This window comes from Pinus tabuliformis, chromosome 8, assembly GCF_031772625.1.
Source record: "Pinus tabuliformis cultivar Carrire ecotype Pingquan chromosome 8, CPIR1, whole genome shotgun sequence".
Lineage (NCBI taxonomy): Eukaryota > Viridiplantae > Streptophyta > Pinopsida > Pinales > Pinaceae > Pinus > Pinus tabuliformis.
In genome coordinates, this window is record NC_142294.1 from 788,747,160 (window position 1) to 788,891,338 (window position 144,179).

The following is a 144,179-nucleotide window of genomic DNA, read 5'->3' on the forward strand; positions in this document are numbered from 1 at the left end:
TTATTCCAAATTATTTAAATACAATAAATAGTATTAAATTACTATTATTTTTATAATATAGTTACAATAGGTAACTGAGTATTTATTTAATAATAATTATTAAAATTAAGGGTCCAATGGTGAACTAGATCTTCTCTAAAATAAATCATTTTTATTAATTATTTAAATGTAATGGCCCATTCGAAATTAAATTAATAAGTTCATACAATAATTTATGTTTATTAAATAATCTATATTTAATAATTTATAATTATAAATAGTATTCTAGTTAAATCATTATTATGTAAATACCATAATTCAAGTACATGTATATCTAATTTAGTAATTTATATCCATTAAACAATCAATATTTATTACTAAAATTTTTATTCAAATTAACTATGTTATTACTTATGAGGTTTAAAAAAGGGTTCTTAATTAATTCAATATATAGGAAATCAGTTAAAGGAAAAAACTAGGTTAAAAATCAATGCAAAGAATCTAATCTAATTTTAAAATACCCCCTGGGATAAGGTTAATACCATAATTAGCCCGAAATTACTTAGTAACATATTCCAAACTCCTGCATTCCATGACAAACCCGCCAAAAACAGAACTTGAGGAGAGGGAAGACAGAAACCCTAAGACCTAACAAAAGGGGACTGAGGAGGCTAGGAAGACAAGGCTGGGACCCAGCAACTGCTAATCTTCCAGCCATCATCCCTATTAAGATTGTTCGGCCTTTTCTCAATCTCCAGGGCCTCTCTAAATTTGCGATGGTGAAACTGCGCAACTTTGGCAATGACTTGAGCATCTTCTATACAAACATGATGCATAGTCTTCCCCGCATGTTCAGCCAGGGCTGAGGACTTGGTCCTACCATGTCTTAAGTCAGCCGAATGCTCGCTAATCCGTTGATTGATAGAGCGACCAGTCTCACCAATATAAGGGGTCCCACAGGAACAGGGAATGACATAGACGCCCTTCATGTCCTTAGGGTCAATAGGGTCTTTTACAGACCTGAGGGAGCTACGGATAGTGCGGAGAGGTAGCTCCCTCAGGTCTGTAAAAGACCCTATTGACCCTAAGGACATGAAGGGCGTCTATGTCATTCCTTATTCCTATGGGACCCCTTATATTGGTGAGACTGGTCGCTCTATCAATCAACGGATTAGCGAGCATTCGGCTGACTTAAGACATGGTAGGACCAAGTCCTCAGCCCTAGCTGAACATGCGGGGAAGACTATGCATCATGTTTGTATAGAAGATGCTCAAGTCATTGCCAAAGTTGCGCAGTTTCACCATCGCAAATTTAGAGAGGCCCTGGAGATTGAGAAAAGGCCGAACAATCTTAATAGGGATGATGGCTGGAAGATTAGCAGTTGTTGGGTCCCAGCCTTGTCTTCCTAGCCTCCTCAATCCCCTTTTGTTAGGTCTTAGGGTTTCTGTCTTCCCTCTCCTCAAGTTCTGTTTTTGGCGGGTTTGTCATGGAATGCAGGAGTTTGGAATATGTTACTAAGTAATTTCGGGCTAATTATGGTATTAACCTTATCCCAAGGGGTATTTTAAAATTAGATTAGATTCTTTGCATTGATTTTTAACCTAGTTTTTTCCTTTAACTGATTTCCTATATATTGAATTAATTAAGAACCCTTTTTTAAACCTCATAAGTAATAACATAGTTAATTTGAATAAAAATTTTAGTAATAAATATTGATTGTTTAATGGATATAAATTACTAAATTAGATATACATGTACTTGAATTATGGTATTTACATAATAATGATTTAACTAGAATACTATTTATAATTATAAATTATTAAATATAGATTATTTAATAAACATAAATTATTGTATGAACTTATTAATTTAATTTCGAATGGGCCATTACATTTAAATAATTAATAAAAATGATTTATTTTAGAGAAGATCTAGTTCACCATTGGACCCTTAATTTTAATAATTATTATTAAATAAATACTCAGTTACCTATTGTAACTATATTATAAAAATAATAGTAATTTAATACTATTTATTGTATTTAAATAATTTGGAATAATAATAAATATAGGTTATATGAAGTTTTTATTTTATTAATGACCATTATATTTAGTTTACCATAATTTATTATTGACCATTATATCTAGTTTACCATTGGACCCTTTGATTTAAACAATTATTATTAAATAAATACACAGTTACCTATTGTAACTAAATTCTAAGAATAATAGTAATTTAATATTATTTATTTGTATTTAAATAATTTGGGTATAATAATAAATATAGGTTATTTAATAAATATGAAGATATAATGACCATTATATTTAAACAAGGATTTTATTATATTATTCAATTAACTAATAATAATAAATTATATGCTTCTATTAATAATAAAATCAGGGGTTTGACTTTGATCCTCAGGTCAAAATTAGCCGTTGCAATATAGCCGTTGGAGTCTCTGCACACTCTATTTAATCAAGCTAAGCCAGATCAGTTCTTCAACTTGTCCTGACGATGAACCACACTGGTGGTTCGAAACGCGTCGACAAAAGATTGATTTTGTGATTTTGCCGAAGATTATCTATACAATGTTATGGATCACAGAAGTCTAAATTCCTTAATAATTTCCCAGCACTATTGCAATAAGATATTATAGTTTTATGTGAAGAGAAAACTTCATATATGAGTTTTCGGGAAAACTCCATGATTTTTCTTGCTATGCATTTACACTTTTGTAGTGTACTGTGCGTTGAATTATGGATAGACTGAACATTTTTAGTTTTGAAAGAAAAGGTTGTTTTTCACTATTGTTGGCAATTTCTCCAAGGAGCTAAAAGTGCTCAAGGACTGCAAATTCTTGTAATGAGATTTTGGTATGCTTTTAATTAATTTTCATTTTATGTGCACTATTGTGTGGGATGTAAATTAATCATTTTGTTACCATAATTTATACAATTGATTTTAATTCCTATTCTAATTAGTATATGGCATTCTAATATTGAGCAGTTTTTTGTATCGATTGTTTTATGCTATTGAATTTCTGTAAGAGTTATCTCTGAGGATCATTAACAAGATTAGAATTAGAATTATTACAAATTCATTAAAATAAGAATGTATTGAACAATAACTATTTATTGTTTAAATAAATTCCTATTTTGTTTTCTTTTTCATTAATTGAATGAATTATTTTTTTATTTAATGAAAATTATATAATGGACTCAATCATATAAACAGACATATTTCCCTTGGTTAGTTAGTTCATTTTCTCTCGATTTGAGAGAAGGCTATCATTTTTCAATTCGAGATAAGTTAATTTTACTTGCATCTTAGAGTTAATCTGCATTTAGATTTATTTCTTCATTTCAATAAGTCCCCTTAAGTAGGGGCAGAGCTTAGTTGCAGCTTGGACGAGTTGTAGAGTCAACTTAAGGATCGCTTTCTTGCAATATTTTTGCAAGGGGGTAGATCTAATTTCTCTTTTTCTATTGGCAAGTAATAGACATATTATAAGCCAGCAGAAAGGGAGAGAGGGTAACTAGACCCAGTTGAACCAGTTGGAACTACTACATTAAACAAATTAGAGCTTAATTGGGGCTCTGACCAAGTGGTCTCTCTTACATGTCGATAAGGTCATTTTTTACCATCAACACTATGGTAGGATAACAACCTATATAGGGGACTTCTAAAATATACCCGGAGGTACATGGAAGCATATTCCATAGTGGTGTTGTCTAATGTATCATATATGATAGGAAGTATTATGATACACTTTCATACGTGAAGTGTCATCCGATATAAACATAGTTACTGATCAAGCAAGAACTTTATCAATTACCCATTTTTTGATGTAGCAAAAAAATCACTTGATTTAGAAAAGTGTTGATTCAGAATAAACATTTCTTTTAGCATATTTTTTACACTTTAAATTTTCTTATGTATCAAGTATGAACATTTTTTTTAAAATGGTAGTGATTTTCATGTTAATTTTGAAAAGTGTTGATACAACATCAACCCATTTTTTGGAGAGGTTATTTTTTACACTTTAAATTTTCTAATGTCTTCTACTGCTTCCTTTAGATATTTATTTTTAAGTGTTTTTCAAATTTGTGTTTTTTGTTTTCCTTTACAATTGTTTTTTCTAATGAAATTTCAATTTTCACATAGTTAAAAAAAATGATCAATATTTTAAAGTTATGGTTTTCTATATGTTTATGTATTATTAATTAATATTTCAATGCACATCAAATATTGTCACTAAAAAAACAATAATTTTAAACATTGACAAAAAATACACATTTTTAATAAAATATACTAATAATAAAAATACACAATTTAAGACTTTTTGTTAAAAATGACATGTCAAATAAACGATTTTTATGGAAAAATTTTAACAAAAAATCTTTAAAAATAACATTTTTTATGAATTTTATGTCAAAAACTAATAGTAACCATAGTTTTTTTCAAAAATTAATGATTCATATAAAAATAAAAGTGAAAATAAGATAATACAAATATTAAACATATAACAACAATAATTGAATACTTATTCTTCTCATAAAATCTCAAAGTCAAAACATTACAAGTATAATTAATGAATAATTCTCAAAATTGACCTTGATTTGTAAGCATAACTTAAAGTTAATCAATAATATCATATAATCCATGTTCATCATCTTCTAGGGCTTCCTTATTGTCTTATTTCATAATATTTTGTGCTTTAGTTTGGTCATTTTCATCTTCTAATGGATCTTCAATGTCTATAAATCTCCCAAAGTATCATTTTCCAATCATTCCATCTAATGGTGGATGATGTTCCTTTGCAATTTTTGTCATACGTGATTCATTAAAATCTCATTTCCTCAAACCAACTTCTTGCATTGCATCTGGAAGAAACTGGAGCATTAATTCTTTGTTGAATAAAACTTCATTGTAGTGAGTTATTTTCAATGGCAATGCAATTTCTTCCTTTTTATCAGCAACATGTTAGTGTTGTACCTAATCATCAAGCACAAAATAAATAATTAATTAGATTAGTATAAACATATAAAAATTAAAAATATTAAAACTCAATTTTATATAGTAAAACTTAACTGAACCTGAGAATAAATTCAAAACTCAATTTCCTTCATTTGAAAATAAATCTATAAGATAGTTAACCAATTCTTGTGGTTTTTATAAATGTTAAGTATCTCTCCATTTTGCATCTTCATCCTCATATGTTAGTTTTCTTACAACATTATCATGAACTAGTACTTGGCTATAACTCTTTCCATCTACTTGATTCAAAAGAATAGGCTTATAATTATCATATTTTGTCTAACATTCAACATTGATAAACTCACAATCACTGATAATTGGTGGATCCCTGCAACAAATAAGATTTGACTTTTGTTTGTAACATGCAATAGTAAAAGTTCAATTAACTTGTATATAGACAATTTGTTTTAACATTAATCAAACATACAATTTTAATGTCATACCGTGTAAGTTGCATCTTTGAGTTTGTTTTTCCCTTAAAGCTTTGTTAATAACATTGCAAATTGTATGTCTAAATAAAATTTCACAAATCTCCAAAGTGGTGATGTTGTGACTTCTTGAAATTCCATAACCACTTTATTAAAATATTGATAAGTATAAAGCTCACTATCATATCCAATGTCTGGAAATTGAAACCATGAGGAATATCTGCAATAATTAGAGCATATTCCTTTTTAGGTATGAGTTTTGCAATGCCTTCAAAACCATCTTGTATTATTTAATATTGGATAGTGTCGAGCCCATTCCAAATGAAATGACCAAGACTAGGATTAAGTTTAACATTCCTAAGACGTTGTTTTCTCGGCATTTCCAACTTAATTTTTTCAATAAAGCTTTTGAAACTATTCGGTACTCAATCTGCATCCTTATTCGACATATTCAATGAAATAAACAAATATATGTATAAGTAATAAAATAAAATTAATTTACATAAGAATAAAATTAAGGTATAAATCAACATACATTTTTGGATGCAAGATAAAAATCTTTGTGTTGTAAAACTTGATTTTGGGTAGTTACGTACAACATCATCTCAACTCTCTTCATTTAACTTTTTAACCATATGTTCTTGTATTTTCATATAAACCTTATCACTGAATAACTAGAGTAAATTTTTTTAATGTAGTGATATGTATAAAAAAATACTACCAACAACAATATGTTATATTTAAAATAAAATTATAATCCAAGAAAAAATAAAAATAATTCAACAAACTTACTTTTGAAATTCCGAGCACATTTCATCCAATGATAATTCACTTGACTTCACACGAGATAGTATTGATTTGACTAGTTTATCATCTTTCACTCCTTGCATTATTCTCCAAGGTGTGATAGTCATATCATCTAGAAGTTGTTCAATTTTAGAACTTGTCTTACTATTGGGACATATTAAGGGTTCAGACTTTTTAAACTTCTGATTTTTTATGGCAATATTTTCCCACATGTTGAAAATCTCATCAATCAATTCTCATATATCCTTATTTCTAAATGTCAACTAGAAAATGTTATCCATGCCGTTGAATAAATGTGAATTTACCTTGCCACCTTTTGAATTGATTTTATCCTCAATTTGATAATATGTTTCCATACAACATTCCTTATGAAATCTTAGGTTGACTTTTGTCTTATCCCTGCCACATTTTTGTTTAAATTCATTGAAAATAAATATGACCCTTTGGATGAAAGTCATAGACATATTATATTCATTATTTGCATCATGATCTCATGTCAATAACTTTGCTTATGTTTATGTTAAACCAACATAAATGATGCATCTCATTGTTTCAAAAAGAGAATTATTGAGATATTTCTGGATCAATTGTCTTCTAACCTTTGCAGAATGGTTCCATCCAATTACATAATATTTGTATTCAGAACATTGTGTCCTCTCAAATGCCTCTTTGTTGAAAACTTGAATTGGATCAACAAGAACCACATAATCAAGCACATGTGCATATGGGTTACAATATTTCCAAGTTATGGACATGTAGGTGATGTGGCTTTATAATTTGATATTTAGATTGTCTTTCATTTGGTTTATAGAATTGTTTGATATTAAGCTAAAATGTTTTTCCACCATTAATTTATTTATTTTTCATCAATTAATCTTGAATGATATTTTGTTTTGTTTTAATAATGTCATCCTCTAAATCAACACTTAGTATGATTTTTATATATTAACCAACTTTTGATTTGTTCTTCTTACCAATTAACATATTTTCTTCTAGATAAACAATCTCCTCATCATCAACTGGAAAAGAGACATCCATGGACATTTTTCTTTTTGGTGTTTTATAGCTTTTCTCCTTTTAAATGGCAATTCTAATCTCCTCCTCACTAATGGAAACATATTTTTCAGCTTCAGCTTCAGCTTTCACATCTTGAAAAACAACATGATTAGCTTTACTAGATTGATCCACTTCAATAATTCTTTGTTGATCCCATGTATATACTATTGCAGTTTCATGAGCTATTATTCTTTGCTGCCTCCTCCTTTCTTATTCTGTCTGTGTGTGAAAATTGTTGATCATATTTATAAGTTTTGGCTCTAGATAATAAATATCCTCCAACATCATTGAAAACTCACAGCAAAATCCTATCAAACAAAATATAATATATCAATAATCAACAACTTATAAAAAATATAATGATCTTTATAATAATGCATAACATAAATATAAATAAGCATACTTACAATGTTATTTGCAATTTTGACTGCGATTTCTTCACACAACTTTGTACATTCTTCATATGTGTCATATTTTACCTTTAAGAGAGGATATCTAACATTTTCACATGTCTTGGGAAGTTTTGTAAGAACATAAACAGTGTCTGTATTCAGCACCAAACATATGTCTTGTATTTTTCTCATCACCTCGTATGGTTTACTAAAGTTAATCATACCACAATATAGATAGATATGTACACCTTCATTGCTTTTTATACCTTTAACATGCCATGTAAAAAAAAAAAAAAAAAAAACTTGTGCATTTCTCCATTTCAAAATAATCTTGAATGTATTTGACGAGCCAGTTGCTTGACTTTTACGATGCGTCTCAGTTCGGCTATGTTCAATAGCATTCAAGAGCGTCTAGTTACAACTTTAGATGATATGATTATTGTCCTTGTTGTAGAAACATTCACAGAGACCTTTTTTAATGTCATCTCCCTAATATGTGTGTGTGTGTGTTAATTCAAAAAAACGTGTATTTTAATTAAACAAACAAAACAAAAAATATTTAAAAATTAAATATATTCCTCTTAATTTAATTAAAAAAATACCAAAAAACACTCCAAATATTAAAAAAATACAAAAATAAATATACAAATTTATTAAAGTTATTCAAAATTTAATTTACAAATTTACAAATAAAAAATTTAAGAGAAAAAAACTTAATATAATTTTAAAATCAAAACTAAAAAAAAAAAAAAAAAAAAAAATATTAAAAATATATAACAAAATAATCGTGCTCTGGTGGGCCCTTGGCCTAGGGGGTGGCCGAAAGGCCTATGGGTGAGCTTGCTAGGCCACCCACAGGCCTTTGGCTACCCTCTGGGCCGAGGGGTCGATTCTGACCCAGCTTGCCCAGGAAAAAAAAATTAAAACCAAATATATATATATATATATATATATATATATACATATAATGTTTTTATTTTGAAAAATATATATATATGAATTTATTTTTTGTATCCGAAAGGAACCTAGTAGCCCACTTGACATGTAATTGCTAGTAAACCTCTGAGATCTTATGACCTATTTTCCTTTCCACAAATTAGTTACCTCAAGGGAACTTGAACCAGGGTCTGCCTTGTTTCAACGATTCCATTAAATTTCGAATCAACGAATTTAAATGTCCCTTAAAAAAAACTAAAAAAAACAAAACAAAACAAAACAAAAAAACAAAAAACAAAAAATTGAACGCTGGTTTTTCCATTTCAAAGCCCTAAAAAAATACAATTTTCTTATTTTTCTCTTAAAATCCTGCAAATTTGAGTTTTTTTCTTCTTTTTTGCTATAAAAATCTTAAAAAAAAAAAAAAAAAAGAAAGAAAGAAAGAAAGAAGAAGAAAAAAGTTTCAGAGCATAAAAACCATAAAACAACATATTTTCCTCAAATTCATCTTAGTATGGTCAAAATAGAAGGAAAGCTAACCTGTGAAATGCGAAAAACTCGTGTTGAATGTGTTATCGATGACAATGCAACCCCTTTGCAAAATCATTCCAAACATGCAAAATCGTTCCAAACTTTTTAACAAAACCCAAAAGACTTGATGTGATGTGAGGAATAGAAACAACAAAAGTTATTATATAGTGAATATTATGGGATTTCTTTAATGTTTTATGAATGTGAGATTAAAATTAAAATTAAGAAAAAATAATATATAGTTAATATTATAGGTTTAGATTAACTTTTATTCAATGTGGGATAAAAAAATAAAATATAAATTTAAAAATTAATTTAGTTACCTAGTTAATATTAAATAATTTAAGTAAAAGAATTATTTTAATTTCGAAGGAATGCATTAAATGAAATTTTTTGTGGAAATTTTGTATAGAAAGTAGAGTCAAAATTTTCAAGACCAAAATTTTAGTAGAATGTTTTCAAATAAATTTTAGACAAAATTTTTGGAGGGAAGATTTTCAGCAAACTGTTTTTGGGAGGAAACTTTGGAGGAAAAATTTTCGGCAAAAAAATTTGGGAGGAACTTTAGAGAGAAATTTTTAATCGCTAAGCTATAAATTTTCATTGGGAGAGAGTGCATTTGTATCATCCAACATCTTTTGTTTGAAAGTCATGGATTCTTCTACTGGTGAAGTTTTTCTTTCTAGAGCATCAACATCTTCGTCACGTAACAACTCTATTCATATTGATGAATATAATATGAATTCTTTCACTATGAATAGAGAGTCAAATTTTCCACTTCGTCCTAATCTTAAGCATTATGAGAGCAACATCGATGAAAGGTGGGACAAAGAATTTCATGTAAATAGAGAGTCAAAGTTTCCACTTGGTCCTAATCCTAAGGATTATGAGAGCAGCATTAATGAAGGGCAGGACAAAGAATTTTTTGTAAATAGAGAGCCAAATTTTCCACTTAGTCCTAATCCTAAGGATTATGAGAGCACTGCTGACAGAGGGAATAATGAAGAATTTCCAGTAAATAGAGAGTCAAATTTTTCACTTAGTCCTAATCCTAAAGATTATGAGAGCACCACTTATGAAAGGGGGGATGAAAAATTTCTAGAACCAAAATTTCCACTTAGTTATAATCCTAAGGATTATGAACACACCATTGACGAAGGGGAGGGGGAGGATGAAGAATTTGCATTAAATAGAGAGTCAAAGTTTCCACTTAGTCATAATCTTAAGGATTATGAGAGCACCACTTACAAAGGGGAGGATGAAGAAATTACAAAGAATAGAGAGTCAAATTTTTCACTTATTCCTAATCCTAAAGATTGTGAAAGCACCACTGATGAAAAAGAGGATGAATTTTCTGCAAATGATATTTTTACTATGAATAGAGAGTCAAATTTTACACGTAGTCCAAATCTTAAGGATTATAAGCGCACTAGTGATGAAAGGGATGATGAAGAATTTCCTACAAATGATAATTTAACTATGAATAAAGAGTCATGTTTTCCACTTAGTCATAATCCTAAGGATTATGAGAGCACCAGTGATGAAGGGGAGGATGAAGAATTTTTTGCAAATGATAATTTTAGAGGCACATATGTGAATAATGCATTTTCTCTAAGTCAGTGTTTCAAAGGCACTCATGGTGATGATGAATTGAATCCTCCAAGGGAGGATTTCAAAAGCACAGATGAAGATGGTGAAGAATTTCAACAAAGATGGGGTTTCAAAAGTGCAAATGATGATAGTGAAGAATTCCTTCCAAGTGAGAATGGTAATGAATATTTTCCAAGCAATGATGGTGATGAATTTCCTAACTATGTTCAAAATGATCATAGTGAGGATAATATTCCTCTTGATGATGATGAAAATGCTTCTACAAAGGATAATGAAATGATGGAGATATTGCAAGCAAATATTGTATCTAGGAGTAGGAGTAGACCTTTTCATATCAATCCAAGATATTCCAATTATACAAGGGTTAGGACAGAATATCTCACAAGAAGAAGTTCTATCAGTGATCTGATTTCAAGTGAATGTTGTCAAAAGGATTGCTTGAAACATATGGATTTCAAGTTTGCATTGGAGAAAAGGAAGATATATTTGTCAATGAATAAAATCATGCAAAATTCATATTTAGTGGGTTGCATGCAATCTACATTGGCAGGTTATGATTATCATATTGGGAATGTATTGCTCTATAGAAAGGCTTTCAAAATGTTTCATTCAATTGGTAATCTTTGTCTATTGAATCGAAGCAAGATTGGAAAAATATCCCACATTTTATTCAGAAGTACGTCATAGACGAGAGGTTGGGCCATTAGCAAATACTACAATGTCATGGATGCAAGACTTATTTTCAAAGCATGGAGAGTGTATGCCAAATAAAGACACAATACATATTCCAGATAATTTCTCAAGACGAGAAATCTACAACTTATACAAAGAATATGCAGAAGGTGCTGAAGGAGATGGTATTTTATTACATATTCATATTTTACAAGGATATGGAAGAATTAATTCAACAATGTTTGTATTCCTAATAAGACAAGGATGGGGGTTTGCAGTACATGTGCTTCTCTTAAATCAAAAAGAGATAAATGTCAAGGGGCAGCGAGAGGTATGTATTCATAACATTATTTTTAAAAAATGGATAGTTATCAACTATGAAAATATATTTGGTAATATGTTTCTTTTATGTTATATGCAGATTCCATTGTCAAAAGTACTTCAAGAGCATCATGATTAGCAAACAAGTGAAAGGAAAAAATTGTATAAGCATCAAAAGAAGTGTTATGATAATCCAAATAAATATTTGGGATTGATAATTGGTGGTATGGACCAAAAGAAAACACTTCTACCACATGTTGTCCACACACCAAAAAATTTACAGGAGGAAAATTTTATTCAGTTTCACTTGGTTGGTTGTATGGTCTTTAATGGGAAAATGTTTCCAAGAGTTTACTTCACGACTCCAAATATTCATAATGATGCAAATTTGACCATAACCATAATTCATGATCTAGTTTCTCATTGGTATGGTAATCTTCCTAAAGTTTTATATCTGCAATTAGACAACACAAGTTGTGAAAACAAAAATCAAATTGTTTTTGGGCATCTAAACATGCTTGTTGAATTGAGAATTTTTCAAAAGGTAAAGATTGGTTTCCTTCTTATTGGGCACACTCATGACCATATTGATCAAATGTTCAATCGTTTTTCAATAACATTAAGGAGGAAGGATGTTGGGAATCTGCCATTATTAATTGAATGTATTAAGAAATCATACATTCTAGAGCATTTTTCATGTGTTGGAAGAAAGTTTTGGCATGCCAAGGTTTATTCTGGGATCGCATGGTGAAAAGAAACGCATTTAACAACTTAACGACATTAGCTTCCAACATAAATTTTGTATCAAAAAAAATGATGGGAAAACACTTATATGAGGCAAGAAGTATTCAATTGCTGCAGAATGGGGGTCGTCATCAGGTTTAAAAAAAAAATTAAGTTCATTCTAGATCATCCAATATTTGCATCAAATATATTGTTACTACAATTAGTTTCTGAACTCCATAATGTACGAAGGCATAAGATAGAGATAAATTATTTTGAATTCCTTGAAGAAATTAAAAAATCTATTAGACACATATGAGTACTTTGATGTTGTTGATTCAGTTTGGTGGGAGTATTTTTTCAATAATGAAAATGGTATCATTTCAAGATCAATAAATGAAGATATATTTTTTAAGACTCCATTTATTTGGCCACAAAAAATGTCAAATGAATATGATAAAAGACACATATTTGAACAACAACAATCTCGAAGTATTATTAATTCTCCATAGGTAGAAGAAAAAGAAATATATATTGGTTATAAAATATCATGTGCACAACGTGAAGCCATGGAAGACCTTTACAGGGATTCTGTGTAGGATTTTAAGGAGGGTTGCATGATCGTAGTATTATCAAATGGAGATACAAATGATTATCCATTCTGGGTTGCCAAGGTTATAAAGGTCATTAAAGAAAATTAATATATTACAGTTGTTGAAGTGCATTGGTATGCCACAAATACCAACCCATTCAATGATGTGTACAATCCAAAAATGGTAGTTGATAAATAAATAAATAAATAAAACCGTACAAATATAAATCGTCGCCACACATGCCTCTTAAAATTGGAGGATGTTTATAAATTTATTTATGACTTAAATTTAACAAAGATAATAACTCTTCGCTTCAAGACCATAGAGATTTTGAAGAAGTTACTATTAGAATAAACATCATTGAGATGGGAGTCTGTTGAACCCAGTCATAGATCTAGAAGACTTTGAAACCTGAAATGGTGGGCATGCATGTTGACTCATATGGGGCACTAGTTGATGAAAGAGAATAATATGGATCATCTTCATTTGCATCCATTTATTCATCTTAAGATGTTGTAGATTCTTATGGTGTGTCAGAACCTATGAGTGATTATGAATAATTGTCTAAGGCATTTTATGTAAATGATATTTGCATGGTAACTTGAAATAAATATTGACTTCCATATGATCTTACATGAAGTTATGAGTCATTTCTATATTTGTTGGATTATATGTTTTAATTATGAAGAATTTGTTTAGAATATCCACAATGCAACAATGACTTACAAAAATTATTAATGTTATATTCAATTTACGAAAATTAATATTTTGATTAAAAGTAAAAAATTATTAGAAATTAACACTGAATTTTTAAATTATACAGTGATATTTCCATGATATTATTTATTGTTATCATTTGGTATAAGATAGTTTAAAAAAATGTTGTAATTTTAATGCCTTGTTAAAATGGGACACTTTGTTTTGATGATTGGTTTTTAGGTTTTTGTTGTAATGAGATAAGTTGTCTTAGGCTAAGATTTGAAAATAGCTATACTTTTAGCCTTTAAAATAAAAATTATTCTTTGAATAATGACTCTTTCATTTACGTGTTCATTTTTAAAATTTGTTTTGGTCATATAATTTATCCATAATGTCATGGTTGAAATATGTTGAAAACTTAATATTTTTAATTCCATGGTTGAAAAATTGTCAATATTTTAAAGTTTTTCCGAGTCATGATATTTTATCTTTAATGTTATGGTTGAAAACAAATACAATTTTAGGGTTTTTTTTAGGGTCATGATGTTTTATCTTTAACGACATGGATGGAAATTATTGCAATTTTTTTGCTTTTCAAAGACATGATATTTTATCTTGAACGTCATGTCTGAAGATTGTTGGAATTTTAAAGTTTTTCAAAGTCCTAAAAAAAAAAAAATAGAAATGTTGTTCTAGCATCAACACTTTTTGTTTTGAGGGTGTTTTTTTTCATCTTTTTTGCAAAAAAAAAAAAAAAAATATTGGTTTTCACTGCCATTTTAAAAAATGTTGAAAATTTACCCTAAAAAATAAAAGAGAAAAACATTGTTCTAACATACACACTTTTCATTTTTTGGTTGTTTTTCATGTCTTTTTGGGGGTTTTTGGACTAAAGTTCTCATTTTGAGGTAATAGTTCTCATTTGACCAGTAACTTTGTTTATACCCAAGGGTATGTGGAGAACAATCTGATATACTTATATATGTGGAATACTGACTACCCCCAGAATGCAACGTGAACATGTAACAAAAACTCCTACATTTAAAGACATCAGAACACGTCTATAGCCTAGACCTCTATGTGTGTCGTTAATGTTCCAAATGCTCCTTAGATTAATTGAGTAAATTTTAGAAGTTGATCTTCAATTATGTTTCAGTTCCAAGGCTCATGGTACAAGTTCACCTGAATTCCCTATGATGCAACTAGTATGATAACAAGAACTCTTTTATTTTCAATGAAGGTCTATTTATGAGAGGGAAGAGGCAAACAATAATTAAACAATCAATAAGGTAGTAAAAAAAGCTTCCTAAATAGATCTTTCAATGTAACTGCTCCAATTCAAATTCAAACCCTAAATGTAATGCAAATAATGAACAAAAAAATCTTTCCTTTTAATTTTCAAATGCGATGAAAACTAAGATGCAGCTAGATCATTAATAAAATAAATCACACAGAATGAAATTGTAATATAAAAATTTCTTCAAGTAATCAACAATCAAGCTAAATGTTTACAAAAACCTAATTGATAAGAAGAAAGAAAAAATCAAAGAAACTCTCATCAAAGGCTAACAAAATCAAATGTAAATATTATGATGGCTTTATAGAGGCAAAAACAAATTCGAAGACTCAAGAAAACCTTCTGGATCAAAGCATAATGGAGAGAAAGGAAAAGAAATGCATTTTTTTGCATTCTATAGGACCATCACATGTGCAGAGTGGGCACCAGTGCGAACCATCACACTTCTAGAGAGGAGAGATTGTATTTTTTCACTGTGTCTTAGAATAGAGAATGTGTTGGGGCTAATTTGCTCAAAACACGACACAAAAAACCCTACCAAGCTCAAAATTATGTTTTTTTAAGGTCAAACATTGTTTGAATAAGTGAATTAAGGTTGCTTTGAAAGGTAAAAAAAGCTTAGACCAAGGAAACCACTAAGGGAAATTTCACTCCCGAGTATGGTCACAAATTTGTTGTGTGGAAAATTCACTTCCGCAGACAAAAATGAACTCCCTAGATCTAGTGGTCTGATCTAGAACAATAGCGGGTAAAAAGATTTGTCTTCCTTAGACTTATTAAAATATGGAAAAGAGACATACCTAGTAAGTCCTCCTCTTTTCTTTGCTTGTAAGCTCCAATTCTATCTCCAAGTGTTATAAATAAAACCTGCAACAATGACTAAAGCAAGAAATAAAACTACAATATCCAGATAACATAAACTAATGTCTCTAATCATTGAGTCAGAATGGCATTGAAATACATAAGCATCAACATGACACAAGTATAGGAAAACAGAGTACTTTTTGTATTAATAAATAAATGAGAGAGTTACAGCCATTTATAGATGTTGACTTTGTAGATGTCTCCCCAATTGTATTGCCTTTCCTTGCCACAAAGCAAACCTTCAAAATCAACCCTAATGCATAAATGGATGATGATTCCTTAAGCTCCAAGTAGCAGCATGAAGGCACTAGTAATCTCCAAAAGCCAACCCAGACTCTATGGGAGGTAGTACATTTATAAGGTGAAAGTGATAGTTTAGGATTTACCAATCTAGGCTTGAGATTTACATATGAAAGAGAATAAGCTCAAAAGATAAGAGATAAGACCTATAGAGAAGGAATTTGAGATCTATATCCATGGTAAATGGTTAAAACCACCTTAGAAGCTTCTGGAAGGAGAAGATTCGAAAATATTTTTTATTTTCCCAAAATTATAAAACCATCACACCTGCAATTGTAGAGCAACCTGTGTTGGTCAGTGCAAGTGCTCAGTTATGCAAATTGCAACCATTACATATGGTCAAGCATGCAAGGTGTGATGGGGCTAAAAGCATTGTTTTTTAGTTGATTGACCCAGAAACTCAAACTTTTTGGAGAGGTGATGCTTAGGGCTTTGCAAAGGGATAATGAAAAAGTGTTCAAGCATGTTGATTGATCTAGTTTTCAGGCCTTTTGAGTGAATGTGACAAATGGACCTATAACAAGGGAAACCTCCAAGACCAAAGCTTCAAATACAATGATGATTATTGACAAAATATTACATAACCTTGTATTCAATATTTACCTATCCACAGAGAATCTTAACTACCTATGGACCCACTTATAATGAGGGCCCACTAACTAATTTGGGACTTATTATTAAAGAGGACCCCCTTTACAATGAGTGATTATTGACTAATTATTTTGTGGGTTTTATTCAAGGAAGGCAGACTCATACATTGATAAAGTATCGTAAGTAATGGGGTTTATTAAGGTAGGACCCGAACAATCTCCACATAAGGCTATGTATTTTGTGCAATTTCTATTTTTGAAGGTCATTTTGAGGGTAATCATGGGTTGTTTTAAGGCAATCTGCAAGTTGCTCATGAGTTGCATGAAGGGAACTTACAAGCATAAAGTAAAAGGACTCATAAAATTTGTGAAAGGGGTTACAAGTAAGCATAAGGTAGTCAAAGGTGGCAAAATATAAATATGAAAACAAGTCTCCTATGCAAGGCATTAATATGGGACATCCCAACAAGGCATCCATTCCTTCTTCTATATGAGTTAATCACATAGAACAACCATTGCAAGGCTCTCTTATGTGCTATCAATTTTTCCCATTAGTAACCTACCTTCTTGTTTTCCTTAACAAATGATGTTGTGTTCTATATTCATGTTGCCACATGCCCATGTGATGTGGATAGTTTGTGGGACCCACTTATAGTTTAATAGAACACCCAAGTCGTTGGAAATTGGATTATGGAAAACCATAGTATATTAAGAAGGGATAAAAGAGCAAATGAACATTCAACTATGTGGGGCTTCTCTATGAGCCTTTCGCATAAACCTTCCATTCACCTCTTGGAATTCCTTAATCCTTTGACCTAACTTGATTAATAATGACACACTAACTAGATGCACTACTACATGGCCCCATTAGAAATGAGCAAGACATTTAGAACATCATGCCAAAAAATCCCTCCAAAAAACATGAACTGAGCATGTAGCAAAAGATCAATATAGCAAACAAAGAAATGCTATAAAACAATAGAAAAAAATATTTTAACACCATAAATAACTCACATAACAACTTAAACAAACCAACTGTAAAAACATACGCAACACCATTATCAACCCTAGAGGGAATGGCACCCAACATAACAACAAATATTTCAAACAAAATCCCTCTCCCAATATAATGTGCAAACCACTATGTAGTGCTTATTTTCAAAAGATGGGGTACTATTTCAAAAACTACAACACTAAAGAACCCAAGCCGTCTTGACTTCAGACTATTCAATTATATGAAAAGGATAGAAAATTGTTATAAAGAAACAATACCATCAACAATTAATTATCAACTAGGAAAAAAAATTACAATGTTCTGTGTATTTCGTGATTCTCTAAAGGATCCATAGTAAAATTATATCTTAATGATCATCATTTATTAATGACACACACCAGATGTGCTACCACATGGCCCCATTAGAAATGAGCAAACCATTTAGAACATCATACCAACAAAATTACTCCAAAAAACATGAACTAAGCATGTAGCAAAAGATCAATATAGCAAACAGATAGGTAATCTTAAATAATAGAAAAGATATTTTAACACCATAATTAACTTACATAACAACCTAAACAAAACAACCATAAAGACATGAAAAACCATTATCAAATAGGTAATATAGATAATCTAAAACAATAGAAAAGATGTTTTAACACTATAAGTAACACATAAGAACTTAAACAAACCAACCATAAAAAACAAAAACAAAAAAACAAAAAAAAAATGCAACACCATTATCAACCCTAGAGGGATGGTGCCCAACATAACAACAAATATTTCAAAAAAAGGCCTATATATAATGTGCAAGCCACTACGTAGTGTATATTTGCAAAACATGGCATACTAGTTCAAAAACTACAACACTACAACACTAGAGAAGCCAATCCATTTTGACTTTGACAATTCAATTATATGAAAATGGATAGAAAATTGTTATAAGAAACAATATAGTCAACATATGATTGTCAACTAGGAAAAAAAAAGTACAATGTTTTGTGTACTTCATGATTCTCCAATGGCTCCATAGTAAGATTATATCTTAATGACCATCATTTATTACAAACACCTATAATCAATAACTATGTTGAATAGCATGACATCAATAAAAAAGTTGGAAATGACCAATTGTCCTAAACAAGCTTGTGGAAGGGAATTAACTAAACTTAAAAAATGTGAGTTCTATGAAAATTTGAGCATCAATAGTTAGATAAATCAGCATGTCTTTGCTAATTTCGCTTATTAAATAGTTATTCGTTGATTAGCGTTTACCACTTTCAACTTGCTTAAGAAATTGGTTATGGAGAACCACCACTACATTTAGGGGCTTGATATTTACTTGGGAAACACATTTTGGCATAAAAGCCCTAAGACAATTCAAACTTCAAAATGGTTTAAAAAAGAGACTTCTGCTAGTCATTATGGGGAAATATTCAAATTTGTGGTAGGATGTAACGCCTGCAATCTTGCACCTATAGATAGTACTCATTAATGGAAATTCAATGTAGACTCCATCTTCAATCCTAAAGGACACACCAACTGTAGAAATTAGGTTGTAGATTTGCAACTACTCATGAAGTTTTAATCAAAATCACAAGACACAAAGCTACTCTACTGCTCTACGAACATTAATTCACAATTTAGAACAAAAATCTCAGACATGCAAGAAGAAAGAACACACATGCAACAAGTATTTTTATCTGGGGAAAGCAATCTTCTAAAAACTCCAATGTTTGCTTTCATTAATAAAATGAATAGCGATGTATTACAATTGCTTTGTTCCACTGAGCTCACCCTACAAGTACACAACCTATCTCTTTGCTCACTGAAGACCTCTAACCTAGACTTAGTCAAATTTTTCCTCGACTTGACCTCTTATTTCCTTGTGCTATTCCTTAAGGAATTAGCCCTTATTATTTAGGAAATTCCTCTATTTCAATTACACAATTCCTTAGGTTGATCATTTGACTACATGCAATACTTGTACACTCAATACTAGTCTACAACTAATGTTACACTGCCTTGGAATCTCCACCTTAACTGGGTAACTCGAATTCTTTGCATGCACTAGTTATTTTGGATTGATTGATCAATTAACTGGATTATCACTTAGTTTGACTGAAGTCCCACTACTTAACTAACCTTCCACTAGTTCCTCCAAAAGTTGGAACTAATTTAACTTAAAACAACTTGAGATAATTGACCTTGATTGCTACAAATTAGAAATCACACATGTAGAACTGAACTCTAACTCCTCCAACTTGAATTTACTGAGTAAACTACATGAAACAGACCATGTCACACAGTTAACATTATTCAAGTTGCATGTTGATGTGAAAAATCGAATTTTCTCAATTTAATCAAGGCAAAATCAAATTGAGAATTTCTTATTGCTTTTTTCAACAATCCCTCTCAGAAAGAAAGGGATTATCAACCACCCATATCCTGCACCTATGGAACTTGAACTTCCCTCTTGACAAGGCCTTTGTCAAAATGTCAGCATCTTGTTCCTCTGTCGGAATATATTGCAACAACATTATCTGCCTCTGCACACAGTGCCATAAATGGTGATATTGGATATCTATATGCTTGGATCGACCGTGAAAAACAGGATTTTCAGAGAACTTGATGCAACTTTGATTATCACAGTTGGATCCATCATCTTACCAAACAATCCAACAAGTATTTTTCTCATCCAGCTTGTCTCACATGTTACTTGACTAGCAGTTATGTATTCTGCTTCTGCCGAGATGAGTGTCACAAATCTTTGCTTCTTGTTGTACCAAGAAACCATTGTGGACCCAACGCTGAAAATTCCACCTGGTGTACTCTTTTGGTCTGATGGACTCCCTGCGCAATCTACATTTGTGAAGCCACATAGCTTCACTACCTCTGTCTGATTGTACAATAGTCCAAATTGGGTAGTGTCTCTGAGGTATTGTAGAACATGCTTAGTTGCCCTCCAAAATAATTTGATTGGCCTAACCATAACTTGGCTCAATTGGTTGACTACATAGCACATGTCTAGTCGTGTGTTCACAACATACATTAATGAACCCACCAACTGTCAGTAAACAGTAGCATCCACTTCCTCACTAGAAGTGGCATCCTCCTTCCTCTAGTTGGTCGCCATAGGTGTCTCCATGGGTTTGCAACTATCCATGTGGAACCTCTGAAGTATCATGTTGGCATACTTTCCCTGAGAGACAAACAGTTCCTTGTCACCTTGTCATACTTCCAATCTGAGGATATAGTGCATGAGACCCATTTCCTTCATTTCAAACTTTCTTACAAGGTCCTCCTTGTAAGATTTGATTAGCTTCTCATCACTAGTTAAAATCAAGTCATCAACATATAAGACAATAATCAACAATTTACCTTCTACCAATATATGATAGAGGTTTACATCCGCTTCACTTTTGGTGAAGCCCAAACCGGTGAGATAGCTATCGATCCTGGTGTACCAAGCATGGGGTACTTGATTGAGACCGTACAACACTCACTTGATTCTACACACATGAGACTCCCAATCAAAAGTCTCAAAGCCTTCTGGTTGCTCGATATACACCTCCTCAATAACTCCATTGGGGAATGTTGTTTTTACATCCATCTGGTGGATCTTCCACCCCATCTGTGTAGCCAGAGCAAGAATTGTTCTAATGGATGAGTAACTTGCTACAAGAGCAAAGGTCTCCTCATAGTCAATACCCTCAACTTGAGAGTACTCCTTGGCCACAAATCTGGCCTTGTACTTTTCTATACTTTCGTTTGTTGCATGTTTTACCTTAAAGATCCATCTTGAACCCAGAACTCATTTGTCTTCTGGTCTTGGGACCACTTCCAAAACATTGTTATTTACAATGGATTCGTATTCCTCCACCATTGCATCAACCCATACAGGTTCCTCTACTACTTCCTCAAAAGAGGATGGCTCGGTCTCTACAAGCTCAGTGATTAGATCTATGTAGCCAGTGTATCGATCTAATGACCTTCTCTGCCTGCACTGATTTGAGGGAGCACCCACATTCTCCCTCGCATCCTGCACAAGTCTCTCAACTTCCGTGGTCCTTTTCCTCCTTCTCTAGATAGTTCTGCTTGAGTGGATATCTCTTCTCTCCGCCCCTTAATTTGTGGATGCTCCACAACTTCCTTAGGCTCCACATTTGGAGCTAAAATCTCCTCTTCTAATGGGATTTGAAGCTCCCTCTCAAGAGAGCACCGCATCACTTTGTCTTCATCAAATTTTACATCCCTTCATATGATTGTCATTCTGAGGGATGGCAAGTACACACCGTAGTTGTGGTGAATTTATGTGTAACCCAAAAATACCCCCAATTATGATGTCGGCTCTAGCTTCTTCCTTGATTCTTTGGAGATATGGCAGTAAACAGAGGCTCCAAAAATCCTGAAGTGCAACACATCCAGCTTTCTCCCCGAGAAAGCCTCCTCCGGTGTAATCATGCCCAGAATCTAATGAGAACTTCGGTTCTACAAATAGACTATTGTGTTGCATGCCTCAGCCCACAAATGCAGAGGTAGGCCTTGATCATGTAATATCGCCCTCGCTTCTTCCACAATGCTACTGTTCTTCCTCTTAGCCACCCCATTCTGTTGTGGGTTGTGCAGTGTTGTCAACTTTCGTCGAAAGCCTTTTTTTGCACAGAAATTTTTAAATTCATTCAACACGTACTCACCTCCATTATCGCTTATGAGGACCTTCACCTTCTTGCTTGTTTCTTTCTCAACTAATGCCTTGAATTCTACGAACTTGGAGAATGTCTCATCTTTCTTCTATATGAAGAAGATCCAGCACTTCCGTGAGAAGTCACCAATAAAAATGACAAAATATGTGTGCCTAGCAGTGGAGGCTATCGAGAAAGGTTCACAGACATCAGAGTGGATCATTTCCAGGACTGCATGTGCTTTGTTGTCCTGATCATGGAATGTGGATTTTGTGTACTTCCCCAAAGTACATCTTGCTGCTCAAGTTCTCCTTTGGGGAGGCTTGTGGTTATCTGTTGGATGGTCTTCAAAGTGCCATTATGCAAATGACCAAGTCTTCTATTCCAAAGTTCATCGACATTGCGACTCTGCACCTTCTCCGCCTTTGTGCTAAATGTAACAAAATCATCCACATCTAGCTTGTACAAGTTCTTCACAATAACCTCGATCTGCTTCACCTGTCCCGTGGCTATGTGTCTCAGGAATTTCTTTCCTTTATTGAAGATCACATTATAACTAGGGTCTTCCAAAACTACAATAGGGACGAGATTTTCTTTAAGCCCGGAACGAACATGACATCCTTAAGCCTGAGGGGGGACCCTGACTCCCTCTGAAAGGTGACTATACCAATCTCAATCGCGCTATACCTTTTGTCGCCCCCCATCTCGATGTGCATCTGCAAAAAAAATTCTTCCAGGTCACTGAAAAAGTTTCTTTTCCCCGCCATTTTGAACAATGCACCTGAGTCCAAGTACCACACGTTCCCCATCATTGTGTTGGCCATGCATGCAATGAGGGTAAATTCAAGCTTGAACTGTGAAGCTAAAGCTTCGCATGCTGCTCCTCTTGAGGTCTTCTTTCTTGCCTTCTTATGTGGACACTTCATGGCATAGTGCCCAAATTCATGACAATGGAAGCATTTAACTTTTGACAAATCTTTCTTCTTTCCCCCTTGACTGGACTCTAGTTTGGATTGGTATTTTTCCCTTTTCCCTTCTTTGTCTTTCCATCCAATGCAAAGTTTTCTTCATCCTCGCCCTTGGATGAAGTCCCATCTCTAGTATTCCACCTTATTTCCTCCTATACCAAATTGGACCATAAGCGCTCCCAATTCGGTAGTTTCACCCTCTCATTCACCGAATCTTAATAGCTATCCCAGTTCTTGGGAAGGCCCAAAAGGGCTAGGCTTACCAAGTCTTCTTCAAAGACATTAACGCCGACCCTACCAAGTTCATCACGACATTGTGTAAAGTTGCTTAGTTACTACAAAATTATGTTATTCTTATGCATCTTGATACTTCAAAGTTTATCCTTGAGCCCCAGCGTCCTATGATCACTATTATTCTCAAACAATTATGCCAGTGCTTTCCACATCGCGAATGAAGTTTCTTTTCCGTGGGGATTCGAGACAATATGATCCCATACTCCCTCCAGGATTATTCTCTTCGCTTTGGCTACATCTTTCTTCCACTGAGCAAGGTTTTGGGCATCAAATGCTTGTGGTTTTGCAACATCTTACTTGATGTATTATAGCAATCTAATGTCATCCAATACCCCCTCCATGTGATCCTTCCATGCATCAAAATTAGAGGTTCCTTCCAAGGCATACTCTAGCCTTAGTCCATTGAAGGTCATCTTCTCAACTCTAAAGAAATCTTGCTACATTGATCTTCAAATTTGAACCTCTAAGAAACAAATTGAATTTCCTGCTCTAATGTGAATCCAGCTCTGATACCGTGTAGAAATTAGGTTGTAGATTTGAAATTGCTCATGAAGTTTTAATCAAAATCACAAGACACAAACCTACTCTACTGCTCTGCGGACATTAATTCACAATTTTGAACAAAAATCTCAGACATGCAAGAAGAAATAGCACACATCCAACAAGTATTTTTATCTAGGAAAAGCAATCTACTAAAAACCCCAATGTCTGCTTGCATTAATCAAATGAATAAAGATGTATTCCAATTGTTTTTCTCAATAGAGCTCACCCTGCAATTGCACAACCTATCTCTCTGCTCACTGAAGGCATCTGACCCAGACTTAACTCAAATTTTTCCTTGGCTTGAGCTCTTATTTCTTTGCGTTGTTCCTTAAGGAATTAGCCCCTATATTTAGGAGATTCCTCTAATTTAATTGTGCAATTCCTTTGGTTGATCGTCTGACTACATGCAACACCTGTACACTCAAGACTAGTCTACAACTAATGTTACATTGCTTTGGAATTTCCACCTCAATTGGGTAACTCGAATTCTCTACATGCACTAGCTATTTTGAATTGATTGATCAGTTAACTAGATGATCACTGAGTATAACTGAAGTCCCACTGCTTATCTGACCTTCCACTAGTTCCTCCAAAAGTTGGAACTAGTTTAACTGAAAACAACCTGAGATCACTGACCTTGATTGCTACAAATTAGTGATTACACATGCAAAATTGAACTCCACTCCTCCAACTCGAATTTACTGAGTAAACCGGGTGACACAAGCCATGTCACACAAGTTAACATCATCCAAGTTTGCTGATGTGGAAATTCAAATTTTCTCGATTTAATCAAGGCAAAATCAAATTGAGAATTTCTTGTTGCATTTTTCAACACCAACAAAAGGTAAAAAGGGAAAGCTTCATTTTCTCATACTACTAATAGTGTTTTATATTCTACATTCAACTTTCCCTATGCCCATTCCCTCAATTGGGTAACTCGAATTTTCTACATGCACTAGCTATTTTGGGTTGATTGATCAGTGAACTGGATGATCACTGAGTTTAACTGAAGTCTCGTTGCTTAACTGACCCTCCACTAGTTCCTCCAAAAGTTGGAACTAGTTTAACTTAAAACAACCTAAGATCATTGACCTTGATTGCTACAAATTTTCTCAATTTAATCAAGACAAAATCAAATTGAGAATTTCTTGTTGCAATTTTCAACACCAACAAAAAATAAAAATGGGAAAGCTTCATTTTCTCATACTACTAATAGTGTTTTATATTCTACATTCAAGTTTCCCTATGCCCATTCCCTCTCCTTTAAGCATTATTGGCTATAGGGGATTTTCTAATTTCAAAATGAACTTTAAATGTTGCTAGATATATTGACAAGTCATAGTGGATATTATTATTTTGTGGGCCTAGTTAACCAGCCCATTTTGAATATCTTAGGGGCTTAATTTTGTGTAAAGTTGTTTAGAATGTAAACAAAATCTATGCAAGTACCATTTTTTAAGGCAAGTTGCACCATTGTTCCTAGTGGGTGGACTAATGGAAAAAACAAAACCATATTAAGTTCCCTTTTTTAATTAAGGGCATTTTGGTTCTTAAATTTGTAAATTCACTTAATCAAGTGAAAAGTGCCCTATCACCATGTGACCAACATGAGTCAATTGCATTTGAGGTGGGAGAAAAGTGTATCTTCAAACTGTAACCAACAATGCCTCTAACTACATTTATTGGTAGTTTCCTAGGGTGTAGTCTAACAAGAAGTTGCAGCGCTTATTGTAAGGATGACTCAAGCTCAAAACCTAATAAACAAGTTCAAATTGAAACATTGCATCCAAGACTAGTGGAAAATCCTAATGACCTTGAGGACATATTAATGGGGCATAAATTAGTTAAGTGGCTAAGTTTGAAAATGTTATTGGCTAATTGTTATATACCAAGGATGTTGGTAGATCACAAAATGAGTAGATACCAAAATTCTTTTTGTAGTGTATCATTGGACATGGTGCAAAAAGATGGTGGAGAACTTACATTGTTTCGAAGCTTGTTATGGACAAGGGCAACATATATAACAAAATGTATTTATAATAACACACTCAACTTGCTTAGAAATTATATCAAAAACAAGTTTGTCTATGACATCATAACCTAGCTTCCCTCAAACTTTTCTATTTGGCAACCCATTCGTGTCTTGCTTATTAATCTAAATCAAATATGTGTTGAGGCGGGAGTGGAAACAATCAAAATTCAACAATATTAATAAAGACAAAGTTGTATCACTTGTATTCAATTTATTTTTCCAAATATTAAAATGAGGTGATCATGCTCTTAGAGTTACCAACAAAAGTGCTTTGGATGGTTGATTGAGAAAATCCTCCAATGAGTGACATGAAGATTACATGCATGTCTCTAAATTCATTTAATCAAAGTAGCAACTTCAATTGTTTTTAGTTAAATGTTGTTACACAACATCTTAACAAAACCTTTTCTTTTATGAACAAAGCTTCAATACCTTTTTTTTAAGGTCAAAAAGATCAATTTATTGCCTCCAACATAAAAAAATTGTCCACCACCAACTGCAAACCCAAAAGAACGTTGATCAATGATTTGGATATGGCATGAGGAGAAAGATGATTCTACCTAGGAAGTTTCTTAGTAGCTCCTTTTGTTTTATGGTGATAATAATTTATTTGAACTGTCTACTTCATAGTTTTTCAAAATATTTTATTTATTTTAAATATTATTTATTTTATATTTTTATTATAATTTATTTGCATGAGGAGAAAGATGATTCTACCTAGGAAGTTTCTTAGTAGCTCCTTTTGTTTTATGGTGATAATAATTTATTTGAACTATCTACTTCATGGTTTTTCAAAATATTTTATTTATTTTAAATATTATTTATTTTATATTTTTATTATAATTTATTTGTAGTTTTTGACATCTACTTCCTATACACGGGTAAGCACCAACCCTTCTGATTCAATAGTTAGCTGAAACCTACAATGTAGGTAAATGTGAGCGTAAATAAAGCATGTTTAAGCATTTTCACTCCAAAAGAAAAAACAAGTTGAGCCAAAAACAAATGAATGATTTAGTGCATATACATTACAATCACCAACCCTATCATGAGAAATCACATTGAACGAATAATTAAGATACAATTGATATATATGAAATTGATAAAAAGTCAGACTAATTGAAATCTCAATTGGGTAGATAGTGATTTGGACATACTCGATAACACCATCAAAAATGGGACCAAGGTGTTCCCCATTTTGTTCATAAGCTCATGAGATTTCTTGTCTTCTATGTGATTATGCTTGATAATTCATATTCATCATTCACACCATTGTCTATAGTTGCAACCCCAATTTTAAATCATTTATCATTAAATACATCTTTGATTTTATCTTATATATAATTGGAACATGATTACTCTCCATTCTAAGTTTGACAAGATATTAGTTATTACCCAGTTAAATTATAAGTCAAAGGCAAACAAGTTCGACAAAACATTACCAGGTAAATTATGAGACAAAGGCGAACAAGTTTGACAAAAAATTTACCAGGTAAATTATGAGAGAAAGGTGAACAAGTTTTTATCTAGATCAATGGATTACCTCATATATCAAGTCTTCCATTGTAGTGCCCAGAATGCCCAGCAAAACAAACTTCATCTTTTAATAGAAACATTAAATGAATAGCGTGTGATATAGATTGATAATATGTGATATCAATAAGCCCACCAATTTAATCAAGTCTAGAAGCCAATTTATTTAACCTGATACTAAATCTCCCTTTAAAGAAAATAAGAACATATTGTGAATATATAATTCCTCCCAAGGAGAGACAAATAATAAAATAATCTACCAAGTAAATTTTATCCGATTTCAGATTTTTCAAGCCTCATTTAACTAACTAGGGTTGCAGTTTGTCTACGAGAGTTGAGAACGTTCTGCTTTCTAAACTCCTTTCTGGTTATCATTGACGTTGAGAGTTAACTTGTAGCTCACAACCTCGATTAAAACAGATAAGCAAACAATCAATATCAACTACAGGTTAATTATGCTTGTCATCCCATGTTTTCTTAAGCTAAATTGATCATATTCCTTTGAAGATTGCAAATACTCAGATATTGGAATTCAATTCTCGGATTCAAATCATGATTCATCAATAAAAAATAAGCTATCCAAAAATTTCATGTTTATTGACTCAAATGTTTCAAATTCGCGACTTTGCGCCTCAGGCCCCAAAATGTGATACAATGACCAAAACTTTGAGCAAAACAAAGGATAGAAATGTGTGGCGGTGCTCTCAACTAATGTTAATTCATGTTAAAAGATATGCTGCAGAAGTTATCTTCCATGATTTCAAAGCAGCAGTCTTTGACAAAGTACATACCTAACTCATGTCCGCTAAAAGAATTGTGAATAGATAAATCTGGCATGCAGATTTCACAAAAGCTGCCAAGCACTGCCCAAATTTGAATTTTAATTCAAAGGTATGTCAAAACACCAACATGGAGACGTTCCCAGAACCATGACACAGCATCTTCTTCGTGAAAGCATTGAGGAATACTTCAGCACGGAAAAGAAAATGGACTTCAGTTGCCTTACTGCTGCAATTCTGTCAGAGCACAGCAAAAAAGGGCGTAATTTAACATAGAGAAAAATCGCTCATAGAAACTGTGAATCTTAAACGAATTTATCTGTAAGCATGCCTTGCCATACCTATAAATGAGCATAATGTACAAGGAATTAGGTGATATTTCAACTCTGCCCTTCTTTCCAATCTGGAATATTTGCAGTTGCTTCATTTACCATTTTTACCAAAGTAACCTGTGTCAAGATGGCAAACAAGCACAAGATTCCCTTAATTGAAGGTTATATTCTATTTATTAGGATAGAGTACAGATGCCTGACATATGCTGAGAACCTAGTAAATCAAATTTAGGGCTTGCATTCAGCTTTTATTTACCTTGTTAAATAAGTAATTTTTTCCAAAATTAAGATATAAGTATTAATAATTACAGCCCTCAAATATTAGAAAAAAAACTGTGCCCACAACTAATGCACGTGGTATTTCTGATGCTTGATAAGGAAAACAGGAGCTTCCCATCATAATCCGGAATAATTCTCTAGAATATAATGATGAAATCTCAACCAGGCCACCAGCCAATATGGCATAATTCAAGTGCCACTTAGGCACAGAAATTGAAGGGTTAGATATAAATTTATAAGCCACCTCTGATGAAGAGGAGACATTGATAGAATGAATGTATGGTATAAATATACACAGAGGCTCAACAAACGACCCCTATATGGAGCTCAGCATGGAGACCCTGAAATAATAGGCTATTGATGGGAATATTATCCTCACTAGACCATAGTATTCTTGGATGGAGGCTTTCCAAGGCATTCATATGAATGATGACATTCTCTTTCTTTTTTGGAATCTTACTTTCTCTATGGTCAAAGAGTAGCCTAAACTTATTTTAATAAATATTTGGCAGATTCAAACCAAGGTTCGAGGTGGGAAAATGTTGTTTGGAGCAAGCAATCTAGTTCTTGTGTTTAACATCTGCTATGGTGCCTCCATCATTTCAGCCTGCCTTGTGATATATATGTATACTTATGTTTATGCAAGTACTGCATTATTCCCGCTGATTAATTGATGAAGTTGTACATGTGAATAACACCCATGTCTACCACTGTTCTGGGCCAAGCTTATCACTGTGTTTTTCTAGATGACTTAGGGAATTTAAAGTTGATTTGGGCTGTTATGGGCTGGTTTTTCTAAATGGCTTTGGGTCCAGACCCCAAACTAGTTCACTGAGTGTGAGTGCTGAACCGCACTTTTAACCCTGCTGGTATGCTAATTTAGCCTGACACCAGCCAATACAGCCATGTGTGCCCATAATGGAAAAACGGGGAAAACCTGATTTAATGCTATATATAGATGCCCTTTCCCTGCCTATTTGCCTCACACCTCTCTCATTGATTCATATTGATTGTGAAAATTTGGAGTCTGCAGAGCTGCAGTGAAGAGAGTTGATTCTGAATGAACACAATTGCTCTGTCTTTTGACTGCATTACATGAAGAAGAGAAACTATTTGGAACAACAATTAAATGATCTTGTCTTAGTGCAGTACAACCTTCCACTAGAGGCACAATTCGCCACTGAACAAAATCCCTGATGCAGATGCCATTGTCTTCGATAATATTGATCCCTCCTTGGAATGGATAGTGGAAACTCAGCCAGTAGAATTTGATGATGGCCAATGGGATTGAATGATGATCAACTAGGAGCACCAAGCACTAGTACCCATGTCTCTGTAAGTATCCGAGCGAAAAGGCGATCCTCAATCAAATCATAATGTAACAGATGAGGATCCAATTTCCAGCAGTGGGGATGAGTTTGACGATTGATCATTAGGATATGTAGCTATTGGTTGTAACCTGTAGCATGAATTTTTTTCGACTCTTCTGTATTTACTATTTTGCTTCAGATATGTGTTGCACTCAACACCCTTACATGTTATATACATGAAAATAATTGCATAATTTGATTCACATTAATGTACATGAACACACACACAGTGATACCAGGAGCAAACCCCCAAGTACTCCTCCCAACCAACCGAACCACGCTCCAAGCAGGAACATCTAGGGAGTGCGCTCCCAAAATTCAGGAGCACAATCTGGGGCTCCCTGGAACACCTCCTACCACTGTGGTGAGCATGGCACTCCCTAGGACACTACCAGGGAGCAGACAACCTAGGTGATCGCTAGACATCTGGCACTTCTGGACACTCACCAGGCATTCCCTAGACACATTGATCCACAACCGTGGTTTTTGAGTAGGTTTGACCAATAATGCAGGGAATTAATGGTAATGTTAAGACATTTCCTTTATCTTTCCTTTCTGTGAAAGTTGGCATTCCCTTTTATCCTTTTAATTAAAATTTTAATACTACCATTAATTGTTTCAGGATGTCTGAGGAGTGGTTCCAACAGCATCAGATTTCATATGGAGAAAACATAATTTCATATCCTACTCAAAATTCAGCAGACTTCAACAGTTTTAAAGATTGATGGGATTGCAGCATTTTCATTGGACCCTACCACGTATGAGGGTATGTGATTGGCATTTACACAAGCACCATGCCCTTTATGTACCCCAGTGTTGTTGGTGTTGATTGTTGAACTCCTTTGTCATGGCTTTAGCAAAAATGTACCTTTCGCTCAAACCAAAATCATTTATTAGGCATATTAAGCTTTTTCTACCATATATTAAAGCTTGGATTAGGTAGTTTCATCACAGTTGGGTAGCGTTGACGGATGTCCCTAGAGGATTGAGGTAGATCCAAAGGCTAGACATGAGTCAAGGGATGAAGGACGATACTAATGATGAGGATCCCAATATAAGCAATGGTGAAACATTACTTGATATCTATGTTCTTGCTCATCTATTCATCATGCTTTCTTTCAAAGTTTCAACATAATCATTAAAGTAATATGGATGGCATTTTTAATTAACTTCATACTAATGTAGCATTCATCTACAAGTTATTGAAAAATGCACCAAGAAATTCTCAATTTTATTTTGCCTTGATTAAATTGAGAAAATTTGAACTTCCACATCAGCAGACTTGGATGCGCAATTAACTTGTGTGACATGGCTTGTGTCACCTAGTTTACTCAATAGATTCGAGTTGGAAGAGTTAGACTTCAGTGAAGCATGTGTGATTGTTGATTTGTAGCAATCAAAGTGAGTTATCTCAAATTGTTTTCAATTAAACTAGTTCCAACTGTTGGATGAACTAGTGGAAGGTCAGTCGTGCAGTGGGACTTCAGTCAAACTCAGTGATCATCCAGTTAACTGATCAATTAGCCCAAAATAGCTAGTGCATGCAAAGAATTCGAGTTACCTAGTTGAGGTGGAGATTCCAAGGCAGTGTAACATCAGTTGTAGACTATTCCAAAGTGTACAAGTGTTGCATGCAACCTAATGATCAACCTGAGGAATTGCGCAATCCATTTTGGAGAAATTCCTAAATAATTGGGGCCTAATTTCTCAAGGAAATAGGGGCTCAAGCAGAGACAGAAATTGACTAAGTTTGGGTCAGAGCTTCTCAGTGAGCAAAGAGATAGGTTGTGCTCAGTTGAGCAAAGCAATTGTAATACACCTCTATTCATCATATTAATGCAAGCAGGCATTGGTGTTTTTAGAAGTTTGTTTTCCCCAAGAAAAATACTATTTGCATGTGTGTGATTTCTTATTGCATGTTTGAGATTTTTGTTTTAAATTGTGAATTAATGTCCGCAGAGGAGTAAAGTAGGTTTGTCTCTAGTGATTTTGATTAAAAATTCATAAGCAGTTGCAAATCTACACCATAATTTCTACATGGTATTAGAGCAAGATTCACATTAGAGCAGGAATTTCGAAGTTGTTTCTCAGGAGGTTCGAATTTGGAGTTCAGTGCAATAGGATTTCTTCAGAGCTAAGAAGATGGTCTTTAATGGACTAAGGCTAGAGTATGCCTTGGAAGGCACCTCTAATTTTATTGCATAGAAGGACCGCATGGAAGCGATATTGGATGACAATGGATTGCTAGAATACATCAAGACAGATGTTGCAAAACCACCAGATTTTGATACCCAGAGCCTTGCTCAGTGGAAGAAAGATGTAGCCAAGACGAAGAGAATAATCTTGGAGGGAGTACGGATCAGAGTGTCTCAAATCTCCACGAAAAATAAACTTCGTTCGCAATGTGGAAAGCACTGACAGAATTGTTCGAGAATAATAGTGACCACAGGAAGCTGACGCTCAAGGATAAACTTCGAAGTATCAAGATGCAGAAGAATGACACTATTCCGCAGTATCTGAGCAAGCTCACACAATGTCATGATGAACTTGGTGAGTCAGTGTTAATGTTCCTGAAGAAGACTTGCTTAGCCTAGCCCTTATGGGCCTTCCCAAGAGCTAGCATAATTATCAAGATTCGGTGAATGGGAGGGAGAAACCAGTGTTGCAAACATCGCAATTAAATTGCAATTTTTTTGCCCCGCCGTTTTTTTCGACGATTTTTTATTTTCAGAGTATCGAGATCTGATCGGTAATAATCATGAGTAGCGGGAACAACGGGTTTTAAAGCCGATTTTCGGTTTTTGTTTGCCATTTTTTCAGATAGTGGGTTTGTTTAAGAGCTGAGGAGGAGAGGAAGTCGACTACAAGGGCAAAGGAGGAGAAAAATGAAAGATTTTAACATCCCAAGCAAGAAAAATTCGAATTTGGACCAAATTTCTTCAACAAAGTGTGGTTTCCAGGTATGGGCACCAAAGTTGGCCTTTTTTTATTTTTTCTTGTTTTTGCTTGGGTTTCTATGACCCATTGATTATCAATGATTTTTGAGTGGATTTGATTGTGTTTTTTTTTCATATTTGTTACATAGAGTGAAGAGGGTTCATTTCGGTCAAAAATGCAAAAACTTGATTGTTAGATTTATAAGTTTAATTTCTTCTTGTGCTCTATTTTTTTGCATCATTTTTTTTTGGGTTTGAATGTGCATTTTTTTCATTATTGTTGCATTGAGTTGAGATTCTTTTTGGTCAAAAATTCAATGTGTTGTATGTAATTTTTATTTTTATTTTTTTAACTTGCAATTCTTCTTGTGCCTTAGGTTCAACTTCAAACTTCATCTTACATTAAAACTCAAGAGTTCAACCAAGTTACAAACATGCCAAGGAAATTAGACCCTCTGTGGGAATTTGATGAACCTAATGGAGGGTTTGACAAATCAAACTTGACTTGCAAGTTGTGTGGGCATCATATGACGAGGGGGTGTACAGATTGAAGTATCACCTTGCACAAATCCCTAGACATGAGGTAGGGCTTTGCACCAATACAAATCTGGAAATCATCTGAAGATCCCTCAAATCATTGGAAAAAATAGAGCAAACCAAATTGTCCAAGTCCGCTCTAAGGAGTCAGCTAGCAGGGAATAGAGTGTTAGGAGGTGAATATGAGAGTGGCACTGGTTCTACTTCGCGTCAGTATCTACAACCAACCCTGTAGCTGCCTCATCATAATTTGTTCCTAAAACCACGTCTAGTTCACAACCATCTATCTCTACAATACTTAAAAAAAAGGAGAAGAAGAAGTTGACAAGTTGTTGGTCAAATTTCTTCTTTGGAGTGATATTCCTTTCAGCATCGTAAGGAATAATCCATTTTTCCAGCCTGCTGTTTATGCTATTGCAATTGTTGGCCCAAGGTACAAAATCTCTTCTTATGATGACTTTAGAGGCCGCATTCTTCAAGATGAAAAGGTTGACTGCACCAAAAGGTTGGAGGAGTTTAGGGCATCATGGGCACACACAGGATGCACTATGATGTCAGATGGTTGGACCAATCAAATGGGGAGAAGCCTTATAAACTTCTTGGTATTTGTCCCAAGGGGGCAATGTTTATGAAATCTATTGATGCATCTGCACATACCAAAGATGCAAAATTATTATGTGATTTGCTAGATGTATTTATTTTGGAGGTGGGTCCAAAACATGTTGTCCAAGTCATAATGAACAATGTTGCAAACTATGTTGTTGCGGGCAAGATGCTTATAGAGAGGCATCCTACTTTATTTTGGACACCTTGTGTTGCACATTGCATTGATTTGATGTTGGAAAACATAGGAAAAATTCCTTTGTCAAAGATATTGTTGACTCATCAAAAAACATTACAAAATTATATATAATCATGCATCTATGCTTCATTTGATGAGAACATTCACCAACAACAAGGAGTTGGTGTGCCCCGCCATTACACAATTTGCCACCACTTTCATATCTCTTCAATCCCTCTTGAATTCTATGTGGGATGTGAAGAGAATGTTTCTTTCAGATCAGTGGTGTGCTTTGGCATTTAGCCGCAAACCAGAGGGAAAAACCATATGCAGATTAGTTTCATACCAGAAAGCTTTTAGGCAAGAGTGCAGGAGGTGTGCAGCATTACTAAACCTTTGGTAAAGGTTCTTCAATTAGTTGAAGGTGACAAGCCCGCAATGGGCTACTTGTATGAGGCTATGGACAGGGCCAAAGAATCCATTTGGACCTATTATGGTGATAAGGGAGATGAGGGGTTTCATAAACAACTCATATGGGAAGTAATTGATGAACGATGGAACAACACACTCCATTGTCCCATTCATGCTATATGGATCTACCTGAACCCCGCATTTGCTTACCCATGTGGGTTCTTATTTGATGCTGAAGTCATGGATGGATTCTTCACCTGTGTTCGGAGGATGGTGCCATCTCCAATAGAACGTGCAGAAATCTCCAAAGAAATGGAGATATACATGATGGCAAGTGGCACATTTAGCTTTGACATGGTTGTGGTTGATAGGAAGACTAAAATGCCAGATATTTTTTAGTTTGTTTCAAATTTCATTCTCTTCAAGTTCATAACTTCATACTTTGCTTCAACTTTCAAATTTCATTTTTTTCTTATGTTTATCTTATTTGTAATTTTGTTATAGATGCATGGTGGAAAAGCTATGGTGCTAGAGTACCCAGCCTGCGAAGGCTTGCCATTCGAATCCTCAGCCAAACATGTAGCTCCTCAAGGATGCGAGCACAATTGAAGTGTATTTGAAAAAATACACACCAAGAAGCACAACAGGTTAAAACTTAAAATATTCCAAATTTCCAATTAATTTTTTGAATTCATTAAATAATAATTTTATTATAATTATTATTTTATGACCCTTGTACAGGTTGGAGTCCCAGTGACTTAATGACATGGTCTACGTCTACTACAATCTTCGATTGTGGGTGTGGCAACTTGAGAAGACACCTGATATGGAGGCCATCTCATTAGATGGGATTGACACCACTACCGCATGGAGGGTTGAGGCCGAGAGGCCTCTCATGGAGTTTGTCGTTGATTGGTTAAAGCAAGAGGTAGTGGAGGGGGTAGAGGGGGAGGAGGAGGAGGAGGTGACACCACCTACCCAAGCTACCCCTGTCACCAGTAGAGGACGTGGTCTACCTCTTGTAGCTCCTAGTTCTTCAGCTTCTAGAGCACAACAGAGTCCACTGCCAACTCCATCGCCATCTACATCTAGAGGCAAAGTTATTGCATTTTTTCGCAAGAGGAGCAGAGGATATCAATAGTATTAGTTATTTGGTTCATTTCATTGTATATGGCATTATGACTCATGATAGGGATACATTATCATATTTTTTGTTGATATTTTGAGGCTGAGTTGGGACTCAAAACTTACTATTCAGGACATGATTAACTATTATGTGTGATGTAGCAATATAAATGATATTACACATCTTATATATTAGTTCTTTTATCATATTTATGTGTCAATGCATTTATTTTATGTTATAGATGCTTTAGATATTAAAAAAATTGAAAAAAAAAATGAATATTTTTATTTGCCATTTGATTTTTCCGATTTTTCCCCTTGCCGATTTAATCACGATGTTCGCAACATTGGGAGAAACTACCGAATTAGGGGTGCTTATGGTCCGATTAGGTACAAGAAGAAATAAGGCAAAATACCAGAGATAGGACCTCATCCACGGGCGAGGATGAAGAAAACTTTGCATTGGCTAGAAAGGCAAAGAAGCAAAAAGGGCAGTGATCTCAATCCAAACCAGAATCTAGTCAAGGGGGCAAGATGAAAGATTTGTCCAAAATTAAATGCTTCCATTGTCATGAATTCGAGCACTATGCCACGAAGTGTCCACACAAAAAGGCAAGCAAGAAGACCTCAGGAGGAGCAACAGGTGAAGCCTTGGCTTCACAATTCAAGCTTGACTTTACCCTCATTGCATGCATGGCCAGCACAGTGATGGGGAGCGTGTGGTACTTGGACTCAGGTGCATCGTTCCACATGACAGGGTGTAGAGACATTTTCAGTGACCTAGAGGAAAAAGACTTGCAAATGCAAATCGAGATGGGGGATGACAAAGGTATAGTGCGACCAGGATTGGTACAGTCACCTTTCATAGGGAGTCAGGCTTCCCCATCAGGCTCAAGGATGCCATTTTTGTTCCAGACCTAAAAAAAAATCTCATCTTTGTTGCAGTTTTGGAAGATTGTGGTTATGATGTGATCTTCAGCAAAGGTAAAGCATTCCTAAGACAACCACGGGATAGGTGAAGCAGATAGGGGTTTGTGTGAAGAACCTGTATAAACTAGACGTGGAAGATTGTGTTGCATTAAGCTCAAAGGAGGAGAAGGAGCAGAGTCGCAATGTCGGTGAATTTTTGCATAGAAGACTTGGCCATTTGCATCATGGCACCCTGAAGATTATGCAGTAGATAACCACAGGTCTCCCCAAAGGAGCACTTGAGTAGCAGGATGTATGCAAAGGATGTACTTTGGGGAAGTACACAAAATCCACATTCCATGATTGGGACAACAAAGCACATGCAATCCACTCTGACGTTTGTAGACCTTTCTCGACAACCTCCACTGTCAGGCACAAATATTTTGTCATTTTTATTGGTAACTTCTCACGGAAGTGTTGGATCTTCTTCATGCAGAAGAAAGATGAGACATTCTCCAAGTTCGTAGAATTCAAGGCAATGTTTGAGAAAGAAATCGGCAAGAAGGTGAAGGCTCTTTGGAGCGATAATGGAGGTGAGTACATGTCGAATGAATTTAAAAATTTATGTGCAAAAGAGGGCATTCGACGAGAGTTTATAGCAGCCTACAACCCACAGCAAAATGGGGTAGCTGAGAGAAAGAACCAAGCATTGTGGGAGCAATGAGGGCGATGTTGCATGGCCAAGGCATACCTCTACATTTGTGCGCTGAGGCCTGCAACACAGTAGTCTATTTGCAGAACCGAAGTCCTCAACGGATTCTTGGTATGATTACACTAGAGAAGACTTTCTCTGGGAGAAAGCCAAATGTGTCGCACTTCAGGATTTTTGGAGCCTCTATTTACTGCCATGTCTCCAAAGAATTAAGGAAGAAGTTAGAGCCGACAGCAAAATTGGGGATATTTGTGGGTTACATAGAAACTCCCCACAACTACCATGTGTACTTGCCATCCCTTAGAAAGACAATTGTGTAAAGGGATGTAAAATTTGATGAGGAGAAAGTAATGCGGTGCTCTCTTGAGAGGGACCTTCAGATCCCACCAGAATAGGAGCTTTTAACTCCAAAGGAGGAACCTTAGGAAGTTGTGGGGAAACAGCAAATTAAGCAGAGCGGAAACATCCACTTAAGCAGAACCATCCAAAGAAGGCAAAAAAAGAACTAGGCAAGTTGAGAGACTTGTCCAAGATGCGAGGGAGAATGTGGGTGCCTCCACATCCTACTTCAAGTCTGATGATAAGCTTCATGATAAGTCTGATTATCATGCATGAAAGATGTCTCTTGATTTGACTTTAGAAGAGCAAGATGTCATGGATTATGTGCAAGGAAAGATTCTAAAACCTCCTTCAAATGCACGGATTGCTGCTAAGACAAAGTACAAGAAGGGTAAAGTCAAAGCAAAGAAGACCATCAAGGATTCTATTCATAAGCACTTAGTTGCTTACATCTCCGATTTGAATACATCAAAGGAGATATATGACAGGTTGGTTGGCATGTTCAAATCTAGCAACGCAAATCAAATTCTTTTCCTCAAGAAAAAGCTGAAGGATATAAAGAAGGGAAAAGGTGAGGATATTCAATCCTAATTCATGAAGATTATCGAGATCAAAAATGATCTTCTTTCGATTGGTGAAGTTATTGCTGACAGGGAGCTCACTCTCATTTTCCTTGGAGGTCTTCCTCCTGAATGGCATGTATTCGACACTACTATTCTCAATAACAATAGAATTCTAGGTTTTGAAGTATTGTTGACTAGATGTTCTCAAGAAGAAACAAGGATGATGGAATTGGAGATGCCTTCGAATAGGAATAATCCTACTGCATTCTTTGCTCATGCCAAGAGGAAGAACAATGCAGGTTCAAAGAAGCAAAGTCAAGGAAGACCGGGATTCAAAAATGGAAGGAAGGGAAGATGCTTCGTTTGCAACAAGTTTGGTCACTATGCCAGGGAGTGTCCAAATAGAAGGGACACATCTCATGATGATGATCACAATCATTCCAGGGGCAACAACAACAATCAAAGGAATGGCAGGTTCAACAACAAAGGGAAAAGGAATGCTTCCGCTACTCAACTTGAAAATGATCGAGCTTCTAAAAGAACAAGAACTCCAAGTATGATGAGTCTAATGTTGTAAATTCTAAGCAAAAGGAATTTTATCTTATATCTGCTCTCTCTACTGCCTCTCCTCCGGATACATTGGGAAAGTGGTTGATTGATAGTGGTGCCTCAAGGCACTTCACTGGATACAAGGAAGCTCTTTCAAATCTGATAGAGAAGGATACAAATCTGGAAATTATCCTTGGAGACAATGCCATCTATCCCGTGAAGGGAGTTGGGAATGTTAGCCTTCAATTGAATCAAGGTAACACCGTTCATCTTCAAGAAGTACTATATGTACCTGATCTAAAGAAGAATCTAGTGTCTATCTCGGCGATGGAAGACAAAGGATTCAAGGTGGCATTCATCGATGGAAAGTACCGTGTGCGGAAAAGAAATTTCAAAGAAGCATTTGCTTCTTGGATTCAAGGTTGACAGTTTATATCAAGTTGGAGGAAGTCCACTGGGAGCCATGTCTTGTGACACATCCCTTCAATCCGAACTATGGCACCGGAGGTTTGCTCATCTTCACTATAAGGCTCTACTTGATGCAAGGAAGATGGTTACAGTTATGCCCGAATTCAAAATAGAGCATGAAGGTGTATGTCAGGGATGTGCCAAGGGAAAACATACAAGGGGACCATTCCCCTCAAGTGATAGCAAGACCATAGATATTTTGCAATTGGTTCATTCTGATCTATTTGGCATGTTGCCTTTGACATCATTAGGAGGACATTTATATTATGTTGTCTTTGTGGATGACTTCTCTCGCAAAACTTGGATATATTTCTTGAAGAAGAAGGACTAAATATTCTCATGGTTCCATGCCTTCAAAGCCTTGGTGGAAAATCAAACAGGGAAGAAGATCAAGATATTGAGGACTGCTAATGGAACCGAGTATGAGCCAAATGAATTCAATGACTATTGCAGGGAAGCTGGCATTAAGAGGGAGACTACTACTGCATATACTCCTGAGAAAAATGGTGTTGCTGAAAGGAAGAATTGTTCCATTATAGAAGCCACTCGTGCCATGCTTCATGATCAAGGACTTCTAAAGTTCCTATGGGGAGAAGTTGCCAACACTGCTTTGTACGTTCAAAATCGATGCCCTCATCAAGCATTGGACTCCAAAACTCCTGAAGAAGTTTTTACCAGTAAGAAACCTGATGTTTCTCATTTTAGAATTTTTGGTAGTCTCGTATACTTTCATGTGCCGAAAGAAAAGAGAAGTAAATTGGAGGCATCTAGGAAGAAAGGAACTTTGTGAGCTACAGTGAAACTTATAAGGCATATAAAATCTATGTGCCTAGTCAAAGAGAAGTAGAGTTGAGTCATGATGTCGCCTTCGATGAGGATGTTGCCCTAAGGAAGATTAGCAACCTTCCTATTCCAAGGAAGGACAAAGAAGCAGATGCAGGAAATCAAGGAGATTCACAGGATGAGCCGATGCCCAATGTTGAAGAACCAATGGATCCCATTGATCCTCCTCCTCATGAGCCCTCCTCCAAAAGGAGACCCTCATGGCTGAGGGAAACTCTCGAAGATGCCAAGAGAAATGTTGCACCGAGGGGGACATTTCATGAAAGCAAGAAGCCTAATAGGTACCAAGGGTACTTAACTGCTATGAGCACCATTATTCAGTTTGAACCTTGCTCATTCGAAGAAGCTGTGAGACAAAAACTATGGAAGGATGCTATGAACGAAGTGTATGAGTCAATTATGAATAATGATGTCTGTGATGTGGTCCCTAGACCCCAGGACAAATTTGTTGTCACCTCTAAATGACTCTACAAGATCACACATGGTGCTAATGGAAGTGTTGAGAAGTTCAAGGCCAGATTTGTTGCTTGAGGCTTCTCTCAAAAAGGAAGGTGTAGATTATGATGAGATATTTGCACCTGTTGCTCACTACACCACCATTCGTTCGATTATAGTCTTTGTTGCCTCGCAAGGATGGAATCTACACCAGATGGATGTCAAGACTGCCTGCTTGCATGGTCTACTTAAGCAGGAAGTCTATATGGAACAACCTGAGAGGTTTGAAGTTCAAGATTGTCAGACACATGTATGCAGGTTGAAGAAAGAACTTTATGGGTTGAAACAAGCACCCTGGGCTTGGTATGAGAGGATCCATAGCTATCTGATGAAGTTGGGATTTACAAGAAGTGAAGTTGATCCGAACCTTTACTTTAAGGTTGAGAATAATAGACCTCTCATCTTGGTACCCTATGTGGGAGATCTCTTTCTGACAGGTGCAGACCCTCTTATTCATCAATGTAAGAGAGAGTTGGCCTCTGAATTTGATATGAAGGACCTGGGACTAATGCATTACTTCCTAGGGTTGGAGGTCTGGTAAAAGCCAGGGGAGATTTTCCTTTCTCAAGGAAAATATGTTGTGAAGCTACTTGAAAGATTTGAGATGGTGGACTGCAAGTCTGTGACTACTCCGATGGAACTTAACTTCAAGAAGTTATGCGGAAGTGTTGTCGAGCCCGTTTAGGAAATCCTTCTGAGTATTGTCAACTCATAGGGGCCCCAATGTTCTTGGTGAACTCCCGTTTGGACATGTGTCTTGTAGTGAACACATTGAGTCAGTTTATGGTCGAGCCTCATCATATACATTGGATTGCTTCCAAGAATCTCTTGAGGTATCTTCGGGGCACAATCACTTATGGACTGAGATAAACTGTCGGGAATGTGAGGCTCCATGGTTACTTTGATGCAGACTGGGCTGGCAATGTGGTGGATCACAAAAGCACATCAGGATGTTGCTTCTCTCTAGGTTATGCTTCAATATCATGGATGAGCAAGAAGCAGAAATCGATTGCTTTAATCACCGCTGAGGTTGAATACATTGTTGCTAGTTTGGCCCCCTGTGAAGCTGTCTGGTTGAGGAAGCTCTTTAGTGAGTAGTTTTGACATGTTCTGGATACCACCATGATCTTCTGTGACAACCAGAGTGGGATTCGTCTTTTGAGAATCTTGTGTTTCATGATCACTCCGAGCATATTGATATCAAGTACCACTTTATCCGGAATATGGTACAGCGGGGAGCAATAAGGCTCCATCATATTGGGATCGATGAGCAAGTCACCGATATTCTTACAAAGCTCCTCGGGAAGGTCAAATTCTTAACCTTCTGTGAACAACTTGGAGTCGTGGAGAGACCCTCTTATGAGGGGTCATGTATGAGATGAATAGTGAGCTCTAGGAGCTTCGGGGGGGGGGGCTTGGGGTACTTCTTGGAGCGATGAGCAACCATAGGGTGACTCACCCTCCCCTAGTGGTACGTTGTGTACAAGGTGAATGGTTCACCCTCCCTATGGCATATGAGCAGGATGAATGGTTCACCTTCTCCTACCAACACATCCTACCCATGCAGTCCGAGACTCATGGGAAGTACCTCTCATTTGGCCAATGAGTAGGGAAATGAGGATAGGGACCATAGTACTACCGATGAAAGCATCGTGTACTACTATACTCCCTATGCTAGGATGTTGATATTGAACTAGGATCAATGAAAACTGACTACAAGTCAGTTAAGAGTGGTAATAACACACTCCATTGTTGGAGACTGACTTCGGGTCAATGGAGAATGGTATGATACATTCTCGATCATTTCTTCTTTCTTCATGGTTCAACAGAGCAGTGCAGTGACAGGGATGGTACAGATTGTCAGACAGTTTGGCAGGTGATGTTCTCCCTAGTTGAGAGGGAGTGTTAAATTTGGCAACTAGGGCCAAACATCACTTTGGATAGCTCTTATGAGGCAGCTGATATTTTTCTTGGATCCTTCTTTCCGAGAAGTGTACGATTGATCTAAAGATCATCCCATTCTGACATGTACAAATGAAGTTATGAATTTATTTTGATTATGGACAAATTGTCAAGGTCGGCCAGCCATCAAATTAGCCTCCTCCAACCTTCAACGTTGCATATAAATACAAGGTGCCTCCTCCTCATTTTGGCATCTCATCTCATTCATCTTTCTCTCTCTCATCTTGATTGGGTACGGATTTCTAGGCCTCTCTCTCCCTCCACACGTGTAAAAGGAAGACTATCTTTTCTAGCTACTGTGTTGACCAGATTTGCCCAAAATTTCAAGAAGCCAAAATTTTAGGAGACCGAAATTTTAGGAGGTTACATTTGACCAGCATTAACCCTGTTTGACTTCGGTTTTGTGAGGGAGACTTCTGTTTGGGCAAGCTGCTATTCTGGGCACAAAAACCAAGGAAGTTTGACCCCTGCGTTGACCAATGTTGACTGCCCTAATTTAGGTTGCTGCATTGACTTTTGTTGACCATATTTGACTGGTTATTTTCAGTCTGTTTTGGGCTGCATTATCTTGCTTTTGGAGGCTGTGTTGACCAAAGTTGACTGAGCTGTTTTGGAGGTCAATTTCAGCCCTGTTGACCAGCATTGACTTTCTGGTTAGGGCTTTTTGTTTCTGCTGTTTTGGCTGATCAGTTTGGGCAAGTGAATATTATAAATTGTACTCTCTCTCTCTCTCTGCTGAACTTTTGAAGAATTAAAAGAAGAATTGATCAAGGGTTTCCCCACATTGGGATTTGTCCCTGGCTGGTGCCATATCTTGTGTCCTCTTGTGTTGGCTTGTCTTCTACTATTATTGTTTATGTTCTATCTGAATTTTACTATCATGTTCATCTGATTGCTATACTGGATATGATATTGGACTAATAAAGAAGATTGAAGTAAAATTGCTCTATGTATAGACATACCATTGTTATCCTAAAATTAACAGATCTTTTTAAAATATAAATACACTAATATATAAAAAAGGCTCCTGAGATGCGCTCCCAACACTATCACTCTTGCTCCACTCCATGCTCTGGCAACCTTGAGAGTGTATGTGTTATTGTCATTAAATTTTTCATATTTTGTGTATTTTTTAGTAAACCAATTCTTTGACCGATTCTGTTTCAGAACTGGTGGCTTTTAAAACTTTGTGACTCCCAACATGAGGACTGTGAACTCAATAGAAGATGAAATTCACTATCATGAAGAATAAAGGATTTTGGTGCAGTTTCCTTCCCCATGAACCCTTTGGTCATGAGTGTCTTATGACAATGGAATTAACAATTTGTGTTGATGTTCTGATTTGATAAGATGATATAGAATTAAATAGTAATATATGGGTATTTGATTTGGGTATCATAAGGCCGTAGTTAGCCCTATTCTAGGGTGGCAAGGATGCATCATGAAAGGACTATGGGCTGAAAATAGCTCAGATTGCTCACATGAATCTTTCCCCCAAGTTTGTGATTATATGACCATATGTACCCACCCTTCGTACAAACACTTTCTAAGATGACTACATTAGCTATGGACATGGCGTGGATCTCACAAAAAAGAATAGTATAGAACAGTGTCGAAGTGATTAGCATTGGAGTAAGCAAATTTCATCCTTGGAGGGCATGCAGATAGTGGTGATGTGGTAGTATTGTACTCCCAGTAAATGACATTTTACAGCATGGTTTCCAGGGCTCCCAAAATGACAATCCTAGGATCCCAATAAATGGTATTAGAACATCACATCATGGATGTGAAGATCAATCTCAAGCTGATGAGCAGGTACACTGATGCTGTCGAGATAAAAATGCTTAGTTGTGCTTTCAAGATCAGCAATATGTATTGACTTCATAAATGGAATATGGCACCTAGCAGGAATAAAAGAAGAAAGACAGAAGTGATTAGCCACCAAGCCTTATCATAACGGACTACAGTAGCCCTTACACATTTGCCCACCTCAATGGCATCCCCTAAAGAGGCAATGTGGATACAAGCAGAACATAAAAATAAATATTGCCTATGTAGCAGAGTTAGTGCATTCAACAATTCATTGTCTAGAAGAGTCCCTTTATTCCAGATGAGTTTTAAATCAGGTAATATATTCACATGGAATGTTACACAGAGAATTCATTCTTTAAAAGCTCTGTCCATATTTATTTCCCTGAAGATTATGCATGAAAATCGAACTATAAGTCACGTTCTGAATAAGTTATTTCCTTCTTTATACAAAAGACCATTTCCAAAATTACTAAGATACCAATATGGATACAAATACAGATAAGTCAATTTTAATTACAAAATAATTGGATACTACATCCAGGTACAGAATATGTGAAAACAAACAAAGTTACAGAACACATGCTGAACTGAGAAGAATAGAAACATGAAAGAAACAATTCTTTTCTTTTTCACCAAAAAATTAATTTGAGTTTAGGCTTCCTTTTCTCACATTTTTACCATTTGTTTTCTTTTTCCTTCAGAATACGGCTCAGCCTTTACCAAATGTATCTGGTACAGATCTATCCCATATCCAGTGAATTGTCATGAAACAATATTGTTGCATTACAAAAACCACTAGAGAAACATGATTCATCTTTCAGAAGGCATCTCAGTTTATAGTCGCCTGAGATTGATGGCTAAATTCATCTTCGGAAATTATCTAGCAGTTAGCAAATGTTTCCTCGCCTTGCAGTCACTATATATATATATATAGAGCCTCAATCAGTGTTGTGAAAATTGCAATTTTTTCCGCATGGCGATTTAATCAACGATTTTTTTCAAAATGAAAAAATCGCAATAAAACTGTAAAAATAGCGATAAAATCGTAAAAATCGCTAAAGAATCGTAAAAATTGTGGATGCCTTAGATATTAAAAATTTTGAAAAAGAATGATTTTTTTGTATTTTTTTAATATTGAAGATGTTTTGCCAACTTTTACGATTTTTCCCTCTTTTGGACCCTTGCCGATTTTATCCCGATCGTGATTTTCACAACATTGATCTCAATGTAAACACATTAGCACAGTATAATTCCTAATTAGTTTACATTTCAATGAATGAGGCACAAAAGGGTTGATATGATCCCTTAAAAGATGAAACATGCACTAACTTGTTACTGCCTATAAGTTCCCGCTGAAGTTGGCAGGAAAAGCTGTCTATTGATACTGTTATTGGCTCAAACCATTTGATGGCCCCTTAGAAGGTGCCTTTCTCAAAGTGGTACGAGAAGCTTGGTGTTGGGGTTTCTTGGGTACAGAACTATTCTCCAAAGACCCTCCAAAAATAAGGTAACACAAAAACTGAAACCAGTCAATGAACTTGTTTACTTAAAAGTTAAAAATACATAATTTTGTGCAATTTATATAGATGGATAGATATATTCATGTAAATCCAAACTACTAGGCGTCAAATATGACAAGTTTGCACATGGATATAAAAACGCCAAATCAAAGTCAAGCTTACTCTGAATCAAATATCTTCGTAATAGATTCACAAAAATAAATGCTCACAACTGAACAATGAGAGAGGTATGAGACAATTAGGGGATTTTTCATTATATAACTTTCAATTAGGGTTTTTTTGCCAAGGGGTGCTTTTTGTGTTGTTTCCTTTTTATTCTTTCTTTTTCCCCTTTTCTCCCATGTTGTGGGTCATTGTTGCTTTTCACTAGTTCAAACTGGAACTAGTTGGTTTGACTAGTTCCATAACAACCTAGCTTGTTTGCTATTAAACCAACGTCCAATCCAATTCAAAGACCAATTACTGCTTAGGAGGGTTTAACTGACTAAACCAGGCCATTTTGGATCTAATCCGTTCAATTTTTAATACACTAGTTCTAAGTTCTAACTAACCATGAGGACAATTCATCTAGCAATGAGGTCCATCACATGCCCACACTCAACTCCTACTTTATAGACTATTGAGGAGAAAATCGAGACCATTGTTGCCTAAAAGATTGATAAGGCAATTGGGACCTTTGAAACTTTGTTGATGCAAGATGCACACTAGAGTCTATTCCTACAAACATTACTAAAACTACAACTACAACAAAGTACAAAGAACAAAATTTATTAATATCCAACAAATGAACAAAGACATATGTTAATATGACTACAAAGTACAATCAATGATACCAATCTACAAGACTACCCTTGGCTACCTCAAAAGCAACAAATTTAAATTTAAAAAAAAACATGAATACTTGAATTAAAATATTACATCAAACAAGAAAGAAGAAAGTGTGCTAGAGATCAACTAAATGTTCGTAAGAAAGAATGAGGTAAATGGTGAGAAGGAAGAATTGTTAGTCGTGAAATCAATCACTAAGAAGGATCTAGAGGGTGCCCAACACTAAGAAGCCCTAGTTGGATGATCATGGGAGGCACATGGGAGCCGCGAGCCAATTTTCTCATAGCAATTGAGGTCAAACAAACAAAAAAAACTTGTAATGTGACTCTAGCCAAAATTGGGCTATCAATATGATCCATGCAAAGATTGAGTACCATAGCCCCATTCATTACCTTTAAAGAAAGGTCTATGAACTTTCCCTCTCATTAAATCTAGAGATCGGCCACCATTGTCACCTCAGCAACCTTTCTCTAGTTGTTCAGTGGTGAATTAAACCACAAGGGAGGCTTCCCTATATAGATCACCTAAAGGATATTCAACAAGGGTTTAAGGTGATGGAAAGGTCTAATGATTGGGATAAGGTATTGGTGGAGCCAAGAAGGCTAAGATACTCTTTACCAAAGTTCAAGTACTTTATCCTTAGACCACTTGAATGGATTAGCAAGTTGTTATAAGTTAGGGTTTGATAGATTTTCAATGATATGGCATGCAATGTCATATAATAGCTAGAGGAAATAGACTTACAATAATGGATCAATGATGGAACAAGGCTATCAATTAGGCATGCAAGGTTTAGGGCATACAAATGAGTTATTATTGCTGAAGCGTGCATAAAACAACAACAACAACAACAACAAGGAAGAGCCCTAATATTAGGGTTTTAATATACAATTAATGCTATATTTTGACTTTTTCCAATTATTAAATGCAATCCCTATTAAGAGTGCAATAACACATCAAATAAAATTACTATTTGGCATAATTTCAAGAAACCCTATCTGCAACCCTAGATACCTAGAATTTAGAGATAAGAAAGAAAAGCTATAAATAAAGGAGAGGTTTATCAACACCTACTAGACTATTGCCTTGATCTAAAGGGGCAATGAAGTCTCTTAAGAAAAACTGAATGTCTTGATGAAGACGGTGAGAGGGAAACACAAGTATGGAGCTCAATCTCAACATCAATGTATCAAAAGTATGTAGAGTGGGTACTTGTTCGATGAGGAAACACATTTTTTCATGTATTTCCAGTTTATCTCACTAAGTGTCTATCAAAAGTATGCAAAGTGGGTACTCGTTGGATGTGAAATTTAAATTCACATTCAACGAGTGCCTACACTTATTTGAGTAAGCCTATAGGGAGATAAGTCAAAAATATGATTAGAATAAATAGATTTATTCCTTTCCCTCCAAAAATATTTACCCTTATGGTTGACATCATCATCTTGAATCATGTTGGTTCTTTAAAATTGATTTTGAGAATACATTTTTTGTGTTGAGGCCAATTACACACCAAAATTGTGTAACCCATAGGAGAAAATTCTCCTCATTTGATATTTAGCCAGCTAGTAGCACTATGATGGTCAACATATAACAGTATGCCACAATCCTCCACCTATTGCTTCAATCAGTGCTCTCACCCATTCGACATTCTTCTTGAAGGAAGGTGGATCACCTATCAATTGGTACTCAAACCATTCTAGCAATCATGCACTTTTATTTAATGTTGGGACATTCAAGAGTTCCTTTATTTAAATAAAGCATTGAATGCTTGAGGATCTGGGCGATGGTTAATGAGGGGGGCAGAGCTCATGGTAGGCTTTCCCCACATGCTAAATATGTCCTAGCCATCTTTTGCATTTTATATTTTCTTTCATTGTGGATTTATATGCTTTTATCATTCTTTCAACTACATCAACCTCCAAGGCCAAGTTTTTGGGCCCTAACTCAAGTTGTAGATATAGTGTGCCCATCCCAATGACCATTGACTATCAACACAAAGAACGGAGATGGATAATCAGGAGCAGGGTTGCAGGAATCGCCCCCCCCCCGCCGGATCCAAACCCGGAACCGCGGATCGGAGCGAACCGTCCCGGAATCCACCCTGGAAGCGCGGATCGGATTTGGCGGTTGCGCGGATCCGTTAAAAAAAAACGATTCCTGCCTTTTTGGGTTGCGGCCGCCCGGAACCGCGGATCGGAGGGCGGTTCGGGCACGGGGTGGCGCCACGCTTCCGGCCCGGAACCGCACGCCACCCGCACGCCACCCAGGCGCTTCCGGAAGCAACCCCGCGGCCAGCGGATTTTTAATTTATTTTTTTTAAATTTGTTTTAACATGTGACTTAACTAGCATGAGGGGGTGGGTTAGGTTAGTTTAGGGTGAGTCTAGGGTGACTTTAGAAAAGAATAAAGCCCCCATTCTCTTCTCATTTTCTCACTTTGAGTTTATGAGAGTTGGAGAAGAGAAGAGAGGAGAGGAGAAGAGAAGAGAGGAAAGGAGAGGAGAAGAGAGGAGAGCTTGGAGGAGTGAAGAAGGAGGAGCTAGGAGAAGGAGGAGGAGCTAGGAGAAGGAGGAGGAGCTTGGAGCAAGAGCTTGGAGGACTTCATCTACAAGAGCTAAAGAGGTAAGTTCAAACCCCAAACTCCCTTGTTTTTTTGAAAAAAAAATTGTATTTTTCTCCTCCCTCTCCTACTCTTTCCCATTGTTTCTACTTGCTCCTTTATTTACAGGTTGTCCACCACCTATATCCATATTCCAAGATGGTGTTCTTTTGGCTTCTATGTATCATTCCACTCTTGGTTTTAATGATGGCAAGGGTGAGGAATAGAGGGGAAGAGGAAGGGGATGAACTTGGTCCTAATAGTAGTGACCCAATGTATGATGAGGAGGAAGGGTTTGAAGAGGAAGGGGATGAACTTGAAGAGGACACTGAAGCACAAGATGGGAAAGGTACATCAAATCCCTTGTGGAACTATGTGACCAAACTTGAAGGGGGAAAGGGTGGTGGATCTTACAAATGGATGTGCCCTCATGATTGTCATGGAGGAAAACCATATACGGGTTCATATACCCGTCTGAGGAGGCATCTTTGTGGGGTGCTAGAGAGTGATGAAAAAAAGGGTTCTGTGGGGGTAGCCATTTGCCCAAAAATTTCAAGTGAACAAAGACAAAAATACATCAAAATAGAGATGGCTGCACAACAAAAAAACAAGAAACAAAAAACTCATTCAGAATCAAGTGCAAACTCTAAATTTGGTAGTTGCCCATCTCCTCATGGTACTTCTGCAACCTCTGGAGGTAGAAAAACAATAGGGGATTTCCTTAATGTTTCTGGGAGGGATGATGTGGATGGAAAGGTAGTCCGTTTTCTTTGTGCTTGCGGTGTACCATTCAATGTGCTTCGCTCTCCCTATTGGCATGACATGGTAAAGGCCATCAATGAAGCCCCAAAAGGATACAAGGCCCCCAACTATGAGAAAGCTAGAACAGTGTTATTAGAAAGAGAAAAAGCTAAGGTTCAAAGAGCTTTGACACGTTTTACACATGAGTGGGTGGATTATGGGGTATCCATTGTATCAGATGGGTGGACAAATATTAGAAACCAACATTTGATAAATGTTCTTGGTGTTTCTTCTAAGGGTGCAGTATTTATTGCATGTCATGACTCCTCCTCCATCAGTGCAACTGCACAAAACATTGCAGATCTCCTATTGAAATCAATCAAAGATGTTGGTCCGAATAATGTGGTTCAAGTGATCACAGATAATGCAGCAAATTGTAAGGCAGCAGGAAAAATTATTGAGCGTACTCATCCACACATCTTTTGGTCTGGGTGCCTGGTTCACACATTGAACCTTTTGATGCATGATATTGTGAAACACAAAGAATGTGGGTGGATTGCTGAGGTTTACAGGAAAGGGAAGCAGCTCATTAAATTCATCACAGGGCATACAAGGGTAAACTACTTCTATGGCACTTACTCCAAGTTGCAATTGCTTAAAATTGCAAAGACAAGATTTGCTAGTTATTACCTCACCTTTAGGCGGCTAGTGAAGGTGAGACAAGCTTTAACTAATCTGGTGTGTGCTGAAACATGGGATGAAATTAACCAGTGTACAGATGGTGCTACTGCTAATGTAGTCAAGGACACTGTTCTTGACACTTACTTTTGGTCACAGGTTAAATATGTTTTGCAATTCACCAAACCAATTTATTACATGATCAAGTTTGCAGATTCAGATCGACCAGTAATTGGGGAGGTGTATGAGCAAATGGATAGCATGTTGGGGCAGATTAAAGACATTGTTGAGCCTAGAGATACCACCTTGTACAATTATATTCGTGAAGAGGTGGAAAAGCGATGGGATATGCTAAATGTTCCATTGCATGCATTAGCATATGTTTTGACACCTAGGTACTATCATCCATCATGGCTTTCAAAACCAGCACCTGGGGGGGGAAGCAGGAAAAAACCACACCAAGATAAAGAGGTTCACGAAAAATATATGGCTGCATTGAGTAGATTAATCCCTGATAATGAGGAGGCTGCATTGGTACGGAGACAGGTGAGCAACTATACGCTCAACACTGGTCCATTTGGGAGCATGCATTCAATTGAAGATCGAGAGCATTTTTCTGCTCTTGAGTGGTGGAACATGCATGGAGGGCCTACTCCACTTCTACAGAGTTTGGCATTGCGGGTGCTATCACAGGTGGTAAACACTTCTTCTGCAGAGAGGTGTTGGAGCTCTTATTCTTTCATCCACAGTGTTAAAAGGAACAGGTTGAGTTTAGACCGGGCAGAGAGCTTGGTTTATGTTCATTACAACTTGCGATTGTTGTCCCATTACTGTGAAGATGCAAAGTCTAATAAAGACTTGTTGACTTGGGACAAGCATCCAGAGGAGCCCAATTTGGAGGATGGAGTGTTGCAACTAGAGCAATTAGAGGATGCTCTTATCCAGGTATGTCCATTGTGGTATGAATTTTCCAATTTTCCCTTATAAAGCATTTCTCTAATTCATGTTTTTAATTTTTTTGTTAACTAGTGTTTTTTTTTTTTTGCATGAATTTTTTGAGCGATTCTAGGATGATGATGACCGTGTTGATATGCCACCACCCCCACCCCCATCTGGTCCTAGGTTCCATGGTTCAACACCAACAGCAGGGGGTTCTTCTTCATCAGTTCCAGTGCCACGACTTACACAGGGACCATTTTCTTCATTGCCACCACGTGGAGGCACGCCATCACGTTCTATTCGTGGTGGAAGGAGGAGAGATTAGTAGATATATTCACAATCTACTTCTTTTTGTCATAGTCTATAGATTACTCATTAGACTTGTAGACTTGTGAATTTGAATTTTGAACCTTTTTGGCTTGGCGGTGACCAAGTGACATATTTTGTAAACATTATTATTTGAATTTTGGACATGACAAATGTTGACAGTTGCTCACTTGCTAGATAAATCATAATATGCTCTATGTTTTATGTTTTATAATATGCTTAAATGTTTTATGTTTTATAATATGCTTAAAAATTTGATGTATGTTTGTAATAGCTAGAATATAGATGATTGTTGTACATACTAGTAACTACAATGGAATCATGGATGCCATATCTATCTTGATTTATGCAAAAATATGCATGTTTTCATGTCTTCTACAATTAATTTGGTATTTGGGATGTTTGTTTTGAGTATAAATGCAAAAAAATATATAAAAATATATATATATATAGCAGACGCTTCCGCGGACGCTTCGCTCCCTAGATTTTTGGAAAATGACGCTTCCGCGCTTCGCACTTCCGCTTCGCTCCCGCTTCGTGCAACATTGATCAAGAGAGATGGAAAGTGGTAAGTATGGATTGTTGGAAATACTAGGGGGGGGGGGGTTTGAATCAGTGTTTATTTTCAATTATTATTTTTATCAATTAAAAACATTTATAATTGGAACACAGAAATAGATAACAGGAATAGATGCTTTTATTAATGTGATCTTTGCAATAAATCAAGTACAATATATATATATATATATGGTTTCAATCAGTTGCCAAGCACCAACTTGGACTCTTTGTGAGGCTCCAACCTCTAGAGCACCAACTCTGTCTTGTCAAGGCACCAACCTTGAATTTAGGAGCACCAACTCCCAGGACACCAATCCTTTCAGTTCTGAGGCACCAACCTCAAGGGCTCCAACCCTCTGCTGTAACTATCTGGATCTGTTTGGTTGTAATTCTCTGCTCCCAACCCTGTTGGACCTATGACTTACTTCTGTCCTCCTGTTCCTTCCACTTCTGCCAGAACTTCGGCTCCCTTTTTTCTTATAGTTCGCCAGCACCTCAAACTTTCCCTTGTTCTCTGTTTTATATGCCTGATACTCCTGACCTTTGGCTTCCGCTCGTTTCCTCTTCGCTCGCTTGATCTTTCGGCTTCCTCTACGCTCACTCTTCGGCTTCCTCTGTCTCTTCAGATTCATCAAATTCTTACAGGACACGTTAATGCAGAAGAGAGGCCGTATTATAATAATATTGCATATTAAAGAAATAACTATATCAGAGAGGCCCCCCTTTTTTTCAATATTCATACAATGGACCCAACATTCTTTACGGCAATCACATCACTCCTTTAATCGCAATCGCAGCTTCCACAGTCGCAACTCTTTGTCTTCACGATATAACATTGTCGATGCCCCTTAACATCCTCTGTCCTCCTGTAACAATATCATAGATTAACATAGTTAGAAATATATAATGGGTGGTCCCACATGCCACGTCACAATCTCAATCGCAATCACAGCTTTCAGGAGGTCTTTTATAAGTCATGTCTATAACATCATCGATGGCTGATTACTAATTGCCCCTACTGGATGCGATAAGATTATAAATTGTTGTTAATAACTCCATCAAGTCCATAGCTCCATCGCAATCTACAGATTTAACATTCCTTAGAGACTAGTGCCACAGCGGATGCGATATTACATTAGGGCAGTTTATAATGGAGTCGCGGGTTCGCATATATATCGCAATCGACATTTTAATGTGGCAAGGCTTTTAAAGAGGCTTGCAATATTGTGATGGACGCGATATTATATTACATCATATTGTAATGGTCTTGTGGGTCCATATATATATATATATATATATATATATATATATATATATCGCAATCACATATTTTATCATGACACGACTTTACACTCTTGCAGTATTCCTTAGCGATCCTCCACCGTTGATCTTCTCTCCAGATCTAACGGTCCCGACTTAACCCGATCAACCCAAAACCATCCGTTGATCCTTCACCGTCGATCAACCCGCGCTAGATCCAACGACCTACATGCATTTCAGGTGAGCCACTTGCAAGAGAAATAACCACCCAAAAAAGTGGTTTTCTCTCTCCACCCGAGTGCTACGTGTCGCTCGGTTAATGGAATCAGGCGCTCTCCTCTAAATACCACTTACCGCCTAGCGTCCACCCGATAACCACTGCCACTATTACAAACCCGCCGGTTAACTGTTGAACGCGGTTACACAGAGTAACGACTCTCCACTCTTTGCTTCTCGTGGTTTCAAATGACTCTTCCTCTATGCTTCTCTTGCTCCTCTGATCGGTCTTCCCTTTGGATTCCGATAGTTCTTCTTTGGCATATATTACATGCGATGCTCCTCCGTTAACTGCTCTTCCGCTGGCTTCTCCTCCTGATGCGTGTTCCTCTTTGTTCCTTCTAATGAACTTCTTCCCTGCTTTGATAGCTCTGCTCTGATAGCTCCTATGACTTCTGATATTCTCTCCAATGGCTTGACTGTCTTGGCTTTCCTTTGGTTTCTCCTCATGGCTTCTTGCTCCGCTTCTCCTAGAATATTGCCATATTGACATCAATGACAATCTAGGTCAACAATCTCCCCCTTTGTTATTGATGGCAATATTCTTCTTCTCTCCCCCTTTGACATCAATGGCAAAGGAGTGCTCAAGGACTCCCCCTATCAAACTGCTCCCCCTGTCCTACAACATCTTTATGAATCAACTTAAGTGATGCTAAAGAGATAATGCCCATCTTTTGACGAAGATGTTCAAATGCATCTCGAGGAAGAGATTTTGTGAAAATATCAGCTATCTACTCCTTAGTATTGATATATTTCAAGATGATGTTTTGTTCAGCTACTTGTTCACGAAGGAAATGATACTTGATTCGTATATGTTTGGTCTTTGAGTGCATCACTGGATTTTCGCTGAGGCTGATCGCACTTGTGTTATCACAATAGATGGTAATTGGTTGATTTGTACCTATGTTGACATCTTTTAGAGCTTCCTTCATCCATAGTATTTGAGTACAACAATCTGCGGCAGCTATATACTCGGCTTCAGCTGTAGATAGTGATATGGATGTCTGTTTTTTGTTGAGCCAAGATACTAAACAGTCTCCCAAGAAGAATGCATTTCCACTAGTACTTTTCCGATCATCGACACTTCTGGCCCAATCAGCATCGGTGTATGCAGTCAAAATAAGAGTTGAGCTCTTAAGGTACCAAAGACCGGAATCAAGAGTTCCTTTCAGGTATCTGAGAATTCTTTTTACAGCCAATAAATGGGATTGTTTAGGAGCTGATTGAAATCTTCCCACCATTCCTACTGCTTTCATAATGTCAGGTCTCGTAGTAGTTAAGTACAGAAGGGCTCCAATTATTGACCTGTAATGAGTTGCATCTACCGGAGGGGAGTCATCATTTTTGCTCAATTTGCAACTTGTGGTCATAGGTGTGCTCATGGGTGCACAATCTTCCATTCCATATCTTTTAAGCATGTCTTTAAGATATTTGGCTTGAGATATAAACATGCCTGTCGTGGTTTGAGATACTTGTAGTCCAAGGAAGTGAGATAACTCTCCTATCATTGACATCTCGAACTCTTTTGACATATTTTGAGAAAACTCATGGCTCATCTCATCATTATTACTAGCAAAAATCAGATCATCAACATAAACAAGTGTGACTAGTAACTTATCCTCATCCGTCTTTATGTAGAGATTACTTCCTGCCACCCCCTTCTTGAAGCCTTGTTGTTGTAGATAGTGATCCAATCTTGTGTACCAAGCTCTAGGAGCTTGTTTCAACCCATATAATGTCTTTTTCAACTTACAAACAAAGTCTTTTCCTTCTATTAGATTAAACCCTTCTGGTTGCTCCATGTAGACTTCTTCCTTGAGTTTCCCATTCAGAAATGTTGATTTTACGTCCATTTGATAGATTTTGAATCCTTTTGAGCAAGCAAATGCCAAGAACATCCTGATAGCTTCCACATGAACTATTGGTGCAAATGTTTCTTCAAAGTCAATCCCTTCAATTTGTGAATAGCCTTTACAAACAAGCCTTTGCCTTGTTTCTGATGAGTTGTCCATCTTCATTCATTTTGTTTTTGAACACCCACTTGGTTCCTATTATGTTTTTGTCCTTTGGACGAGGTACCAGTTCCCATGTCTCATTCTTCTCAATTTGAGACATTTCTTCTTCCATGGCTTTTACCCATTGAGGATCCTTGCTTGAGTAAATGTTCCTGGTTCTATCATGGATAGAAGAGCAACATCATTCTTCTTTGGTGTACTAGTCATCCTTCTTCGGGTTTGCATCCCTTCATCCATATTGCCAATAATATGCTCTTCTGGGTGATATTTTTGGAGAAATTTCATCTTTTAAGGGGTTTGAGATGGTTCTTTTTCCTTGGTTTTTTCTTGGTCTTTTTCTTCTTTTTCAGGTTCTTCTTCTTCAATGAAGGATGACCATGGGCATGCTATATCATTCAGTGCTTCCCTAGTAGTGCCCTTCCTAAATCCTAAGGCCTCAGAGGATGTTCCATTGCACTAGATTCAAAAACTAACCTCCCACGTGAATGCGGGAAGAAGGATATAATCAAGATCAGTAAATAATCCACTTTGCCCCATGATCCATATTAATATGCCCATAACATCAAATAAAACCACATGTCTACTAGAATGGTTTAAGTAGCAGCTAATAGGTGACCCACCTTCCCTTCAAGAAGAATGCCAAATGGGTAAGAGCATTGACCAAAGCAATAGGTTGAGAATTATGGCATAATGTTATATGCTGACCATCATAGTGCTACTAACTAATTAGCTATCAAATGAAAAAAAAAAATATCCTATGGGTTACCCACTTGTTGTGAGTAATAGGCCTCAACATAAAAAATGTATTATCAAAATCAATTTTAAAGAACCAACGGGATTCAAGATGATGATGTCAACCATAAGGATAAATAGTTTTGGAGGGAAAGGAAGAAATATATTTTTTCTAATCATATTTTTGACTTATCTCCCTATAAGCTTACAAAAATTTCAAGTGCAGGCCAAGTTTCGCATCCAACAAGTACCCCCACCACATACTTTTGATAAACACCTAGTAGATAAACTAGAAATACATGAAAAAAAAAAATTATGCTTCCACGTCCAACAAGTACCCACTCTACATACTTTTGAAGAAACTTGTAGTGCAAAAAGCCACCACATAAACATCAAAGGGCAGAACTTTCTCACAGGCAAAACTATCTTAAACAGTTTAGAATGCACGCACATTGACTAAGGTAGATTGAACTCTCAAGTTGAAATTCAAGCTGATTTGAATTCTCTAAAGAGGTACATCCAAATATAACTTAAGTTCTCCCTATGACTATTTGTAATACCCACTAGACCACCTTATTCTCGATATGGAGCATTATGTAATTTTGCTCTATTGTTTCGATGTAAATGATGTAAACATGTGCTATATTTGGGTGGTTGTGTAAAACTTCTCGTTGCGGGGGAACGCCCCCCCCCCCCCTGAACCCGCTCTTGAAGCGCGCCCTGCTCAGGAGTGGACAGGGAGCAACCTCGAAAGCGTGCTCCATTTTTAAAAAATGCTCCATGTTTTTTAGGAGAGAACAAGGGAGTGGTCGAGGAGCATTCACTCCCTGACCACTCCCCGTGGGTGAATTTCGAGGGCCATGCGGCAAGCAAGGGAGGGATGGGTAGGGCCAAAAGAAATAAAAGGCCCTCCTCCCTTCCCATTATTCACGCTTTGCATATTGAGAGAGCAAGAGAGGGATTTTGGAATTGGAGCTTGAGTTGAGGAGGAAGATTGAGAGAAAGATTGAGATGATTGCTTGGGAGCTTGAGGAGCTTGCAAGGAAGATTGAAGCTTGGGATTGAAGGCCAAAGAGGTAGGCTCTATTGCTTGGGAGCTTGAGGAGCTTGCAAGGAAGATTGAAGCTTGGGATTGAAGGCCAAAGAGGTAGGATCTTGACTCTAATCTAGCATTTGTATTTTTTATATGTTCATTGTTAAATGAAAATGTTCTCTTCTCTCTTTCCCATTCCCATTCCTCCATTTTATTGCAGGCAAGAAACTATAACTCCACCAAAGTTCAAAACTTCAAAGAATGAAAACTTCAAACATTATGGCTATATGGCTTGGCATTCTCTTGATGTTGGTTCCTTTTTTTGTTATTATGGTGTTGGAGAGTAGAAGAAGGAGGGTTGATCATGATGAAGAGGATGAAGAAGTGGGTAGTGGTGGATTTGAAAACCCTAGAGAGGAGTACCTTGGTGAGGAGGAAGACAAGAGTGGAGATGATGAGGGCATAAAAAAAAAGCAAACCAAACCCCATTGTGGAAATATGTTTCTAGGCCTGAAGCAGGGAAAGGTGGTGCAACCACTAAATTTACATGCCTCCATTGCAAAATGTTAATTTTTGGTATGTTATATGCTTAAGAGCAATTTACTTCAATTTTCTTATTAGCCCAATATCAATATCCAGATTAGTAATCACATCAACATGATAGTAAAATGCAGATAGAACATAAACATAAACAGTAGAAGACAAGCCAAGACAAGAGGACACAAGATGTGGCACCAGCCAGGGACAAACCCCAATGTGGGGAAACCCTTGATCAATTCTTCTTATATTCTTCAATAGTTCAGCAGAGAGAGATAGTACAAATATACAAAACTGATATTTTATGACAGCAGCAGTAAAGTCTTGACCAGAGAAGTCAATGTTGGTCAAACAGGACAAAATCTTCCTCTGAAGATCATTCATATGGCACCAACAGGATGTTCATTAAACTGAGCCAAACATGGTCAAACCTTGACCCAATACATCTCCCAGAACTCTGATGTCTTCTTGCTGCACTAGCTGTCACTACTTCATGAGATAGGACATCAACCTTCAGTCCTCATTCTCCACACAGTCAATAAAGCAGGCCTTCTAAGGTTGCGGTGTACCAAGGAGAGACTCCACCACTGCCACGCTGTCCAAGTCTGGTTTGGCAACCCTTAGAACAGCCTTTACTACTGGCTATGGCCTGTGGCCTAGCCCAGCAACAAGTTAGGCCTACAATCCTTCATCAACCAGTGTCCAAACACCATCAACACAACAATATTTTATCCTACAAGAACTTGACTTTGCTGTCAGCACTTTCTAGCACCCAACTATATACATACGCTGATATGTTCTGAGCTTATAGGGCAGATCTGTTCAACGCATTCCTTTACCTTATGACTGTGGCTTCCCAGCCTTGCAAACAGTCCTTAAAACATGCCTAGAACAACTTCCTTTATCACGCTGTCACCTACAGCAAACACGTTGTCTTTCTAGGCTTCTTAATGATATGTTAAGACTCCTTGTTGTGGCCTAAGGCTCCTTCTTGTTGTGGCTAGGGCTCTTCTTTGACAATGGCTAGGACTCCTCTTGGCTACGGATAAGAGCTCCTTCTAACTGCGGATAAGAGCTTCCTTTTCACAGCAAATTAGGGCTCCTTAGATCTGTGGCTAGGTCTTCTTTTGTTGTCTCTCCTTACCTACGTCTTTAGGCTTCTATTAACTGTGACTTTAGGCCTTCATTGACTGCGGATTAGGGCTCCTTTGACTGCAGCCAGATCTCCCTTCAACTGCGGCTAGATCTCTTCTCAAGGCTGCAGCTAGGGCTCTCCTTCAACTGCGGCTAGGGCACCTTTTATGACTGCATCTAGGGCTCTCTTAGTAGACCCTTTCCACTTCGTCTTCTTTGAGAGAAGACAAACCCAAACGAGTGGAGAGAGAAATCATGAGAGATGTGTTCCTCAAATGAATTGAGGTCTCCTCTATTTAAATGCAATGTTGAGGTTGAGCTGGGGGTAGTTTGCTTACTGGCCGACCTTGACAAATTGTCAATAATATGAATAAATTCATATCTCCATAAATACATGTCAAAATCGGATGATCTTTAGATCAATCCTACACCTCTCTGAGAGAGGAATTCAAGAAGAATATCAACTGCCATAAATAAGGTGACCCACATGGAGTTTGGCCCTAGTTTCCAATTTTAACACAAAAACACTTACACAGGTTTATACACTCGTGCCAGAAAGCACCTTTGTGGGGAAATGCCATGGGATGGAGGTAAACAAGTAGGAATCAAAATTTGTGTAAGTGTGACAGCACAACAAAGAGCCAAATACATAAGGGAAGAGGAGGAAGCCCAATATAAATCTAAAAGATCAAATCATGACTTCGAACATGATAGCCCACAATCACATAGACAAAGAACTCCATCAATATCCTCCCATGGCAATGGATATGGACACATAAGAACAAACATCCCATTAAGGCATAGAGCCATATTAGATTTCCTTGAAGAAGGGTGTAGGAATGATGTGGATTCAAAAAAATTATGGTTTCTCTATGCATGTGGAATACCATTCAATGTTCTCTGCTCACCTTATTGGCATGAAATGGTTTCCGCCATTAATGATGCTCCCAAAGGATACAAGAGCCCGGGTTATAACAGGGCTAGAACTGTGGGACTTGATCATGAAAAAGCAAAAATAGCACATGCTTTGGGTAAAATGACAAATTCGTGGGATGAGCATTGTATCTGATGGATGGACAAATGTAAAAGGAAAGCCATTGATAAGTGTTCTTGTTGTGTCTACTGGTGGAGCAATCTTCCTTTCAGCTTATGATTACTCAGAAAAGTTCAGGACCACCATAGACATTGCAAAACCATTACTTCAAACAATTGAACGTATTGGCCCATACAATGTCATCCAAGTCATCACTGATAATGCTTCTAATTACAAGGTAGTGGGAGCAATTATTGAGGATAGATACCCCAACATATTTTGGTCTAGGTGTTTGGTTCACACAATGAACCTTTTGATGCATGATATTAGTAAGAACAAACACCCTCAATTCAAATGGATTGGTGATTTGTACAAGAGAGGCAAAAAAATGATAAAATTTATTACCAATCATAGCAATACCCATGGGATTTTCTGCAGCCACTCATGTTTGGAATTGTTGAAGATTGCGAAGACTAGATTTGCTAGCTATTACCTCGCCTTCAGGGGCCTTTTGAAGGTAAGAGAGTCATTGGCTAGTATGGTATCAAGTCAACACTAGCAGGTATTAAAGGACAGGGCTCCAACCGCAGTTGACAAGCAAGGTTTTGAACAGGTGGAGGACACTGCTCTTGATGGTGTGTTTTGGGCACGTGTGAGGGAAGTTTTGCAATTCACCAAGCCCATTTATAACATGATTTGTTTTGCAAATACAAATGCACCAATGATTGGGGAGGTGTATGAGCAGATGGATAACATGTTGGGGCAAATAAAAGATATTGTTCAAGAAAAAGATCCCAACTTGTATGATATTATTCACAAATGTGTGTGTGCACGGTGGAATAAACTTAATGTTCCACTACATGCCTTGGCGTATATCCTTATGCCAAAATACTACTCTCCATCTTGGTTGGGAAAACCTGCACCTGGGGGTGGGGTTAGGGCCAAACCCCATACAGATCTAGAGGTACAAGAGGGATATATGAAAGCATTAGACAAGTTGGTCCCTAACAGGGAGGAGTGTGCTAATCTGCGTCTTGAATTAGGCAGATACTTCACTAGCACTGGAGTGTTTGGTTCTTTGCATGCAATGGAAGATAGGGACAGATTTGATGCTATCACATGGTGGGACACATATGGCGGGCAAGGACTTTTGCCAAAATTGGCAAAAAAAAGTGCTCTCACAGGTTGTAAATACTTCTTCTGCAGAGAGGTGTTGGAGCACCTACAGCTTCATCCATAATGTGAGGAAAAATAGACTCAACGAAAACTGGGTAGAAAGCTTGGTTTATGTGCACTACAACTTGAGGTTGTTGAGTCATTATTGTGATCAGGGTTGTGAGGATACATCATATACAACTTGGGACAACAACCCAAAGGAAGATAATTTAGAGGATGGTGCTCCACACCTAGATGAATTACAAATAGAACTTTTGAAAGATGGTGATGAAGCAACACCAACCATGGCACCCCCACCATCCAGTAGCAGTGCTTGAGTTCCAACATAATTGTCTTTGTTGCCGCCACCTCCATCTACATCCTCACGTGGAGGGCATGTGGTTTCTAGTTCTAGTCATCCAACTATGCAAGAGGAGACTCCCAGTACTAGTAGACCACCACGACCTTCTCAAAAAATAGAAATTTCTTGTGGCGGCAAGAGGAAGCAATAGATAATAGATTTACTTGTCGCTTCTAGTTTCTAGTAGTTTTTATAATTGTTGACTCTTTCATATTTATTACGATATTTTTTGTAAACAATATATGACAATTTAAGTTTGAAGTTTGAAGTTGGAACTTGGCAATTATAACTCATTAGTAATGAATTATGAATATGATGCTTCGTGAAAGTTGAAAGTTGAAACATTTCATTTCATGTTAGATATTCTTTGCTAGAGTTTCGTTACTTGGTAATGGTAATGGTTACAAGTACAACTCTAGTGATCAATGATGATAAATGTTATATATTGAATTTTGAAAGCTTGAAACTTTAAGATCAATGAATCATGAGACTCAATATGTTGTATGTTACTAACTTGTGGATGTAGTTGATGAAGATTATAACTTCTAGATGATTGATGTTATATGGTTCAATCCATGTTTTTATGATTTTTATATCTAATTCATCATTCTACATGCTTTTGTTGAAATATATGCATCAAAACATATAAAAATATATATTATATAAAAATTTGCTCCCAAACCAGGAGCTTTAGAAAATGTCGCTCCCACCTCCCGCTCCCAAGTAACCTTGGTAAAACTCTTAGTGAGGGCACAAGGCCAAGACCTGCTAATGAATTTGTAAATAGCAATGAGGCTATGAGCCTAACTTTTCTTAAGTAATACTTTTAGCGACAATAATATGTGTGTGTTCCTACTCAAATAAAATAAATGCAAGGCAATAGATGGCTAAGAGGGACAGGAGAGGATCTGAGCAAACACAAGGCAAAGAGAATGGAAAAGAACATTTGAGGGAGTTATATTTTCCTAGTTAGCGAATTTGACCCCATGGGCAATAGTTTATCACTGAAAAATATACTTTAGAGTTTGGGACATTGGCTAAAGTTGCCACCTAACCAAAATGTGCAACTCTATATAGAGAAAATAAGAAATAAAAATTCATCCTTTGAGAACATTATGCATTATTCCATCTTCACAATATAACCCAAGCACACTCCAAATTTTTGAGCCTATATATCATCCATGGAGAGCGTAGGTGATATGGGAAGAGTTGGGTGTTGAGATATGGCCATGTAGGGCCTTGGTGAGAGTTTCCCCAGCCAAGTGACGCCAAAACTTTGAGTTCTTATCTTTCTACCACTGCTATTTTCTCTGCTTCCAAGGAAGGGAACGAAAGGGCAAGCAGATAGGCATTTATGGCATCCCATTCTGGTGATAGGCTAGTGGGATATAGGCAGTTGAACAGTGAGTAGGATGGAAACGAATGCTTGCATGGTGAGAAGTCTATCAAACACCAGGCTAATTGCCTCAGTTTGTTCCCATCTTTGCTCAAATTGTTATTCTCTCCGTTCCAACAAGCAGATTGGTGGGTTATGATGAGTTCTCTGCTATGAATTCTGAGTTTTTGCCTTGGTACAAGAACCCTTTTGCTCATGTCAGTTCATAGCCTCAGTTGTGGGGTGACAGCAGAGAAGGATTGCCTATTACTGGGACAAAAATATTTCTCGAGCAGCCAATGGTGCAGTTCAGGAGTTATACAGAAAAGTACCAATTTTCTCTCAAGTATTATTTATTGTCTGCAGTGAAACTGTATGCCAAAAAATTAAAATGCATGGAATGTGTGCAATATGTTTGATAAAATGCCTTTAACTATGTAAATGTGAATATTGCTTAATTTTGTGTTTAATCTCCATAAATGAATGAGCTAGCCAGCTAATGTGTGTTGTAAAGAAGCCGAATCAACATTCCTCTTATGATCATGGCTGCTAGAAGCATTAGCAGATGAATTGTCCGTCACTTAATATGCATAGTAGCTTGAATCTTCCCATGATTGCGAGATGTGGAATCTACATTTCTGTTCAAGCGTACATTTTGAATGTTAATTCTGGTGGACATAGCAGTGGGATTAGTGTTCCTAAGAACCCAATAGACTTGTCTGAATCAAAGAGGGAGTTGAGTGTGTGACATTATCCCTTTTCTTTTGATAGTTCAGTTCCTATTCTAGGTGACACCTTGGATACCTATGTGCCAGTTTTTTACGCATGCTCTATTTAACATTGCATTTATTATTTACATTTGGTCACATCTACACTTTAAACATTAAATTTATGCATATCCGAAGGTATCACCTTCATTGAAAACAATGCCATGTAGAAAACATAGACAGCCCCATCTGGCCGCAGATGCATTTCATAAGAATAAAAATCAGGATATCTACACACCAGTTATCCTTAATCAAAAGAACAATGAAATTAGTGTAACATGTAAATACTAATGTCCAGACAGTCCACTCAATAAAAGATATGTAAATGGTAAAACACACTTATGAAAGATCAGAGAAACAGTTTATACTACTCAGCCACACCACCATCTGATTTAGTATCTTTACAGAAATGACAGTATTTCCTACAGGTCATTCCATAATTTAACAAGCAACTTACCACACTTTCTGGGACTCCAGGAGGTGGCAACGAAAGGTTCCGAGGTGGAGCTCCTTGAAGGTAAGACCTTTTATCAAAACGCCACTCTCCAATTTTTCCATATGTTAGTTCACCCTGAAAGATAATCCCAAGTAAGAATCTTTTGCAGCAGTTAGCAATGAACAATATTTGGAAAATCACGGTTGTCATCAATATATAAGGAGATTGGTAGGCAGCAGTTAGCAATGAACAATATTTGGAAAACCATGGTTGTCATCAATATATAAGGAGATAGTGTGGATGAAGTTTTATCCATATATTGAACTCTGAATGGTCTAATAACTGCTCAGTTCACAGACTACACTACGTGGATTGACTTCTGAATTTCGAATTTTATATCACACAGACGCCCCACACAGATATGACTGGATTAGACAAAATAAGCCTTGTGACAATAAAAATGCAAAGTTTCAAAGTACCTAAAGCTTATTGATAGAAGGGATAAATGTAATTACCTTCATTGTATAATCACAACCATATGTATAGTGGATGATAAACTTCTTTCCCACTTCCAAATCCCATGGAGGCTGATCCAACCATGCAGGGGCTTGTAAGAATTCCTTATAAATAATGCATCTACACCAAGTACATCCAACCCAGCCTAGATAGACAACTAAAGTTCTATTTATGTTGCATATTTGCTTTCTTACTATAAAATCAAAATTAGAAAGAAAATAATACAAATAATTTCAACCAACCTGAACCATAAAATCCTTCCGTAGAACAAGTTGCACCCCATGCAAGGCATAAGCAATGGCATAGCCATACCTAAAATGAAGGACGATAATTGAATTTAAAGAAAAAGTGGGACTATCAACAACTAGGACATGCCAATCTTTAAAATACAACTGGCCAGTTTTGGTAGGAATCTTACATCTCAAGTACCCATCCAAAGGTTTTATCAGCTTCTGGATCATCCTTCAATCTAATGGAAACATTCATCCAAGTGGGTGCAATTTGCTCTAATTGAGACTGAAGCAGAGGAGTTGATCAGTACCTCAAAGTATATAGGACAAAAATGTAGTCGCACACATAACAGGCAGCTAAAACTCTAAAACCTACTTTCAGATTTCAAGGAGGAAGATGAAAGTCAAAGAATGTTAAATAAACTAAAAAAAATGATTTGGAAACAGGTATAATTTTCTAGCAGGATGTTATGCACATCATTATTTATTTAAGTCCACAATATATACAGAACTTTTGCATAATTTCACATGGTAAATTTTTATATGAGACTACTTCTGTGCCAAACTTGCTTGCCAACAAAAGCACAACTCAGCAGGAAATTTTTACATCCATTGCTGCTGAAAGTAGTTATATCATTATCAATACAGTCAACACCTTTTTTATAATGACAGGAGAGTTGCCAATTGGATCAATGTCTGTGACAGGCCCCTTCTCTTCGGGATAGAACTTCCGTATTACTTTTGAATGCTCAGTAGGCTTGATATAAAAAAATGGAAAAGCTGCTGGATAGTCTTCCCGTGCTATGTTTGGCAAAGGCTTAACAAATACATGATCAGGCTCTGCCATCAAGATATACCTGCATTACATTGTTAGATGCCCCTTGAGTTATTGACTGCTCTCATACAGACACCTACACCATTAATACACAAAGGAACAGAATTAACCCACTAAGTTCCTCAGCTTGGAGCATTTCCACTTACTCCTCTTTAATTGTAGCCTTTTGAAGCCATTGGACAATGGCCCATGGTCTGTTTAAGACAACATAACCCTGCAATCACAGGCCACAGATCAAAAATCAACAGCATTATAAGCATTTTTTCAAATACTTAACTGAATCAGACCGATCCTTTTAGTGCATAAGCAAGGAAATAAGAAACCAACAAGCACACAAGTCAATACATAAGACAACCAAGCCCAACGATGGTAAGAAACCAAGAAGATAATACAAGAAGAACTGCAGTTCCATCTATGCTATGACTCAGAAAAGGTGGTAAGAAACAGACAGAAACAATGAATTCAGTGTATACGATAGCCTGAATCACACATGGTATAGAACACAGTATAGAACATCAGAACAAGGGTAGCTCCATCCATTATATGCGGCTCAAGGAAAATCATATGAAACTGACAAAAACACACATTTAAGAAATAAGACAACCAAAATAACGCATGGCAAGAATGAAAGAATATAACAACAGAACAGGTGTGACTAAATTCATGATATGGTTCAAAAGGGGGAAGTACTTGGGCCACTTAAGTGATAAGAGAAACAAGTTCCCTTGGTGACAGGTATATCTAACTCTGGCACTAAGATATGTGTTTGGACAAGTGAACTGGCTTCATACAAACGGAAATTGTGACCAATGTTCAAAATTGTCACTAACAAACCAGTACACCAAACCCAATATGACATAAAAGGACGTCTAATCTAAAGAAAAGAAATGCATCTTTGAATAAGAGAAATTATTGATTTAAAGAGTTTAGATGCAACATCATACCCGATCTGATCCAGGTGGAAGTGGATCAACAACAACAGTTGGAATTTCATTCATAAGATTGTCAGGCCGTCCTGAATGCAGCACTCTAGTAAACTCTCCCATTTCAGAGCCTGGCTGATCTTTAAACCGTTTATACCAGTAGTACATTATACGACACTGCCATTTTGTGTAAGGAGCATCAGTGGAAGTCAGAGCAACATGAAAAGGCATCTTGGTAGTAGCTCCCACCAATCGAGGCATCTTTACCACTGGGTCAATGAAAGATGACGAGTGGTCTTTCACTTCATCCATGATGTCCAAATCTGAATGCCCTAATTTGTTACTGTGACGAACAATCATGGTAACTGTGTTGTAAGTTGCAAAAAACAGAGCAAAGGCAACCAACACAAGGAAAGGGATGGTAGCTCGAGCCATATTCTTTTGTTCCTTGCTATGCCCACACTTCCCCTTCCGAAGTATCCTTCCTGCATCAACCGCTAAGTTCTTTTCCTGTCTCCTTTACTTTGGTTACCAATCAATATCAGAAACCAGAAGAGAATGGTTTAGCAAATTCATACAACCCAGAGAAGAGGGTAAATTACAAATTTAGCTGGCAAAGGAACCCTTAATTACATTGCCATAAAACTTTGCAGTCATTTCTAGCTTCATCTGAAGTTCCACAATTACCATCTGTACAAAACGAACAAGATCAATGCTTTCTTAATCACCTGCAGAAAGTTTCCTGAAAATTATGGTAATGTAAATTTTCAGCTGAAAAATACATACAAAATTTTAAAAAACCACAGGCATTGACCACATGTCAAAAACGAGATTCCCTTGTTGCTCCTTGACAATCAACAAGCTGAAAATTCAATGCATGCTCAAAATTTCGTCTTAGAAAGCGGTGTTGATTGAAATCCCTCGAAATTAACACATTTTTAAACAACAGCATAAATGTAAAGGACAGGCTTTATATAAAGGAAACAGGGAAATGTTATTTCAATTTTTACTCAATAAACTAAGATTAAACATTGAAGAATCCATTGCATTCAAAATCGTAAACTAGATTGAATCCAAATCAGAGAGCTAAAAAGCATATATGTAGAGAGAGACCAATCTAATGCAATAAAATCAAGAAAAAGAAGAAATTTAAATAAAAAACTGATTAATAACCAAGTCCTGATTACAGGGCCTACACTTCTATTTCCCGAGAGGAAAAAAAAATTTTAAACAACAATTTGGATGAAAATATAACTAATTGCGAGCCAGGCTCAGAATGCCTAAATTTTCACCTCCGCCGATAGACAAACTACAAAATTAAAAGAAAAGCTTAAATACTGACCAAACCCACATAAAGCCCCTGGCATTTGCCTCCAAGAGCCTAACCAAACGCTTCAAATACAAACTCAGATGGCGTAAAGTTTCACCTAAGTCAATAAGGTCAAGAAGATAGCTTAAATAAACACTGAAACCCAACTAAAACACCCAGAGTCTGCCTCTGATCAAAGGCTTAATCTAAAACAATCGGTATAAAAGCACAAATATATGTCACCGAAACTGCACGTGACAACAACGAATAATATCCGCAATTCAAAAAAAGAAAATATCATAGACACGACCTTCATCATGAAATAAGTCCAGGTTTGAACGCCTAAACCGGGTGAACAAAAAATTAATTATAAAAAAGCATCAATGCTTACAAATCCCGAAGTGGAAGAGAGACGAATGCTGTCCAGAGAGCAATCTAGAGAAAGTCCATGGCCTTTAAAACGACACAAAAGCCAAATCTTCCTGAAGGTCCAGACCGCTAATGATAAAAATTAAAGGCCAGCAAACCCAAACACCTCGCAAGGCAACGAACAAATTAGGCTATTTGCAGGGGAAATAGAACTTACCGCTTATGGAGAAAACATTTAACAGATCCGGGCTAGAGCCACAACGGCAAAGACAGTTCGACGCGGTTCATAACTTCATTCAGGACTTGAAAATGGAAAGCTGAGGCCTGTTCTCAGAGACGGGTATTTTTAGGCTAATAATATCCATATTACATATATGTAAGTTATCTCTTTCTGTAATCACGCAGATTTGTATCCAATAGTTCGGACTCAATAAATGTCTCCTCCACCAAACTCAGCGTGATATGGTCCGTATTGGAACAGACGCAGATGACGGAGAGATTTAACTCCATATTTTCATGGCAACGCCTTTTTTTCTAACAAGTCAAACAAACCAAGTAAGTTGGTCACCGACGGAGACCAGACGGTATCCAGTCATTTACGCAATGTAGAGCTAAAATTCGAGCACTTCCGTTTTCTACCAGCGTCAGAGGAGATTTTATGATCGGATTCTCATGCCTTCCGTTCCGCACCGCTCCCTTTTCTCCCGGGAAGATTAGATCTACCATACATGTTTTAGGGGATGGGCACTCATTACTCAGGCGAGTCTCGGGGTTTGCCTCGTGGATAGGTGTTTTCTCAGGGTTTTTTTAAGAGGCGTTCGTTTTCTCGTGCATCTAGAATTCACTTCAATTAATTTTGCGCGTCAAACATCTCCTTAGAAAATAAGAGAAATTCCAAGTCACATTAAAAAGAATTCACATCAATTAATTTTGCGAGTCAAACATGAGAAATTCCAAGTCACATAGGAAAAACTGATTAACACCGCCAAAAAAAACACGTCATCAATAACATGCAGGCTTAAATTTAAAAAGAAACACAACTGAAGAAAAACAGTATAAAAATAATTTATATATATTTTTTATTTTATAAATAATTTCCAAAGTAAATGTGAATAAAAAACAATACAACATCTCATTGTAGTAATAAAATTATTATTATTAATAATTAGAAATTTACATAAAAGAATAAGCAGTTGTCTATAACGCGACTTTTTGAAAGCTTTTCGGTCGAAATCCGGCAGGAATTTATTGGAATCGCAAGTTTGATAGCTAGTTTTTGCACAATGAAAGCGTCCCAGGGGTTTTGGAGGGTGCTGAATCCAAATATGCAGTTAAAAAACCATTTTAACTGCAAGAAATCAAGATTTAACCTCAATTTCGTCACCGGAATCTCCAAAAAGTCGCATTATAGACAACTCCAAAGAATAATTACAAAAGGTTAAAATGAAAATATTCCTATCATATCAATTATAAGATTTTATTTTAAAAATTAATTTAAACAAAATAATAATTTTATTAAAAATATTTTTATTTTATAGTTTTTAAACCGGGTTATTTTTGGTAAGATTTTTTGGAAGTTTTTCTAGTCTAATTTCTCTAAAATCCCGCAGATATTTATTGAAATCACAAGCTTGATGGGTAACACATGCACAATCAAAGTGCCCTACGGGTTTTTCAGGGTGTTGAATCCATATATACAGTAAAAAAAACCAGTTTAAATACCACAAATCAAGATTTCACCTCAAATTTTTCCACCACGGGAAAGTCCAAAAAGTCCCACTAAAGACAAGTCATTTTCAAATAGTAAAGAAATTATTTAATTTTAATAAAATAAAATAGCATTGTCTAAGTTATATATGAAATAGTTTTTTTTACCTGAATTCACTAAAATCTCACACCACAATTTCAAGATTTTTTGCTATTTAAAATATTTTTGTGAATGCATATATGAATTCATACCCTGCAAAACCTCTAAGACACTAAGATTATATAGATTAAACTATTCAACTCAAGTTTAAAAAAAAATGTCATTAAAATTAACCAATATAATTAATTTTGTGTTATACATGCAGCATGCATGGTATAAGGCATTCAGTTTTGCCTTTGCCTTGGTATTAGTTTGTCTTTGACCAAAATTTTATGATGCTTATCCATAATTTAAGATTAAGAATTCAAATTTTATTATTTTTTAATATTATTGAAATTTTTTTATTTGTAAGGTGATCAGTTGACGTCTTATCATAGGTTGTTTAATAACTTCTATTTCAATTAGTTACTAATTTTTTGTTTTTAGTTTTATTTCCTTTTTATTTAATTTTTTCTTTTTTCTTTTTCATTTTCTATTATTTTTGTTTTCATGAATTATAACTTTTCCACAATATTTTCAATTTAAAGTAACTTATTATTTTTTTTTCACTTACTGGTTCACGGATACACGGGTCAGTGGGTAGCCGCTACGTCCGCTAGGTCCAGGGTTTTAAACATTGAGTGGACGCCACCCCAAGGGCATCAACACCCCTCCGGTGAGGCACTTGATTTGACCGATTGAGCTAACTCTTGGGGCTTTAAAGTAAAGTAACTTATTATTACATTCAAACCATATTAAATTTAATTATAGACAATTATATATATTAATAAAAATAAAACACACATATGTAGATATATGTATTTTAATATAAACAATATTAGTTAATCATATTTCCTAATTTTTAGTGATGGCATTAAACAATATAATATTTTATTAGTTGTTTTATTTTTGTGATGAAATCTATCTTTGTTAATTTTTTTGTTTTATTAAACTATATTTAAGCTTAGTGGTAAGTATTAGCTACTATGTAACCCTTGTTATATATAAATCAGATTACAATAAACAAAATTATGATATTCCATATGATTAATTTTTTATTATATAAAAAATTTATTTGTTTAAATCCTTTTATTATTTATTTATAATTATATTTAATTATTCATTATTAATGTTATTTAAAATTAAAATAAAATGATAATGATAATGATAATGGTTAAGGTCCATTAAGACCAAACTTTGGTCTATCGAACCTAAAGAAACTAATTACTTATTTTGATTTAAGATTTTATTCCTATGCTCAAAAAGCTTGGAGAGAAGTCTCCCGAGCTCACTATAATTTTGGCATCGTAAAAGCTAGGAAGGTCAATATTGCAACAAAGATTATGAAACTGAAATCTAATGTGGTTGTACGCGGGGCAGTCTACGAAGAAGTGATTTTCATCCTCGATGTTCATATTCTCGCAGAAATGGCAAATCATTTCCATCCATGGTGTTTTAGGAACTGCCCAACAACCTGTTTCACTATGAAGCTCATGAGAGTTCGTTCTAATCTTGGCTATATTAATTTTCTTCTTTGAGCTAGTTAAAACAAAGAGATACTTTTGATCTTCTAGGGTGGGGTTGATGACCTCCTTGTAATATCTTAGTTTTCTTTTAGCTGCTAAATCTTTCTCACACCACATTTTTTCTTTGAACTTAGAAGTAAAAAAATTTTAATGTTATTAATGTTTTGCAATGCAACATTCTCTCCCAATGGTTTAACCAGGCCCTGGTGTCTTTATAACAAACTCGCTTAAGCCTTAGGTGGTTTTGGCTGGAATTTAAAGCTAGCTTAGGAAGTCTATGGTCTCTTATGTTATTGAATTTGTGCTTGTACAACAGAAGCCTAGTCATAGCTAGGCTCTCGATAGGGGAAAGACTCACTTCTATAAGGAGAATAGGATAGGGTGTCTTGCTTTTAATTTTGAGGTTATACATTATAAAATGCTTCTAGATTTGCTCAATCTTTCTCGAGGATTCTCTAGAGATGTCGCAACCCCAAACCTCACATCCATATAAGATAACATGAGTGACTAAAGTTTCAAAGAGGAACTTCTTTCTATCCCACATTACGAGGTTTGTCGTTTTACAATTATTTTCAAAACCAAAATAAGCTTTCCACCCCCCATTAATCATTTTCTTAATGCTATAGTTCCAGTTCAGCTTGTGATGAATATCAATTCCTAAGTACTTGTAAGAAGACACTTCCTCCAAGTTACTATTGTCATACATGAAATTAGCATAAGTGTCCTTCTTGGATTTGATAATCATAACTTTTGTTTTGTCAGTGTTAACAATCATACCCATGGTAGAGCAGAAATCCTTAAGGAGTCTAAGCTGCTTATCAAGATTAGATGGGCACCTTGTGAGAAGAGCAATATCGTCAGCATAGAGAAGAAGGATGATGACTATCCCAGCTAAGATCGTGCCAGCACAACCTGCTTCCTTTAGCCAACCTTCTAGCTTGTCGGTGTGCCAAATAAGGTAGGGGAGAGGGGGCAACCTTGTTTAACTACAATATTACACTTAATATCTTTCAACCACCCCTCATTGCTCTTTAACTTGGCAATTACATTCTCGTATAATCTTATAGCGACAGCTCTCAACTCAAAAGGAACCTTTAGCTCTTCTAATCTATTCCATAGGTTGTTTCTAGGAACTGTATCGAAAGTCTTTCTAAAGTCCACAAAGCAACAAAAGAGATTGGATTTATCATTGCGGCATTCCTCCATAATGATCTTAAGTGTAACGAGGTGGTCCGTTGTTGAGTGTTGACTTCTAAAACCTGCTTGGCCTTTAGCCCACTTACCTTTACTTTCAAGCCATCTGCTCAACTTCTTTTCCAAAATAACACCATATAACTTGGCTAAGAGAGGGTTGATCATAATTGTCCGCTAATCGGAGGGATTATTTGTATCCCCACTTTTAAAAATAGGGATAATGAGGCTCTGAGTCCATGGTTCAGGGAACCCTTGCTTGACCACTTGATTGAAAAGCTTGTGGATGTGGGGGATGAGGAGAAGACCTCCAATTTTTAAGATTTCTGCCGAGTAACCTTCACTGTCCTTAGCTTTCCCATTTACCAAACGTTTAACCCCAAAATCAATAGTTATATATAAAATAATTTAAAAATATTAATTAAACTTTAATTTATTATAATAAATTATTTTAAAATTCATCTAGCTTATATTAATTTTAATTATTTAAAATTCCACAATTTTAAAATTGAAGTATGAATTGCATAATCAAACTAAAAATTATATATTAAATATTTTTAAGTTCAATAGAAGCTATTAAATTTGTTTAATAAATAAGTCAATAGGAATAAAAATTATATATTAAATATTTTTAAGTTCATTAAAAGCTATTAAATTTGTATAATAAATAAGTCAATATGAATTTGATATATTTTTAAGTTCATTAGAAGCTATTAAATTTGTTTAATAAATAAGTCAATATGAATAAAAATTATATATTAAATATTTTTAAGTTCATTAAAAGCTATTAAATTTGTATAATAAATAAGTCAATATGAATTTGATAACATTATTTTAGATATTTGATTTTTAATGTGATATTTAATTTTTTTTTTTCTTTTTTTTTTAATTTAGTTTTTCATAATTATAAATAAATAAATAAAATTATTTTAAATTTTATTTTGTATTATTTTTTTAATTAATAAAAATATAAATATAAATAACTATTAATATTTTATTTTAAATTAAAATATAAATATAAATAATTATTAACATTCACTTTTAAAGAAAATTTAAATTTAGTATACTTTTTATAAAAATGTTACATGTATTATATAAATATTATACATTTATTGACTTAGTTCGAGAGATTTACCAAAGTACTTTTAATTTATGTTTGCTAGTGCCTTTGTTTCTTCACTGGAGCATCTACACTATTGTTTTTTAAATGTGTTGCAAAGTGTAATGGGAATATGGAAATTATGTGAACATGTATTATAAAAAGGTAACACATTCTTTTTTTAGGTTGAGTATTTTGTTTTTTCATTGATGGAATAGAGATGTTCATTTTAAGAGTATTGGAGTATATAATTATTGTTTTTAGGGTACTCTAGCTAAATAGAAGAAATGGTGTTTTTTAGTAATTTTTTTAGTTAATTTTATTTAAAATCTAGTACAAATTTTTAAAAATTATAATTTTAAATTGTTTAAATTATAAAGATAGAGTGTTTTGGGATTTTTCAGCATATTGAATCTATTTATGCATTCGAAAGTATATTTTAAATAACAAAAAATCATAATTTCTTTAAAAATTGTATTAAAAATCATTTCATAAGCTAATATTTTTTAAAGACATATTGCAACTGAAACATATTAAAGTGTATATATGTTAATATAAACAATATTAGCTAATAACATTTTTTAATTTGTAGTGATAGTATTCAACAATACATTGTTTAATTAGTTGTTTATGTATATTGTTTTTTAGTTTAATTAAACTATATTTAAACTAAACAGCAAGTACTAGCTTCTATATAACGATTGTTTTATAAATAAAAAATAATTTCACATAAAATAAAATTAACAGAAAAATCAATAATCATCTAAACTAGTCTAAAAAACAAATATTGCTTTTAGTAAACACTAACTACTATATAACCCTTATTTTATAACTAAAAAAATTCACATAAAATAAAATTATCTAGAAATCAATAATCATCTCTGAACCAATCTAAGAAAAACAAACATTACTTTTAGTTACGAATACAACCTTTCTTCTTATTTAAAAAAATAAATATAAAATATTACATTAATTTAATATCTCAATAACATGGATTTTCTTGAACCGTTTATCAACCGTAACAAGTTTACATTTAAAGAAATTATATTTTCTTCACAGCTAAATGAAGTACAATTTTTGGCCAGAAGCGTATTGACATATATTGATGGGCAATTTCTGAAGTTCGTGATAGAAAGGAATTTCACTTTATAAAATAAAGTGATAGGTTAAATTCAAGCTTAAATTCACATTTCACCCACCAGATGATTGGTTTGCCCATCACTGTATGTTCAAAGTGCAAACCAGGGAAGCATTACCAAAGTCGTGGAAATTCCTTTTTGCCACATAGCACAAAAATACAAAGATAGGATTGAAATAAAGAAGAGTATTCCTCAAATGTGAATCAAGATTCAAACATATTTAAAATATTCAATGTATTTTAAAAAATCCTTACAGATACAGTGCACACATAAACCACGATTATAAATATTTGCAGAAGTCAATGTATTGAATGGAAGCCTTCCTGGGCAAATGCCTAGACTGGGGAAAGGATGAAATTCATATAAAATGACCAGTTCAAGAAGAAATTCAAATATCATGGACAGGTTAGAACCAATCTGCCTAATCCGGAAGGTCATTGTTCCGGACAGTATTATATGTGTCTGTCAAATTTAATGAAAGCTAAATCAAACCGATTGATGACTCCCAAATCCGGATTGGAAAGCTTAATCTGCTATGTTCCGGACAGTATTATATGTGTCTGTCAAATTTAATGAAAGCTAAATCAAACTGATTGCCCAAATCCGGATTGGAAAGCTTAATCTGCTATTTTCCGGCGGAGAAAACGGGGCCTTGAAAGCAACAATTTAAAAGAGAAACCAATAAATGAAGTGCGTGAATAGAAAGGAGAAAGCTAAGTCAATTAATGACATGCGTGAACGGAAAGGAAGGCATAAAGAACCGCATAAAATTTACCTGTCAGATCTTAACCAAACTTTTCAATCAAATTCTGAAACCATAAAGTTTCAGGAAAAGTCTCAACGTAGACGAAAGGAATAAGTCAAAAAAACATTTAAATAATCAAGAAAAGCCCTAATAGTCTCCCTTTTCACAAAAGCTTTAGTTTAAACCAGAAGTAACGTAAGCGTAAAGGCAAGCATAAATATCATCCAAACGGTAAATAAATGACACCGTGGGTAAATTCTGGCATAAATATCAGCGTAACTGTAACTGTCCCACAGGAAAGAATCTCCTCAACTCAGAGCATAAAATTAGACCACCGCTTCAACATTCAAAGACTATTTAAAGCAAAACAAATATTCATAGCACCGCTCCAACCTTTGAAGGATTTCCCTAAAGCAAAGAAAATATTAAATGCAAGACTAGACTTTTCTGTAAACGCCTGTGAAATAAAATCTTAACTTTAAAGAAACAATTAATGTTCCCAAAAATCTAAAGAAGCAAGACTGCAACTTCCTCCAAATTAGTAAAAGCAAGGCTAACTTTAAAGAAAGAGTTAATGTTCGCCAAATCTAGGTAACTTTAAGCAGACATTAATGTTCAGAAAAATCCTAAAATTGAAGGTTCACGTGTCTCCTACACATGACGCGAATGACAAAAATTTAAGGCTAGCAAGCCCAAACATGGGAGATGAACTTACATTTGCAGATCCAGATCGAAGCAGCTCCAGCCGTCAAAGTTCGATCTGGATCAAAAAGACACCTTTGAGATCTTGAAAAATGCAAAGGTCTGCTCCCACAGATATGGATATTCTTAATATTGTATGTATGCATATATTTTTATTTTACCGGCTGCAAGGTTATGCTGGATGTATCTGATGCAACGGCCCCACCACCGAGCTTTGGGTAATGTGAAAATTGATGCAGACGACGCCAAATTTTCACAGTAATATCCGTTTTTAACGAGTCAAATAGGTAGGTCACAGGCAGGCCCAGGAGCTAGCCATTTGGTTTAAACAAAGTCGCGAGTCGGTGAAAATCCCAGCAACTTCTGATCCGTCCACGGAGGATAGAGCTCGTTTACGCACTGGGTAGATATAGACCTCGATTCCGTGGTTCCAGCATTTTTGGATCTTTCCACATAGAATACGCCTCGGAGGATTGGGTTGCTGTTACGGACTGTCCCTTCTTTTTCTGGATACATTGAACAGAATCGGCACGAAGCACTACCTAGCGTCGGACGAAAATTCCCTGAAAGCAGGACGGTAAGGACACTTGAACCTTTTTATTTTTGTCTTTTATAGGTGTAATTATTAATTAATTAATTAAACAATAATTTATTATTATTTCTATTAGGAAGTTAATTTGAGTAAGGAGTTACATTGTATCAATATGATTTAAAATTGTGTTGGGTTAAGAGCTTTAAAGAAGTATATCATAGGTGTGGTGTAATTATTATTAATTAATTTTTTTACTATTATATATTTTTATTAAGAAGTTAATTTGAGTAAGGAGTTAAATTGGTATCAATATGATTTAAGAGTTTTAAAGAAATATATTAATAGTTAAATGGGTTGGAGGATGGAAGAGAGATTTTAGTTAAGGAAAATTTATTGATCGTTAATTTTTATAGGTTGGAGAAATTATTAAAGAAGGTGTATATATATTAAATCGGTATTTTTTTTTTTATCTATTTCAAAAATTTCTCTGAGGTTGAGGTATTAAAGATTTGTCTTTGTTTGCCAAAGCTTTGGTATTAAACAACATGTGGAGAAGCTTGTTTGGAGAGGGACTTTGGAGTCAAATCATTAAGGAAAAATATTTAAGTAGCTTGTCGGTGGTGGACTAGATTAGAGGATAGTTTTTTAAACCAACGAAAAGAAGCTCCATGGTCTAGAAAGCTCTCATGGCTGCTTTTCCCAAACTCTACAAATGGCTAGTGTGGAAAGTGGGAGATGGAGAGCAAGTCATCCTTGGTAAGGACCCATTTATAGGCAGTGAACGAGTCTACAAGTTGTCCATTGATCTAAGACAATGTTTATATTCCAAAGGACTATACTACATGTACATCATTAGGAAAGCAACCCCATCCCAACCCTCAAACAACTTTTGGTTATCTTCAGTTGAGCTTGGATTGTTTGCCTCACTTGGTATGGAATGGAATTCTTTCACCAAAGGATTAAACCTCAATGGGGTGAGGCTTAGCAATTCTAGGGATTCGCTGGTTTGGAGCTAGGAATTCGTTGCAGGAAAGATCAAATCCTATTCTGCCTATGAAGCAATAACACATACAGAAACAACAAATGGTAGATGGTGGAATAAGCTTATCTAGAAATGGCCTATTCCCATCAAATTAAAATGTTTCATCTGGCTGGTCCTTCACAACAAGATCTTGACTTGGGACAACCTTTTAAAAAGGGGGTTTGTGGGTCCAAATGGATGTGTTTTATGCAAACAACAAGAAGAATTTATAGACCATTTACTAATAAATTGCCTTGCTTCCCAAAATGTCTGGAAAACATCCTTACAAATCCTCAATATAAAAGAAGGGTTGAACATGACCACCTTTGAAGAATTGTTATTTTTGTGGGTGAAGAAATTCAAACATCTCAGAGCCCTAACTATTTTCGTAGCATGGGGTATGTGGCTTCTAAGAAACAAGGTTATTTTCAACAATGAAAAGAAGTGTATTCTCCTACAATCCACAAAGATCATCTCCCTCTTCAGTGAATATCTTCCACAGCAGAGATTAAAAACTATGAGAAGAGCCCAATTTCCCATTATCTCGCAGGAGCTCCCAATTGGTTTCTTTGATAGAGATGCTCAAGGGAATGTCTATGGTGGAGGGGGTATGATAAAAATAAATGCTAACAGATTTGTCCACTTCAGAATAGGCATTGGTTCCGGGACAAATACTAAAGTTGAGCTGATTGCAGTTTGGGCTCTCATGACACTTGTTAAGATCTACAATATAAAAAACATTCAAATTCTTGGAGATTCTAAATGTGTTATAGATTGGTTGACAAGTACTGCTCATTTAGAGGTCTTCAATCTTGAAGTCTAGCAACTAAGAATTGAAGAATCAAAATCATTTTTTTAGTTTATCAAATTCCAACATACATACAGGGAGTACAATAAAACAACAGACAAGTTATCCAAAGTCGCTTTATATTTGGATCTAGGCAACATTATATATGAAGAATACATAGAAAACAAAATTCAGAGCATCCAAGCCATCCATATTGTTCACATGAACTAAATTGAGCTACAGAAATTACGGTGGCAATCAATCAACAATTCAGAAATCTTTTCTAAAGATTCTTCACACAGTTTGAATGGACCAAATTGTGGGTTCTCCTTGCTATTTTTTGTTCTGTTGTTGTTCATTTTTTCCTTGTTCACAATTTTTCAAGTCATTCAGCCTTGTTGTCGCTTTTATGTATGTATAAGGCAGTTGAATTAGTATTAATGTTGTTTCTTTTGCAATCTTATTGTAATTCAAATTTTCAGAGAGAAGCTACATGTTTAGGTTAGAAGCTAGTAGCCAGATCTCGTGGTACAACTAAATACTTTTGCAACGCTTGAGTGTCATGTTGAGAAAGAGTTTCTTCTATCACTTTGCTCTGTACTTTTTTTATTCCCCGCAATAACAAAAAAGTATGTTAACTGTGGAAAAATAGAGTATAGCAATATGTAGTATGATCATAAATTTAATTTATTATTAATTTATAGGTGGCTTGGTTTTCCTTAAATAAAGGTGATATGATAACATGTATTCATTAATAACAAGTGATGGTTACAATTTAATTAAGGTTTTTCCCATTTTGATAAAACGTTAGTTAAATTGCAATAAGAGATAATGTCTAATTATGTGTACAAATGAGATTAAAGTTGAGTACTATTAAAAGGTACATACTTAAAGTTAAAAAGTTACTAATAAGTTAAATGACTATGAAGGATAGTGATTTTTCTAGTGGGTACTATCTATATTGAAACCACTTTTTGACATTGGACTAAGGCTTCATAGTGTTTCTAATTAGCTAAATGTTCATCTTCCTTAAACATAAAAAATATGTTAATCCCTACAAAAGCATCTAGTGGAAGTGAAACTCTACACTTAATGAACCACCTACGGGGAAACATCTAGTAGGAGTGAAACTCTACACTTAATGAATCAGCAACAGATCATTTCAAGTGGATTGGTTCACCTTGAATACTAGTAATGGGTCAACTTGCATTTCATTGTACTCACTACCCATTGAATAATGAATTTTGATGGTTTTTCTCACCTTCACTAATAGTAATGGGTCAACATGCATTTCACCTAGTTGTCTCACTACCCATTGAACAATAAATATATAAATAAACAAATTTCTTCTTAATGTCCTCCATGATATGTCTCATATGCCAAATATTAAAGTGCTACTAAGATAGTATTAGGTCTTGTATATGGGGCTAAGGCTAGATGCTACTAAAAGCACATGACCCCATTATTATAGGATCAATTATGATACTGTAAGGCACTAGTTTTCTTACATATACTATATAAGTTGAAACTGCCTTTTGGTTTTAGACTAAGACTTAAAACTACTTATTGACTAAGAATTAATTTTCCTTGAATTTAAAAAACAACTTAATAACATAATACCTAAAAACACCTAAAAACATAGGATAATTATCTTTATTTACAAATAATAATTATTAACATTACTAATTAAAATAATACCAATAATAGTTATTATACTAATATTATTTAGGAATAGTAACTAATAATAATTATCAATGTTACTAATTGATAACTAAATTATATATGGTTTACCACTTTCAAAAAAACAATATCCTTTATAATAAATTACCTTAACACATCATAATTTTATTTTAATATAATTTTATTTTAATATAGAAATTATATATAAAAAAAGAATGTCAACTTGGTTAGAAAGGAAATATGTTACACTCAAGTAAGATTGTGACTTCGAAAACAAATTGGATGAGCATCTCATGTCATCTTCCATGTAAATAATCACATATTTATTGGGATTATGAATTAAATATTACCAAGAACATTATGACATTACAAGTATAGCTTACAATTATTATTATAATGTTTAAATTACATAATGAAGACAGATCATTCTACTAAGAGTGTGACTTCGAAAACAAATTGAATGAGCATCTCATGTCATCTTCAATGTAAATGGATTATATCAATCACATATCTATTGGGATTATGCATTAAATATTACTAAGAACATTATGACATTACAAGTATAGCTTACAATTATTATTATAATGTTTAAATTATATAATGTAGTATATTTCATTTTTATTGGGGTGAATCTTAATTTTGATGGTGATTATTCTAATTAGTAATGAATATAAATTTTAATAATATATTACCTATATGTTAGGGTGAATATTTGAACTTTTGTAATGAATTTTTAAATTTATTTATGGTGATTATTCTAATTAGTAATGAATATAAATTTTAATAATATATTACTTATATGTTAGGGTGAATATTTGAACTTTTGTAATGAATTTTTAAATTTATTTATGCTGAATTTTGTTGTATATATATATATTGGTGGGGCATAATGGTATGATGATTATCTGTGATGGTTTTATGTATTTTTGTGGTGAACAAATGGTAGATTATATCTATGATGCATGAGTTATCTTTATGGTGGGTTATTTCTATAATAAACATATGAGGTGCATAAGTTTTTTTTTTTATTTATCTTATTTCTTTTTATTTAATTTCTCTATTTTTAAGTATGTGCACTTCACCACATATGTCAAAACCTCATCCTAATAAAGGGATGCCCAATGAAGTCACCTTATATAGTCTCATTGATCATATACATTCGTTAAAAAGGAGGAGAAAAGAAAGAGAAGTTGAACATAAAATAGAGTTATAAACAATGCTTAATAACAAATTTAAATTATAAAAGAGAAGCTAAAGAATGCAAATATTAAGGTTTGAGACCCAAATGCAAAAAATGGAAGCTAGATTATAAGGAATGGAAAAGGAGAAATAATTAATTGTTGAAGAAAATTGCAAGTTGAGAAATGAGATTAAAGACATAAAAGAAAAACTAACTAACAATTTGGCCCTAAGTAGCATGAAAAATAAATTAGATATCAAACTCATCAAAGAGGAAATGAATAAGCTAAGATAACTATATCATGAGCATAATAAAATAGCCTTGTATCTCATAGTTGTTGGTAAAAAAAAATAAAAAAATAAAAAAATAAATAAAAATAAAAATGAGGAAACACTAGAAATAGTAAAACAAGAATTAAAAAAAGTCATCAATTGAAACAACTTATCTCATAGAAGCAAAATGATTGGGAAAGATGGATGAATATAAAAATAAATTGTTTTGTGTCAAGGTAAGTTGTGTCGACCATAAATTTGGCATACTCAATAAATCTCCTACCTTATAAGGGTCAAGAACATTTATAAATGAAGACTTCATTCGAATAAACCAAGCTAAGTTAAACAAGGTGGTTCAAAAGATAAAGGAAGCCATAAACGAAGGTAAATGGATAGTAATTATTAATATTAGGGATAGAGACTAGACTAATAATAATAAATAGGACTTTGGAACACTCAATATCAATTTTTGGAATTTTCATGGCTTTCCATGGATTAAAGGTCCTATGTTAAGTTGGATCCTAAGTGAAATTGATATTATATTTCTAGTTGAAACATGGGAACATAATGAGTTGAAGGTCCCTTACATAGATGGATGCATCTTGTGGTCAACATGGAACAAGAAATCATATCATAGAGAGATTCGACCCTTTCAATCAGTTCGTTTGGATAAAAATCTCTGACATTAATGATAATATGATTTACATTGCAATTTGTTATTCCATGCCTAGTAATTCTACATTTTATAAGAAAATATTCTAGATAAAATTTACCCTTATAATACCTTAGGATAAGATATTCACATTCTGAGGAATGAAGGTGATATCCTCTTGTTAGAATATTTCAATGTTATAATCGAAACTAACCGAGTTGTTCTTCTAAGCAATGATTCCAATCTTGATCCTCTATGGCTAGATGGGGACCTTGTTTTAGCTAGTAGATGGAAAAGAAACTTTGAATACCTGGCCAAGAATTTATTTGGTATTGAGCCAGTCAAACTTTATACTTCTCAAGACCTAGTAATTTGCAATGACATAATTAAGTGGGCAAAACTCCAACCAAATAACTTGTATTCATGGGCTTGGTAGTGATGTCATGAATTATGGATATCTCATGTCCCTACTTCCAACCAAATAGAAAATTTTGACCTCTTAAATGACCATGAACCTAACTCTATGCATAAACCTTTAATCTTAACTCTAAACTTTGTCATGCACAAAAGTACCATGCAAGACAATGTTAAGAATCAAAAGTGCTTGCCTTTTGACAAAAGTAAAGTTGATCTATTCTGAGAGGATTTGAGCCTCTTAATTTGTAAGGGAAATATCAAAGGCCTCTTATATTTTTACTGTGATCCTCTCTACTTCCATTAAGAAGTTTTTTATTGAGGTGTCATGCAAAAAGGATAATAGAACAACCAACCCTTGAATGATTGTAAAATTACTAGAAAAGAGATTTAAGGATACTTCTAATGAATCTTTAAAGCTCGATAAGGTAAATACATAGAAGTCGTTAATAAAATGAAGAAAAGGTATTTTACAAATAAAAAGGAAGAGCAGTTGTCACACCTATCTAAATCTAAACTTAGGAAGTTTTAGAAGAAGATCCTAATTCGTAAAATTAAAGAAAATAATATGGTTACCTTAAAGAACTAGAATTCCTACCTTAAAAATATTTTTGAATCTCCTAATGCCATGGACGCCATTTTGAATGTACTTGTAGAGGATTAAGTGGCTCGCAACTAGAAAAACTAAGGACGTTGAAGGTTCCCAAGCTAAAACTTTTAAAATAGGAGGGACTATCCTAATCCCTTACATACACAAGCTCTTCAATTGGGCGATGAAGCAATGCTTCACAGAGCATCATTGTATATATATTTAAAGATGGAGATAAAATTGTTCCCTCTAATTATAGAGTCATTATGATTAGCCCCATTTTAGCCAAGATTTACAAAATTATTTTGGAAAAGAAGATTAGCCTATGGCTAGAAAGCCATGATAAAAAAAAGTTAGGAGATATCATTCTACTATGTACCATCTTGTTACTCTCGGTACCACCAAGGGTCGGTAAAAAGAAAATAACTGAAATGTTGAATTCAAACAAGGGTGTCTCTTGTCTCATACCCTTCTTAATATGTACATTGATAAGTTAGAAGAGTGTTTGAAATAAGCAAGTTGTGTTGGACCCTCTCATTGTTATAGTTATCACTCTTCTTTACATTCATGATATTTTTCTCTTAGCAAGGAGTTCTAACAATCTTGACAAGCATCTAAGGATCCTCCAAGGTTTCTATTTCAAGATGAGTATGACAATTAATATTAACAAAATGAAAGTTATGATAATTAAATCTAAAAATATGACATATGATACCTTCATATATGACAAGGAGAACTTCAAGGAAGTTTCTTCATACAAATATCTTGGAATCGATATTCATCACAAGCTCAACTAATTATAGCATTGAAAAAAGGATAAAGGGAAGATGGAAAACTTATTATGGACTTGAAAACAATTGTAAGTCGATAAATCTTTGGATATGGAATTAAAAAACTCCTTTTTGACAATCTCGTCACCCATGTTAATTTATATGGATGTGTGATTTAGGGATGTAATATCTTTAGAGAGTCATGGAGGAAGATAGAACATATCAAAAGGTGGTTCATAACCTATAATCCTCGTCAATGAAGAAAGCATTTCTTCCATTGAAAGCGTGTTATGACTAGGTTATTTGTGTAAGAAGAGGTTAAACAACATGGAAGACAAGAGGTTTCCTAAAGTTGCTTCTAAATCTAACCATAACCGCATTTGACTAAAATAAGGATGACATAAGGATACACAGTATTGGCTAGAATACTTAGGGATACAGGAGAAGATTATTGTGTAGAATAAGAATAATATTAAAAATATTGTTATCTAAAAATTTAAGGAGAAATTGTGGGGTGACAAAGAGTTAGAAGGAAAAAGAAAACTAAGATATTATAAGAAGGTGATCAATTGAAATCTCAAAAATCAAAAGTATCTCTCTATATTAACTAGTGTAAAAAAGAAAATAAGCATTGTTAAAATAAGAACAATTTCTCATGATAGGTGTTGGTCAATTCCAAAACACCATAGGATGAAGAATTTGTCACCTTTGTGACACTAACAAGGTTAAAGATAAAAAACACTCTAAAATATTTTTTTAATACTCTATTTCATTACTTTTTACTTTAATTATTTGAAATACAAAATAAAATAATAAAAATAACCAATCTTCTTTATCTTTTATAATATTTTCCCTATCAAAAATATATGCCATTTTCCTTCCTTGTGTGATGTCTTTTTCATTATTTTATTTGCTTCTTTCTCTATATATATATATTGTATCTATCTATGTATATGTCATGTTCTTGTTGTTATACCCTCAAAAACATCTTAAAATATCAAAATTGCATCCCACTTTCCTTCCGTGTGATGTCCTTTTCATTGTTTTATTTGCATCTTTCTATATATATGGTTATGTATTATGGTTGTATCTATGTATGTGTCAACTATTTCTTCTTTTGGGTCATAAATGTATTTTTTTATTTACTAATTACATCCATGTAGTGTATATATCAATTTTTACTATTTTAAACCTATTGTATAAACTTTTATACACTTCATTGCCTTAATTGTCAATTTATGTATATATCAATTTTTATTATTGTATAAACTTTTATACACTTCATTGCCTTAATTATCAATTTATGTATATATCAATTTTTATTATTTTAAACCTATTGTATAAACTTTTATACACTTCATTGCCTTAATTATCAATTTATTATTTTTATAAACATGGAAGAAGTTGTGTTCATTGGCTTTTTATTTTAATGTAAGTTTAAAATTTTGATTTTTTCATTTTGAAGTTATGAATTCTATCCCACACATTTTTTGAAGGTGTAAAACCCACTTTGAGTAATTCTGTACATCAAAGTGATTAGCCGAAAATCAAGCACCATTATATGGCTTGACATCACAAACTCTATTTCTAACAAGTGATGTAAGAAAATTTAGTCTCTATTATAAAGTTACATAAATTATGTTTCGAGAAAAAATAATTACTTATTAAAGCTAATGACTTGTTTAAATTTGGTTGAATAATAATCACACGTTAATATATTTTTATTTTTATTTTTATTTATACATAAATAAAAGTAGGCAATAATTTCTGATAAATATATTTATTTACATGTTGTTTTATTTATTTTTATGTAAATATTTACTTAAATTATAGTGAACAGTAACTAATGGTAAATATAAATATGCGTTATTTATGTGAGTATGACCTATTTTCAAGGATTTTAATTTTGAGTGGTTTTCCTAGGAAGCTTAAGAATGAAAAGTCATGGCATAAATATTGCAATTGCATCACAAAAATTGTGTCAGAAAGATCTAAGACAATTATCCACATAGCATTTTATAGTGCAAAGGTTGCAACAAGACCTTCAAGTTATGGTCCAATCAAATGTTTGAAAAATATTATTTTCAATAATATTGAACAATAAATATTTGTTTTCCAAAGTTAAACAATATAACATCATGATTCAATACTAAATAAATTGCTAAAATCCTACCTTACCAACAACTAATAAGATATGAAAAGTGACCAAATGTCAAACACTATAATGTCCATATTTAAATTTTCAATATATTTATAAAATCTTAATTTTAAATAAATTAAAAAGATATTTAAATTTCCCATATATTTATAAAAGCTTAATTTTAAATAAATTAAAAATATATTCAAATTTTTAATATATTTACAAAATCATAAATTTAAATATATTAAAAATATATTTATATTTTTAAATTTATTTTATTATTATTTTTAAATATAGGTTAAATTTCAACTTTCTATTTATATAATATTATCATAATATATGTTTTAAATTAAATTACTAAATTCATCTAAGTGAAAATATGTTTAGGTATTATATGTTTAAGCTAAAATTACTTAATACATATAAGTGAAAATGTGTAACTTTAAGAGTCTTTTTCAACCTTATGTTTATTAATTTATATCATAAATCTTATTTATTTATTTTTGGGTAAATTAGGGTTTTGTATTAATTAAAATCAGCTTTACATGGATTCACACAGATTACCATAGTGTGTTATGAAACCAGCTCAAGAAAACATAGAAAAGATAGATCAACGCCTTAGAATTCAGCCTCTTCGAGGGGGCAACCTCCTTTACATTACATAAATGAACAATTATTGGATGATGACAAAACCTCCTTTCTATATATAGGAGTCTAAGGAGTCACAATATAATCCAACTGACCTAACAATAATAATATAAAGCCACAAAAATAACAATAGAGGGATTCTATGGGGCACAAAAATAACAATATGGGGGTAATAGGGGCACAACAATATAAATAAGGGGTATAACTACAATAGTAATGGGGTAATCACTAGTATTATAGGGACCCAACATGCCCCTCTCCTTCAAAAAAGTGTTTTCCTCAATGCTTGAGTTGTTCAGGATACTTCTGCATAAAATTCTCATCCTCCCATGTGGAATCTTCAGCGGATAAGTTCTTCCACTTGATAAGATACTCTTAAATTGATCGATTTCGTAGCTGTCGAGTTCTTGTTTCTATGACTGCTTCCGGTTCCAATATAATTTTTCCTTCCTCGTCAAGTTCTGGCAATATTGTTTGAATTGGGAGCTTGTCGCCTATAACCTTCTTTAAAAATGAAACATGGAAAACTGGGTGCAATCGAGAAGCTGCAGGAAGCTCCAATTTGTATGCCATAGTACCAATCTTTTGCAACACCTTGTATGGACCATAATACTTTGGTGATAATTTATTATCCTTCTTAGCTTGCTTTAGGGACATTTGCTTATATGGTTGTAGCCGTAGGAATACCCAATCACCTACATCAAAACTTCTTTCACTGCGATGTTGATCTGCCTGTTGTTTCATTCTATTTTGTGCCAACACGAGGTTATCCTTTGAGAGTTGGAGGACTTGTCATTGATGTTCGATGTGATGTTCCACTGCCTGAACCTTAGAATTTTCTCTTAAATATGATGTGATGGATGGTGGTTGATACCTATAAAGTGCCATAAATGGGGTCATTTTTGTTGCTGTATGGAAGGAAGTGTTATACCACCATTCAGCTAGAGGCAACCATTTGACCCATTGTGTATATTTATCAGATACAAAGCAACGAAGATATCCTTCCAAACATTTGTTTATTATCTCAGTTTTCCCATCAGATTGAGGATGATAAGATGAGTTATGAGTTAACTGAGTACCAAGACAAGAAAATAATTCTGTCCAAAAATTTCCAGTGAAAATGGGATCTCTGTCACTTACAATAATCTTTGGGTTTCCATGTAGCTTTTGAACTGTTTCCATAAATGCAGTAGAAACTGTACTGGCTTTGAATGGATGTGATAATGCACAAAAGTGTGCATACTTGGTAAGTCTGTCAACTACCACCATGATGACATTCTTTCCCTCAGACTTGGGTAAACCTGTGATAAAATCCATTGAAACCTCCTCCCAACGTTGGCTTGGAATGGATAAAGGTTGTAATAGACCTGGTGTCTTAATTGTTTCAACTTTATTTTTTGGCAAACCAAACATTCCGCCACAAACTTTTGAATATCTGATTTAAGGCCATCCCAAAAAAATTCCTTCTTAACCCTGTGGTAAGTTTTTAAAAATCCTGAGTGCCCTCCTAAGGGAGAAGTGTGCAATTCCATAAGAATCTTTTGTTTTAGTTGGGAATTCTTACAGAGGTATAAGCGATCTTTGTACCATAACGAATCATTTTGCCAGCTAAATGTATCAGAAGTACTGGAATCTTGTTGTAGCTTTCAAATAAGTGCCCACACTTCTTCGTCATTCTTCCATTCCTCCCTTGCTTTGTTTATCCAATCTGGTTGGATAATAGAAATGGCACACAACAGTGCTTCCACATCCTCATCATTTCTTGAGAGTGCATCTGCCACCACATTTTGCTTCCCTTTTTTGTAGATGATTTCAAAGTCATAACCCAACATCTTTGTGACCCACTTTTGTTGCTCTTCAGAGGATAATCTTTGTTCTAAAAAGTATTTAAGGCTATCATGATCCGTTTTTACCTTGAAGTGTCTTCCCATTAGGTAGGGTCGCCATTTCTTAAGCGCATGGAGTATTGCCAACATTTCCTTCTCATAAATAGCTTTGCTTAAAAACTTTCTCTTGATTGGACGACTTTCAAAAGCAATGGGTCTTTCATCTTGCATTAGAACATCACCAATTCCATTTCCTGAAGCATCACATTCCATAATAAAGGTTTTTGTGAAGTCCGGTGTAGCTAAGACCGGTGCTTGGCACATTGCCTCTTTAAGATGTTCAAAGGCATTTGTTGCTTCCGGAGTCCATGAAAATGAATCTTTCTTCAATAATGTTGTTAGAGGTGCTGCTATTCTCCCATAATTCTTAACAAACTTGCGATAATACCCTGTCAACCCAAGAAATCCTCGCAGATGCTTTATGGATGTGGGGATTTTCCATTCCTTAATGGCTTTAATTTTGCTAGGGTCTACCTTAACTCCTTCATGAGATACAATATGACCCAAGGTTCAACGTGATTTCTTCTCAAATGGGTTTTTTTTGCGACTTCTGAAATGTCACAGAAAAAAAGTTATAGCGAAAATGCCACGATGACCTGTTTGGAGCAGCGAAACCCTAGAATCCAAAGCTCTGATACCAAATGTTATGAAACTAGCTCAAGAAAAGATAGAAAAGATAGATCAACGCCTTAGAATTCAGCCTCTTCGAGGGGGCAACCTCCTTTACATTACATAAATGAACAATTATTGGATGATACAAATGACAAAACCTCCTTTCTATATATAGGAGTCTAAGGAGTCACAATATAATCCAACCGACCTAACAATAATAATATAAAGCCACAAAAATAACAATAGAGGGATTCTATGGGGCACAAAAATAACAATATGGGGGTAATAGGGGCACAACAATATAAATAAGGGGTATAACTACAATAGTAATGGGGTAATCACTAGTATTATAAGGACCCAACATAGTGACCATGGAGGATGTATCTTTCCTTAGAAGACTACATCATTCAACCATACCAACAAGATCATCAAAGTCTCAAATTCCACTAAAACCAAATACTCCACAACCTAAACTCCATAAGAGCCAAGGTTAGAATTGGCCTGCAACATAACCCAACAGACTAGCACAAAGATAACAAACATATTTATACTAATGATCTATCAACCATAGAGGGTCTACCCAAAATACATATACCTAGACCAAATTTTTGCGACCCATTCACAAAATAATCATACCAAAAAACAGTCAGGACTTCAGCACCGCAACTAGCTATAGAACATACAACTTGAGAAACATAAGAGACGACATATGCCTAGCAAGTTTGGCCAGACATGCAATGAGGAGGCCACATGGGGTACCGAGTGCCCCTCCTAACGAGCTAGGAGTCTTCACAAAAAACCGTCACACTACACCTCTACCCATTGAGCTCTTTAATCATTATAAAAAGAAGAAATATTTGTTGGAGGCCTCACATTAGAACCAGGAAGATCCATCAAGTCCCCCCTAATGAGTTAGGAGCCTTCACAAAAAACCATCACACTGCACCTCCCCTATTGAGCTCTTTAATCATTATAAAAAGAAGAAATATTTGTTGGAGGCCTCAAATTAGAACTAGGAGGATCTATCAAGTCCCCCCCCAACCAGCTAGGAGCCTTCACAAAAAACCATCACACTGCACCTCCCCATTGAACTCTTTAATTATTGTAAAAAGAAGAAATATTTGTTGGAGGCCTCACATTAGAAATATATGTTAAATTTCAATTTTCTATTTATATAATATTATCATAATATATGTTTTAAATGAAATCACTAAATTCATTTAAAAAATTATCAAATTCATCTAAGTGAAAATATGTTTAGGTATTATATGTTTAAGCTAAAATTACTTCATACATATAAGTGAAAATGTGTAATTTTAAAAGCCTTTTTCCACCTTATGTTTATTAATTTATATCATAAATCTTTTTTTTTTCTCTATAAATTAGGGTTTTTGTATTAATCAAAATCAACTTTACATGGATTCGTGTAGATTACCACAGTAACCATGGAGGATGTATCTTTCCTTAGAAGACTACATCATTCAACCATACCAACAAGACCATCAACGTTTCAAATTCCACTCAAACCAAAGACTCCACAAAACTTCATAAGAGCCAAGGTTAGAATTGGCTTGCTAACCCAATAGATTAGCACAAAGATAACAAACATATTTACGTTGACGATCTATCAACCATAGATGGTCTACCCAAAATGCATATACCCAAACCAAATTTTTGCGACCCGTTCAAAAAATAATCATACCAAAAAACACTCGGGACTTAAGCACTGCAACTGGCCATAGAACATACAATGAGAGAAACAAAAGAGATGACATATGCCTAGTAAGTTGGGCAAAAACTACCACGCAAAGCGACATGAAATGAGGAGGCCACACGAGGTACCGAGTGCCCCTCCTAACGAGCTAGGAGCCTTCACAAAAAACTATCACACTGCACCTCCACCCACTGAGCTCTTTAATCATTATAAAATGGAAATAATTGTTGGAGGCCTCACATTAGAGCCAGGAGGATCCATAAGTCCTCCCCCCTAACGAGCTAGGAGCCTTCACAAAAAACCATCACATTGCACCTCCACCCACTGAGCTCTTTAATCATTATAAAAAGAAGAAATATTTATTGGAGGCCTCACATTAGAAATATATGTTAAATTTCAACTTTCTATTTATATAATATTATCATATTATATGTTTTAAATGAAATTACTAAATTCTTCTAAGTGAAAATATGTTTAGGTATTATATGTTTAAGCTAAAATTACTTAATACATATAAGTGAAAATGTGTAATTTTAAGAGCTTTTTTCCACCTTATGTTTATTAATTTATATCATAAATCTTATTTATTTTTTTTCGATAAATTAGGGTTTTTGTATTAATCAAAATCAGTTTTACATGGATTCGCACAGATTACCACAGTAACCATGGAGGATGTATCTTTCCTTAGAAGACTACATCATTCAACGATACCAACAAGACCATCAAAGTCTCAAATTCCACTGAAACCAAAGACTCCGCAACCTAAACTTCATAAGAGCCAAGGTTAGAATTGGCCTGCAACATAACCCAACAGACCCCAACAGACCAACACAAAGATAAAAAACATATTTACGTTGACAATCTATCAACCACAGAGGATCTACCCAAAATACATATACCCAGACCAAATTTTTGCCATCAATTCACAAAATAATCATACCAAAAAACAATCAAGACTTAAGCACCGCAACCGACCATAGAACATACATCGAGAGGAACATAAGAGATGACATATGCCTAGAAAGTTGGGCCAGAAACTACCACGAAAAGCGACATGCAATGAGGAGTCTACACAAGCTACCGAGTGCCCCTCCTAACGAGCTAGGAGTCTTCACAAAAAACCATCACACTGCACCTCCAACCAATGAGCTCTTTAATCATTATAAAAAGAAGAAATATTTGTTGGAGGCCTCACATTAGAACTAGGAGGATCCATCAAGTCCCCCCCCCTCCCCACCCTCGTAACGAGATAGGATCCTTCACAAAAAACCATCACACTACACCTTCTCCCACTGAGCTCTTTAATCATTATAAAAAGAAGAAATATTTGTTGGAGGTCTCACATTAGAAATATATGTTAAATTTCAACTTTCTATAAATATGTTTAGGTATTATATGTTTAAGCTAAAATTACTTGATACATATAAGTGAAAATGTGTAATTTTAAGAGCTTTTTTCCACCTTACGTTTATTAATTTATATCATAAATCTTATTTATTTTTTTTCGATAAATTAGGGTTTTTGTATTAATCAAAATCAACTTTACATGGATTCGCAGAGATTACCATAGTAACCATGGAGGATGTATCTTTCCTCAGAAGACTACATCATTCAACCATACCAACAAGACCATCAAAGTCTCAAATTCTACTGAACCAAAGACTCCACAACCTAAACTTCATAAGAGCCAAGGTTAGAATTGGCCTGCAACATAACCCAACAGGCCAACACAAAGATAACAAACATATTTACACTGATGATCTATCAACCACAGAAGGTCTACCCAAAATACATATACCCAGACCAATTTTTTGCGACCCATTCACAATATAATCATACCAAAAAACAGTCAGGACTTAAGCATCGCAACCGGCCATAGAACATACAATGAGAGAAACAAAAGACACGATATATGCCTAACAAGTTGGGCCAAAAACTACCACGCAAAGCGACATGCAATGAGGAGGCCACACGAGGTACCGAGTGCCCCTCCTAACGAGCTAGTAGCCTTCACAAAAAATCATCACACTGCACCTCCACCCACTAAGCTCTTTAATCATTATAAAAAGAAGAAATATTTGTTGGAGGCTGTCACATTAGAACCAGGAGGATCCATCAAGTCCCCCTACCCCCCGCCCCCCCCCCCCCCCCCACACCATCTGTTTCATAAGTTATGTGGCTTTATACATGAGCCAGACAAGATTTGATTCTATCTAAACATAACTGTTAATTCTTTAGCATTCTCTTGACGTCCTCTAGGGATGAAAAAATATTGTACTTCTCCACTTGTTTGTCCCTCAAGACTATGCCTAACAAGGCCTTTATTTACCAATGAAGAGCCATGAATTTTTTGTATTGTTTCTTCCTTCTCTTGTCGTGCCCAGGGTCAAGAACCCAAGCCGACATATACTCCATGAGCTCTGAATCAGAGCGAGATTGTCTTCGACCCTCACCTACGTCTCGAGCTTGTGAATTTCATTGAACATTTTTGGCAGAGCAATGTTGAAAAAGGTGGTAGTCGAGTCATGGGCAAAACTTCTGGCACCACGTTGTCCTTACTGGTCTCGACCCCCCCCCCTGCCTCAACGACATAACTGAATTGGGGGCAAACTTCAAACAACTGCTATGAGTGCTTCTACCTACAAAAGAACACAAGAATGGAAGAGACCCAACACCAACAAGACTAGGGAACCAACATACTAAATCATCGCAAAAACTCTAGATGCTTGTCCCAAACTCCACAGACGACTCAACAATTGAGACAGAGGAGCGACTACCTCCTCCATAAACTTATCACCATTTACCATTAAAACCCAAGAGCAACAACAAAAGAACAAGAGGACTATGAAATCCAAAGAAGCACAACCACCCATCAAATTTCGCTAACCAAAGGTTATCCAACTTAAGACCATACCAAACCCTACAAATACCCCTTAATTCACTTTGAACTAGACTCACATTCCCCATCTTGAGCCTTGAGTGCGCACCACAGACCAAAATCCAATAACGAATAGAGACCAAACCCCGAATTAATTCTACACACCATATTTGGGCAAGACACAGAACCTCATACCAAAAACACCAAGCACAGACATGATTGACCACCAAAGAAATAGACCCAGAATAATTTTAAGAGAACCTAAGAATTCGATTCGCAAAAACAACTGAACACCCACAACGACACTTATGAAAGTCAATCCCTTAGCGATTCACAAACATGATTGACCACCAAAAGAAATAGACCCAGAATAATAGAAAGAGAACCTAAGAATTTGCTTCGCAAAAATGACTGCACACCTAGAACGACCCTTCTGGAAAGCAATCCCTTAGTGGTCGAGCACATGGCCACACGTCTAGGAAGCCTAACGCATTCAAACCAAGCTTATGCAGGTGTGCACACTTGCTTCTCCGACTTTTCGATCCAGGCACCAGCCACAACACAAAGGGATTAACACAGTGAAGCTTAGCGGAGAAGCAGAACCAAGAGGTCGAGGACCTTCCCTCAGCTCCTCTCCATTCACCACAAATTGTCACCCTGTCCATCCAAAATCAATTAATAGATGCACACTGCCAATTGTTAGATTGTGTGTGCATGCATGCGAAGACATACCACATCATGCCCGCATTAATGCTTAATGTGAACTATGGAGTGGTGGGCACAACCTCCCAAAGTCCATTGTTAATTCCAAATTAACACTCCATGGCGGGAATTTACATCATAAATCTTATTCCATGGTATGTTCTTAAATTATTAATAAAAAATAAAAGTGATTTTGTAAAGGTGAGTATAAGTTTTAGAAATTATTATTAATTTCAAGTAATTTAGGTTGTTAAATTTAATCTCCTTTTATTATTTTTATGAATATAATATGACAGAAGGAGGGTTAAGTGGATTTATCAAAATTATAATAAAGTTGGTCATTTTGATTGACATTTATGAGACATGGGTTATGCATCATTAATAACTTTGTAATCACAAAGGTGATATCTTATCATTGCATTGCAAAAGCCTATTTAATTTAAAATGTAATTCTAAATAAACAATTCATAAAATACAATAATTAATAAGATTTTGAAAATAAAAGAGCAAGTTAGATAAACATGATAATGCAAAACAAATGCAATAATTAAACAAGCTTGAAAAATATAAGATAATATTATGCATTAAGCAAAGTCTTTCGGTAGAAATCACATAAGAGAGTTTTTGACCGACTGGTTTTGAACCAACAAGTGTGGTTCATTATTTACTTATGCATTAATAAGTAACTTAATTTATATAAATAGCCTCAAAAATAGTATTCAAAATATTACACAATAAACTTTAAATCACTTACACCTTACATAGGGTGACTATACATCACAGAGCAGGTGAAGTATGTGGTGAGCACAAGTTTGAGCATACGAGGGAAGCTAAACAAATCAATACATCCAAAAAGGATTGTACCGAGGACATCAAATGCAGTTAAGGGGAAATACAACCCATCCCATCACTCAAGTACAATAATGCAAGGGATTAACACCCTATGCAAGTGAGGCAAGTTGGAGATTTGAGAAAAGAGGTGGTGGGATGGTGATGTGACATCTTGAACGACACCCCACCTTGAGAAACATTATTTGAAAATCACTAAGGGGATGATGAAATCAAACTAGGAGATTACGTTTGTTTCATGGTTATGGGTACAATTATATGGGGGGTGATGCAAATATGCCTTTGATTTGCTGAATTAACCCCCCTATAGGAGTTGGTTCCCTCTTTCCCGAAAGAAAATTACCTTCAGCCCTTGGAGCCAAACCTTTCCTACAATTCTTAGGACTGAGCGCTATGTTCTAGCGCTAATACACTACGTGTGTATGTATCAAATGTTGTCGCGGAGCCAAAGTTTGAACAATGAAAAGAAATGCCAACGAGTCCCAGCCTTTAAAGCCCAACGCATAGCCAGGGCACACCAATTTGTTAGGCAATGGTCAGGTAGGCTTCACCCGCTCCGTTCCAATCCAACGCCAACCTTTTATACAACATATCAAGACCTCCAGGTAACATGAGTCTTTGGGCTACTGCTTTTATATAATGCGAAGGCTCCCAGTACTCTCCCTTTGGGTCTTTCCGTTGAGATGATGTGTCCCAGTCCCACTCTACTAGTCGCGTAAACTTGGTTTTCACTCTTCCCTTCAACCAATGCTTTCCGACCCGTTTCATAGATCCCACCACTTCATTGTTGCAACTAGAGTGATGCCTTCATTGCCTTCCTTCTGGTCAGTCCCCACTTGCCACAACCCAATGTTGAGTTGGCCTGACACTCTTCTTTCCGGCCACTTAGAACTGGGTTCCAAAGGGTTCTTATGGGCTATCCTTTTGGGGATTACGTGTCTCTGCACCTCCTTCTCGACCGCGTAGACTCGGTCCTTTAACGTATCCGTTGGGTTATTATCTCCTAGGTCACAGATTCTTGTTGACAGAGAGTATTTTTTGTCTCTCGCTCCTATCAATTGATGATATTCCACAGAGGAATAAAATTTTGGCTAAGTGTTAGCCTCTCTGTGTTAAGTCCAATTGTGACTCCGCACCACTATTCGATCTCTTGTGTTTTTAGAAGCCTCTTCATTGGCTCGATAACTTACTCAACTAATGTTAAGCCTTCTCTGGACTTCTGCAATGCCTCCAACTATGCTAAGAAATAAAAACACAGAAGTAAGAAATAAAATGCACAATGTTTGTACATAAGAAAGGAAACATTTATACATGCATGGTTGCAATGTAAAGGCTCTTCGAGATAGAAATTTCCACACAAAAACCCACACTCTTGCATGCATCTTTTTCATTAATTAAAACATATATAAAATTACAATCACTCAGTTCCTCTCCTTGAGAATAGGATTAGAGGACCGATTTAGAGAAAATATTCCTAAACTACAACCACTACAACAATTTGTCTAATATAGAGAATTACATGGAAAATTAAAAACAAATTATGGCCTAACAATCCACTCTTTGAGGAACCAACTCCTCTTAGTAAAAGATTTTGACCTCTCAGTAAAAAAGATTAAGAATGCCCCTGCATCATGCTCCCAAGGAACAAAGTTTTCATGGGCTCCTGTCCATGAGCTCTTCAATGGATTTGCCACTTTTCTGTATGAGTGTGGCAATCATCCAAGTTGCATCTGACACTGGTAGGTTCTTCCATTTAACTAAGTATTCAAAGTACTCCTTGTCCCTGGTCTTCTTAATCAATCTCTTATCTAGAATCTTCTTAGGTTGTAAAGGTTTAGCTGTAGGAAATTGCTTCTCTCATTGGATTTCATGACTATAATTGACTAGATGTTATGTTTCTCATTCATATTTATATAAGTCTGCTACATTAAAAATTGGAGAAATTCCTACTCCAAGTGGAAATTCTAATTCATAAGCATTGGTAGAAAACTTCCTCAAAATTTTACAGGGTCCTATCTTTTTAAGTTTTAATTTATTATACTCACCCTTAGGAAATCTTTCCTTCCTTAAGTGTGCAAGTACTAGGTCCCCAACTTCAAAGTTTTGCTCTCTTCTCTTCAAATATGCTCTACTTTTATATTTTAAGGAATTTTCCAATTGCTTCTTCTTGACTTGGTGATGGATTTCTTGTATGGTTGTGGAAAATCTTCTCCTGATGCACTCCTTTGTTCGGTTCTTCCAAGATTTCAATTTCATGTACCACTCTTGGATCCATTCCACAGATAATTTGGAAAGGGCTATGTCTTATAGTTCTGTTGGGAGTATCATTGTAGGCATATTCAGCTTGTGGCAAAATTTGATCCCACTATTTAGGGTGGTCTCCAATTAAACTACGCATAATGTTCCCAAGGCTTCTATTCACAACTTTAGTTTGTCCATCAGGTTGAGGGTGATATGCTGAGATGAATTGCAATTATGTTCCAAACTTCTTCCATAATGTCCTCCAGAAGTGTCCTAAGAATTTAGTATCTCTATCTGAAACTATACTCCTGGGAATTCCATGCAATATTACTACTTCCTTAAAGAACAAATTAGCAATGTGACTAGCATCACTAGTCTTAGCACAAGGAATGAAATGAGCCATCTTTGAAAATCTATCTAACACCATGAAAACATAATCACTTCCTTTTCGTGTTTTAGGTAGTCCCAAAAAAAACTCCATACTCACTAAATCCCAAGGCCTTTCTCGAATTGCCAATGGGCTGTATAATCATGTGCCCTGACTTCTTCCTTTGGCATACTGACAAATTCTACACTTCTTTGCAAATTTCTGCACGTCAGATCTCAATTTTGGCCAATAATAATATCTCCTCAACAGGTCATATATCTTTCCTTGCCCAAAATTTCCTCCAAGACCTCCACTGTGTTTTTCCTTGATCAGGTTCTCCCTCATAGAACAGTTTGGAATGCACAGCTGATTGTTTTTAAAGAGTAGTCCATCTTGAAGCATATAATCAAGCCATGGACTTTTGTCTTGTAAAGCTATATTTTTACAAGCTTCAAAGATCTCCTTGAAATCTGCATCTTTTTCATACAACTCCTTTATGAACTCAAATCCCAGCACTTGGATTTGACTTTCTTGTAACAAAAGTTGTCTCCTACTCAAATCATCTGCAATTTTGTTAGATTGACCACTGATGTAAAACAAATGTAAAAGCCTTGAAATATTCAACCCGTTTAATATGTTTCTAGTTCAATTTTGGTTGCTGCATGATTTACTAAAGAGCATGATTGTCGTTACATAAAATAAATTCTTTAGATAACAAGTAATTTCTCCATTTCTTTAGGGCCTGAACCACTGCATAAAATTCCTTGTCATAAGCAATGTATTTCCTTCTGGATTCATTCAACTTCTTGCTGAAATAGGCAATGGGTTTGTCCTCGTAGCCAATTGCATCACTACTAGCATCAATTTTGACTTGAAAAGGTTTATTAAAATCTGGAAGAGTGAGCACTGATTGCTCTGTAACCTTTTTCTTCAATATCTAAAATCCATTTTCAGCTACATCAGTCCACTTAAATGGTTGTTGACTCTTCTTTACTGTCTCTACCATTGGAGCATTTATCTTGCTAAAATTATGAATAATTTTCCTGTAAAAGCTTGCCAAACCATGGAAACTCCCGACTTCAATTTTTTTTTAGGAGAGGGCCATTCAAGAATATATTTTATTTTACCTGCATCCATCTTGAATCCTTCTCTGTAAATTACAAATCCCATATGTACCAACTCTGATTTCAAAAAGGAACATTCCTTTAAATTGACAAGCATCTTTTCTTGTCGCAATGTTTCCAATACATACCTCAAATGCCTCAGATGCTCCTCTTTAGACTAGTTGTACACTAGAATGTCATCCAGGTAAACTATCACAAACTTCCCTATGAACTCCTTCAGTACTTCATTCATCAACCTCATGAATGTACTGGGTGCATTGGATAGGCCAAATGGCATGACCATCCACTCATACAAACCTTCATTAGTCTTGAATGTAGTCTTCCACTCATCTCCCTCTCGAATTCTTATCTGATGGTATCCACTCTTTAGATCAATTTTAGAAAACCAACATGCACCACTCAAGCAGTCCAACAAATCATCAATACATAGCAAGGGAAAACGATACCTGATGGTAATCTTGTTCAAATCTTTAGAATATGTGCACATGCGCCATCCACCATCCTTCTTAGGAGTCAATGTTATAGGTACTACACATGGACTGAGACTCTCCCTAATCAGTCCCTTATCCAACAAATCTTACACCTATTTTCTAATCTCGTCATTTTCTTTGGGTGTCATACGATAAGAAACCTTATTGGGCAAATTGGCTCTTGGTATCAAGTCAATGTGATGACTGATACTCCTCACTAGTGGCAATTCATTTGGTAGATCATCCACTACAACATCATGATATTATTCCAACATTTATTGAATCTCCACAGGAAAATAAAAAATAGCAGTAAGGATTACTCTTGGCTTGCAAAAAATAGCAGAGTTTACCTCTTCTAGTTCCAACTGCTATAGAAATTCCTTGCCACTCATTAATAGTGTCCTCAAATCACTGCTCCTAGAAGTTCCTTACTCCTGCAATGGTAACAAGGTATGATTAATGCCATCCTTATGGAATTTATATGTATTCTTCTTGGCATCATGCACTACACTCTTGTCACACTGCCACGGTCTCCCAAGCAAAATGTGACACACATCCATGGGCATCACATCAATAAGATCTTGTCTCTATAACTGCCAATATGCAACTCAAATTCACACTGTTCATTGACCAAAATCGGATGTCCCTTCTGCAACCAAGAACAATGGCGTGAAGTCAGCAAATGTTATTTCGTGATCATTTAATTGTTTCCGCTAATGAGTAGAGTAGATTCAAGTCTAGAATATTATAGTTGGCTATTTGAATCTACAAGGAATTTTTACAAATTTATCAACTCTTATTATTAAAAACAATATATTTTGAATATAAAAATATGAAAGGGGAAGTGATTATAAATTTATTGTTTATGGCATTTTAAGAACACTTTTTAATTGTAAAAACGATAGAAGGAAATATATATATATATATATATATATATATATATATATATATATATATATATACATATAGATATATAGATATAGATATAGATATAGATATAGATATAGATATGCCTTTTTATTTTATAGTATAAATAAAATTTACAAAAAAGAAATAGTTGCAAGGAGGGTCTCTTAGACAGGGAAATCAAGCTTTCCTTTGGCTTAAAAACCAAAAGAGTTTTAATTGTTAAAAATTGAGAATTCAAAGTCCATATGAGGAATCGTAACTAAACAAATTGAGACCTTGAAGGATGGGCATTGTCCATAAGAAAAATATTAGATAGAAAACTAGAGGCCAATAACTTACTCAATGGATGTTAAGCCTTCTCCGGCCTTCTGTAATTCCTCCAACTCCACTTAGGAGTATTAAGGGCTCGACTCTTCCGCAAATAAAAACACAAAAACAAGAAATAAAATGCACAATGTTTGTACATAAGAAAGGAAACATTGGCAGAGACCTGGTTGTAATGGAAAGGCTCTTCGGGACAGAATTTTCCACACAAAAGCCCACACTCTTGCCTGCATCTTTTTCATTAATTAAAACATATATAAAATTACTATCATTCGGTTCCTCTCCCCAAGAATAGGATCAGAGGACTGATTTAGAGAAAATATACCTAAACTACAACCACTACAACAGTTTGTCTAATATAGAGAATTATATGGCAAATTAAAAACAATTTCCAGCCTAACAATCCACTCTTTGAGGAACCAAATCCTCTAAGTAGAATATTTTGACCTCTCAGTCAAAAAAGATTAAGAATTCCCTTGTATCACGAGGACAGAGAAGTGGTTGTTCTTGCTAGCCTTTGAGATAAATTATATGAAATTAAGGGTAGTCAATTTTGGAAGGGATTAAAATTGGAATGGTTTTTAAGGTTGTAAGGAGGTCGGCTCTTGTAGCCTAGAGGGAGTGGTTGTATGGGCTTATTTTTCCTAGATTATTTCCCATGGTGCCTTCCAGATGTTGAAATTAGGTAGTGAAGGGACACGCTAAGATGACATTGACGTATGTAAAGCAAGAGGCTTTGTGTTATCAGTTGGAAGGAGGTCGGCTCTTGTAGCCTAGAGGGAGTGGTTGTATGGGCTTATTTTTCCTAGATTATTTCCCAGGGTGCCTTCCAGATGTTGAAATCAGGTAGTGAAGGGACATGCTAAGATGACACTGACGTATGTAAAGCAAGAGGGTTTGTGTTGTCATTGAATCACTCACATTGAACAAGATATGATTAGGGCAAGGAGCCAATTCTCGTATTGATGTTTGGTTGAGAGAAAATCAACAATTGAGCATGTGGACATGGAAGTTCAATGCATTTACGACAAAGTGGATCCAAATGGCATGCTAATGGAGGTAGAGGGATGCATTCATGTTCCCAAGAGTTCTATAACTCAAGAGACCAAGTATTTTTAGCTGGCTAATATGTATCATACTATAAAGGCCATGGTGGATCAAGTTATAATTCCCAATCACAATGAAATAGATAATCCTAAGCACCAACTTGATCCTCAAAAGCAAATTTCAGGCCTTCGTGAAGCGAGTTTTCAAAATCGACACTTCTATGAAGAAGGTGGCAAAGGGACGCTAGCATAGCAGAGAAGATGAAAGGTTGGAGAGGGTCAAAGGGATCCCAAAGAAATATAATTCTCATCCTAGAGGATTTGTGACCAATGTAACCTAGACCAAAGGACACCCCAACTCAAAGAAAAATAACAACAACAAGGAGTAGTAACTCTAGAGATAACTCTAGAGTAAAGCCCCTCTTTTATTGGCCTCTAGTTTTCTATCTAGTTATATTTTCTTATGGACAATGCCCATCCTTCAAGGTCTCAATTTGTTTAGTTATGATTCCTCATATGGACTTTGAATTCTCAATTTTTAACAATTAAAACTCTTTGGGTTTTTAAGCCAAAGGAAAGCTTGATTTCCCTATGTAAGAGACCCTCCTTGCAACTCTATGTCTTTTTTGTAAATTTTATTTGTATTATTATTATTATTATTATTATTATTATATATATATATATATATATATATATATATATATATTCCTTCTAGATCATTTTTACAATTAAAGAGTGTTCTTAAAATACCATAAACAATAAATTTGTAGAAATTCCTTGTAGATTCAAACTGATAATTGTAATATTCTAAAACAAAAGACTTGAATCTACTCTATTCATCAGTGAAAATAATTAAACGATCACAAAATCATGAAGCACACAAGAGAAATAATTCAATCAACACATTACCCACGATTTCCTAGGGAAAGCCACAACTAAAAACCCCTTCTATTTCTATATTGCATTAATTAGGAAATAGGAGAAGATTACAATGTTTTGCTCAAGCTCGAGCAACCTCTGCACTATCTCACTACTTCCTAGACAAGCCTAGGCCAATACTTAACCAATTTTCTTCTTTCCTAAGTCCCTATTTCCTGGGGAATTAGCCCCTATTAATTTGGGAAATTCCTCAATTAGAATTGTGCAATCCTCATAGGCCTTCCTCTGATTGCATGCACCACCTATACAATTCAAATGATTATACAACTGATAGTACATTATCCCTGAACTCCAATCTCAACTAGGTAACTCTCAAACCTGACATGCATGAGTTATTTATGAGTGAATCATCAGTTTACTAATTGATCACTGCAGGCAACACCACACTACTAGACCTCCCACTAGTTCCTGCAACAGTTGGAACTAGTTTAACTGACTTTAACTCAGTTAAACTTAATTAATTAATTACAACTCAAAATCAACTCAACGAGGGTTCCTATAATGTAGGATACACTCTACATGACTCAATTTAAACCCTCAACTTGAATTAACATAGTTAACTAATACAAGTTGTCATGAGATGTGGAATTACAATTTTATCCCCAATTTAATTCATGGACAAAATTAAAGTAGGATTTTCTTGTTGCATTTTCAACACTCCCTCTCAACAAGAAAGGTATTATTTGTTACCCCGGTCCTGCCTCTATGAAACTCAAATTTTCATCTCGACAATGCTTTTGTCAAAATATCTGCATCATGTTCTTCTGTAGGAATGTATTCCAACAACATGATTCTCCTTTACACACAATCTTGTAGATGGTGATACCAAATGTCAATATGCTTGGATTGATGAAAATTTGGATTCTCAGAGAGTTTGATACAACTCTGATTGTCACAGTAAATCATTGTAGGATCCATTTGTTGACCAAACAACCCAACAAGGATCTTCCTCATCCAGATAGCCTCACAAGCTGCTTGACTAGCAACCATGTACTCTGCTTCTATCGAACTAAGTGCAATTGATCTCTGCTTCATGTTGTACCAAGAAACTGTTGTTGACCCAATACTGAAGATTCCCCCTAATGTGCTCTTCTTGTCGGATGGAATCCCTACCCAATCTGCATCTGTGAAGCCTTGAAGCTTCACTCCCTCTGTCTGTCTGTACCAAAGACCAAACTGAGTGGTGCCTATGAGGTATCTCAACACATGTTTAACTGCCTTCCAATAGAGTTTGGTTGGCTTAACCATTACTTGACTAAGTTGGTTAATTGCAAAACATATGTCCGGTCATGTGTTCATCAAATACATAAGTGAACCCACAAGTTGCCTATAAATAGTAGCCTCCACTACTTCACCTGAAGTAGCATCTTCCTTCCTCCAATTCCATGCTAGAGGAGTCTCCATGGGTTTGCTACTCTCCATGTGGAACTTCTTCAGTATCTCGTTGGCATACTTTCCTTGAGAGACAAACAGTTCCTCATCTCCTTGCCATACTTACATACCAAGGAAATAACACATGAGCCCTAGGTCCTTCATCTCAAATTCTCTTGCAAGATCATATTTGCAAGATTTTACTAGCTTCTCATCACCTGTTAGAATTAAATCATCAACATATAACACTATAATCAACAATTTACCTTCAACCACAATATGGTAAAGGTTCGCATCTGCTTCACTTTTGGTGAAGCCAAACCTGGTGAAATAACTGTCAACCATGGTGTACCAAGCACGGGGTGCTTGTTTCAATCCATACGACGTTTGCTTGAGTCTGCATACATGTGACTCTCTATTGAAGGTCTCAAATCCTTTCGGCTGCTCAATGTACACCTCTTCTCGATCACATTGTTAATGAATGTTTTCTTCACATCCATCTGATGTATCTTCCATCCCATCTACACTGAAAGTGATAGAATATATATAATTGAAGACTACCTTGATACTAGAGCAAAGGTCTCCTCGTAATCAATTCCCTGAACCTGAGAAAACCCTCTAGCCACAAATCTAGCCTTGTGTTTCTCCACACTCACATATGTTGCTTGCTTTACCTTATAAATCCATCTGGAACTCACCACTAACTTGTCTGTTGGTCTTGGAACCACTTACCAAACATTGTTTCTGATAATGGAGTCATACTCCTCAACCATGGCATCAACCCATATTAGTTGTTACATTGCTTCCTCGAATGAGGATGGCTTAATCTCTACACTTTCGCTCATCAGAGCCATGTAGCCAGTGTACCGATCTGGTGAGCTCCTATGTCTGCGCTGTGATGTGGGTGCTCCCACATTCTCTCTAGCATCATGCATCAATCTGGCAGCCTCTCTGGTGTGCTTCCTCCCATCTCTGGAAGTCTTTACATGAGTGGGTGCTTCCACTCTCTACTCCTCTGCATGTGGTTGCTCCGCATCATCCAGAGGTTCTTCCTTTGGAGCTAAAAGCCCCTCTTCTCCATACAACCGAAGCTCCCTCTCAAGGGAACATCTCATGGCCTTCTCTTCATCGAACTTCACATCTCTACAAACCATTTTCATCATGTGAGATGGAAGGTACACCCAATAGTTGTAAGGTGTATCAGTGTACCCAAAAAATATGCCCAACTCAGTTGTTTGTTCTAGATTTTTCCGTGCATCCTTGGTAACATGACGGTAAACTGATGAACCAAAGATCTTGAAGTGTGCCACATCTGGTTTCTTACCCGAAAAAGCTTCTTGTAGTGTACTCATCCCGAGAATTGGATGATGAATCTTGTTCTGCACATATACAACAGTGTTGCATGCTTCATCCCACAAGTGCAACAATAGGCTCTGATCATGTAACATCGCCCATGCAACTCCCACAATACTTTTTTTCTTCCTTTGAGCCATCCCATTCTGTTGTGGGTTATGGGGTGTTATTAACTCCCGTAGAATGCCTTCTGATGCACATAAGTTCTTGAATTAGTTCAACACATATTCTCTACAGTTATCGCTCCTGAGAGATTTAAATTTCCTATCAGTGTATTTTTCAACAAATGCTTTAAATTCACAAAATTTAGCGAATGCCTGACTTTCTTCTACATGAAGAAAATCCAAAACTTACGAGAAAAATCATCTACAAATATTACATAATACTCGTGCTTAGCTGTGGAGGCTGTCGAGAACGGTCCACGCATATTTGAGTGAACTCTTTCAAGGATCATTTGAGGTCGACTGTCCTTATCATGAAAGCTAGATTTGATGTACTTCCCCAATGTACACCCTTTGCATTTGTCTCTCTGCTCTAGTGCACCCTTGGGAAGTCTTGTAGAAATTTGTTGCATGGTCTTCAAAGCTTTATGGTGCAAGTGACCCAATCTTTTATGCCACAACTCACTGATGTCTCGGCTCTGCACCTTCTCTGCTTTTGTGCTCAAAGCAACACAATCTTCTACATCTAATTTGTAGAGGTCCTTTGCCCGAATCCTGATCCGCTTCACTTGTCTTGAGGCTATGTGACGAAGGAAAGCCTTTCCTTTGCTAAATATCACATTGTAGCCATGGTCCTCCAACATGGCAATTGAAACCAAATTCTTCTTCATACCTGGAACATACATAACATCTTTTAATGTGAGAGGAGAACTAGACTCCCTCTGAAAGGTAACAGTATCGATGTTAGTTGCACAATACCTCCCATCATCTCCCATTTCGATGTGCATCTAGAGGTCCTTCTCCTCCAATTCATTAAATAATTCTTTGTTGTCAGTCATATGGAATGAAGCTCCACTATCCATATACCACACCCTACCCATCACCGATGTCACCATGCAAGCAATGAGGGTGAAATCCAGCTCGAATTGTGAAGCAAGAGCTTCACCTACCACTCCTCCTGAGGCCTTCTTATGCATACACTTTGTGGCATAGTGTCCTAGCTCGTGACAGTGAAAACATTTAATCTTCAACATGTCCTTCTTCTTGCTGCCCTGACTGGAATCTAATTTGGAATGGGATGACTTCCCTTTCCCTTTCTTTGCCTTTCCAACTAAGGCACAATTCTCCTCATCATCATGCTTGGATGAGGATCCATCTTTGGTGTTCCGCCAAATCTTTTCTTGCACCAAGTCAGACCACAACGCTCCCACTCTAGTAGTTTATCCCTCCCATTTACTGAGTCCTGCTAGTTGTGCCAGCTTTTGGGAAGGCCTAGAAGTGTTAGGCTAACCAGATTGTCTTCAACAACTATAACACCGACACTTCCAAGCTCATACCGACATTGGGTGAACTTGGTCAAGTACTTTGGTATTATGTCGCCCTTCTCCATCTTTATTTTCCTGTGCTTGTCCTTCAGTGCCAGCTTCCTATGGTCACTGTTGTTTTGAAATAAGTCTATCAAGGCCTTCTACATTGCATATGGAGTCTCCTTACTATGGAGGTTTGAGACAATATGATCTCGAACTCCTTCTGGATAATCCTTCTCGCCTTTACTACACATTTTCTCCACTCTGCCAGATCTTGAGCATCAGCTGATGGAGGCTTAGGAATATCTTTTCTCTATGAATTCCTTAAGCCGTTGTCTTTCAACACTACCTCCATCCTGTCATTCCAAGCAACATAGTTCAAACTACCCTCAAGGGCATATTCGAGTCTCAATCCGTAGAATGACATCTTGTCGGCTCTGAACTATGATACTGCAAATTCGATTTCACCTGCAAAAGAAAAATTCGTATTCTATTCTTCTAGAGTGATTTATGCTCTGATACCATTCAGAAATTCCTAATAGATTCAAAATGTTAATTGTAATATTCTAAAACAAAAGACTTGAATATACTCTACTCATCAAAGAAAATAATTAAACGATCACAAAATCACGAAGCATACAAGAGAAAGAATTCAATCAAAACATTACACAATGATTTCCCGGGGAAAGCCACAACTAAAAACCCGTGCTATTTGTATAGTGCATTAGTAAGAAAATATGAGAAGATTACAATGCTTTTCTCAAGCTCGATCAACCTCTACACTATCTCTATCTATCTCACTGCTTCCTAGACAAGCCCAAGTCAATACTTAACAAATTTTATGCTTGCCCAAGTCCCTATTTCCTTGCATTGTTTCTTTGGGAATTAGCCCCTATTAATTAGGGAAATTCCTTAATTGGAATTGTGCAATCCTTGTAGGTCTTCCTCTTATTGCATGCACCACCTGTACAATTCAGATGATTATACAACTAATAGTACATTGTCCCTGAACTCCAATCTCAACTGGGTAACTCTGACATGCATGAATTATTATGAGTGAATCATCAATTTACTGGTTGATCACTCCAGACAACACCACACTATACTGCAGGCAACACCACACTACTAGACCTCCCACTAGTTCCTCCAAGAGTTGGACCTAGTTTAACTAATTCTAACATAGTTAATCTGAATTAATTAATTACAACTCAAAATCAACTCAATCAGGGCTCCTATAATGTAGGAGACATTCTACATGACTCCAGTTAGACCCTCAACTCGAATTAACTGAGCCAACTAAGTCAAATTAACTTAGTTAACTACTACAAGTTGTCATGAAATGTGGAATTACAATTTTATTCTCAATTTAATTCAAGGACAAATTAAATTAGGATTTTCTTATTACATTTTCAACCAAATTTTGAAAAGATTTAAATATTAATAAAAATTAAGTATTAATAAAAAACTAATTATAATAAAATGTGATAATTAGTCTTTCAAAATAAAACTTAAAATTAATGTTCATTATGCATTTTCACCATTGTATTATTTAGTTTGTATCTTTTTTACATTGAATTTTTGTTTTTGGTTCAACTCAATCTAATTATAATTAAATTTGTTCATAATTCAACCCAATTATGTTAGATTGCTTTTTTTTTTTAATTATTTAGTTTTCCTTTCATTATTTTTATAATGAAAAATATGTAAGGATTTCATTACATGTAAGTAAATTAATGGTTAGGTAAAATATGTTTTTTAAGATGTAAGGATTTCATCATAGGTAAGTAAATTAATGGTTAAGTAAAAGACATTTTTAAGATGTAAGGATTTCATTATAGGTACATAAATTAATAGTTAGGTAAAAGATGTTTTTAAGATGTAAGGATTTCATTATAGGTAAGTAAATTAATGGTTAGGTTCATGGTTAGGTAAAAGATGCTTTTAAGGTTAGGTAAAAGATGTTTTTTAAGATGTAAGGATTTCATTATAGGTAAGTAAATTAATGGTAAGTAAAACGTTTTTAAGATGTAAGGATTTCATTATAGGTAAGTAAAATAATGGTAAGGGAAAAGATGTTTTTAAGATGTAAGGATTTCATTATAGGTAAGTAAATTAATGGTTAGGTTCATGGTCAGGTAAAAGATGTATTTAAGATTTAAGAATTTCATTATAGGTAAGTAAATTAATGGTTAGGTTCATAGTTAGCTTATATGGTTGTTTACTACATTTATATTTAAAATGATTTACCAAATAAGTCTATCTTTACTCACATTAATTTAAATATTAATTTTTCCTTTATAAAATAATATAAGTTATCTTTTTAATAAAAAACAAAATAAATTATATATATATATATATATATATATATATATATATATATATATATATATATATATAAGTGATAGTCATTACAAAACTAATTATCATCATGTTACTCACAAGGAATTGACTTGGGAGAGAGACATAACAACCATTCTCCTCAACCACCTTAGCTAACCCCAAGAGATTAATTAAATGACTAGTCTAACTTATAGACAAGAGATTAATTAAATGACTAGTCTAACTTATAAACAAAATGACATTTTTACTGAAATCTCACGATACAATTTCAAGCAAGATTATGATTTTTTGTTATTTAAAATAAACTATTGAACACTTAAATAGATTCAGCGCTCTAAAAAAACCACTAAAACTTCTGAATTTTCCAAATTAAATAACTTAAACACAAAATTCTAAAAATCTCTATTTTAATTGAAATTAACCCTAAAAAAAAAAATCAATTTTTTATTTCATTTATTAATTAAATTACGTGTTAATTAAATATATTATTATATTATATATATTATAAAAAATTATAAAAAAAATCTCCCACTGCATTGTTCTCCTAACCATACTCCTTCGTTTCAACCATAACTCAGTTTCAACAATAACTCCCATTACAATGGATGGTTCTCCTAACCATGCTCATCTGTTCCCATAGAGTCTATGCTCAGGCTTCCTTTCCCAAGTATCCATCGACTCCAAAATTTCTTTCCTAACTCCTTTACTTCGGTGACCAGTCAATATCAGTAAGAATGGTTCACCATGTTGATATAAACCAACAAATTAAATAGATTTCAAATTTCCTGGTTGAAAATCCCTTAGATTACATTGCCAGGAACCAATGCTTTATTTCTAAACCCTTAACTACACTACAAAAAAAAGCCAATGCTTTTTTAATCACCCTCGGAGAGTTTCATCAAGAAACACTAAACTGCATATAACATTTATAATAAACCACAGAGATTGGTCAAAAGAAACATTAAATTGCCTATATAATTTATAATAGACCACAGGCATTGGTCATATGTGACAAAGGAAATACCCTTGCTTCTCCCTCACACACCATAAGGTTGAAATATTCCATTTATCTTCAAAGTTTAGTCACAAGAATGGGTTGAAATACCTAGAATTATACCCTCACATTTAAATAGCAGAATAACAGGTGTAAATATATATAAATAAATAAAATGTATGGTATCAACTGTATTCAAAGTTTTTTGTTTTTTAAATAAGTAATTTTGATTTTAAATTCAATGAATGTTATTCAAAAGTTCGAATTTTATTATAAGAGGAGTTTGTTTATGAAACTGCTCTCCAGAAATTTTACCAATTTAAAATAATTTAAATAATTATTATTTGAGAAAATCAAAATATAAAAATAAGTTAATAAAAAATACAATACAGATACTTCATGTCTAAAACTTGAAAAAAACCTAAAAACATCCTTTCAATTTTCCCTCAATTTGCTAAAATCGAACAAAGATTCAATATTACAAAAAAAAAAAGAAACAAAACAATACAAAACGCAGATCACATAGTTCACAGAAATAAAATAATGAAATATTGATTTTTCGCCGGGTCCTTATTATTTCGAGACTTAAACTTCTACTTTGATTTCCAGATTTCAACAACCTCCTTAAAACAAACCAAAAAAAGAAGATGAAAATATACCTGATCACAATCCAAGAACAGGTTAATATGAATGGAATGAAAATTCAAAATATTCATGTAAAATGATGAAACAAAAAAAAGAAGATGAAAATATACCTGATCACAATCCAAGAACAGGTTAATATGAATGGAATGAAAATTCAAAATATTCATGTAAAATGATGAAAATATAACTGATCACAATCCAAGAACAAGACTTAAAAATATTCATGTAGTCATCTTTAATTGGATTGAATGTAGATTCAGGGTGTTTAAAGTTAACTTAAAGATTAAGCTTTTATATAATTCAAGTTTAAATTAAAGTTTCAGATATTCTATATCTATAATCAAATTAAAATGATTAAATGCAAAGTAAAATTTTGTTAGGGGAATTTAAATTTTGAATCTCATAATTACATAAATTTTATATAAAATTATTGTTATAAGAATTTGATCATCTTTTCCAAGTAAAGAAAATATTTTGCTGGGAAATTAAAACCTTAAATTTCAGAAATGCATAATACTTTATAACAAAACCAATTGAAACCCCTTAATCCTGAACCAAATCTAACTTTAAACAAATAACCTTAACCTAATTCTAAAGAATAAATCCATGTTTACCAAATGATGAAATTGAAGAAAGCTAAACTCAATACAGAGAGGCCAGAATTTAGAGAAACGCTTAAATGCAGTACAGAGAAAGTCCATGGCGGGAAAAACAGAGTCAAAAGCTCAACCTTCCTGAAAGTCCAGACCGCTAATGATGAAAATTGAAGGCCAGGAAGTCCAATACCTCGCAAAAAACAGAACAAAATAGGCTATATTCCGGGGAAATTGAACTTACCGCTTATGTAGAAAACATTCAGCAGATCCAGACTAGGGCCACAACGACCGTGAAAATTTTGGCAGGTTCATAACTTCATTCAGGACTTGAAATTGCAACGCTCAGGCCTGCTGCTCTCAGACACAGACAAATTTTCAAGACAGCGCCCAGCGTTTAATAACTCAAAACAAAATAGGTTGGTCACCGATGGCACCCAGCCGTTCTTTATTTATAAAATGTCGCACAAATTTCCGAGTCCTTATGTTGTCTACCAGCGGCAGAGAGGCTTTTATGACCCGATTTTATGGGCTTCTGATACGGACTGTTCCCGGGAAACTTGCATCCACGGTGCATGCTTTTCTCGATGAGCATTCATGAGTGGGGGAGATTGAGGGTTTGCCTCGCGGTCGCATGCAGTGACCAATTCAAATGATTTAAATTTAAACTTGATGAGACGGTTCACTAGCTTTGAGAACCCAATGGAAATTAAGGCCCATGGTACCTTCAGTTAAGTCAGGGAAAGAAGAGGCAGAAAGTGTCAATTTATGTCATTAATGGTTGGTTTTTGGTTTTTTTCGGTAATACATTTTGGGTAAATAGTTAAAACATCTTACTTGCAGGCGGAAATCTAATTAAGCCGAAGGTTTTTTATATCGAGGTTTTGTTTAGATTTATCTGTTTCTAACATAATCTGAACAGGGGTCTTTCTCTTTTTTTATACGTTTACAATCTGCTGGATTGGTCCCGCTGAGTTATAATTAATGCATTGAATTGACATCTTTGGCTTTGCACAGTGCAAATACTAGTTTTAGAATTCTGTTATGTCTTATTGAAGGCTAAAGGAATCCTTTTTATGTAAAGGAATCATTTTCATCTAAAGGGGTGTTTGTTTCAGTAAAACCTTTTTTATTGAATATAAATTTTATTTCAGTTTTGAAAAAATAATCTTTAAGAAAAGTGTTTTTAAATCACTTTAGCTTTGATAAGTTAAAATGTTAGTAAGGTTCGTATAGTAACAAATATTTTGAAATTGTGATGTAATATGGATGTACATAAGACATTCTAAGAGAAAGCAATTTTTATCCCCAACCCTCTTAGTGTCACAAAGATGACAAATTCTTTCAAGTCATGTCTTTTTAGGAAGTGGCCAATGCCTCATCTCACTTTAGAACTTGTGAGAGTTTGTTATTATTTTAACAACTTTTATTTTCTTCTTTATGCTAGTCAAAATAGAGAGATAATTTTGATTTTTGAGATTATGGTTGTTGGCTTCCTTATAATATCTTAATTTTTTTTATCCTCTAATTCTTTATCTCACCATAATTTCTCCTTAAATTTATATTTATTAATATTTTTAATACTATCATTATTCTACAAAGTGAGTTATTCCCAAATGATTTAGCCAACCCTTGGCACCTTTATGCGAACCTTTCTTGAGCAAAAAATGGTTTTAACTAGATGTTGAAGCAATATCTAGTCATAGAGGTGGTCTCAATAAGGGGAAAGTCTCAAGATTCCTTAGAGATGTGACAACCCTAAACTTCACAACTATACAAGATCACAAAAATAACAAGATTCTTAAGGAGGATTTTCTTCTTATCCCATGATTAAATCTCTTTTGATTTAGAACCATTTTCAAATCCATAATAAGCTTTCCACCCTTTCTTTATCCATTTGTCGATATTATAATTCCAGTTAATCTTGTGATAAAGTAAATTTTGAGATATTTGTATGAGGCCACTTCATCCAAGTTATTGTTGTCATATATGAAGTAAGTGTAATTGATTATTTTGGATTTAGTTATCACAACTATCATCTTGTCAATATTAAGAATCATGCCCCTACGAGAGCAAAAATCTTGAGAATTTTTAGTTGCTTCTTGAGAGCATAGGGATTTCTCACGATAATAATAATATCAACATAATAAAGTAGGATGATCACTGTACCAACTAATGTTAGATTGACACAACCCACTTCTTCTAAGCAACCCTCTAACTTAGTCAATGTATGTGCCAAAAAGGGTAAGGGATAAGTCACAACCTTACTTAACTCCTATATTAAAATTAATTTTGTTTGATCAATCCTCAATGTTCCTGAAATTGGCAATAATATTCTTGTACAACCTTATCATAATAGCTCTCAACTCTAAGGGAACTTTTAGTATTTCTAATATATTCCAAAGGTTAGTCTTCGTACTATGTCAAAAACTTTTATAAAGCCAATGAGACAACATAGGAGATTGGTTTTATTCTTGTGAGACCCCTCTTCAATGATCCTGTGTAATAAAGTGACCCATGGTTGAATGGTAGTTCCTTAATCTAGCTTGGAATTTAATTTTTTTATGTGGCTTTTTAACTTTATATGCTAATCTTCTTTTCTAAAATAATTCCATATAACTTGGCTAAAGGGGAGATAATCATAGTGGTTCTATAATTAGAGGGATTGTTTGTATCCCCACTTTTAAAAACAAGTACAATGAGGCTTTTATTCCATGGTTTAGGGAATCACTACTTCACTACTAAATTCAAGAGCATGTGGATGTGAGGGATAAGGATAGACCCTTCAAATTTTAAGATTTCTACTTGGTACCATTCGATGTTGTTAACTTTCCCTTTTGTGAGTTGCTTAACTCTAAACTTTGTGTCTTTTATGTCTTCTATAGAATACATTTCTTCTTCTTTAGAAATCCTTTGAATGTTGACGATGACATAAAGGGATTTAAAGATTTTTAAGGTAGGAATTCCAATCCATCAAGGGAATCACAATGTTTTCTTTAGGTTTATGAGTTGTAATTAGCATCCACGATTTCTTAAGATCTATCTTAGATATTTTCAAAAGCTTCTCTTTCTCCTAATTATATAGTACCATTTTCTCCTTTTAATTATGGAATTGTACCTATTTATCTATTCAAATTTAAGGGACTCGTTAGAAACATTTTTCAAAGATTTTCTAGTAATCTTACACTCTTTCATACCAACAATTGGCCCTTATATTTTCCTTTTTTGATAACACCTCAATAGAGAACTTGTTAATGAAAATAGAGAGGGTTGTTATAAAATTATGATGGAGGTATTCAATGTTTTCCTTGTTCAATAAGAGAATTAGTTCATTATTTGAATCCTTAAAAAATGATTAGCCATATTTTGTTGAAGATAAAGTGATTTTGGTTATTAGAAATCTCTTCAATGGGCTTTCTGTGCATAAGTTTGGAGTTAGGGTTAAAGGTCTATGATTAGACTTGGACCTGTTATCACCAATATAAGACCCTGATAGTTTGCTGATCAGACTATCTCAGTGTAACTATTTCAAACCAATCTTTTAGCTAAGGCTTAGCCTCCTCAGCCTAAGAGGGCTCTCTCAAAGGGTTAATGATATTGATTAAAAATATGGGTAGATGGCTAACTCTATGGTTTGTGATTTTATATGTTTATAGGTTGAAAGATGAAGGCTGGATACCATTGGGCTATGGAGTCAAACTATGTTTCAGTACCACAGCAAGATCAGCTTAACATAAAAGTCAGGGCATAGAGAGTTTTTATACATCAGCAAAACAAAGATACAATGCAGGGAAACACACTTTATAAATACATGAAGGAAGTTAGAGCATCATTGATGAGTTCTAAGTAACATGTATTCATACCACTGCAAGTAAGTGAAAGAGGAAAGCCATGAGACAATAGGACATTAAAAACTCTCTTTGAATCCTGAGTAGTGAAGCCAAAACATTCTACCTAGCATGGAAGTCAAGGCATTATAGAGTTCAAGTGTAGAAATGCAAATATAAAACAGTGAAACACAGTTAGTTTATCTATGAAGGAAGTCAGAGCATCATTGATGAGTTCTGAGTATCATAAGTAAACACCACTGCAATGTAAGTATTGGAAGATGCCATCAAAACAAGAACATACAAGAACTCTTCATGAATCTTGAGTTGTCTAAGTAGAAACTCTGCATTAGGTTAAAAATATACACAGTCTGCACATAGAGTAGCAGTTGAGCCAAAAAGTCTCCAACCCCTTGCTAATTCGACCTCTTGCTTTATATATAGCATTTACAACATGGATTCCCTCATCCCTCATCAAGAGAATTCGAATTTTCTATGAGTGACACCTATTCTAACCATAAAACAAACCTTTAAATGCATTTGACAACTAACTAACAGTCCTAGAGTCCTAATACAATTAGGAGTACAACTCCTTGTTATGACTAAACCACCTTAACTAAACATTGAATGCATTCTTTGACAGCTGCAACCTCATGAGGTCGAATTTGATGAAGCCTCCCACGTTGTCACCTTACTGCTGATGATAAACCCTAGAAATTAGGGAACATGTTTCCCTGTTTTTAGGTTTAGGATCTTTGAAAATTAGCACGTGGGACAGAGCCTTTATCTTCTCATCCATGACATATTTTATGAAACTGAAGGAGGTTTTTGTAGTCCATGTTGTCTAGAACAAAAACCTCTCTTGGTTTTTTAAAACACTTCTCTAGCTATCCAGAATCTGTCCTTGAAAAACACATGTAAAACAGGAAAAATCTGTTCTCTGAAATTAGGGTTTCAAAGAAAGCTTAGTATCTCCCAACTGATAACACTTATGAAGAAATTGATATAGGTTATTTTAGCTGGAGAGTTTATAAAAAGAAACCTCCTTCATAATTCCAAAATACCTTTTCCTGTGACCAGAAACTGATCTTGAAAAAGACTGCTAAAACCAGAAGACAAAGCTTGGCTTTCAGCAGTTTCATAGCGCAAGTTTAACCATAAATTTCTCCCACCTCACAACGAATTTGAAGAAACTGAAAGAGGTTTTTGTAATTTAGTATGTTAGAAGAAAAGCCTCTTTCAGTTTTCAGAATTGAGTTCTTAGCTGCTCAGGAACCCTTCTGGAAGTTGACTAGTAAAAGCAAAAAACAAAGTCTTTTATGCTGAAACAAGTTGCTTCAGTGATTTCATAGCGCAAAACTAGTTTTTTACACTGTCTGCGCTACAAAAACGTGGATTCATAGCTAGTTTCAATTTTTTTTTTAATGGCTAAACATATGACTTTCAAAACATGATATGGGACCCATAAAGTGTAAAACAAGGTTGTTGAACTTTATTTGATGATGGAAATGAGACTCTAACCCTATGACTTAGACTCTAAAAACCATAAAAATGACTTAACCACCATCTAACATTATGACTTAGGAACAAATGTAAACTGTCCAAGTTTTAGAGAATTTTTGGGTGATAACTGGACCCATGGTCCTTTAACATGTTAAAATTTACTATTTGGTCACATCATATATCACATAATTTATGACACTACTATCAAGCTCATGAATACATGTCATTTGATTAGAATTCAACCTCTTCATTAACCCAATGGAAATTATTAGATCTTGAGCACTATAGAGCTTGATTAATTCAATACCAAACAACTCAACTAAGCATTCACAATTTTCTTTTGAATATGTTAGCAAAAGCAAGGTCCTCAACTAGCCATAGTTAATTAGCTTGGAGTCATTACTTAAAATTATAGTTTGGTTATTTGTTTTTTTAGCATCAAATTCTCCTAAGAAAATGATATTACCTTCATTTTTAGATTTGTAAATATCATGTTCTAAGCCATAGTAAGGTCGGTTTTTGTCTAGATTGTTTTTATTATAAAAGATAGAATTACTAGGCACAAAATAACATATTGTTATGTAAATCTTCTTAGCATTAATATTTAAAATCTTTTTCCAATATAGTGATTGAAAGTATCTTTCTTTTTGAAGTTTAACACAAGGAAAAGGTTTTTTTAGTAGGATTTCTTCTTCCATAAATAATATAATATCAATTTCACTCCACATCCAACTTAACACCAATCCTTCTCTCCACAAAAAGGCACAAGAAAGGAAAAAGTAATTTTTTTTTTTTAGGATTTCTTCTTCCGTACCATCCACAAGACAAATCCTTTTATGTTCAAGACTTTATATTCTTCGTGTTTTGAAGCTTCAAAAAATAATATAATATCAATTTCACTCCACATCCAACTTAATACCAATCCTTCTCTCCATAAAAAGGCACAAGAAAGGAAAAAGTAATTTTTTCTTTTTTAGGGTTTCTTCTTCCATACCATCCAGAAGACAAATCCTTTTATGTTAAAGACTTTATATTATTCATGTTTTGAAGCTTCAACAAATAATATAATATCAATTTCACTCCACATCCAACTTAACACCAATCCTTCTCTCCACAAAAAGTCACAAGAATAAATTCCTATTTATTCTCATCATTTTTATCTATATCTTTAATATTATTTTTTCTAATCTTATTTTTTATCAATCTTCCTCTATTTTAGAATTCCTTGACTTTTTAAACTAGCCTTAGTTCTTATGAATATTGATGACTCTTTCAAATTTAAACAGGTGCTACATAGTAGGTTATACTTGCCCCTTTATTAAAAATTAGTGAAACTATCTGATTATTGTGATATATTAAAAGAATTAGCACCTAAGTTTTATAAATGTAGTTGTAAAATGTATCTTTGGGATAAGATTGGGTTTAATATATTTCAAGATATTGAAAATTATCATTTAATATACATCTTAACTTAAAAAATTAAGAAATAATACAATATGTTAGGAGAGATTTTTCGGCGAAAATCACAAGGAATACCATTTGTCGACGCGTTTCGAACCAACTAGTGTGGACGATGAACCACACTAGTTGGTTCGAAACGCGTCACAAATGGTATTCCTTGTAATTTTCCCCTTAAAATCTCTCCTAACTTGATATGGATCACAGAAGCCTGGACTCTAATACAATATGTTATTTATAAAAAGTTACTTATAGTATATAGTTTGTTTTGGATGTTCTTTGAAATATTAAATGTTATAATTATATTAAATAAATATAAAATGGTAAACATACTTAGTGACGATAAACATATAAATTTGAAAATATAAAGAAGTGATCTATTATGGAGATTACAAAATTATTATACATTTTTCATGTTAATTATAATAGTAAATTTTTAAATTAATATTAAAAAAAATATTTTGCAACATTTTAACAAAGAAACATATCAATTACCTAATTATGTGATGTATTACTCACTTAATTATGGAATGCAAATAAAACAAAAACAAAATTTGATGTGACCCATATACTCTTGGCTTCAATAATTGTGAAATGTAATAAAAACCAAAACAAAATTTGATGTGATCTATATACTCTTGGCTCATTGTTTGAGGCATTAGACAATAATATGTTCAAATTGACAACCAATCCAAGATAAATACCAATAAAATAAATTGCAAAAAATAAAAATATTTTTTTATAACTTACAATTTATTAAATTGAAAATTATTTCTCAGCGATATCTAATGCATAACACTGTCAAGAAACATATATATTAAGAGTTTCAATATTTTCTTAAAAAATGAAAACTAAAACCTTCACCCTATTGTTTCACTAATAAAGTAGGATTACAATAAATAGGATTATTCTAGCATTCTTTGACTTTTAAAGTCACCTTAGTTCATAAGAATATTGTTTCATTGATAAAGTAGGACCATTCTAGAATTCTTTGACTTTTAAACTCACCATAGTTCATATGAATATTGATGACTCTTTTAAATTTAAATAAAAATTTCAATATTCGCTTAACATGAAGACTAAAACCTTGACCCTAATGTTTCACTAATCAAGTAGGATTTTTTTTTAAGATATATAAAACTCATCATAATATTTAATTTAATTTTATTGTTTCACTAATCAAGTAGGATTTTTTTTTAAGATATATAAAACTCATCATAATATTTAATTTAATTTTATTGTAACACATTATCGTTGATGGGTTGTTTACATATCTCTATTTTTTTTAAAATAGATATTGTATTTAAAAAAAAAATTATAAAATTTTAATATATTTGGGAATTTGGATGCATTGTATTAATTTAATCTTTTTATAAGATGTATTCTTTTCTAATTATAACTTTCACTCTTGCATAAAATAAAACATATTTTAATCATGTTACATCAAAATGGTTAAGAATGATTAGTGAAAGGTAATTAGTAGTGTTAATTTTGTTAATGAACGAAAAATATTAAACATTATGTAGTAAAATAATGATTGGTTTATTGCTTTTTCATTTTGTTCACTAGATATCATATTATTCTTTTCTACAAAATGGAAAAACAAAAAAACCAATAATTAATGTACATAATTGTGTTTAATATTTACTATTAGTGAATGACATGTAAATAAAAATCGTAGTCAAAATCAAAACTATATCCACATCCCACAATGATCCAAGTGGATGCGGTAAATTACCACAGGCAATAATTATCTTGGTAGTTTACAACCCATGGATTTGGTAAACCATGATATCCACCCATGATAACCAATAATTAATGTACATAATTGTGTTTAATATTTACTATTAGTGAATGACATGTAAATAAAAATAGTAGTCAAAATCAAAACTATATCCACATCCCACAATGATCCAAGTGGATGTGGTAAATTACCACAGGCAATAATTGTCTTGGTAGTTTACAACCCATGGATTTGGTAAACCATGATATCCGCCCATGATATTTGCATACAACCCATGGATTTGGTAAACCATGATATCCACCCATGATATTTGCAAGATGCAAGTAAAGAAAAGAAAATAAATCATAATAATGGAGTGAAACTCTAAATGCATAATCAGCGATAATTATCTTTCTACCATTGGTGGTTTACAACCCATAGAGTGTAGCAAGCCATGCTTTTCCTCATAATGTTTCTACCAATTAATAAAAATAATTGAGTTTCTTTTATATTGTTTCTCTTCAATATTTCTTTTATGCATTTGTGAAATACTCTCTTGTCACCCTTTAAGTCTCATTCCTCAAATTGTCCAAATGAGTTGTATTTTTTTCCATGTCTCCCGTGAGATCAGGGTATAAGGATTTGGGGCTACTTGTGTCTTTGCAAGGTTTTCCTTGTTGACCCCGACAACCTCATATGACGGAAGAAAAGAAAGGCAAGGGAGTAGGAGATCCTATTAAATTGTTCCTCGAGGAAGCCCTTGCATGACAAAGGGATAAGATGATTGATAACTTTTCCCAGATCCTTCAACGTACAAGTTAGTCTTGATATTCCTATATTCAAAGTTCAGATAGATGTAGATGCTCTAAATAAATGGTTAAATCTTTTGGAAGGGTATTTTTCGATCCACAAATTTTCCAATAAAGAAAAGATTACCTTAGCACTTCTTAAAGTCGTCTCCCATGTTAAGGATTAATGTGATACTTAACATGAGAAAAAGGCCACAAAGAAATCCATAATGTTTACAGTCGCACCCACTTAGGGCTCTTTCAAGGATGCTATAAAGGAACAATAATACTATGGTGCGAAGACTAGTAAATAAGATGGACCACATTACGACATAAGAGGGACCAAATAGTGTCGAAGTTCATAAATATATTTTATACCTTGCGCACCAAGTTGGGTATCAAAGACTTCAAGTGGCATTCGGTGCTCAAATAACATAATGATTTACTTAGATACATCCAAAAAGAAATGGAGTTTTTGGACATCTCTTCAATAGGCACATCATATTGATATGTTGTCAAAATCAAGTAGAAATATACACAAGAGAAGTGAGAGTTTGGATCTATGAATTCCTCATAGTAGAAGTAGGGAAAAGGCAACCTCAAACCATATAATAAAGGATAGAGTCAAGATGGACCACCCTAGGACAACCCATCTAAGTTGCAAACAAATAAGGGTAATGGGAAGACGAATAAAGACACAAGAAAGTAGTGTGAATTCCATAAGAGCCTCTGACATAACATAGATGAATTCACTCAAAGTATTCATCGGTGGTTGAGGTGAAGCATCATATTCATATGCATGTTCTAACTATGAATTAGATCTAGAAAATGGGAAGCATATCATTGATGTAGAACCCAGTGCCATTGTTGCTACCATCAAGGTCCAACCAAGTGAGGTTGAAGAACTAGAGGATGGTGAGTGCCTTTTTCACTCGCGCACGTGGGTGAAGGGTGCTACATTGCACTTAATTATTGAAAACAGAAATCAAAATAACCTCATCTCAGCAGAGGTCGTCAACCAATTGGACTTGCCAACACCACCACACCTGTTGTCATACACCATCGGGTGGCTCCTCCAAGGAGGACATCTCTATGTCAACCAACAATATCACCTACCCAATGACATCAAGCCCTTCAATGATGAGGTATTGTCTAAAATCGCCCCCTTGAAGTTTGTGATGTTCTTTTAGGCCAATCACACTTGTGGAAGCACCATGTTGTATATGAGTCCAGACCTCGTAATGTCAATATTACTTTGGGCAAACAATTATACAGGATACCAGACATAGCTCCACCTATCGTCATTTCTTTGATCTTCGCCAAGAAATGCAGGGAGGTCATCTCTAAGATTGGGAAATTTGTCTTCTTCCTAATTTGATCTGAAAATGAGCAGAAGGTCATAACCACATCCATGACCACGCATAGGGCCTCTATATGTACCAAAATCAAGGGGCCAAGGTAGCCGAAGATTACAAAGGCATATTCTCCTCACCTATTGGGGTACCTATGCACTATCAGGTCAAGCATTCAATCTATCTGATCCTTGGTACACCTCTTCCTAATGGGTCAATCTATCATCACACTCTTCTATAAAATGATGAAATCAAGTTCCATATCCAATAGTTGCTTTAGAAAGGGCACATAGGATTGAGCTCCTCACCCTACAAAAGTCCAATTATACTCGTGTAGAAGAAAGATAGAACATGGCGACTATGCATTAATTGTAGGGCCCAACTCTATGAGAGCAATCCTAACTTCACTACCACTTTTTAGATGTTGAGCACATGCACGACTGTAACAAACTTTCAGCTTAAGGATGGAATTTTATGCCAACTGAGCCATCTATGTGTTCCTTCAAGCGAGCATGCAAACCCGACTTGGGAAGCTCACTACAGTCGGATGACAAGCCACTTTAATGTGGAAAAGACAATGGCCATGCTACAAAAGTATTTCTATTAGTTGAAACTTCAATAAGATGTCAACCTACACCATTGCCAAATCAATCATTAAGAAGCAAGGCCTGCACACCCCTCCGCCTGCTCCTGACATGCCACAGGAATCCATCTCGATAAACTACATGTATGGTCTTCCTTCAACCAAGAAGGGTAATGATTATGTTTTCATGGTTGATCAATTCTCTAACATGACAATCTTGACATCCTACAAAAATAATATCATAGTGGAGGCCATTGCCAAGCTCTTCTTTGAATGAGTGTGGGTGCATTTTGGGATACCACAACCCATCATATCATATCAGAATAGTAGGTTCATACGCACATTCTAGTTAATCATCTTATCATTGTTGGACACCAAGCTCACCAAATCGACTTCCTTCCACCCCCAAAATAATGACTAGATCGAGGTTGTCAACACGATGATTATTCATATCTTGCATATGTACAACTCCAAACATCCACAGGGTGAAAGTCTCCCCTATGTTCATCACAACTACAATATACCCCTCCATAACTCAACTGGCCAAAACCCTTTTTAGGTGGGCTCAATATTTCAACCATTCGGTCCAATTGATGTAGCACTACCCCTTACGCCCATACAGGAAGAAGCTTCCCATGCTTAATCTGAGGTTGACAAACCCACCAATTTTATTGAGTGCATTCAACACATCCGTCAACAAGTCCATGATTTGTTACGTAAACCCAATACCAAGTACATGCAACACCATGATTGAACATTAGGTGCCACACACGTTTCAAGTGGGGGTAAGGTTTGGTTGCATTTGCAAAAAGAGGGCCTTACAAGACCCCAACGGAAGCTTTTCCCACTTCTCTATGGACCTTACATCATCAACAAGGAAGTGGGTAACAACACTTTTGAGCTAACTATTCCGCCTTCCCTCGACTTACACCCAATGTTCATTGTGGACCTCCTTTGGCCATAATTTCCACCATTATTGGACACATGAGGGATAAGAGAGCATTTGACACTAGTAGAGTTCAACCCTAAATACATTGAATATGAAACCATTGATTAGATCATCATGGACACACAGACTATTGCCAATAAATACTATAGTTTTATCGAGTTGTCAAAGTAGGGAAACTCCTGCACCAAGGAAAGTTGTTCACCCATGGCCACGTTCAACAAAAGCTTCCCCATCTAATAGGGAAACTCAACACAATAGTGACCATTGCTTCTTAAGGGAGGAGGATTGATCCTGTAGATGTTGATAAATTGCAAGGGTCAATAATTGTTTTTTTTAATTGGTGGTTTACAACCCACGGTTTTGGTAAACCAAGATATCCACTCATGTTTATTGCAAGGTGCATGAAAACAAAACAAATCATAATAATTGAGTTAAAATCTCACAATTATTTAGTTGTTACCATAATAATTCACCCATGGTTTTTATAACCCATGGTATTTAAAATGTAATGAAAATGCATGATTGTAGATGAAAAGATACCTGTAAAAACTATAAATATGAGACTTCACCATAAAGCAATCTCATAACCTTTTTACCAATTAATAAAAATAATTGAGATATTTTTCTATTATTTCTCTTCAATATTTCTTTTCTTTTATACATTCGTGACATATGCTATTGGCACTCTTTAAGTCTCTTTCCTCGAATAGTCTAAATCAAACAACCCTGATGTATACTTACTCTTAGAATCCCATATATTCTTAATCTTCACATTGCTACAATTGTTGGAATCCCTAATTTACACAAAATACAAGATGAAAATGTGGTATCAAGGCAAAAAAAAAATCTAATATTAACCAATATTACACATATTTGATATTTGAAGGATAAAATATAAGATTTTTATACCTTTTAATGGTGTAGTTAACTCATAGGCAAAATGGTCTTTTTTAATGTTAACCAATATTACACAAATTTGATATTTGAAGGATGAAATATAAGGTTTTTACACTGTTTAATGGTGTAGTTAACTTATAGACAAAATGGTCTTTTTTATGACATTTTTTTTCTTGATTAATTTTAACCAAAATATGGTAGAGATTTTTAAAAACTCAAGTTTAAGTTGTGTAATATGTAAAATTAGTGTCTAAATAACTTTTAGGGCACTAAATTTATTTATACATTCAAAAATGTATCTTAAGCAACAAAAAATCACATTTTTGATAAATTAAATTACACTATTTTTAATTAACATATGATAATATATATAATTTTATTTTTTAATATATTTTAAATATTGATTTTTTTTAATGATATAATTAAATTTCTTTCTGATTACTCACTTTTCACTAAATTCCAACCAAACTTACTAAAAAATATTTAAGAGTGAAAAACATTACTCGCTTATTTTAGTGGAAGGATTCAATGCAATAAAAGAAATTAAAATTCACATAAAAGTGTTTTATATCTGGACAAATAAATCTATATAGGGAATTGATTCGAAGAAATTTAAATAAAATATAAGAAGAAAAACTTTAAATATGATAAAAATTAAGATTAAATATTTTGGTTTTTTTAATTGAAATTTAATTATATAATATTTAGTGAAATTGTAATTAAAAAAATAAATAAATGTATAAATAAATTTAAGGTTAGGTTTGGACTATGTTTTAAAATTGTTTTTGTTTGTTTAAGAGTTTCGTATTTTAGAAAGTAAGTAAATAGGTTAATGGTCCAAGATTTAGAGCTTTGTGGTAAGAGTGAAAGTAATAACTTAATTCCGTGGTGTGGTTTTTCTTGAATGACAATGATGAGCTAATAACGCATAATTTCGAGTGGTGTGATTTTCTTTAAATAATAATAATAAACTAATAACAAAGTAATTCCGATAATTCCAAACAATGATAATTTTCCTTGAAATTCAACCGTAATTTTCTTTGAATAACAATAATAGATTAATCTACACGTGTCATGGTTTAGAAATAGAGACCATTAGAGACAATTAATTATGTAAGAAGATCGACTGCTGACCTAGTCCAAGTTGGATAGCTTAATTTTTTATTTGCAGCGGATACAACAACCTTCAGCGCCACAAGTTGAATTGATCACAGTTCGAGACACGCCAGGAAATCGCGTAAAACTTGCTTCTAGGATCTCAACCGAAGCTTTTAAAACACATTCCCAACGGCCCATCAAGTTTCACGTGAAGGCTTAAACGAAACGAAAGGAGATCCGGAACAGATTCCATAAGCCCTGATACTCTGTGACTTTATAAAACAAAAAGGTGGAACCAGAAATTGCGTGCTTGTAAAGGCAAGCATGAGTATCCCCAAAACTGTAACTGGAAATGACACCATAAGTCCACTGGCCGCCATAACTCTCAGCATGACCGTAAACGACAGAGAATCTTCACGACTCAAGGCAAATATAATATTTAAAGCACCACCTCAAAAAACAAGGAATATATTTAAAGAAAACATATAAAGCACCGCCTTAATAATCAAAGAATTTATTTAAAGAAAAAGAAATATTTCAATAACCGCTTTGACATTAATAGAATTTCTTCAAAGCACATACACGGCATGGTGGAGAATACAAAGCGGACGTGTAAAAGGAAAGTGAAATGTTATTTTAAGATAATGTGTTATGAATTTTATGTTTCATAATTTTTTGAAATATAAATGTTTCATAAATATAAATATAATTATATATTAAGCAAGGTTGGGTAGTAGTTAATATTTGTTTGGTTTAAATATAGTTAAATTAAAATATAAAATAATAAAAAATAATAAATTTCATACTAATAAAAGTTACAATTAAACTAATTTGCATAGTTAATTTATATGTATATAATATAGCTAAATTATAATATAAAATAATAAAAAAATATAAATTTTATCAATAGTTTATAGTAATAAAAGTTACAATTAAACTAATCTGCATATATATAGTTTTATTTACAATAGATTTGTGTACATTGAAATGAAAAGAAAGGTAGAAAGTAGAAGCATATAGTGTTTCCATGACCCTAAGGTACATACATACGGCTAAAAACTTCTAGTGGCATTGACATCCCTAACCATAGCCTAAGCCATTAACATCCCTAACTATAGACCAACCTAACAAACAACACCTTGAACACAGATGGGCTAAAGCCATGAACAACACCTTGAGCACACATGAAAACTTGAACCACAAACAACACCTTGAACCCCCACACATGGCCTTGTATTTGTATAATTTATTCTTAGTGAGAATATGGGCACCACTTTGGTTTTTGGAGAAATAGGAATCAATCGTAAGACTTGAACAAAAGTTAGGCAATGAAACTTGCTCATTAGGACTAAAAAGTTATAGCAAAAACAAAAAATATGTATTTTAAGATTCTAATATATCTCAAGACAAAAATATATTAAAAATAATAAATAATATTATTAATTAAAAATTACTCATAGACCTAAAATAAAATATAATAATAATAATAAATAATATTATTAATTAAAAAAATTACATATCAGACCTAAATTACTCTGGGATAGAGTGTTTTTGTTAATCACTCTTTATATGTGAAAGTAAGTACAAAAAATCCAACCATATTAAGAATTGATATGGCCCCTGGATAGAATGAGATCTTATTATAATTTATAACTTTAGGACACAAATGCTCCTTGTTCACTTTAGTTTCCCGACTCATCAAGATATTAATAAATATACACATGGCATAAATGGAATATACATAATTAATTTTATATTTATTTATAATTTTATTCATACTAAATATATACCTTATTAAAAAAATAACATAAAAAAAAATAAAAATACTAAAATACTAAAATAAATTTATTATAATTTATAAAACCAACTAAATAATAAATAATAAGGTTTCCCTTACATTATATTATCCTTTTTAAGTATGAATGGTTGTCCACACATGTGGATGCTAGAACATGTTTAAATAATTTTTTATTTTTTTTTAGGATTATATAAAATAAAAATAAAAATATATATATGCTATTATTAAAAAAATATGATGAATGTTTTATTATTATTTTTTTAAAGTCATGGTTTTAAGTTAAAATTTGTTTTGTAATGTGTTAAATTAAAATATTGTTTTGTTTTGTTTTTTTTTTTTTTCATGAATGTTTTATTATTGTTATTTTTTAAAATCATTGTTTTAAGTTAAAAGTTGTTTTTTAAGTCATTAAATTAGATTATTATTATTATTATTTTAAGTTATATAGTAAAAATTTTAATTTAGAAATTATTTAAATCTGTTTTTTAATTAAAAAATTTATTCCATTTATAATTGATCTAATAATATTAATAATGTAGTTTATAATTAATCTAAAAATATTAATAATGTAATTAATATATCTGAATGACACATTAATAATGATTAATAGCCATGACATGCATGGGCACTAGTATTAAATTCAAAGCATCAAATAATAAAACTATATCAGAATATTGACTTAATTAAAATAAATAACTAAAACATTTAAAATAGATTTAAAAATTATCTTGTCAAGCAATAAAATAAAAACTACATTCCATGTTACAATAAAAACCACAATTCAAGGCTAGAAATCTATCCACAAGTTGACTAAGGAGAGTAAATAAACTAACCAAAAAACCCAGGAAATTAACAAAAATGAACGAGTATAAGAGTGAATTGGTTTGTGTACTGTAAGTCACTCCATGATGTGAAGGTCACCGATTATAAATTTCATGGGAAAAAATCTAACCATGTTAAGGGCTCGTGTGGCTCAAGTCTGGTGTAATCTCCTTGTGATTTTGATGGCTTAGATGCCCCTCAGTCAAGGTTTCTAAGAGTGAATTGGTTTCACAATTTCTAAGAGTGAATTAGTTTCTTACATAGTTTAATAACAAAATAAATAAATATATTGTGTAAAATATTTTTATAATTGTATATTTAAAACACGATGTCATCTAAAAAACATTTGTACAACGAGAAATACCAACATTGTAATAGCATGTGTTAGTCTGAATATAAGTTGCCCCACCATCCCAGGCAAGTCCAAAGACACGTGTATTGGTCCAAAAAATATAAAAATAGCGTGCAATACAGGGAGTACACTGGCCAATAACATGTAAAAAAGAACAAAGAATGATGTTACAAATAAATAGAAATAAAATAATTACCATAAAATATAAAAATGATTTTCTAAAATTAAGCTTTAACGAAAGAAAAAATATATGATATAGTTGAATAAATTAATAGAGAACCAACAATTATTTGTAGATATATAAAGAAAAACACATTATATAAGAATCATTATAATATAACTAGTTTAACATAAACTTATTATTTTTATTTGTAGATATATAAAGAAAAACACATTATATAAGAATCATTATAATATAACTAGTTTAACATAAACTTATTCTTAAAATAATGAGTTTGAATGATTTATTTTTTTCTTTTCTTTTTTAATTTCCTTATTTCACACATATTTAATATTTTATTTCACAAGTGGCACATATATAAAAAAATAATTTTTTTTGATTAATATATATGTTTTTATCGTGTTGAAAAGTGCATTCTACAACTCAGTATAAGGGTGATGTGTAATTCCATGTTTACGTAGAGTTAACATATGTTTCTCTTAAAATAAAAATTAAAATCCAACGTGCTAAAAATATTTAGCTCACTCTCACCCATAAAACATTCTACACCTTAGTATGAGGGTGATGTGTAACTCAACCTAGAGTTGACACATCTCCCTCTTAAAATACAAATTAAAATCCAATGTGGTAAAAATATTTCACTCACTCTCACCCATAAATAAAATATTTCGATGTCCACTTGACTTAATATAATTTCATATCAACTTTAAAAGAGATAAAGTAATTAGAAGTAAAAAAAAAGTGTGAGTAAGATTAAACATTATACTTTTCAAAAATATTTAACACAAGATTTAAATAAACTATTTGAAGATCTATGTTAATTCATTTATGGATTTGTTGTTATCTTCCATTGCAAGAGCTATATGTAATCATTGTAGTCAAGACACAATATTCTAGTGCACTAAGAGCATCCCACCACCAATTAACACTAGAACCAACAATAAAGCTGCCACCAACAAAGAACACATACACCCGCCACCAGAATCCTACAATGGTTTAGAGTTGATGAAAGGTACATCAACCTACACTTAGACAACAAGGCCCAAGAATAATGCTTAGTGGGCATGGGTAGTTATAGATCAAATCATTTTTTTTTTTTTTATCCTGACAATGATAACCTATGATTCCACCACCTCTTACACCATTTCCACTGAGAGCCTCGTGTTGATGATATAGTAGCAGATAGATGCTTCCACATTGGTTAGGTGTTAAGCATGTAGGAGTGGGCCAAGACTCTCTAGGTGCTTTCTCATGTCGAATAAAGAGACTTTTATGATTTCTTTCTTGTCTAACTTAGGAAAAACACATTAAATAATTAATTAATGAATGTTGGCTACAAAGCTAAAGTTTTCTAAGGAAAAGTGATTTAATCACTTTAGAATTAGATCTACTCTGTACTGTTGGTCCAAGTGGGTTAGGATTTACACCAATCCATTCATCACTTTAGAGATTGAGGGTTGAGATTTTGGCTTACATTTGATAATTATTAAAGAGAGCCTAAGGGAGGAGACAAACATTGAATCATTGAAAGAACAATTTTCTCAAGTAGAGTGAGAGATTCAAGGCTAAAAAGGAAGAGTTGCAACAAGGAAATTATAGTGATAAAATTCCTAAGGGGCTAACATATTAGAGAGACGAGGATGAATTTGTAGGCAAGTTGAAACTCATCTTCGAGGGTTGCACAAGGGGCCATACGACCTAGGCAAAGGGCGAGTTATTCTTCCAATGTGTAGGCCATATAGGGCTGGGAGAGAGGAGGCTGAATTTGTAGGATGAAGAAATTGACTTTTCCTAGAGGCTGAATATTTCCAAGAGCCTGAGTTTTCAAATGGCTAAAATTTCCAGGGGGTCAAGATTTCCAGGTTCCAATTTTCCATATAATTTATGTATTTCTTTGAGGTCCATTTTTCCTGCTAAGGGAGCCCTTATTTTTCCTATGCAATTTAATGAAGGATAAATTAAAGGGAAAAAATGGTTGTGTTTGTGGTTGTTTTTCTACTTGTGTTTTTGCTACAAATATTTCATGAGTTAAAATACCAATGTATTTTTGTTCAATAGTTTGTCAAAAAATAGTTTATTGGGGAGAATAAATTTTTTGGGCACAAAATAAATTGCTAGGAATTTAAATTTAAATCAAATATGGTATTGGAAAATTAACATGGTATCGAAGCTGTAAACTTTGCAAGAGTGCAAGATCAATTTGTCACCAGGGTTTGAATAGAAAAATTTCAAGTAGTAATATTTTTTTGGTTTGAATATTAATTTGTAGATTGGAAGGATCTTTGAGACCAGATTGAGTTTTGAAGATTAGTTGGAGGGTGCATCCAACTACAATCCTTGGAAGGAGAAAATAACATTGATGTTAATGGAGAATGAGATCTGGGAGCTTGCAAATTAATAACTCACCTATCCTACCCTCCTTAACATCCATAACCAGCAAGAAGTGAGAGCCAAAACAACTATTTTAGATGCGGTGAAGGATCATGTGATCCCTCACCTATAACAAACTTGGGTTAAAGTTAGTAATAAAGGATAATAAAGGAAAAAGAAGACCAAGGTCATGGGACATGTATTCCAAGATGAATGTTGGACAAAGTACTATAATGGACATCACTTTCAATTTATTTACGACTAAGGAAATTGGCAAAGGCAAAGTGACATGAATTGACATTTATTTATGAAAATAAAGGAAAATAGGAGAAAAGTAAGGTGAAGAGACACAAATTTGCATGTAAGGTAAATTAGAGGAAAAATGAAGAAAAATGAGACATTAATGATAAAAAAGCACATGAGAATCAGTTGACAGCTTTTGTTCATCTTTGGAGCAAGTGTAGAAAAGGACAAAGAACAAGCACTTGGACAAGCAAGTAAAGGAAGGAAAATGACAAGAAAAGGAAAGCAAAAGGAAAAGCAAAAGGAAAAGCAAGGAGGAGGTTGGGTCAACAGATTCAACAAGAAGATTGTGCAGGTAACATGTTGCATGTGTGGTTTCCTTGTTGGGATGTGAATGCATGGTACATGCATTTGTTTATTTGGTTCATTTGTCGTCATTGGCATGGGTTTTTCCTAGAGTGACAATGGTTTTATCCTTGCCTTTCCATTTCCTTGATAACCATGGTGTGATGGGGTTCATTCTTGGTTGAGCTTTGGATTGCTGAAAGTTTTTGGAACTGGGTGAGGTGGTCTCAGGAAAATCCCCAAGGTTTGGGGGTGGAGATGGTTTTTTCTAGGAAGCTCTCAATAGGTGGGTGGAGACTGATAGATTCCTCAAGGTATGGTGAAGAAATTCTGAGGCATCCAAGCTTGGTTTGGTTTTGTGATCTCTTGACCATTTTGGCGAGGTCACAGCGGTTTGAGGGTGGAGGTGATTTAACCTCTAGATTCCTTTGGTTGATTATGTCTTGGTTTATCCCATGAGATCTTGTATTCATGCTTGGAATGTGGCACAAGAGTGATTGGCTAAAAGAAAGATTTGGTTCAACTCAATCTATGGTCGGGTGGTACGTAGAAGTACCTGACTTGGTTGGCTTTTACATATGTTAATAAGAGCTATTTTACTATTGTGATTTATGAGAATTTGTACTTGTTATTATGTTGATTTGATGGTTGTTAAGTCATGGTTAATATTATGGTTATAAGCATGGTTTATGATGTGCTCTGACTATGTCTCTTGTTATGCTTTGATAAGTTAGTGAATTGTTGATGAATGCATGGGATAACAAGTGTTGTTACAACTACTTGAGAGGGCATTAGACCTTCTTGGTGATTTCTAGATGAAGTTTAGAGATTTAAGATCAGATATGCATTCATGACATGTAGCTTTTATGTTTTTCATTTGTCTGACAGAATGCCTGTCATGGCTAGGCATGGTTAGGTCAAGTTCTTGTTCAAGTCTTGAATGATTATCATTCTTAGCATCTTATTTATAATTCTAGAAAGTTACAAGCAATTCTGGGTAGTGGTCTAGATACTAGCTTAAAAAGTGGCTAAGATCACGGAACCACATGCACAAAACTATAGCAGTTGGGTCACAACCGAATGGAGGTAGTATTGTGCATGCAGTTGGAGGCCTATAACCGCATGAAGGCCTTAGCATGCATGTGGTTGGGGGTTAAGTTGTGAGAAAAGCAACCCCAACTCAGGGTTACTCACCTGGGGTACATTGTCACTTTGTCTTTTGCGCTATTATTTTAATTTTTGTAAATTAATTGTAGATATTGATTTTTAGTTAATTTTTACTAATTAATTCATTTTTGCTAACAATCCTACAAAATCGTCTCAACCAAATTGTAAAACAATTAAAATTATGTGTTTTCGGATATGGAAGGTCTATGTCAAATCTCAATTTAGTAAAAATTATGAGATATAAAATCCCTTAATTATCAAGTGATTGTAATTTTTAATAGTATAGAGACTTTAATTAAAAAATGGACGTAGTTTACACAAAGGAGAGAGGGTCCCATTCCATGTGGCCGCTCCTCTTCCTCCTCCCACATCACCTCCTTTTCATGACCTCATAACATATATGCATTGTAACTTAATTTTAATTCAACCTACGATAGTCTTATTCTTCGATCCCCGATGCTTAACATCCGATGGCTCCGATCGATTATTAAAATGTGTTATCCCAAGGCCCCATCAGAACCTCAGGACTCTGCTGATCTCAAAACTTTCTTTTATTAAACTTACGATATTTAATAACATTTAATAACCCCCCATGCTTCGATGTCATGCCTTTTTAAATACCTCTGATGCCTTCCTTTCCCTCGTCATCAGAACCTCGACACATTTTTGTATCAGAGCTCGTTTAAAGAAGCCTCTGATATTTTAACTCCCCGATGCTCCGATGTCATGCCTCCTCTGATCTACCTTAGCCTTTAGGCCTCCCACGTTATATCACAAAACCTTCCTCCATTTACTTATTGCTCATGTATATGAACCAAAAGCCACTTTATTTTTACCTTGACCCATTCATGGGAGCCAAAAAGCAACTAATAACATGGCACATGTTACTATGTATTTTTTCATATTAAATTTATTTATTTATTTATTTTTATTTTTTATTTTTAATTTAAAATTAATTTATATTTTTAAATTAGTTTAATTTAATTAATTTTTACTTTGTAATTAATTATATTAATTTAATTTGATTTGTATATAATTAATTTAATCACAATTAATTAATAATTAAATAACTTCTTTTTATACAGTTAATTAAGATTAGATTTTTAATTAAATTGTAGCCGAGGCATACACTTGCCTAGAATTCTGATATTTTTGACACTTCAACTTTGGAGAGGCATATTTCAAGATTTATTCAACCAAATGAAGCTTGCAATAGCTCGTTGGAAAGCTAAGACAAAGGAGAATAATATGGGATGGTTAATTTTAGTAGATTCAATCATTTAATGACCCAGAAATCCAACAAAAGACAAAGTGACGAATTTGTAACCAAAAAATTAGTTTTTCTATTTTGATTTGGGAAAACTTTATTGGCTTTGGAAAATTGTTGTCACTAATTCATTCCCAGAAATATTCAAAGGTTGATATGATCCATTTGAAGCAATCATAGCATGAGAATTACTTTGGATTTTAATTTATCAATTTGTTGAAGAGTAGTTTGATTTCTGTTTTGTACATCCAATTTGTTTTAATTTCTGAATTTTGATTTGTTTTTGGCAAGTAAGCGGTTGGGGAGATGAGGAAGAAAAGACTTGGAACAATGGGATTGCACTAGCAAGAGAGAAAGAAGAATTTTGGCCAATTAAAATTCCCTGGAGCAAATTTATTCTCCAACAACTCTCTCATTTTAATTCTCTTTTGTAATTATAAAAATGACTTTTGTAGAATTGAGAGGGGGTTCCAAATCTGAAACTTGGGGAAGAAATTCTCTGCAAAGAGAAGGCTTTTTGCAACACTGTAGAGAGAATTTTTTTTGTAGAGAATTAGCTAGTTTGGACTAAACTTGTGGAGATTAAAAGAGTTGTATTTCAGCTATGAAATCTTCATTCTATCATGAAATTTTATGTGAATTTCATGCACTCAAAGGCTATGATAAGATCTTTAACTCTTGTACACTATTGTCAGAGATAGAGGCTGATTGGTGACCTGCATTTAAAAAAAGTTGAGACAATTCTTGGTCTAGATAAATAAGTGTTTGCGAATTTTCACACTATTGTGAATTCATTTAATACATGCTTGTTTTAATAATTTGAAAGCTATCTTTTAATGATGGATCTAATTGTTATCAAGTTAAATTATGAATTCAAATAGATAAATATGACATACTTGTTAACTATTTAGCAAATTCATGTCAAGTTTATCTTAGTTTTAATAATGATTATTTTATGAGAACTATTTCCTTAATGCAATCATATATGCTTTAGTTTGAATTCATTTTATTTGAATTTGGATGTATGTGCACCAGAGATCTGATGACTATTCATCAGATAGCTGAATACATATACTTTCTTGAACTAGTAATAAGTCTTGGAACTATTTCCTTGGCTTATTGACTTCATTTTTATTCCAAATTCAAAGTTGGTCCAAATCCCTTTTTTTACTTTGCTCTTGGTTGAGAGGGGGACTAATCCTTCTTTCAATCGAGATAGATTTAGGATTTATTTTATGTTACTTAGAGTAGATATGCATTTAGTTTTAATTATTGCATTCTAGAAGTCCTCTTACACAAGGGCAGACTTTAGAGTGGCCTGGTTGAGCCATTAATTCAGCTTAAGGATCACTTTCTTGCATGAGCTCTGCAAGAGGGCAGATTTGATGTCTCTTCTCTATTGGCAAGTAATAAATATACTATAAGCCAGTAGAGATAGAGAGAGGGTAACTGGACCTAGTTTAACCAGTCGGAACCACCATTCCAAACAGAAAAGGAGCTGCTTTAAGTTCCCGATCGGGTGGTCTCCCTTATAATGTTGACATGGTCATTTTGGGCCATCAACATTTTTTGTGCTAGAAGGAGGGCCTGACGACTTGTTGTCTTTTGGAGTTTTTGTATTTTTAAGTTTTATTTTAATCACAATGGCTCCTCCCAAACTTCTAATTTGGAGTTGTATCTTTGGACGCGCATCCGTCAATACTCCACTAGAAATAGTAAGACACTTGTCAAAGGTAAAATTTAACGGTAAGAATAATGTTTTTGCATTTGATCATGCCTTGCAATTTATTCAAAAATTTTCAAATTCTAATTTTCATGATATTGATGAAGGTATTTTATGCAGAATTTTTACTCTTACATTCTCGGGGAAAGCCAAAGGATGGTGTTAATTGCTTCCATTTCCTCTATTCACAGTTGGGATCAATTTATCACAAAGTTCCTTTATGAATTTGACGGTTATGATTATGAGAAGGTTTGTGATGAATTTGAAGATTTACGAAGGTTTGAAAATGAATCTATTATAGGTTTTACCATTAGATTTCAATTAACTTTACTTAAAATTCAAAGTTGAAGATAAACCTTCAGAGATTGAATTGTTGGATTGGTTTGAATATGTTTTCTCTCTTCCTTGCATTCCTAATCCATATGAAACCATTACAAGCTTTGATGAATCTTCTTCAACCTTTATTAACATAATTGAGAATTCCAATATGGAGGTGCATACCAATCAAGATGAAGTTGCCTCTGTCATGTATGATCAATTCCTTCACTTAGTACACACCTCTTATAGCATTAATAATGATCATGATGCTCTCTCTCATGTTAATAGCACATATTCACAAAGATTGGAAAATCTTGATAAACAACTGCAAGAAAAAACTAGCAACAAAATTGAAAAACCAGTTGCCACAAAATAAAAAAATCAGTTAATAAATCAGCAAGCATAAATTGAAAATTTCAATAATGTACTATTAGTTGCAGAAATTTATGAATATGATCATGTTGATCAAATACCAAATTTAGGGCAGCCAAACAACATTCTTCAAGAAAGCACAGTTAGCCAAATGAATGATCAACAATCTAAAATTTACAATGAAGAAAACGCACACGAGTCTGCAAATAGAGATGTTTTCAGATTCATTTATTTAAATTCACATTTCTCTCTTTATCTTGATATTTTTGTTGATTTTCATGCAAGGGAAGGTGAAGAGACACAGATTTGCATGCAAGGGAAACTAGAGGGAAAATTAAGGAAAATGAAGAAAAATGAGACATCAATGGTAAAAAAGCACATGAGAATCATTTGACAGCTTTTTCCCATCTTTGGATCAGGTGTAGCAAAGAAAAGAGAACAAGCACTTGGAAAAGCGAGTAAAGGAAGGAAAAGGACAAGCAAAGGAGAGCAAAAGGAAAAACAAGGAGAAGGTTGGATCAACAACTTCTATAGGAGTATTGTGCAAGTAACAGGTTGCATGTGTGATTTCCTTGCTGGGATGTGAATGCATGGTACATGTGTTTGTTTATTTGGTTCATTTGTTGTCATTGACATGGTTTTTACTTGGAGTGTTAGTGGTTTCAACCTTGCCCTTCCATTTCCTAGATAGCCATCGTGTGATGGGGTTCATTCTTGGTTGAGCTTTGGACTACCGATTTTTTTTGGAACCGAGTGAGGTGGTCTTAGGAAAATTACCAAGGGTTGGGGGTGACAATGGTATTCTTTGAGAAGCCCTCGATAGGTGGGTGGAGACATCCAAATTCCTCAAGGTATGGTGAAGAAATTCTGAGCCATCTAAACTTGGTTTGGTTTTGAGATCTCTTGACCAGTGTTGGCGAGATTGTGGTAGTTTGAGGGTGGAGGTGGTTTAAACTCTAGATCCCCTTGGTTGATTATGTCTTGGTTTATCCCATGAGATCCCACATTCATGCTTGGAATATGGCATGAGGGTGATTGGTTGAAAGAAATATTTGATTCAACTCAATCTATGGTTGGGTGGTACATGAAAGTCCTTGACTTGGTTGGATTTTGCATATGTTAATAAGAGTTATTTTACTATTTTGATTTGTGAGCATTTGTACTTAATATTGTGTTGATTTGATGGTTGTTCTGTCATGGTTAATATTCTGGTTATAAGCGTGGTTTATGATGTGCTCCGAATATGGCTCTTGTTATGCTTTGATAAGTTAGTAAATGGTTGATGAATGCATGGGATAACAAGTGTTGTTGCAATTTCTTGAGAGGGCATTAGACCTTCTCATTGATTTCCATATGAAGTTAAGATATTTAAGATCAAATATGCATTCGTGAACTGTAGATTCTATGCTTGTCATATGCTTGATGAAATGCTTGTCATGGCTAGGCATGGTTAGGTCAAGTTCTTGTTCTTGTTCTGAATGATTAGCATTGTTAGCATATTATTTATGCTTCTGGAAAGTTACAGGAAATTCTGGGTAGTGGTATGGAGATTGGCTTAAAAAGTGGCTAACATCCCCGAACTATAGGCACAAAACTGGAGTTGTTGGGCCATAATTGCATGGAGGCACGCCTGTGAGTGCAATTATAGCCTCATAACCACATGGAAGTTATGTCAAGGGTGTGGTTTTGGATCTAGGTCAGTGAAAAAGGTTCCTGCTCAGGGATTGGTCACTTGGGGTGGTTATTTGGATCCTAGGTGGTATGTAGCCCTTGAGGAAGGACAAAAAGGTTTCAATTTGTAGGCCCCACTTCCTTAACTGGAACTTGGAGGTCGGGTCATGTCATAGTGACTCTCGTCTCATGTTTAATCTAGAAAGCTTGAGAATTTGGGTAAATGTGGGAGGAGGTATTACATCATCTTTCCTGAAAGAAGACTACTGGCGACATGTATGAGGCTCTGAAAAAAATTATATCAAAGTGATAATAAAATAGGAAGATGGTGCTAAGGGAGAAACTTAGGATTACCAAGATGTCTAGATAAGATAATGTAACATCTTATCTCACTAGTATCTCACATGTTTGTGATGACTTGGATGTAGTTGGGGACACCATGTCAGATCAAGAATTGGTGAGGACGATCTTGAATGACTTCACTAAGCCATGGGATCCCTTCATCAAAGGTATTGTGGCATGAGAGAAACTTCCAAATTGGGAGAGAATGTAGGATGATTTCATCCAAGAGGATATTCAAGAGGAATCTCTATAGGGTGGTGAATAAAAGGGTGATGATGAGAACCTTTCCCTTTCCTTTTAGGCAAGGAAGGGCAAGGGGAAGACCAAGAATAATTTCAGAGGAGAGGCTACCTCAAGAGCTAAAAAAAGTACACGAGAAAAGTAAAATTCTTTGTAGTCATAAATTTGGCCATTTTGCAAGTCAATGTCTAAACAAGAAGAAGGGCAGGGGGAAGATGTAGGTTGCGACTTCAGCAGATTCAGATAAGTGAGTTTTCCACCATGTTTGAGAAGGGGTTCTCGTCAGTGTTTTTCCTTTGTAGCGTTGTAGCCAAGGGTACATGGTTCGTGGATAGTGGTGCTTCTAGTCACATAATGGGATTACGAGGGTTACTCACTAGTATTTCAGAGGGAGATCCATATCTACGCGTGGAGCTTGGAAATAATACCAAGTGTGCAATAGAGGGTTTGTGACTATTCAATTTCAACTAGAGTCAGGAGGACCTTTGGAGGTGACAAATGTGTTTTATGTTCTAGGGCTAACGAAGAACCTTTGAGTAGTATCATACATGGAGGACAAGGCATATGAGGTGTATTACCAAGATGGATAGGTACTTTTCAGTCCAAGAACTTCCACTCTAGATGCATGGCGTGTAATTGGGAGGAGAGAGGGTAACTTTTACATAATGGAAGCTCAACCTACACATGTCGTAATTCATGATATTGATGAATTGTGTGAGTTATGGCATAAGAGGATGGGTCACTTGCATCATAGGGATTTAATTATACTAAGGGAGATTGTCATTGGTATTTATAGAGTTTAGTGTAGAGAAAAAAGGTGTTATCAAGGGATGTGCACTTGGAAAGTGATCTGAAATTAAAAATTAAGGTTTCATGAAATGTTTTGCAAGCTATTTCATGTCTTTTAGGCAATGGATCGTGATTGAAAAAGCACACAAACTAAAGTAAATTTTGCAGATTTTTAATAGTTAAAATGGATAATAAGAAACATCAAAACACAACAAATTGATGACAGAGTTCACCCCTCCTGGGCTATGTCTCCAGTTTCAACTTCCAATGGTGGCCCTTTTTATTATATGCTCAAATGTTCAAATACATCAACATACAATGCTCAACTTGCAAAATAACACTACCATTGTGTCCAAAATGCCCAAAAACCCGAAAAATAACCAAGATATGCCTCCTTCTTCAATCTGTCTGCAAAAAACTCTACAAAAATGCTCCCTCTGAAAAACTGGCAACAAACTGGTTCATTGGTGTATTGTTAAGGCATAGAGTTTGAATCATAAAGGTCTCAGGTTCGACCCACGAACTTCAGCATGTTTGTTGTTTTGAATTAATATCAAAATTATTTTTTTAACCCCGTGCTCCCTGTCGTGTGGTCCCATATGGCCTGGGGTTGAGCGCGGGTAGATTACCACGCACCCACAGAACCTAGTTACCTGTTGGTGGTCACAACTCTCTAAATATCCAAATAAGTGTGGTACAATGCTTAAGTTCACCCGCTGTAACCTTTGACTGTGGCCTTCACGGTAACCAAAACCATGGTTTGGAGCGTGGGCAGGGTGCCACCCACCCCGCCCCTCCAACCTTCCTCCTTTAGTTATGGGACTTGTAATGAAACCTGGGCCCCACCGGACTGACCCTCCCCACAACCGCTGAACCATATGTTGTTAAATATAACTCCACCACCCACGTTTAAGAAGCAACACACATGTTCTAACGGTGCAACAACGAATTGCTAGGCATGAGGTTTGGAGTTCGAATCCTGTGGAGGTTGGTCGATTAGTTGAACCAAATTTTATCCTCATTCGGAGTGCCAGGTGGCGCCCTAGGATTGGGCCATGTGTCACTCCGTGGTTGGTCCTTTCCCAAATACCTTCAACCAATAAAAGTGCGCCAAATATCGTCACCAGACTGGTCCATGTGTCAAATTATGATTAGCTCCCATAATGATCGGTTAGCTTATGATGTCAGCATGACATCAACCTGAAATCATTATATGGACTGCCACGTGGCATCAATACATTACCAGTCAACCTTGCAAGTTGACTTTTTAATTGTTTGTCAAAAACTTCAAAATGTGCTAACTTCCTCAGACGATGTCAGATTGAGGTGACTCAAGAGTCGTTGGAATCAGAACAACGAGATCTACGATTTAGTGCTGGTTTCGGGAGTTTTTATTTTTATTTTATTTATTTATTTTTTAACACTTTCATTTTTGAACATATTTTTGATCCCCTGATCATTCCTCCCCAGTGGAAGCTTTTGGACCACCAAAAGTTTGTTTTTACTTAGAAAGTAAGGGTACAAATCCCTCATTTTCTCGTTCTCTATCCATCTTGATTTGCTTAGATTGGTACTTTTGAGCCCCACTCAAAGATACTCCATATTGACTCTGCATGAAGTCCTTGTCCTCCTGTCAAGAATTGAGTCTTCCTACAACTCATTTAAATCTTCAGGAGCAAAATATTCTATAGATGGAATCTGGACATTCTCTTCTTGATCATCAATCATAAGAGGCTCATACAATCTCAAGTTTTACACATTCACAATAGAATAAAATTTCATGTAAGGTGGAAAATCTATTTGGAAAGCGTTGTTACCAATCTTCTCCAAGATTTTGAAAGGACCATATCCGATTGGCTTGAGATTTTTACCTTCACCTTGTATTCTTTCCTTGCTGATATACAACCAAACTTGATCTCCCACTTGAAAATCATGATCAATCTGATGCTTATCATGTCTTGCTTTGTACTTGGCTTGGATTTTCTCGAGTCCTTCTTGTACCCTTTGATGCACTAGCTAAATTTGTTCAATGAAATGCTTGGATTTGTCTACATCATTATGTCCATCTACTGCAATATCTTTGCCAAAGATGAAATGCAAAGGAGACTTTGGCAAATAATCCAAACAAGCTTCAAATAGAGATACTTGTGTAGATGAACGTTTGGAATGATTGTAGACATGTTAGATGTAATGCAAGTGCTCATCCCAAAGTTTAGGTTGTTTACCACAATATCCTTGAAGGAGATGAACTACTGTTTTGTTTACTACTTCTATATGGTCGTCGGTTTATGGATGAAATGTTGTGCTCTTCTTTAACTTTGTGTCCATGAGTTCCCATAAACTTGACCAAAAATTCCCGATAAATCAAGAATCTTGATCAGAGATAATTGAAGTAGGTAACCCAAAATGATCCCCTACATTTTGGAAGAACATCTTTGCGGTCTATTGAACTGTAACCTGTTTCGTACATGGCATCAACACACATTTTGCTGAAACTATCCATTACAACATATAAACAATCATGAAATTTCCTAGACATTGGTAGTCCCCCAATAAAATCCATAGAAATACTTTCCCAAGGATGAGAAGGGATAGGAAGTGGAGTGTACAAACACAATTTCTTATTGCTTGGCTTGCTAGTAGCACACATAGAACATCCTTTTA

The 144,179-nt window shown here is 34.7% G+C and overlaps 2 protein-coding genes across 11 annotated transcripts; one reads left to right on the top strand and one right to left on the bottom strand.

The window, feature by feature from the left end:
• Positions 1 to 28,465: 28,465 nt before the first annotated feature.
• On the bottom strand, positions 28,466 to 113,684 carry LOC149237941 (hydroxyproline O-arabinosyltransferase NOD3-like). 10 transcript variants are annotated; one of them, XM_089372858.1, is made up of 12 exons: positions 69,797 to 70,428; positions 69,602 to 69,663; positions 69,244 to 69,328; positions 68,688 to 68,763; positions 67,923 to 68,591; positions 67,125 to 67,192; positions 66,799 to 67,000; positions 66,332 to 66,429; positions 66,156 to 66,225; positions 65,913 to 65,984; positions 65,419 to 65,532; positions 28,466 to 28,905 (listed from the first exon to the last, which is right to left on the bottom strand). In XM_089372858.1, exons 5-12 carry the CDS (start codon positions 68,334 to 68,336, stop codon positions 28,786 to 28,788), a joined length of 1,158 nt encoding a protein of 385 aa, XP_089228984.1. In that variant the 5' UTR covers positions 68,337 to 68,591; positions 68,688 to 68,763; positions 69,244 to 69,328; positions 69,602 to 69,663; positions 69,797 to 70,428; the 3' UTR covers positions 28,466 to 28,785. The 10 variants fall into 10 exon arrangements, with proteins under 10 accessions (XP_089228984.1, XP_089228983.1, XP_089228989.1 ...); XM_089372857.1 differs by having other exon boundaries at positions 69,602 to 69,692; XM_089372863.1 differs by lacking the exons at positions 69,244 to 69,328; positions 69,602 to 69,663 and having other exon boundaries at positions 67,923 to 68,423; positions 68,535 to 68,591; positions 69,797 to 70,429.
• LOC149237942 (uncharacterized) lies at positions 49,494 to 52,831 on the top strand. The gene is made up of 2 exons (XM_089366891.1): positions 49,494 to 52,404; positions 52,529 to 52,831. The coding sequence occupies exons 1-2, from the start codon at positions 50,200 to 50,202 to the stop codon at positions 52,721 to 52,723; spliced, it is 2,400 nt and encodes a 799-aa protein (XP_089223017.1). The 5' UTR covers positions 49,494 to 50,199; the 3' UTR covers positions 52,724 to 52,831.
• Positions 113,685 to 144,179: the final 30,495 nt, after the last annotated feature.

Bases quoted from the DNA above. Each gene is read 5' to 3' on its own strand.
- LOC149237942 (XM_089366891.1), top strand. From the start codon at position 50,200: ATGGTGTTCTTTTGGCTTCTATGTATCATTCCACTCTTGGTTTTAATG. The intron at 52,405-52,528 runs GTATGTCCATTG...GAGCGATTCTAG, and splicing joins TAGAGGATGCTCTTATCCAG to GATGATGATGACCGTGTTGA.
- LOC149237941 (XM_089372861.1), bottom strand. From the start codon at position 68,336: ATGGCTCGAGCTACCATCCCTTTCCTTGTGTTGGTTGCCTTTGCTCTG. The intron at 67,193-67,922 runs GTATGATGTTGC...CTGTGATTGCAG, and splicing joins TTCCACCTGGATCAGATCGG to GGTTATGTTGTCTTAAACAG. The intron at 66,430-66,798 runs GTGTTGACTGTA...CCTCTGCTTCAG, and splicing joins CTCCTGTCATTATAAAAAAG to TCTCAATTAGAGCAAATTGC.